General features: G+C 42.5%; 17 protein-coding genes, 1 non-coding gene and 2 pseudogenes across 24 annotated transcripts; 9 read left to right on the top strand and 11 right to left on the bottom strand.

The window, feature by feature from the left end:
- Positions 1-7,124: 7,124 nt before the first annotated feature.
- On the top strand, positions 7,125-14,919 carry LOC102705779 (ubiquitin-like-specific protease 1D). The gene is made up of 14 exons (XM_015839303.1): positions 7,125-7,463; positions 8,735-8,795; positions 9,828-9,913; positions 10,015-10,292; positions 10,816-10,876; positions 11,519-11,583; positions 11,698-11,727; positions 11,811-11,906; positions 12,480-12,567; positions 13,340-13,437; positions 13,619-13,741; positions 13,904-14,015; positions 14,154-14,261; positions 14,339-14,919. The coding sequence occupies exons 1-14, from the start codon at positions 7,125-7,127 to the stop codon at positions 14,537-14,539; spliced, it is 1,746 nt and encodes a 581-aa protein (XP_015694789.1). The 3' UTR covers positions 14,540-14,919.
- Positions 14,920-15,387: 468 nt separating this feature from the next.
- Positions 15,388-17,342, bottom strand: LOC102705958 (protein NUCLEAR FUSION DEFECTIVE 6, mitochondrial). 4 transcript variants are annotated; one of them, XR_423046.2, is made up of 3 exons: positions 16,880-16,962; positions 16,034-16,101; positions 15,388-15,757 (listed from the first exon to the last, which is right to left on the bottom strand). XR_423046.2 is itself a non-coding variant. In XM_006644611.2 (3 exons), the coding sequence occupies exons 1-3, from the start codon at positions 17,242-17,244 to the stop codon at positions 15,738-15,740; spliced, it is 303 nt and encodes a 100-aa protein (XP_006644674.1). In that variant the 5' UTR covers positions 17,245-17,342; the 3' UTR covers positions 15,388-15,737. The 4 variants fall into 4 exon arrangements, 1 of the variants encoding a protein (XP_006644674.1); XR_001550563.1 differs by lacking the exon at positions 16,880-16,962 and adding an exon at positions 16,249-16,872; XR_001550564.1 differs by lacking the exon at positions 16,880-16,962 and adding an exon at positions 16,244-16,274.
- A 434-nt stretch (positions 17,343-17,776) lies between these two features.
- On the bottom strand, positions 17,777-21,492 carry LOC102705672 (pentatricopeptide repeat-containing protein At4g32450, mitochondrial-like). The gene is made up of 2 exons (XM_006644610.3): positions 21,268-21,492; positions 17,777-20,861 (listed from the first exon to the last, which is right to left on the bottom strand). Exons 1-2 carry the CDS (start codon positions 21,366-21,368, stop codon positions 18,485-18,487), a joined length of 2,478 nt encoding a protein of 825 aa, XP_006644673.1. The 5' UTR covers positions 21,369-21,492; the 3' UTR covers positions 17,777-18,484.
- A 191-nt stretch (positions 21,493-21,683) lies between these two features.
- LOC102705494 (protein farnesyltransferase subunit beta) lies at positions 21,684-27,083 on the top strand. Its single transcript, XM_015843679.2, has 14 exons — positions 21,684-21,994; positions 22,319-22,405; positions 22,505-22,610; positions 23,251-23,286; positions 24,671-24,753; positions 24,833-24,886; positions 24,987-25,038; positions 25,109-25,173; positions 25,258-25,314; positions 25,400-25,472; positions 25,744-25,830; positions 25,907-26,024; positions 26,509-26,618; positions 26,749-27,083. The coding sequence occupies exons 1-14, from the start codon at positions 21,699-21,701 to the stop codon at positions 26,983-26,985; spliced, it is 1,461 nt and encodes a 486-aa protein (XP_015699165.2). The 5' UTR covers positions 21,684-21,698; the 3' UTR covers positions 26,986-27,083.
- A 1,312-nt stretch (positions 27,084-28,395) lies between these two features.
- Positions 28,396-29,380, bottom strand: LOC102705216 (annotated as a pseudogene).
- Positions 29,381-31,103: 1,723 nt separating this feature from the next.
- LOC102704940 (aluminum-activated malate transporter 4-like) lies at positions 31,104-33,281 on the bottom strand. Its single transcript, XM_006646239.1, has 6 exons — positions 32,936-33,281; positions 32,704-32,844; positions 32,331-32,600; positions 32,047-32,171; positions 31,709-31,855; positions 31,104-31,619 (listed from the first exon to the last, which is right to left on the bottom strand). The coding sequence occupies exons 1-6, from the start codon at positions 33,279-33,281 to the stop codon at positions 31,104-31,106; spliced, it is 1,545 nt and encodes a 514-aa protein (XP_006646302.1).
- Positions 33,282-34,333: 1,052 nt separating this feature from the next.
- LOC102705386 (polynucleotide 3'-phosphatase ZDP) lies at positions 34,334-42,182 on the bottom strand. The gene is made up of 14 exons (XM_006644609.3): positions 41,679-42,182; positions 41,541-41,576; positions 40,361-40,672; positions 40,250-40,285; positions 39,859-39,912; positions 39,706-39,759; positions 39,096-39,167; positions 38,930-38,986; positions 38,434-38,510; positions 37,374-37,455; positions 36,778-36,894; positions 36,296-36,423; positions 35,830-35,899; positions 34,334-34,817 (listed from the first exon to the last, which is right to left on the bottom strand). Exons 1-14 carry the CDS (start codon positions 41,928-41,930, stop codon positions 34,758-34,760), a joined length of 1,407 nt encoding a protein of 468 aa, XP_006644672.1. The 5' UTR covers positions 41,931-42,182; the 3' UTR covers positions 34,334-34,757.
- A 3,461-nt stretch (positions 42,183-45,643) lies between these two features.
- LOC102704667 lies at positions 45,644-46,547 on the top strand. Its single transcript, XM_040527600.1, has one exon. The coding sequence runs from the start codon at positions 45,644-45,646 to the stop codon at positions 46,394-46,396; it is 753 nt and encodes a 250-aa protein (XP_040383534.1). The 3' UTR covers positions 46,397-46,547.
- A 2,001-nt stretch (positions 46,548-48,548) lies between these two features.
- On the bottom strand, positions 48,549-50,542 carry LOC102705114 (reticulon-like protein B1). The gene is made up of 5 exons (XM_006644608.3): positions 50,219-50,542; positions 49,624-49,804; positions 49,302-49,443; positions 49,145-49,214; positions 48,549-49,057 (listed from the first exon to the last, which is right to left on the bottom strand). Exons 1-5 carry the CDS (start codon positions 50,418-50,420, stop codon positions 48,891-48,893), a joined length of 762 nt encoding a protein of 253 aa, XP_006644671.1. The 5' UTR covers positions 50,421-50,542; the 3' UTR covers positions 48,549-48,890.
- Positions 50,543-57,588: 7,046 nt separating this feature from the next.
- Positions 57,589-57,660, top strand: TRNAD-GUC. The gene has a single exon. It is a non-coding gene; the product is annotated as a tRNA-Asp (tRNA).
- Positions 57,661-59,341: 1,681 nt separating this feature from the next.
- Positions 59,342-60,670, top strand: LOC102704387 (RING-H2 finger protein ATL67-like). Its single transcript, XM_006646237.3, has one exon. It carries the CDS (start codon positions 59,763-59,765, stop codon positions 60,342-60,344), a length of 582 nt encoding a protein of 193 aa, XP_006646300.2. The 5' UTR covers positions 59,342-59,762; the 3' UTR covers positions 60,345-60,670.
- An 8,619-nt stretch (positions 60,671-69,289) lies between these two features.
- Positions 69,290-70,616, bottom strand: LOC102703831. Its single transcript, XM_040527561.1, has 2 exons — positions 70,566-70,616; positions 69,290-70,274 (listed from the first exon to the last, which is right to left on the bottom strand). The coding sequence occupies exons 1-2, from the start codon at positions 70,614-70,616 to the stop codon at positions 69,540-69,542; spliced, it is 786 nt and encodes a 261-aa protein (XP_040383495.1). The 3' UTR covers positions 69,290-69,539.
- A 1,371-nt stretch (positions 70,617-71,987) lies between these two features.
- LOC102704846 (8-amino-7-oxononanoate synthase-like) lies at positions 71,988-76,062 on the bottom strand. Of its 4 annotated transcripts, none has more exons than XM_040519923.1 (11): positions 75,564-76,062; positions 75,170-75,279; positions 74,939-75,070; positions 74,618-74,856; positions 74,481-74,543; positions 74,301-74,388; positions 74,087-74,220; positions 73,501-73,589; positions 73,171-73,321; positions 73,016-73,084; positions 71,988-72,533 (listed from the first exon to the last, which is right to left on the bottom strand). In XM_040519923.1, exons 1-11 carry the CDS (start codon positions 75,757-75,759, stop codon positions 72,410-72,412), a joined length of 1,395 nt encoding a protein of 464 aa, XP_040375857.1. In that variant the 5' UTR covers positions 75,760-76,062; the 3' UTR covers positions 71,988-72,409. The 4 variants fall into 4 exon arrangements, with proteins under 4 accessions (XP_040375857.1, XP_040375858.1, XP_040375859.1 ...); XM_040519924.1 differs by having other exon boundaries at positions 71,989-72,533; positions 74,481-74,522; XM_040519925.1 differs by having other exon boundaries at positions 71,989-72,533; positions 74,963-75,070.
- On the top strand, positions 76,044-77,715 carry LOC102704566 (anthocyanidin 5,3-O-glucosyltransferase-like). The gene has a single exon (XM_006644606.3). It carries the CDS (start codon positions 76,123-76,125, stop codon positions 77,536-77,538), a length of 1,416 nt encoding a protein of 471 aa, XP_006644669.1. The 5' UTR covers positions 76,044-76,122; the 3' UTR covers positions 77,539-77,715.
- Positions 77,716-83,461: 5,746 nt separating this feature from the next.
- LOC102703545 (anthocyanidin 5,3-O-glucosyltransferase-like) lies at positions 83,462-85,310 on the top strand. The gene has a single exon (XM_006646234.3). It carries the CDS (start codon positions 83,692-83,694, stop codon positions 85,084-85,086), a length of 1,395 nt encoding a protein of 464 aa, XP_006646297.2. The 5' UTR covers positions 83,462-83,691; the 3' UTR covers positions 85,087-85,310.
- Positions 85,311-92,419: 7,109 nt separating this feature from the next.
- Positions 92,420-94,287, top strand: LOC102703270 (UDP-glycosyltransferase 88B1-like). Its single transcript, XM_006646233.3, has one exon. The coding sequence runs from the start codon at positions 92,475-92,477 to the stop codon at positions 93,900-93,902; it is 1,428 nt and encodes a 475-aa protein (XP_006646296.1). The 5' UTR covers positions 92,420-92,474; the 3' UTR covers positions 93,903-94,287.
- Positions 94,288-98,856: 4,569 nt separating this feature from the next.
- On the top strand, positions 98,857-100,527 carry LOC102704290 (UDP-glycosyltransferase 88F4-like). Its single transcript, XM_006644605.3, has one exon. It carries the CDS (start codon positions 99,032-99,034, stop codon positions 100,469-100,471), a length of 1,440 nt encoding a protein of 479 aa, XP_006644668.1. The 5' UTR covers positions 98,857-99,031; the 3' UTR covers positions 100,472-100,527.
- A 3,484-nt stretch (positions 100,528-104,011) lies between these two features.
- Positions 104,012-105,703, bottom strand: LOC102704012 (UDP-glycosyltransferase 88A1-like). The gene has a single exon (XM_015836980.2). The coding sequence runs from the start codon at positions 105,623-105,625 to the stop codon at positions 104,192-104,194; it is 1,434 nt and encodes a 477-aa protein (XP_015692466.1). The 5' UTR covers positions 105,626-105,703; the 3' UTR covers positions 104,012-104,191.
- A 5,983-nt stretch (positions 105,704-111,686) lies between these two features.
- LOC102702997 lies at positions 111,687-114,016 on the bottom strand (annotated as a pseudogene).
- Positions 114,017-117,938: 3,922 nt separating this feature from the next.
- On the bottom strand, positions 117,939-120,146 carry LOC102703732 (anthocyanidin 5,3-O-glucosyltransferase-like). Its single transcript, XM_006644603.3, has 2 exons — positions 119,631-120,146; positions 117,939-119,177 (listed from the first exon to the last, which is right to left on the bottom strand). The coding sequence occupies exons 1-2, from the start codon at positions 120,026-120,028 to the stop codon at positions 118,130-118,132; spliced, it is 1,446 nt and encodes a 481-aa protein (XP_006644666.1). The 5' UTR covers positions 120,029-120,146; the 3' UTR covers positions 117,939-118,129.
- Between the last annotated feature and the right edge of the window lie 1,391 nt (positions 120,147-121,537).

The following is a 121,537-nucleotide window of genomic DNA, read 5'->3' as shown; positions in this document are numbered from 1 at the left end:
AAAGCTCATTAATTAGCAGACTGTTAATCTGTTATGTACTCTGAGCTTTAGAACATCAGCGGCTGATCGAAATATTTTACAGGTGCTTGCAAGAGTTAAGTATTTGGGAATCTAGGTTTGGATGATCCGACTTATATGAATTTGTTTAAATATATCATATCAAATATTCAATACAAGTTTAAAATTAATAAAAAAATTACTATCATATATTATTAAGAAAGTAGCCCTCTTTTTTCTCTTTATATGAGTTATTTTTTTACATACATATATATACCTTAGATTATAAAAATTTTACGGCCCGAGCCCACCCCTGGCTAGTACTAACTTGTAAAGTACTGCGTACACACTAGTATCTTCACGCTTTAAAGTGCTCAAGAGGCGATCGGTAACTTAAAACATTTTTTTGAACAAATTCCATTCTGAATGTCTAAGTTACAGGCATATATCCCTATTTCACGGCACTATGTTTAGCCATGTTTAAAACATGCTACGCACCGCTACTACTCTACTGCTACCTCCGATTATTTGACGCCGTTGTCTTTTACACGTACATTTGATCATTTATCTTATTTAATAAATTTATGTAATTATTAATTATTTTGTTATGATTTAATTTATTACTAAATAAACTTTAAGTATTAATTATAAATTTGATATGTAAAAGTTTTAATTAAGATAAACGATCAAACATAGACATAGATATAAAGTCAACGGTATCAAATAAAATAATGTTAGAATTTATGTATGGCACTGTTACATGTTATAGGTTCGAGCCTAATCACCATCGCGGACAGATTCGAACCCCCATTGTTAGTATGAGATCTTTTTCTAAACTAATTTTATCAGACGCGTCTAAAGCTCTAAAAGTAAAATGAAAAAATGCATCATGTAAATCTGACCGTTTCCATTCTCTAACAAATCGCATCATGCGCATGTTTCGAAAAGAAGAAAAACCAATTATTTTGTTTATCACCTTACCATCTTAGGTTATTTTAATACCTTTATTTTTAGATAAAATATATATATATAGGTTCTTCGCGAGACATAGGGCACTTTGGCGGCTATAGGTGAAGAGTGTGCACCGTTCTTGTCCTTCCCTATTTCCTTTGAATGGAGAAATTGAGGTTCCATATCATCTTATATATAATATTTATAAATTATTTTTTAAAAATACGTTGTTTCACTTTTCCGCCAAACCATTGGGTAGCATCTCTCATTAATTGTATCTTACTCCCAACTCTGAGTCTCTGACACTGCATTACCCTCTCTTCCAACTCTGACATAATGGGTCCATACGTAAGCAATAGAGGTGTTCACTACCAAGTACCATACCACTATTTTGAAACCTGAAACGCAGTTGACCAGAGTGCCCTATCTCGCCAAACGAAATGAAGTTGACCAGCTCAGCGTGTCACCAAGAAAATAATACTACCTTAGTTTTTTAATATTTGATACCATTGATTTTTAAAAATTTATTTGATCATTCATCTTATTAATTTTTTTATAAATATGTAAAATATATAAATCACACTTAAAGTTTCTTTAACAATAAAATATCGATAACAAAAGAAATAATAATTATATATTTATTTAGCAAGACAGAGGATTAATATAGATTCAAACCTACAAATCCATCCAAGGCTCTGTTCGTTTGGGAGGAGGTAAGATAACTTATCTCGACATGAAAAATATAGTAATAGATTACTACATGATTAATTAATTATTAATTATTAAAAAAATATAAAATATATTAATATGATTTTTTAAACAACTTTTCTATAAAAAATTTTTGTAAAAAATACATTGTTGGAAAACGTGTACGCGAAAAACAAGAGGAGTTAGATACCTTATGCACGATGGCGAACACAGCCCAAATGGGGTACATAAATTTTCACCTCTCCTCTCATGAACGGGAAAGGCAATCGAAAACCGAACAGCTCGAGCGGCCGTTTACCTTGGAAATTAATAAGTATGAAGTCAAACTAACTTAATTATGCGCTGATCTGTAGGAACACATTCCATCCCGTACCCAAAGGCAATGTCTTTGCGCGTTCTGACGCGATCAATGCTGATATCCTGCCTGCTTAAACAAGTGACAATATGCAACGAGAAGTTGAAAAAGTCAGCAGAAGCTCTGTACTGCTCACTGCATGCGCGTACTGTGGGAGGAAGAGAGAGAGAGAGAGAGAGAGAGAAGCCAACGAGGCAAGTTGGGTCGTCACTCGTCAGACGTCAGGACAATTAAACTGGAACGTACAATCTGCTTAAACTAGTGATAAAACGCAGTCTTTACATGGGTAGTATCTGCGTGCAAGCTGCCAACGAGCAGCCAGTTTAATTAGCAGCGAATTTTTGGCGTCGCCATCGCGGGAGCTTCCCTCCACGTTGGCACGTTGCGTTGCATTGCATGCATGATATGCGTGGCGAGCCGCGCGCTGACCCGGCCGCCGGCCGATCCATCCATCGACATGCATGCGAGTATGCGACGGCGACTCCGCGAGCATGTCTCGAGTGTACTGGTAGACTAGTAGCTAGCTACGTACTCGGGCGTAGCTAGCTTGGCAAGATCCAACTACCAACATGTGTTTCTTTTATACTACTACTTCGCGAGTGTGTCAGAGCAAGTTAAGTCTCTTGACAAAAAACATTAAATATTATCTAAGATTATACGGTGAAGTGGAGGAGAGAAGGAATGAGAGAGGGAATGAGCCACCCCTTATGCAAGGGGTAAACTCTACGATCTTCAAGAGAAATAAAAATAGTAGATTGACTAATCAATGGTTGAAATTAGTGTATTAGAGATAGTAGGTGATGTGTTATATATGTTATCTCTTAACTAATGAATTGTTTACATGGATAAAACTAGAGGTGACATCCATCTTTATTATAAAACTTGTTCTTATATGTACGACTACGAAATTAGTAAAAATCTTAACACAAATATTTAGAGGACAATCTCTCGATTTTTGGACCATCTTATACGCATCATCAAGATCCATGCCAAGCACAAGATCTTTAATAGAAAACTATATGCCGAATTTTAGTTTAGAGCAAGTTTTATAATAGAGGTGGATGTTACCTCTAATTTTATCTATGTAATCAACTCATTAATTAAGAGGTGACACATACAACGCACCACCTCTATACACTAATTTTAAGCATTAATTAGCCAATATATATTTTCTTGCTTCTCATTTTCTCTTGGAGATTGGGTAGAAGTTACCCCTTGAATAAAAGGTGAATCATTTTATCTCTCATGCATTCTCTCCTTCACCTCATCATTTAATCTTACACGACATCTTAGGGTTTGTGTTAAGAGGCCCATAGTAATTGCTCTCGTCTTATATGCATCAAGATTTGTGCAAAGAACATCTTATATGCATCAAGATTCGTGCAAAGAGGAAAAGAAGATGCGTGCCTTGAGGAACATCTTATATAAATGGGAAAGCTATACAACAATGTACTGTTACATACCAACATCTTGCATGACGTAGCCCTGATTCGTCTGCCTTTCCGCGACTGAAGCCATCGCTTCTCTCCCCTCTCGCACTATTGCACGATCGGTCACCCAATCACGACCAAAGAAAGACTAGCATCATATGCCTTTCATAGAAAGACCATTCCACGCTCCGTGTTGTTGAGCTATTTTGATTTGTAATATTATGAAGTTAATACTTGGGAGGCCTGATACCATTGGGGTATAAGTCAATGAGATATAAACCTAATATGGTACTAGAGAGTATCAGTCGGTACTGATGGGTATTGATCTGGTATAGACAGGATGCCAAATGGTACCAATGAGGTACTAGATGATACGAGGTATTCATTGGGTACCGGTTGATTCTGTGTAGGTATCAACTAGTAACAATTAGGTACAAGATCTAATATTAATGGGATATCGGTTAGTCTGAATAGGAACATAACCATCTCATGTGAATGGGATCCCATAGAGTAATCGTCATTGTTTATAGGCTTTCATGTACTTGAGAAAGAGTATGAATAAAAAAACTATAGAATTGTAAAAATACAAAAGAAAATAATCCATCGAAATACATCATACAATTTAGAATAAAAGATACAAATCGACCAAAGTGCACATGCTCAATGAGAAATACTTCGTATATCCTAGCTATATATGGCCCAAGGTCGCCAAGACCTCGCATGTGTGAAGGCATCCGGCTCATTTTGTGTACTGTTCTTCTCATACGAACGGTGCACCGTACTACCGCAGTCCCTTTTTAGGAAAAAGTATGTTGATCTTTGGACGGGGGATGGAGCACACTACCTTCGTCTTTCGCATCGAGAAACCTATCAACTAAGTAAGAAACTCTTTTTATTTAGTTAGATGCAACTTACACATAGGTTACACCATGGTACATATAAACAATAATGTAATTACACTATTTATTATATACTCCCGCCATGTCATATTATAAGATTTTTGAGTTTGTCTAGATTCATCCATATATTAATGTATATATTTTATATATGTTTTTGGATTCATTAGCACATATATAAATCTAGACAAATTTAAAAAGTCTTATAACGTGAAATGGAAAAAATAGTTACATTTGATAGATTTTTACCCAAAAATATGTCCGAAGATATTTATACACTACTATAGTATTAACTCGGTTTACATGGTTTGTGCGACAATGCTCGTGCTCGGGAACTTGACTGCTAAGGATGGTTGAAGATCAGTCCACGTGCAATTTAAGGTCAATTCTATTTCACATATATATAAACTGGTTCAACATTACCCATGGTGCTGGGCTGAAAAGGACACGGAAAATCTCAATCACACTGGCTGCCGTTTCCTCTTTCTTTCGACCGTTCTGATCGGTAACAAAAATTCTCAAAAATGAAAACGGTAAAGTTGTTTGGAAATAGTATCGAAAAACAGTAACACATTTTACCCTCCGAATTGGGCCAAAAATTTTCTGAAAGCACACAAAACCTTTGGCAGTTTAGCCTACCCAAGTCGCATAAGTACAACCGTACAACCCATCTAATTCACTGACCCTAAACAAACCTTCCTCTCTAGTCATGTATACTTAATATGATATTAATTGATATGATGTAAGTATGAAGCGGTATTATCGTACACTTATCCTTCGATTGAATATGTAATGCTAAGTATCATTGTTTTTATATACATTTTCGCCTACCGACCAATATCGATATATTTTCGTTCTGGTGGTCAGTTTTGAAATTCCGACAATGCGATATCGGTTTCATCACTACCATCCTGTTTCCTTTTTTCAAATAGAATATAAAAATAGAAATGAAAGAGATAGTTCTCCGACCATTTTCAGGTGTGATGGATCTACACCCATTCCTACTTACTACTGAGATTGGCCAGGCAGTACGAGTTGGGCGTCACCACTCACCAGAGTCCAGAGAAGAGGATGCGGGGAAGATGACTAGCTGGGTGGGCCGCCATGAGGCCCATGAATCGAGTGGGAACTTTTCTCCCCTTATGACGGAGAAATAAAAGGCCATGCATGATGTAGCACTGGGCTCTAGCCTAGCACCATACAGGATTTCAGCCTATAAAGAACCTATTATGCCTTTCAGCCTTTTGTGCGAAAGTAGATATTAGAGCATTCTCAGCAGCTTATCTGAATTTGGTTATCCATATCTTTATTTGGATGATTATCTAAATCAGTTTTATCCTTTATATTTTTTTACTTCAGCAGATCTCTATACATGACATCCTCCATATCTATTTGGAGGATGGAGAGAGAACATGCAATATGGAGTTTCTCCCTCCTAAGAGCATCTTCAACAGATCATCTAAAATTGGTCATCTATATTTTTATTTGGATAATCATTTAAAATAGTTTCATCCTCCATATCTCTTTGTACTCCAGCAGATTATCCATATATGACATGCTCCATATTTTTTTGGAGGATGAAAAGAGAACATCTAAATATAGAGTTTCTCTCTTTAAATATGGATTACACAAAAATAAAGGATGAGATGAATGTTCTGCTGGAGTTCAATTTTTACCTCTCATCTCTATTTTCAGGACAGGAGATGAGATAGATGAACTGTTGGGGATGGTCTACTATGGATGACATCTAAATATAGATGATGGGATAGATGTTTTGCTGTAGCTTAACTTTTACTCTTCATCCTCTATTTCTAGGATGGAGGATGGGATATATGTGCTGTTGGAGATGTTCTAAGGCTGAGTTATTTTCTTAGCTTTTTCTCAAATTTTGCACATATACTTTTTGAATTGCTAAATGCTACTCTCTCCATGTTTTTGTGTTTTATATGACACCGTTGACTTTTTTTTATGTTTATGTCTGACCATTTGTCTTATTCAAAAATTATATAATTATTAATTATTTTTCTATGATTTGATTTATTATATATGAACTTTAAGTATGACGTATAATTTTTCATATCTGAATAAATTTTTGAATAAGACAAACGATCAAATATATATCTAAAAGTCAACAGTGTTATATAAAAACATGAATGGAGTATTTTTTTAAAGAAATAATTTTATATAGAAGTTCATTGTTTCATATTTCTAAAATAATTTTTTTAGTTGTGTACTTCATTCATATTTTCAAATAGAAAATAGTTTGCAAATACAAATTATATTTATATATATATATATGTTTATAGTGATCTAAAAGTCAATACTGGAAAATAAATTACGATGAGAAAACCTTAAAATCAACTCCAAATTTAAGATTAAAAGTACAAATTTTGAAACATAAGTAAAAGCCAAAGAAAGGATGATTCTATCTTATCTTCGATTTTAATAGATGATGTTTGATATATATTTGATCAATTTTAAGGGTCATGAAAATTTTCACTAGCAGTTTGCGCATTTCTCCCGTGATATTCAGATCAATTTTAAGGGCCATCTTCTTAATTTTCACTTTTGCTGATTCGGCCCAAAAGGAAAAATTATCCCTGTCGCTGCATTTTACTACTACGGCGACTTGCGACGTTGCGTCTTCAGATCATCTCGAAATCCGAATTCCCTGCCTCCCTCCTCCCCATTTGCTCGCCTTGCCTTCTCGTAAAACCCTCCTCCGTTCGTTCGATCGCCGGAAGCGGGAAGCCTCCTCCGCACGGCGCCGCCGGCCGGCGTCAATCAATGGCTATGTCGGATGGGGCGATCCCCCTCGGCTGTAAACGAGCGATGACCGCCAAATCTCAGCCGGCGGCGGAGTTGGAACTCGTGGGTTCATCCTCTTCGGCCATGACGCCGCCGCCTCCGACGGCGACGCGGACTTGGGACGATGGTGATTCGGACGGCGATGACGAGGGCACATCCGAGTTTGCGGGATTCACCGATCAGAGACTGCAGGAGTCGATCAAAAAGTTGCGTTGCCTCGCCCTGCTCAAGCTGCCCGACGGCGGCGTGAAGTTGAGGAGGCACATCCGCCGCATGGAGAAGGAGGTAGATCGCCGCCGGACTGCCGGGTCTAGGAAGGTGAGCGAAATGTGGGTTTTTAGCAATCGTTCAGGGATGCGCAAAATTGAGGTTTTTAGAATTGTGTGTATCGCAATTTTTTTTATTTCCTCTCACGTGTGGATTTTTTTTCTTTCCTGGCGAGCCTATGTATGGATTTTTAGGAGTTGTTTTTTTCGCCGGACAGGCAGAAGGACGCTGGCAAGTTTATTGCTAGATTTTTGGGAGAACAAAAAATACAAACCTTACAAACAACAGGCAGTGCTGTTGATTTGGGCTAAGGCCCCCACACGTAAGCACACTGAAACCACAGCTCAGGGGAGTAGCATATGAACTTCCTCCGCACACTACGTCATGGAAGTTTTGAGTAGTTTGACTAGGAAGTTTGAGGAATGCGTCTGGGCAAAAAAAGGTTTGAGGAATGAAGGAACCATGCATATGTATTGATGTTACCGGAATTTCTTGGATTTTAGACTACTGATTACTGAAAAAATAAGCCTTCTTTGTTTGGAAGTGTATTGCTAGCATGTTAATAAAAACATATTAATTGAAATCCTATGCTTGTCAAGCACTCTGTCCAAACCATTTCTATGAATGGTTACAGCTGGCTGCTAAATTAATTTGTTGGGAGATTGGATCATATAGAAATGGGGGTTGTTGCAGAGTCCAGGTATTTCATCTGCTTGCCCATGTTAAATTTTCTTTTCTGATTAGTACTTCAATTGACTTTAAGTAATGAATTTCTGAATTTTAAAATTGCGCTGTTAATAACTTCATGTAATGTACAATTGTGCAGTGGAATATTTGGCAGCGACCTGAGCGGTTGTTCATTAATCAAGTGATTGTTGTATATCTATTAATATTCAACAGCGTTGATGAATCATCTGAGTACTGCTGTATAACTGGTCAAAAAATAATTGGTTAACGACTTGCTGATTTACCCTCTTCTATTTTCTATTCAATTAGAGGGATCATATAAGTTTTGGCTTTTGACGTTGAGAAGCCAGAAGCACCAAGTGATGAACAACTAACAAGAAAACAATTAACTGGATACATATTACCAAACGTTTGTTTCCATGAAGTCAACTTTTGTACAGCATCATTTTATTTGTGACGGGTGTTGTAAAGTGTAGCTATTGTGTTTACAACTGGGATGTGTAATACTTACCAGCAAAGATATGAAATATTTTTCCATACTATCCCCTGTTTCCAAGAATGCTATTAATGTATCCTAATCGTAAGCATATCTCATGCATGTCCTGGGTTAATGTTCTTTTCTTAAATTGTTGTAGGATGTCATGACTTGGAGACGGGCAGTGCAGCCTCCTAGCCAGGATAATTACCATGACTCTAGTAAGCACTAAGCATTCATCTGATGCTTATGTATCATCACCTACTGTTAGTCACGGAATACACATCCTGATATGCTTTCTTTTACTTATAATCAGTTTGACCATGGGTGATTATTTATGGTCTCAAATGATAAATGTTGAAACCAGAAAATAGCTTCGTTTTGACTATGATATAGATCTATTGCACATAGAGAAGTTTAGACTCATAGCAAAATGAGCTAAATGATATTACAATTCGACTATCTGCAACTTCCAGTTTCAAAACTGGAAGGTAGGAATTAAAATTCATTAGTTTAACCACCCTTTACATTATACCATGCATACAAAATAATCATGCAAAAGTATAATGTGCATTGTTTCATTTGGGTACACATTGTTTATGCATACAAAATAATTATGCAAAGGTGTAATGTACATTTGTTCTGTTTGGACACACATTGTTCTTGTCACACCAGCCGCTTACTTGAGCCACCCACCAGATTTACCCAAACCTCAAACAGAAAATGGGGCCCACCCTACGAATTTGTACTAGATATTTAGGGCTGGTTTGGTCTGAGGCCAAAATTAGCCTTATCAAAATGTGCCTATATTTAATTTTTATATAGACATATTTTGGTAAGGCTAATTTGGACCTCAAACCAAACTAGCCCTTATATAATACTACCTCTGTCCGTATTAACTGCAGCCTTGGTAGTTCAAATTTGAACCGCCACAAGGTTTGAACTACAGGGCTGCAGTTATTATGGCTCGGAGGTAATGGTATCATCTCCTTATCTTATATCCTACCTGGAAGGCTGGAACTCATTGTAGAGCTTGTGGAAAAATCTACACTGCATCTCGAGGGAATTTGGGTGTTTCAGACTCTAGGCACTTACTGTTGAGACAGTTTATGTGCACGATCAGTGAGACATCTGCTGAACCAAATGCATAAGCTTCTAGACTTATTTTGTTTGGTCAATGACACGAACTGCACATTACTGTTGGAGACTTGGATATTTTTTGTGTGTACCTGACAATTACCCTACTTTTGCAGAGGATGGTAGCAAGTTTAGCCAGGGAATTGTTTCTAGCAAATACCATTTGAATCTAGCAACCACACCTGCAAATAATTATGAACAGGTGTGCAGTTTTGATGTCCCTTTGTTTTAACAACATTTTTTATATTATTGTTGTGATTAATATCTATGTATCTTGTGAATACTCTTCTGGGTTATATGCAGGTTGAGGAATCAGCGTTTTTTAAAGAACTAAGTTATTTTGGCCAAGGAAAGCATGCATGCCTAAAGAAAGTTGGGCAAAGCGCAAGCACCCCAGTGAGTCATACAAAGAGAACTGATGATAAAAAAATGAATATGGATAATGAAATCATTTACAATAAAAGGAAATTAGGTTTGAAGAGTTGTCTCAGAAAAAGACAGAGGAACATCTCTTTTGATTCAAACTGCGCATATGATAAACCACATACAAAAGAGGACACTTTTGGAAGATCAACTAAGAGGTATGCATTCCAGTTTGTTTACTAGATTTTTGTCTCTCCTTTTAACTTGGATTATGCTACCTCTAGTTTAGTAGCCCATTTCCATTGCTTTTCCAATTGCAGACTTTTTATGCTTTCCTTGATGTACAACAGTTACAACTTATGTTGTGATGTAAATTTCATCCTCTATGTTGTTGGTTATTCTACAAATTACAAATTTTCTACCTCTTTTCCCCCATGATTCCTTCCAGCTACACAATTTTTATTCCCATCTAGCAGGAAATTACTGAAAGATGGTTAAAACACTGTTTTATCTCATGAGGCTATATCATCTCAATTGCCCCTTGATAGATCTAGGGTGCAATTGTACAGAGCGAAGCCACTGCCTAGCTACTTAGCAAATCCATCTCACGCCTCATGCTTGGCATTTTGTCATGCAAATTCACCCCAGCAATACGCAGGGTTTCCATCTAATTATGATGTTTATCAGATATACCTTCAAACAAATTGATGTTTTCAGATAGAAAATGGTTCTGATGTGTAGGTGGGAGCCTTCTAAGAATCACACCGCTCAGTCTAATTCCAAGGAAAGGAAGAAACAGAAGGTGAACCTCTGTTACAGTTATTATAATTTTTTCTTGCATTGTTCTGGTTACCCCCCCCCCCCCCCCCCCCCCCACCCACCCCTGTTCCATGTGAAAAATCTGTTATGTTCACCATTTGAAATGTTTGTGCTTCATATGATGGTTGGTTCGACATGCCTGTCCCTCTATATCATAAATGTTTTCGAGCTTGAAGCTATTCGTGCCATTTCTATATCATAAAATCTACAACCGCTTGACTTATTGTTGGTCAATAATCACCAAATTTTAATCTTGAAATACTTGTGCGCAATATAAAAATCGACAGAGGGACTCTATATATGATCCAGTATGAAGAATCAATTTCTACTGCTAAGTACCAGCACACTGCTAGTATGAACGAAAATTGCAACATGCACATTTGACTTAATAAAGTGTACTCCTGTTATAAGAAATTCAATTTCAAATGTTAATAAAATAAAATCCTAAACACACCACATCTTGGGCACCAACTCTTGTACGATTGATGGGAATTTAATTCTCTAAGATGGTTTTGAATATTTCCAGTGATGCATCATGCTGCATTGCTAATGTTGTTGATATTGTCTACCAAATTGTTGACACTAAAAATAACTATGTATTTCAACTATGTTCTCATGTTTTTAGGATGTGGTTCTCTTGGATGACGAAGATATGGAACCTGCTGAATCAGATGAGATAACCCATAAATTGTAAGCTAGTAGTGATTATATCTTTTGCCTAATATTGTTCCATGTGCTACTAATTATGTAAGTTACGGCCAACTACAGATATTATTTCTCATTAATCAAATCACACTTGTGTAGGGATGAGTCAAAGATCTACTATCCTTCAAGGTGAGAATTAGGTATTGTCATTGAGGTTCTCGGGAGAGAGAAATTTCTCCCTTCCAAGCTGATAGCTTTGCTTTTGTCAACAGGACTGATATGGAAACTGTTGAGCTGACTTACTCTGACATAAAATGTCTTGAGCCTGAAGAATATTTGAAATCACCGGTTATAAATTTTTACATGCAGTAAGTAACATTTTTGCTGCTCTGCAATCACTTTACCTTCCTCTTCGTTCTACCACCAAGCTCAACCTCCAAGTGATTGTTTAGGTCCCTGCAGCTGTTAAGAAATATCTTGATGGATGTGATTGAGCTGCATGTATTTTAAAGCATCTTGAGCTGCATATAAGTTGATTCCTGGAGTAATCAACTATAAATTGCTACTTAAGTTGCTCATGTGTTCGCAACACTACTGGCTCTTATTAAGCATAAGCAAAATGGCTTATTAATGATTAAAAATAATTTATGAATAAAACTTTTATATACGTGTTCTTAGTGATATAAAAAACAAAGACTGAAAAATAAACCGCGATGGAAAAAACCTCAAAATTAACTCCAAATTTAAATTTTAAAATTTAAAATTTGGCTTATAAGCATAAGCATAAGTAAAATGATGAGACTTGCAGAAGTGCAAAATCTGTGTCCAGTAGACTGGTTATGAATTGTCAACATATCTCACTTTTGCTGGATGTTCCATCGAAGAACTGTCAAAATTCAGTAGTCTGTTCTGTAGGCTTGAACTGTCATTGGTTATTTCAGGTACCTTAGGAAATCCAGAACATGTGGAGACTTGTACATGTTCAGTACATATTTCTATAGCAAACTTGAAGAAGCACTATCCAGGATGGTATGCTCTTCTAATCTTTCTATGATGTGTATTTGTTCCGTTCAATGCCACTAATCCATGCCCTTGACTTGAATTTATACTTCAAGTGGTGCATGAGTTTACATTATTACATACTCCCTCCGTTGCAAAATGTAATCTTGTACCAAAATGTTAGCAAATATGTCACTATTCACAGTACTATTTGTCAGATCAATCACTTCTCATTAAAATTCTTTTCATTTTATCATCATGTATCTCCCATTCTCATCCATTCCTCAATTATTGAAGGGTAGAATAGTCTTTTCTTTTTAACCTTAATCCCTACTAAAGGAACTAGAAATGTTTATATTTTGGAACGGAGGTAGTACCGTCGCATAAGCACTTGTGAGTTCCTGCTCAAGGAACTAGAAATGTTTATATTCTGATGGTGAGTATATACATCGTAGTGTTATTCAGTTCAGATCAATCTATTTTGCCTTATAAATCTTAGAAGCTCCAGTCTATTATATTATTAAGAGGGTGAAAAATAGTCACCATGTTCGCTTGAGGCCTAGAGTTACCACATTAATCCGTGACAAAGAGAGATTTACACCTTTAGATTGTGGTAGATAAGATTATAACGGTGTAGTTTGGTTTGTATAGTTATATACAAATACCAGTGTTGCAACTTTTTTTATCCTTGCTTGTTACCTTTTGCATCGAATACTAAAACAATAACTTTTACATGCTGGGATTATCTTTTCTTCGCCTGCAAAGCTAATACCTTCCACTGTTGGCTGATTACCTTTTCTAGGGTGACCATGATGACTCACAATTCAGAAAGTTAAGGAGATGGTGGAAAAATGTAGATATCTTTAGGCAAGCGTACATAATTTTGCCTATTCATGGAAAGTAAGTTTATTTTTCTCTAGATAATACTTAAATGAAACACAAAGTTTTTAATCTGCTCCTTGGGCAAACAGGTTTGGCATGGTTAAGACTTAACATGATGTTTCTTTATTATTCTTAAGCAATATTATGGTGTATCTAGTTATCATATATGATTTTAATCACCTTTTTTCTTGTAAATTAGGATGCACTGGAGTTTGATCATTATCTGCATGCCCGCAAAAGAAACAGGAGCTGGGCCAATGATACTGCACTTGGACTCTCTAGGACTCCATTCCAGTCGCAAGGTTTTTGATGTAATTGACAGGTGCACATATGCATGCTAAGATTTTGGTTTTGATCCCAATTGTTTAGAATCCAGATGACTGATCCAGGGCTGGAGCCCGCCGAGTGTCTTTTCCTGTTGTTATCTTGTAATTCTAAGTTTCCTACTATTAACCTACTTTAGCCTTGATGAATTTCATCGCAGCTACCTCAAAGCAGAATGGCAACATCTTCAGAATGATTCTTCTTATATTATCCCCTTTTCAGGGAGAATATGGAGTCATCTATCAAAGAATATAAGCAAGGAAAAAATTGAGGTAAGAAACCTAGTTATCTAGTGATGTTTTTTCAGAGGACAGAGGTTGGTTGTGGTTTTACAATATTTGTTATGTACTGTGTTTTCTGATGCCGTTTTCTATTGGTTGTTCGACTGCCTTCTATTTTCACTTGGCCAGGTGCCAAGTCAGCCTAATCAGTATGACTGTGGTATCTTTATGCTTCATTACATTGAGAGGTTTATTCAGGAGGCACCAGAGAGGCTGACAAGAGAGAACCTTCGCATGGTATGAATCAAATTGCACCGCTATATTCTTCACTACAAGTTTTTAGTCCTGACCATCATTTTCTTGACGAGTCTCAGTTTGGACGCAAATGGTTTGATCCTGAAGAAACTGCGGTGCTGCGGGACAGAATACAATCACTCCTGTTTGATTCATTTGAGAGCACTCAGATGGATGGTGAACTATCGCAGTCTGATGATCAACCTGGAGGTGAAGAGAATCAACCTGGAGATGAAGACAAGGACGGGGATACAGCAGTCATGATTGTGGTGATTGACTAACGACGGGTGAATGGCGCCATCTTTGCAATAGACCATGGCGCAGTCGTTAACAAAGAGTTTCAGCAACGTCGGATCAAAGAACACCTCAGGGGATATGTACCACTCTCGGGACGTGGACTAGAAAAGGATGGGCTAGTCGTGCTTGCAGACGCAGGAGGTCAAACGGCAATTTGCAAACAAAAGATCATTTAGAGCAAGTTTAATAGTATAGCCAACTTCTAGCTCCAATTCATCTATAGTCAATCTAATAGTACAATAGCTACCTATAAAACATATACTACGATGTCCTATCAGTGTGTTTTAAAGTTCATGCTACAGTTGGCCCTATAAATATATAACTCACTGTCCTCTCCTCTCTTATCTTCTTAAAATATGTTTATAACTGGTTTATAGTTTGCTGTTGTATCTGCTCTTATAAATAAAACTTTCATATATGTATTTTTAGCAATATAAAAGCTAAGACTGAAAAATAAACTTCAGTGAAAACTCTAAAATCAGTTTTAAATTTAAGGTTAAAAAAACAAATTTTGACTTATAAACATTAGTGAAGAGAAAAGATGAGGGTGACAATTAGAAAGCACCACACAGATATGTTATAGATTTGTAACTTTCAGGGCTTATAAAAGATGAAAGTTTAGTGTTCAGGAGATATTTTTATGTACATTGGTTGAATGGATGCATGGATGCCTTTTGGCTTGATATTGCGTCATGGAAAAAAAATTGAACCCTCCAGTTTACACCATTTGAAATGATAATGCAACTTGGCCTTCTTTTGTCAATAAACGATACGAAATGTAAAATACCACTGGCAGGAGCATGGTCGTCACTATGACACGGCAAGCACGTTTGCATCAAGAGAAAATTGACAGGGTGTAGACTTTGCACTGCTTATATGCAATTTGGGTCATACTCAGAAGATGCTGTAAACCAATCCAATCACAGCATCATACACTCGGAATCAACAGATGCATAAGCTGGTAAATGCAGAATATGTTGCAAATTTGAGATGAATATAACTTGGACAGTCATCTGGCACATGAGGCCACCATAAATTTTAAGAAAAAGAAATAAAGTACAGATTCCATCAGCAAAAGTCAAAGGGTATAGTCCACAAGTCCTGTAGCTACTGTTATTGGAACCTTCTGGGGGAAAGGCTAACAGAAAAGTTTCTTGTATTGTGACCAAAACACCATTCCTGTTATAGAGGTGTAGCAAAACCTGACATGCCAAACCAGAAAAAAAATGGGTTACAACAAAATAGTAGTAATACATAGAAAAGAAAAGGTGTGCATGACACAGCGCTGCGCCACAGCCGAACCACAACCACACCAAGCAGCTGCACTATACAGTACTAGCTGGCTGTGGAACAGTGCTGTATAGTCCATCCAAACAGCCCGAAAGCTAATATAAGTAGTTTGGTCCAGAGCTAAATTATTTCAGCTAGTAGTAAGCATATAAAGGATAGGGCTGACAGCAAGTCACACAGAGGCTTACATTGTTACACATGTTTCCAGCAGAAATAGTGCTGAGAATTCAAGATACTCATACTGTATCCTGTAGCCCTGTAGGTTAAAAATGTGCAAGGCTTATGTATTGAACGAGATACTGTACTTTGGTGAAACAACAAGCAAGTGGTGAAATGTGAGAATGCACTGATAACTGTTTTCCAAATGAACTGTCAACAAAATCTAGATAGAAACTGACAATACTTTTCTGGTGCTTGAAGTGTTGCAATGGAGAAAACACTGCATGAAGAATATGAAGGATATTACGTTGGAAAACTTTACTTCATTAATTTTTTTATAAAGAAGTTCAGAAGTAAAAGCAGTAGTGATGCAGATACACTATGCCATCATCTCATTAGTCAAAATACAAGCATACACTGATAACCCTAATCATGGCAGAAACAATGGTGCTATCATAGCATCAGTAACTAAAAGGATAGGAAAAATATGAAAAATAGAACTATAATCTTTGAGCTAATCTATCAAACAGAACAATAACAGGAGGCACTAAATTGACCAAATCAACCCGAAACTCTATAGATTAGCACATTGCACGTCCAACCAACGAACCAATACAATCTTTCTATCTTAGGCATAACCAAATGGCAGTATTTTACTACCTTGGCCACTGCAGATTAACGACGATGGGTACACCAAGATTCAAACCCAACCGAAGGGGAGAAGTGAACACTGTTGTAAATTTTCAGTTCCTAAAGGGGCATCGTTTTTGTTTTGCTAATCTGATTAAGTAGAGCTCCTTTAACAATTTATCACAATACCACGCAACATTCATGGCGCAGAGATTGAAGGAACCAACCAAGTTGAGCATTTTTACCTTCCGAGAGCCAACCCCAAGATCCGGGCTTGAGCCCGAGCATGGAGGTGAGCAAAGCCGACGCCGTGGCGCTGTGCAGCGGCATCAACCCGTGCACGCCGCCTAGCGCCGCCACAGGGACCCTGCACCGACAACCGTGACGAATCTGAGAAAACCGTGGCCCGTCCTACGGGACCAACGCGAGAGAATTAAACGCCGGAATACCTAGAAAACGCGAGGCGCCGGCGAGGGGCGCGCGGCAGAGCGGAGGCCGCCACCCCCGGAGAATGAATCGCCGCCGCAGCCGGCCGGGACAAGGTCCTTGAAGCGGAAGCCGAGCGCAGCCCCGCGAGGGCTCGCCGTGCGCCGCCAGCCGCCGTCGCCATGGGTGGCTCACTGGTGTGGACGGGCTCTAAAACCCTTCCCCCCTCCTACCCCGCTCTTATTGGGCCTTTTCTTGCTTGCGGATTGATGCTGGGTTCAGGTTCCGTAGACCCAAGCTGGCAAGAAGAGTCTTTTTTTTCGAACTAAATAATTAAATTTGAAGATATATTTTTTTGAATGGTTTTGTAAGAATATACTGATTCCAAAAATATGTAAAATATTTTTGGAATCAGTATATTAAAATAGTGTAAAAGACAGTAAATTTTCAAATTTAATTCTCTCCTCCCAAATAATGAAATGCACAGATTAAATGTTTCAAGAGTCTAATTCTCTCCTCCCAAATAATGAAATGCATAGATTAAATGTTTCAAGAGTCTAAATTTTCCTTTGCATAGTTGGAGATTAGATTGAATCCTGAATTAGCGCTATTTTCTAATAACCCTAAATTATTTTTTGAAGGCAGATCTCAGCGACAGTGGTATATTTGAAGCAAATTTACAGCTGAGAGCTCGGTAAATCAAAAATATGGGAGGCACGGGTGTACTGTAGAACAGGCACCAGCACAGAAGAGAGTATACTGTATATAGCCTTTTCCACTTGATCTGCATCACAAGTCATACAGCCCTCGGAATTTAGTTAGCTACTACTAGTACCCTTTTACCTTTAACAGATACATCAAGTTTCGAGTAAAGGCTTTAATCAAAATAAGAAAGACGTACCCGCACCAACGCCACTTCCACGATAGTACCGTATATGATTAAAATTACACAATACAAAACCAAGCAAAATTTGATGTGTATAGTGATCTCAATCTCATACTACTGAAATCAAAAGTACCAGCAATTGTCGAATAACTGCAGCCTGAATGTTCAGCGAGAGAGTACAGGAACTGATCAGAATGCCATGTTGTCAGCTAAACCACACACGCCAGTGTTCTTTTCCCGACAACCAGCACATATCATGTTCATAGTGGTTATTTTTCCGGCGAGACAGCAAATTTAGATGGCATTCTCTTACAGAATTGCCATCGAACGGGCATCATGTAAGATTCTTCAAGTTCAAATGCTTGAATTCCAGGATAAATCACCAAAAAAGTAAGAGAATAACTGTTGCATGGAAAAAGCATACATGTCCCTGACATGAAACTAGTGGCTACCTAAGTGTTAGGCAACGGCCTACCTTCCGGATTTATAGAACCTATTGTGGTTTTGTACCTCTTAATGCAGGTTTGCTATATTGTGTTTACCAATAGTCTTTGCAAGAGCATACACCATTCTCGAAATGGTGGAATCTCTTTGCATCCCTTGCAATGATCAGACGGCCAACAAGTTTAGATATTATCTTAAAAGCTGTATGACAATCTCCACATGAGCGAAGATTCTTTATAACACGAATAGGTGACCGAGCAGCACTCGTTATAAGACCGTAACTGACAGCAAGTCTCTCGCTATGAGCTAGTAAAGCATCCTCTTTAGTTTCTTGATCAACATCATGAAGCACAAATCTAGTGTCTGCAATATAGCCAGCCTCTTTCATATGAGCTGCTAAGTACCGCAGCTCTTCATAGATCTTCAGGTGTTCAGGATGGGACCTGTCTCCTGCTCTGTATTCATGAACTTTGCTCCTTGCTTCAACAGCATTAGCCTTTTTCCTTTCTTTCTCCTTTGTTAGTTCTGAAGCATCGACAGGGAAAAGACCAATTTTAGACTGCTCATTCAGCCTAGAAGAATCCAAGCGCTCTACAATTTGAGCACAGCGATCTCCTATCTCCAAAAAGCCATTTAGTCGACACATATTCATCAAACTTTCCCAGACATCAATGCTTGGTTCCACAGGCATTTGTTCAACAAATTCACAAGCTTCATCAATGTAGCCAGACTGCCCAAGCATATTAACAATGCTGACATAGTGTTCCATCGTAGGAGTTATACCAAAATCCTTTTGCATAGATTCAAAATGCAACATCCCTTCATCAACAGAGCCCAAAATTCCACAGGCCAAGAAAACATGCGTGAACATGGCTGAATTGGGATTATCTCCAGTCTGCATAAACTGATCAAAAAAATCAGTTGCTTCTTCACCAAGACCATTATGCACAAAACCTGCGATCATAGTGTTCCATGATATCAAATTACATTGAGCTATACTACTACTGAACAACTTCTTTGCATCTTCCATTGAACCACATTTAGAGTACATCTCCAAAATTTTGTTGTTAATATCTGTGTCAGCAGCAAGTGCTGATTGAGATATTAGATTATGTAGCTTTCTTGCTTCTGCAAGAGAAGCTACATCGCCACATGCTTGCATCAATTTACAATATTGAGAAGCATGCACTACAGTTCCTTCTTCCTGTAGCAAAGCCAAAAGTTCCACGGCTTCTTTTATTTTGCGATCTTCACATAACTTATCCATCTCTTCAACAGTAACTTTGGATTTTCCACAAGCTACATCAGATACTCCAGATGACTCGTCAATTAACGGGCTTTCAGTTAGCAAATGGTTGCGGTATATGCCATCTTGATATGGTGCAGATGCATTGCTCAAGTGGTTCCCAGCTAGTGCATTAGGCTGAATATCAAAATGCTTTTCTTTATAAATTCCATGAGTGTTGCCTTGCACAGCTGTGTTTACATTCATGGGGCGCCCTGGTAAATTACTTTGTGCATCAATTTTGCTACTGACATAAGGGCTGTGCTGTGTGTGTGAAATATTATGTCCAATGTCACCATTGTGGCCTTGCTGAAATCTTGCAACATGTTCCTCATTAAATCTACTTGGAATTCCATATTGTGAGGAAGAGCCAGGTCTATTTGCACTATTGCCAGCAGATATTTGATCAACCTGCTGTTTCTGAAAGACTTGCTGATCATTTCCAGTTGATTTTTGATATGATTGTCCTGAAGGGCCATATCCATAGTGCCTATTATCATATGCCTGCTGATTATTTTGGGAGTTGTAGCCAGATCTGTATGCGTCAGATCCATGATAATGATGATATGTTTGCCCTGTACCATTTCCTGAATTAGCACTATTATTACCTTGAGTGTGGCTATATTGCTGATGAGTATTTGGTAGATCCCCGCTAGGGGTTTGCTGGTTGTATGGACCACCACCACCATAAGGTTCCTTGTCCTTGTATCCAGGTGCTTCACAATTCGCTTTTGCACTAGTATATGGTTCATGAGGATTTGCAAAGCCATACGGTCCACACATTTGGCGAGGCTGCAGAGAATTGCTTCTGTATTGTGTATTGACACTGACATATGGTTGCCTGTCATTAAATCCAGGTGCTCCATTATTCACCCTTGCACTAATGTATGGCTCATGATGATTTGGAAACTCTGTTTGCCCAGGATTGCGCCTGTAATGTGCATTGGTATTCCCATCGCTATTCACACCTCTAATTCTATCAGCTCCTACAGAGGAGTCGGTTGAAGGGATATCTGCCTGCACTTGGTGGCTGGGACGATCAGCTCGATGGGACTCCCTGTAATTCTCAGTATTACGTGCTCCCCATTCATCACTGTGATAGTCCCCATCAATTTGTTCTGATGCGAAATTTCCAGCACCCCGATGAGGAACCAAAGACCGCAGACAAGTTCTATCAGCTGGAAGACTGCAAAACAGTAGCAAACACAACATGTAAATTTCCAAACAAGCAGCCTACTGTCATGAGGTTATCAACTTAGCAATCCACAAAGTAAAAGGATTTTGTAGAGCTCTGTGAAACCACCTATTCTGATTATAGGTCAGGATTGAACTAGTGGGCACATTTCAGCACAAAGGATCGACTCATCAAGTCCATGTATCTGCGTTTGGCGCATATCCGCCACAACTTCTATTACAAGCTGATCAAACTCCATGAACAAGTAAAAGAGCAATTCCTTTCCAAACAAAGACCCCTCTTTAGAGGAAGGGGAATCAAATCACGGCTTCGCTTCTACTAGCACAGGAGATTACAGGGTCGCTAAGACAACTACACCACAAGATGGAACCAGAACGAACACTACAAAATACGGTACCTCGGCGGCGAATCCACGCGCCTGACGGGCGAAGCGAGCGCGCCGCGGGGCGAGTAGCGGGCAGCGAGGAGGGCCCTGCGCGCTCCAACCATGCCAGCCATCTTTCCTCCCTCCGACCTCGGCGTGCTCCTCCTGACCTCCTCTAGTCCTCTCCTCTTCTCCGGCGGCTCCCACCCGCTAAAACCCTCGCGAGAATGCGGCGGCCGTGTTCGCCCAGCCGCCGCCAAGGAGAAAGAAGCGACTGCTGCACTCCGCCTCCGCGGCCGCGCTTGCGTACGTGGCTGCATGTGGGTCGTCCGATGTGAATAGGCCCAGTAGCCCTAGGCCCAATGGGCCTTGTCGGTAGCTGGGCTTGACCGCTTTCCCCGGGCGTCAAGATTCCGGGGCCCACAAAAGCACGGCGGCCACGGCGGCCTGCCTCCGGCGCGCACATGGTTCGCCGCCTTTCGCTGAGATCCCCGCGGCCGCAGCGAGCTCGCAGGCCGAGACCACCGCCTCCTCCTCCTCCTCCTCCGCCTCCGCCCGCCGCCGCACCCATGGATTCCCCCTCGCAGCCGCCGCCGCCGCCGCCGCCTCCTCCTGCCGAGGGCGGTCCGGCGGCGGACAGCCGGGCAGCCGAGTTGCCCCGGCTGACGGTGACGCAGGTGGAGCAGATGAGGGTGGAGGCGAAGGTGGCCGACATCTACCGCGTCCTCTTCGACAGCGCGCACAACGCCAATTCCCTCATGTAAGCGCGACCCCTGAGAGCGCTCTCGCTATTACTTATTTACTTCGCTTTAGATACTGGCCCCGGTTACTCGCAGTGTTCGTGCATGTAGTGGAGAGAATGGTGAATTCGGACAGGGGTGATGTGCTAGATTGTTGTGGATAACTAGATTTTTTAGCTTGAAGTTTAAAATTATGTGATTATTTTCCTCTTAGCAGCTGCACAGTGTAGATATTGCCTGGTTATGTTTCTCGCAGATGCCTAGTGCTGCCAATTAGATTGGCAATTTAATGTTCCTCGCATCCTTGTTATGAGATTCGATTGTAAGGAAATTTCCTGCCTCAGGCTTGAGCTTTGGCGTGAGCAGCACACTGAGTATTTGACGAGAGGTCTGAAACATCTTGGGCCAAGCTTCCACGTGCTCGATGCCAAGTAATGCTTCTCTGGTATTAAGTTATATAGCAGAATATGGTTTTTCAATGAGATTATCCAAAGTTGACGTATATCTTTGGTTTTAAAATGATGGTCTAGTCGCCCTTGGCTGTGCTACTGGATGATTCATGCACTTGCTTTGTTGGATGAAACACCTGACGAAGATGTCGAGGATGATATTGTGGACTTCTTATCTCGTTGTCAGGTTTGATGATATGCTGGTATTATATCCAAAAATGTTATTCTCTCCATATTTAATAGATGACGCCGTTGGCTTTTTGGCACACATTTGACTATTTGTTTTATTCAATGTAGTAATTATTTATTTTGTTATGATTGGATTTATTACCAAACTTATTTTAATTCTAACTTAACTGTTTTATATATTTGCACAATTTTTTTGAATAAGACGGTCAAACATATGATAAAAAGTCAACGACGTCATCTATTAAAATACAGAGTGAGTACTTTGCTATATAAATGTGCTAGTTAGCACTTGACATGCTCTCTGAAAAAATCCACTCAATAAATCAATCTTTCAGCACTTTATTATCTCCTTTACAAAGATGTGAAGAAACTTCAATGAAAGAAATAGTTCCACTAAATTTATTTAACTCTTGAGCTAGACATCTAAATGGCATGATGCAATCTTTGTTTTTGTGCCACTTAATTACTTCATGTCGTCCTGTTCCTTTACATAAAATGTTTCGTCCAATATGAATTTGCTTATGGATAACAAATTACGGTTGGAATTTGTTATACATAGCCAAATTATTGAATATATCAGTTTGCACATACATATGATTATGAAGATCTCATTGCCACTATTCTTATAATTGCTTCAGGATAAAGATGGTGGATATGGTGGTGGCCCTGGACAGGTTTTCTCTTAACCTCAAGCTCTTGGGTTCCATGCTTGTGTCTTGGTAGTAGATTTGAGTTGATTAATGATTTGCATTAACTTTTGATATGAATAGTGTTAGAGATATATGGTACTATCTCCGTTTCATAATGTAAGACCTTCTACCCTTGTTTAGATTCATATGGATGCTAATGTCTCTAGACCATTAGTGCTCGGAAAGGGATTGAGCCAGCTCCACCTTGAGATCTCCGCTCCACCTGCGGCGCCCTATCTGCTTCCTTGTTGCTCGTGGACCTTTGGCTGTCACCGCTGTTGCCCAACCGTCTGCTGGCCCTGGCGCCCTCATATCTTCAAGTTGCCACTATTGCTGCTCTAGGCCGGTGGTCCAACTAGCCCTACATCGGCTACCGACATTGCCTTTTTGGTCGTTGGTCCTGATGCTTCGCCTTCGTCCACTATGCCTCGTCGCCAGCGTCGTCTCTTCCTTGACTACTCTTCGTTCTACTTCGACAACATCGTGTTGCTTTACGCAGCACGACCGTCTTGAAGGCCTTCTCTACTGGTTCCCATCGACAATGACGCAAGGTTCATGATGGTCTCCTATCTCGTTCACACAATTATTGGCAGCATTGCTTTGCATGTTCGTATTGAGTCGTCCCTTGCATAGCAAGATCAGCTTGATGTCTTGTCCTCTACAGTTTGACTGCTTTGGCTATCTCAACAACAACACAAAGGGCTATCATTGGTGTTGAGTACTCACATCGGTTTCTTCTCTAGTCTAAGCATCCGAGTTGCTCACGCTTTGGACTGCGGGGGGATGTTGGAGATATATGGTAGTTAGGATATATTAGAATAGGATTGACGGGAAGTTATGGAAGTTGAACAAACCATGTGAGCTAAACTTATTGCTTCATATGACAAAATGTATGAGAGCTCTGAAGACTAGTTTATGTTGGCTATTCGATGATCTACGACATGTCATTTTGATGGCAAAATAGTGCTTTGATTTTCTTTAGTAATCTTGTAAAAATATTTAGTTAACAAGTTAATATTGTTTGTTCTTTGATATGTGAAATTTGAGCTCAAATTTCTTAACTCACTCAATAAGGTAGATTTGTTGTTAGTGAGTTAGTATTGGTTGGCCCTTTGGGCTCCCTAGATCCTTTGCGCTCCCTAGGTCCTTTGAGCTCCCTAGATCCCTTGGGCTCCGTAGGTCCTTTGGGCTACCTAAGTCACCTTGCCTATATATATGTACATGAACTCTGGAATTGATTCATAGAGGATGAAGAGTACATATATATAGGCAGGGTGACTTAGGGAGCCAAAAGGCCAGCCTGTACTAACTCGCTAACATTTGGTATGAGGGAATCTTCTGACATCATTATTTTGCTTCTTTGTGCTAGTTGCCTCATCTTGCTACAACATATGCTGCTGTAAATACGCTTGTGACTATAGGGAGTGAAAGGGCACTATCATCAATAAATAGGTAATTCTTATGGCACCATGTTGACTAAATATGCTCCCATATGTTTCATCTGGTTAACAATTTCTACGGTGCCAATCAGGGAGAATCTGTACAAGTTCATGCTTCGGATGAAAGATACATCAGGAGCTTTCAGGTGTGCATTTTCTCAGTAGCAAACAGTGAGAACATAGTTCTTTCCATATCAAGCTGCTTGCACCTGATATTTTCCACTTATTTTATTATCCTTTGCCCAGAATGCATGATGGTGGTGAAATTGATGTCCGTGCTTGCTATACTGCCATATCGGTGAGTTTCTTTGCCCCTCTAAAGCTTTCCTTACAATTCTGTGATTTTTTTAATCTTATTTTCATGTTAGGTTGCCAGTCTTGTGAACATCCTTGATGGTGAACTGGCAAAAGGCATTGGAAATTACATAGGAAGGTTTGTTTTGGTTCATATCATTGTTAATTTTTCCAGTTGTAAAACACATAATAATTGGTTAGTTTCTAAATTAAATGTCCCCAGGTGTCAAACCTATGAAGGTGGTATTGCTGGGGAACCTTATGCTGAAGCTCATGGTGGGTATGTTTCAAAGAAGGATCTCTGTTTTTTTTTCTGTAAGCATCTATCTAGATCTTTTAAGTAATAGTTAATTTGGTTTGACAAGGTACACTTTTTGTGGGCTGGCTGCGATGATCTTGCTTCACGAAGTGGACAAACTTGATTTGCCTAGCTTGATTGTAAGAAAACCTCTGTTATTTTATTCAGTTCTCTTTCTATTGCAGGTTGCAGCTTGTGTGTGTTGTGTGACTTTAATTTCCATGGGTTTAGTGATAGTCCATTTGAACATTAGGTCCATGGTCGTTTATTTGGATGTGGTCCTCCGGTTTAGTGCAATATATTGGGTAAATGTATCAGTAAACACCATATAGAAACTAATAGTAGTTGCTGTCACAGCATTTATTTATTATACCGCTGATTATTGCTTTGTGGACTGTCTTAACAATTAAGGGCTGGGTAACATTTCGCCAAGGAGTGGAATGTGGACTTCAAGGAAGAACTAATAAATTGGTTGATGGTTGCTACTCCTTTTGGCAGGTTATTGCCATCCCTGTATTTGTTTTTTTTCCTGGCATTCTCCACTCTGTCTGACGAACTTGTGGTGTATGACCAGGGAGCAGCTCTTGCTTTAACACAAAAGCTAATGACAGTTGTTGATGAGCAATTAAAATCATCATATTCCAGCAAAAGGGCTCCAGGAGATGATGCTTGTGGTACCAGTTCTTCTAATGGTAAGAAATATATATTCTTATGGAGAATTGAATCTCCAGTTTAATGTTTATTTCAAAAAAACTCAACCAGCAGGGGAATGACTTCCCCCTTGTCTTTCCATTAAGAAGAAGACTCAACCAAACCGGACGACAAGGGCCACATTCCAAACTACATCCATATGTTCGTAGTATTTCTTTTGTAATTCAATAGATGGTAATATCGCAAGGCATTTGGACTGAAGTTGGTGTGTTCATATGCGGACGTAATGCAGACTGTGATTCAATTTTTCACAGTAGCATTGTTTTCAATATTTTTTTTTGTATCCTAGTGTGTGTGGCCGTGCTTGTGTTGCTTGATTTGCTTGTTTGGATAATGTGAGTATTACTTTTACTAATTTATACCTTTCGTTCTTCGTAAACCAGGTTTTCATACTAACATCTTGCTTTATATGGTGTTGGGTTCTGTATCCCCATCATCTTATATTTTGCCCTTTTTTTCTCCCAGAAGCACTGTGTTATACTAAGTTTGGATTTGATTTTATAAAGAAGAGCAACCAAATCGGCCCACTGTTCCACAACATCGCCCTGCAGCAATATATCCTGCTTTGTGCACAGGTGATTTCATGTTTTACTGGATTTGTAGAAATTTTATAGCTGGAACTTGGAAATTCTCTAGTGCTTAGTTCATCATTGTAAATTTGTAATACTTATATGTGAAATCTGATTCATGTTTCGAAACTCACAGGTTCTGGATGGAGGATTGAGGGATAAACCTGGGAAGAACAGAGATCACTACCACTCATGCTATTGCCTGAGTGGTCTTTCAGTTAGCCAGTACAGCGCTTTGGTTGATCCTGATGCGTGCCCCTTACCACAGCACGTGCTTGGTCCATATTCAAACTTGCTGGAGCCGATCCATCCGCTATACAATGTTGTACTTGACAAATACCACACGGCCTATGAGTTCTTTTCAAGCGAGTGATGCAACATGGCCCTTGCAATTGTCTAGGAGATTGTATGATATTGCATTCTTTTTTGTAGTCTGGGCGGCCCCAGATACCAAAGTTCATAGATACTTGCAAATATATGTAATTGCCCTTTGCTGCATACTGGCATCCGTTAATCTGGATGTTACACTTTGGAGCTGGTACGGTGTCGGCGTGCTTACATTAGTAAGGTCTCTTGCATTTGGAGGCCACATCTCAAATATTATTATCTTCGTTGGGGCTCCTTTGCAGCGAAGGCTTTTTATGGGAATTTAATGATTTAATAACTAATTTATACTCAAGCACGTAGTGATTAAGGATTGTGATGGCTTATTAACTAATTTAGATTTAAGACCAAATTGATTCATTAGTTTGTGTACTGCATTTGGTATTTCTATTTTAAAACTAACATAGTTTGTACATTCAGAAATATACTGCATTATAAAGCAACTTTGGTTTTAGATATAGGTAATTTCTTCAGTTAGAAGCAGCTTTGATTTTAGATAAATGTAACATTTTTTTATGATAAAAGTAACTATCTGGTTTTACATGGAAGTAGATTTGTTTCATATTATATTTTCTCTGTTTCAGATCGTAAGACTTTATGACCTTATCTAGATTTATGTGTGTTAATGAATCTAGATATATATAAAAAAACATATGTATTGAGATATAGATGAATCTAGATGAAGTCAGAAAGTGTTATGACCTTGAACAACCAGAAATGGAGGGAATACCAGTTAGCATCACCACAAAGCATATTTGCGTTTTTTAGGAACAATTGATATTCTAGAAGTAATCGAATCAACACACTTCAAGACTATGTATATAAAAAGATAGATTGATGCTAAGTACGCTCTTCATTCCAAAAGTCTTTATTTTTAACCAACTTCACATATAATTGTATAAAGCTACCAGGATTGAAATATCGTTTGTGTTTTCGAATTCCAATGCAGTGTTTCGTACTTTTCCAAATCTTAATGTATTTGCATTGTACTTAACTTATATAATAATGGCTAAAATTATGTTGTTATAGAACAAACAACGTGAACTAAAAATTAAGTCTTCTTAGGACGAATGCAGTGTAATTAGTACAAAGGCAGTATAATTAGTAAGAAAGGATGGAAGTGAATGGAGGTCGATGTACTCGCGCCCTCCTTAAATTCACGTGAAGCAAAGAAGTGAGTAAAGGTTTTATGAAGTAATTCAACAAAATTGGGGAAGTACCAGACTAATGAGTAAAATGTATAGTAGTGGTAATTTTGACATATCATTACATCTATGTATATGAGAAAAGAAAACCAACTTATCGCTAAACTGTGGTAAAAGCAATCATAATGCAAGACACTATTTATGGTTTTATATCATTCCTATCAATAAAAAAACTAGTATTAGACATCACTCAATCTAATCATGTGAAACTGTCATCAAGAACTTAATACACAGCAAGAAACTGAGGGAGACCAAAAATAACGACTTCAAAGGCTACGTTGAAGTTATAGTAGCTGACAACTAGAATGTAGCCGAAGTAATTCGAGGAAAGATGCATGTCTGACTGTCTATACATCTCTCTCACCACCACAGCAAGGTTAGCCAAACATCAAACGTGAGACGATCTCTCAAAATGTAAGAGGTAAACGACACGACACTGCAGATAGCAAGCATTAGTAACACGAGCTGCAGATAGCAAGCCTGCATTGGCAACGGCGGCAGTTTTAGCCGTAGTCGTAGTACAGACTCCGGCCGACCTCGAACGAGGCGAAGGCGTCGGCGCACGCGTACTTCATCTGCTCCAGCGTCAGCCGCGGGGAGTCCCAGGCGCTCACGCGGACGTGCTGCGGCTTCTCCGGCCACAAGCCCAGCACCTCCCACACCAACCCCTGCAGCCCGGTGTTACGCAACCCCGGCTTGCCCAGCGTCTGCGCGGCAAGGCTGCGCAGGTCCACCGCGTTCCCCACTTCCAGCCGGTACTGGTTTCACAGCTTGTCCACGTCGTCCTGGATACCGACGCCGACGAAGGTGAAGCGGTCGTCGGCGAGGAAGTCGAACAGGTCGTCGGGGACGTAGTCCGCGTGGAGGATCTGGAAGATGAGGCACCGGCGGCCGACGCAGATCTGGAGCACGGCGACGGGGCCCGGCCCGCTGTAGTAGGTGGCGGGGCGCCACTCGACGTCGAGCCCGACGACGAGGCGGTTGAGGCGGCGGCGGTGGATGCGGAGGATGTCGTCCAGCCAGCACTCCACGTCCTCGCCGCAGGCCGTCAGCGTGGTGTAGATGCGGTCCTCGTCGAACGCCACCGTGTAGGTGCCGTCGCCGAAGTTTTCCACGATCGAGGTCGTCATCTCCGCTCCGCTCTCCCTCCCCTTGGCTTCCGAGATTTTGAGGCTTAAACCTTCGAGTTGTTGTTGGAGATCAGATTGATCACGCGCTTTGGGGGTTTATATCTGGTGATCCGTATCGACGGCCTAGAGATATCCCTCGGCGAGGAATGGATGCGGAGTTTTTTTACCGTCTTTCAAAAATTATCAAAATACCATATTTTTTTACGTGACCTTCAAAAAATATATTAAAATATCATATTTTTTATCTGATCTCAGAGTATCAAAAATTTATACTAAAATTCTTGGTATTTTAAAAGAAATTTCTAAAAACGATAAAAAAAAAACTCGTCGATGCGTCGTACCGTATGTGCCCATGGGATTGATCGACATGGTAACTACACGCAATTTTAGCAAGGCGCTTGCGCTTTGGAAACGGATATGCGCTTGCGCTTAGGTGGGTGAGATCGTGTGGGACGTGATCGACCGGTTTGGACGCCCGCGAAGACGGACCCTGCTGTTTTTCCCATGCCTGAGAAATTTGTATGGCCGAGTAGCATCGGATAAGACAATCAATACTGCCCGAACATTGCTTTGGATTGCCATTGATGCCTGAGAGAAAAAAAACGAATTTCTTTTTACAGAAGGGAGAGAGAGAAAAGAAATGTGATTGGGGTTTGACGGTCAATGATAGCCCCACCTTTCTGTACACAAATCAATAGTAGCATCCAAAACTCATCTGTTGCTCGGCTTTCTGTACACAAATCAATTCAATCGTATACATAAAAAGAAGAGAAAAGTACCAAGGGAAAGATAACGCAAGGAAAATGTTCCAAGCCAAGAAGCCAGAAGTGTGTAAATTAAAATATACCCAAATCCAGGCATCCAAAACGAGAAGGGGATCCCCTCATCTCCAAATGCAAGCATCCAGCAAACTAAAATCTTTGATGTTTTCTTTCAACTGCATGCAAAGCACTTCAATCACGGAGGCCACGACGACAATGGGATCGGAAGAATCAGCAGCTCTGGCGGATGCTTCGTCGGATTGCGACGAAGGCAGGAGTTTTGCCCAACGCGGCGTCGGAGGGGCTTCGCAAAGATGCGCGGGTGCTGGAGGTGGGGGGGTGACGGCAGCGACATTTGTGCCCAACGCGGCGACGGAGACGGAGCTTCGTCCCAGGTGGTAATGCATGGCAACGGCAACTTCGCACGACGGCTCCAGGGTATGTTCAAAGATAAAAGCTTATTAGGACATGTTTAATGATAGAGTGTTCTATCTCAAACCATATCAGTAGAAAAAACTTCTCATATAATAAACAGTCTTTTAAGCTGACTCTTCATAATTACAGGTTAATTAATTTCCCGTTCGCATTCCATCTGATCATGGTCTCTGATCAAAGTTAGCATACGTACAAAGCAGACTTTCTGTTTGTCTCCTCGTTTTATATACCAAGAGTCGATGTTTTGCTGACTTCATGCAAAACAACCATTTTTCTCTCTCATATCCTCTCTCTTCCACGTCAGCTAGCATGTATCGATAGAGACCGCAATAAGAGCCATTTGTATATGTCCTTATATAATTTTTTAAATGGTAAGTTTAATTCATTAATATAATAAAAAAATTTATTACACTACTTTCTTTTTTATCCATTCTTTTATAATAATTTTTAATAAATAATAAAAGCCAAGTCTAAATCGTTGTAAAAATCCCTCCTAAATTCGTGCAAAATACAGACATATGGACGAACGTAGGCGGTGTGGTTGATACGTTCCAGATCGACCGATCAGCCGTTTAGTTACATGGGATCACTTTCTTCCCTGAATTTTGCGAGCTTGGAGAGATCGTCGACGGTGTCCACCAGGTGGTCCAGCCGCGCCACGAACTCGAGCAGCAGCGACGCGAACGTGGCCAGCGACAGCGCCCGCGTGCTCTTCAGCGCGCGCATCCTCACCATGGCCGCGTATCCGCCGCCGGCCTCCATCTCCTCCAGCTCGTCCGCCTCCCGCGACGGCCACGACAGCCTCTGCCGCCGCGTGCTCTCGCGCAGGCGCGAGCACGAGCGCTCCTGCAGGCCGCTCGTCTCGTTCACCTCGGACTCGGAGCCGGACGAGACGAGGAGCTGCGAGTTGAGCGCCAGCGCAAGCTGGAGGCGGTAGGCGGAGCCGTGCACGCCCTTGAGGAGGCTCAGCCTCTCGGCGCTGCTGCGCGTCATGCCGTCGACGTCGCTGCCCATGGACCGGACGAGATCCGCCGCCTGCTCCGCAGCGTCTTTGATCTCCGCCCGGAACGCCTCCCTGACGCCGTCCGGCGCCTGCACGACGAAACAAAGACAGTTCAAGATCGATCCGCCGACGAGCTGTGCGCTAGCGATGGATCCAACGGACGGAAGAAGAAACTGGCCTGGATCTCGGAGCGCAGGCAGCCATGCATGGCGACCACCTCATAGGCGCAGTGACGCAGCACGGCTCCCACGCGGGCATAGTGCGACCAGGGGAAGGAGAAGGTGCGGAACCGGCCGTGCGGCGGCTCCCATCGCGCCGAGTTCGCCTACGTTCGTGCGCGCCATTTAGCTCATTACACGTTCAAGTCAAGCTACTTGCAGTGCAACCAAGAAACAATGTACTCCATCCATTCCAAAAATATAGCAACCTTTTACTTAGATTCCAAAAATTATAGGTTGCTAATGTTTTCGAACGAATGGAGGACATACGCAATTACGCATAAACGTACAATCTTACCAAGGAATCGATTCTGGCTGATGCGTTCAGAGTGGCGCGGCATTTCTCGATTGATGGCTCGCTGCCGCCGGACAGCCCGCCGTCGTCGATCGTTTCGTCACCTGTCAGATAGCACCTGACGCAATCTGACAGATCAACGCGTGCAATCTTCAGAAGGCGTACGTTTTCCGTGCCGCGTCTTGCGCGCATTGTGCAAACGTGCAACGGAGGATTGGTTGGTTGGTTGTGTGTGTGTGTGTGCATGTGTGTGTGTGTGTGTGTGAGAGAGAGAGAGAGTATTGCACCGTGGAGTGAGTCGGCGACGGCGGCGAAGCTGGCGACGAGCTCGCGGTGGAGCTGCTCGCCGGCCCACGCCGGGAAGACGAGCACGTTGACGAGGAGCGCCAGCGCGGCGCCGATGGCGATGGCGTACAGCCGGTCGAGCGCCGCGGCGATGGGCTCGCGCACGCGGTAGGCCGACACGACGATGAGGCAGTAGGTGAAGAGGATCACCCGGAAGCCGTGCTCGTACGGCGCCAGCGCCGGAAGCTGCTTCACGAATGACGTCACGGCACCTGCGATCCAAAGTCACCACAATTATTGGTTCTTTTTATACGCCACGTACGTACAGCACTTGCTACTCTACTAGTGCTTCGCCTTAATTAATTTGCACTTTACCAATTAGAAAGATGCTTAGGCCAATCACGTATGGCTCGGCGACGCTACCGCATCGGAGTGAAACCCAGATCACGACGATGGCAACCACTCCGGCAACCGTGCTCCCCACGGCCCGGTTAAACCCTCTGTTGAAACTGGCGCCTGCAATAACAGAAATCTAAACAGCTGTGATTAGAAAATCGCGACCCTTTTTATGCGAAATATGAACGTATGCATGTACGGACGTACGGACCAACGGTGTACTCGAACATGATGCCGACGGTGAGGATGGACCAGACGATGTTGGTGCCGAACAGCCTGAAGGGCTCGCCGGCGAGCGCCAGCAGCGACGCCAGGAGCATCGCGATCCCGGCCTTGAGCGCGAAGGCCACCCTGCAGCCGGCGCCGTCGCTGGCGAAAGCCCAGACCTCCGCCGCCGCCGCCCGGGCGCGTCGAGGGAAGCCGCGGCAGCTGCTCCTCCCAGCTCCGGTCGCATCGGGCGGCCGTTTGGCGAAGCCGGGGAGCACCGCGTTAGGGGACAGCGTCACGTCGACGGTGACACCACCGTCGACGCCGCCCTTGCTGTCGATCCTGCTCATCAATTATCGCACCTTCTCAGACTGAGCTAGCTATATATATATGTGTGCCACGAGCGTACGTACGCGGCGAATATACGGTGCGTTGCGCTAGCTCTTTCCTCAAGTTTGTACAAGACTTCAAGAGGAAACTCGGAGGTTGCTACACTTGTGATATTGTGTGCTACTCTTCAATTGCTTTCTTTGGGAGAATGGAAGTGAAGTGTATTTATAGAGGCCAGCCTCCTCGCTTGCGATGTGCAACGCATTTTTTTCTTCTTTTCCCAGTTACATGGAATACGACTGGGATATACCATGTACTCCTTTAATTTCAAAATATATGGTATAGTTCTTTTTCATTGTGATAATGGTTCGATCAAAATTATTTTATTGAGACACCACTTAAGTGACACAAAAATATAATCATAAGAAAATATTTTCAAATATAAATCTCATGCTATCATTTTTGTGTCATGGCCAAAAATTTATTCTAATAGATTATTTTTAGTCAAAAATTTATCTGAACAAAACAAAACAAATCTTATATTTTGAAATGGAGGGAGTATTAGGTACGCAGTATAGGATCATTCGTGAGTAATAATAGAGAGGAGGAAGTTCATTGGAGATGCGCCAAGCCTAATAATTCTGAAGTGCTCCGGACTGCTGCAGTGGGACTAAAGTGAAAGAAACGTAAGTGCTTCTTTGGTCTACATGCCGTTCGTGAATGCGCCAAAGGGCGTCGAGAATTTGAACCCTAGGAGATGAAAAAGATGAGCAGCGTCAAGAAGGCAGGAACATATTCTGACACGCCAGGGACTGGGATTCGAGGAATATGACCCAACCCAGGATCACTCGTGCCATCCTAGTATCCAACCCACAGGGCCACAACGGTTACTTCATGTCATTCTGTGGCGTCTACTTGCCCACTATCGAACGACTAATGTTGGCTAATGGCTCGAGGAGCTAGGGACAAAGAACCAGCATATATCTTCCACTTCACAAATTTCAATGGAAAAAATGTACGCTCAAAGACTACCAGTTGACGCTTGTGGCCATTTATACGAGCACGAGGCTCCTGCTGATGTAACAGTGCAAACTGTCTATACACGTTTTCTTCTCGCTTGTAGCTCTCTTGGAGCCACAACTTGTGAGGATCATGCACCAGAACAGGAATGGCCATCCCTGCAGCAACTCGTGAATTAGAGGTGCAGATGAGTCGGGTCACGCCCCATATTTCAGTCATACGTACTCCATCTCACAACAACTGCCTTCATAGTGAAGTGTGAACCCAGTTTAGCAAGAACCGTTTGAGAAAAAGGAAGCACACGTGATTTTTCAATATGAAGCCAACGCTGCAGTATTTCATACCAAAATCACAACTTGTATCTAGATGGAACGAATGAAGATGATAACTGCAGCAAACAGCAACACTTGGAACATGTATAGCTGGTTTAAACAGAAACTCAGGGCATGGTCAGCTAGATTTCCACATAAGAATAGCTACATATTTGCAGATTCGTTGAAGTACTCTTCAGGAACATGAAATTTCAGACCGATGGCCTGCAATTGGAAATATCACCGTCAGCTAGTCGAGGCTTCTAGTTTACTCCAAATCAAGCGGAAGGAAATAAGCCAACCCAACAGCATAGTCAAGAAAAACGTGAAAGATATCCAATACAGCTGCTGGTGAAAAATCAAAATTAACAGAAGAGTTTCATATCATTATAGGATCTCAGTGCTTATTTGCTTCCTACCCAGTCCCCACAATGTAACCCTACAGAAATGCATTGTACATGTGAAAATGATTTACTTTTCTTGTAAACTAATTGATGTTATCTATATATAATGATTACCCAGATCTAAATCCCAAATAGAGCAGTAAAAAGAATCTTGGGATCCGGAAACACCGACCTCAGCTCAAGTTCAAAACGATCAAGTGCCCCAAGCTCATACCAACAATCAGTCCTCCAATAAGCCAAGCTTGAGCTATTCATGAATTCACTAAGGCATGAATGCATATTCCAAGACCAAAACAAACTCCAGGGCGGATGGTTGTCTTTGCAGCCCAAACGCCATTTCCCAATACCCCAAAACCATAATCAAACTTTTACCCCATCCAAAATGCCCAATGCATCTTCTAATATACATAGTCACCCCGTCTGGGGTTTCAAAAAAAATGTGCCCAATGCAAGTAGCACACACCCCAACAGTGCATCCCTAATCCAATCCCAAGGCACAACTAGACTTATCACACTCAAGCTCATAGGTTTTCAACTGGACGATACTACATCCAGCCCTTGGTGTGCTGCTCATTCCCTCCAATATTGACACAGCATGCATCCACCCCATCTCCCTGCATCTGTCTATCCCAGATCCTACTCCCCTCCGAGCCACAAACCGACAAACAATAATCACTGTAATTGTTTTAGGAGTTCCTTTATGGTCCTTGAGAGGTGGAGTACATCTATACCTATCAAGAATCTTTAAAATCCTCATGTTTGAAATTGTCAATTGTGAACTAGGCAAAGAATGTTCATGGACTATGCAGTTCAAGGTACAGCTTCACCAATACCTTAGCAAATTCTATATCTGCGTCACTATGATCATTCTCTCTCCCAGCAGCATCACCAACAAAGAAAGATCTGATAGAACACGGGCAAATATCAAAAGGGCAGCTTATATAATGCACACGAAACAGAATAAACAGCAAAGTATGTTTAACTAAGAATTATCATTGCTTCAGTAAATTATATGGAACAAATAGGGGAACATCTACTTAAAAGAATAGGACACACATGACCTAACCGTAGCCATAAGTGCAAACACATAGAAGAACCTATTATAAACACACAAAGCTCAATAAAAAAGAAAACATGTGTCTCAGTTAATGACTTCCACCTGTTTGCCCAACCACAAGTATGCACAACGTTCAGAGAATAAAGGAATGCAAACTAGCATGCTAAGGCTTTAGCCACACCGACAAAAAGCTAAAAATAGTCGTAAGTCTGAAAGTAATCCAAATAAAACAGGGAGGTTACTTGTCCATGTCAACTGCAACTCCAGAATTGAAATGCTTTGTCATCAACCACCACATTCCAGTGTTTGGTTTTCGAAATGGATCATCTGGAGTGTTTTTTCTTTTCCCCAAACCACATGCTATGAAAACCTGCAGGTGCAAACAAAAATTAACTATTTGTAAGGAAATTATAAGAAAAGGGCGCATACTTCAAGTGACAAGTCCTTGGTAATTAAGAGATTTCAGACAAGGTGACCAGACCAAGCTTATCCAAGATTGAAAATCCAAAACAAGTCAGGTGTTTGACTAGCAACATAATTATCATAAAAAATAAGTCAAGCAAGAATTTCCATGATACCACATTCTGTCTCATGAAAATAGCATATTAAAAAACATTATATTGATTGAGCAATAAACAACGGCCCAGTGCAGTTAGCAGACTATCACTATAGCTAATATTCAAAAATATAAACAGAAACACAACACATTTGGAGAAAAGCATGCCTGAATAGGAACTTTCACACGCTCAATGAACTTGTCAAGACGACCAATTTTTGAGTCAACAGCTTGCTGCCGCTTTTTGTTCCATCGTTCAATGTTAGACTCATTGGTGAATATGACCTGACATCACCAGATAAAATGAGTTGGAAGCATGATTCCACATGTCCTACTGGATTCCAGGTAAAATTAGGCAATAAATAATTAACTACATTAAGTAATTAGTTACTTCGTCTAGTCACTTGTCGTTTTGGATAACACAGTCTTCAAAATACAACTTTGACGACTTATCATGTTGTATATTCGTAAAACTCAATAAAACTCTGTCAGTACTTTTCAAGACCAATTTATACATATCATTTCCATGTATCCAATTCAAGTATTAAAAAAATATATCAATATATAAAATTTCAGAGGGAGAGGGAGAAGGCATGTCAAAAAGAAGTATTTGTGACCAGAGAGTATGTAATAAGTTCTCCGAGCCCCTTTTAAATTTAAGAACATTCCACACGCATACTTAATTTGAAGTAAAGTACACGGAAACATCATAGAATTACAGTGATATGCCCAGAAGAAATTGTAAAGACTAAAAAACAACTAACCAATTTATAGCCATCATTGTAAAGGATCTGCAGCTTTTCTGGAATTGATTCATACTGTAAAGACCACTTGTCTGCACCGACACTGCACATGCAGTAGGTTGGAAGTTAACGTTGGCATTCATAGAAAAGCAACAGCATGTATAAGAGGTAGCATTGCAAATCATGAATCCAATGTTTAATAAGTCGTATTTTGGGGAAAATAAAATCCCATAAGTTGACTCTTGATCTGTTGATCATTATGCTCGAGATCATCAAAAGATCCTGCATAACGAATTTTCAGGACTCATGTCTAGTACTCTAGTGATACTTTCTTGGAAATGTTAATTAATACCTTTGCTTGTACAAATATTTTTTTTAAAAAAAAACATCACTGTTTGCCTTAAAAAATGATAAGTTTACTTTCGTGCAGTTTTGACTAATTATGTCATGCTGGTCCCCAATTTTACCAGAAATACTCTAAGAATTTGTTAAGAGTAAATTCTTTGAACTGATTCATCCATAGACTTAGAGCAGAACCCCTTTGCGGCAAAATAGCTCGATGTCAGAATGATAAAAAGCTTAACACTGCTCCCATTTCGCTCGCCACTACTACGGGAATCGCTTTTGCTTTCTTTTCCTCTGGCTACTAAGATGTTTCTCTTGCTCGCAGCTATAGAAGAACTGAAGACAAAAACTAACAGATAGATGACATAGTATCGGAATGCCCTCGCATGAAACTGCTCAATAAATTGCTGAATCCTAACAAAATACTATATTATCCATACATCCACAGCAAGTCAACTTAAGTGTGCCTTTCTGGGGTGTTCAAGCAGGTTTTTGATGATATAGCCTACTTATTAGTTGCATGAGCAGCATATTCCCCTGCAACTGGTACAGCCTAGGGAGTATGTTCAGTCCATGTGGTCCTAATGATCTGACTGTCTAATTTGTAATGCCCCAAGTGCTTTTTATTACAAAATCATGAAAAAAATGAAATACCATGCCAAAGAAGCACAAATGGTATTATTAGAACAATATAAATAATATATTTTCGCATTAAAATGTGTGAATGTATATATACATCCTCACTGAGGTTTTGGCAAGGCATCCATCAAAATCAAATGCAGCAATCTTCGCTGAAGGCTGAAGGCCATCGTCCTGAACATTAGAACTGCAAGTTATCTTCTGAAAAATGTACAAGACTTGAAGAAAAAGGTGGACGATTTAGTTTATCTAATACTCCCTCTGTCCATCTTTGATCAGCGCATAAGGTCCTAGCACCGAGACCAAGAAAACAAATATCTGGCACTATGGATATAGCATTGAATGCACCATGCACTAAAGAAACATTTGTGTATGGGCACAGGAAACGGCATGCAGCATGCAAAACAGTGGCAGAGAAGAGATGAATTAAATCCAGCGTCCTGCTCAAGGAAAAAGCGAGCTCCCAACTTATACACCGATCAATCCTGGATTTCTCATTTTTGTTTATACGCTGATCAAAGATGGATGGAGGGAGTAATTAGAAAAGGAGGCCAAGGACTGCTCCCCTCTTTTATATATTTTTCATAACATACCTGCTCACGAAAAATAACTGTACGGAAAACCTTCCAATGAGCTGGAAGGGTAGCATCCTGCATCCACACATGACAGGAAAATGCAGATGTAGCAATTCAGTAAAACAGAATAATAAACATAGGAAGCAGAGTGAATTGCTAAGAACAATTGTATAAGAATGCCTGCCTTGTAGTTTTTCTCTATATCAGAAACCGAAAAGGGTATCACTGGACCAGCTTTTTTGTCCTCTGCCACAATCTGATAGGGAAAACGAAAAAAGCATTATTGATCAAATAACTATCATGCATGTTCAGCTTTGTAATCAGGCAAGACATTGAGGGATTTGGTAATGGTTAAAAACACTTTTAGCTACAAAGTTTTGTTTTTTCTCTCCTTCTCACATTTCCACTTACCAACCATAGGAGAGTAGTAGAGAGAAGAGACCTACAGGTTGGGCAAATAAGTGGAGCATGTATAAACTATAAAGACGGTTACTACAGTCTACTTGAAAGAACTTTCAAGATAAAAGGATCAGCATTCACAAATCAAGGTCATGACTACCATCACAGTTTCCCACTTAGCGGTCATGTTCAATGCTAACAAATAATAAATGATCTTGCTTCTGCCTTGTAAACAGAGTAACAGACTATTTGAACAACAATGATTAGATCTCAGCAAGAAAAACTTTCATGGATGAGGGAAATAACTACAAACATGTGCCATCTCAACAGGCATTCTCATTTCTCAATGGTTTAGCTACAGCTTCCAAAACTGAAAGAATATATGATTTCATTACCTTGGCACCTTTGAGATTATTTTCAGTACCCTTAGGGTCAGCCATGTTGTGAACCTAGAGAGAATCAAGTGATACAGAAGTGTTACATCAGCACAAAAGTTGGCACCTTGATGCTAGAGAGAACAAGATGCTCATGTCAAATCAAAAGCTAACCACTTCCTTCTTCAGAATTGGCTCATTCAACTGATCAGTCATATTCTTACAATTCTGCAAATGAATATGGTGGATAAGAGTAAGTATTTCCTCACAAAAGATATCAAAGTTTCAACAAATGAAAAACCGTCAAAAAAGCAATTAAGCAGCAGTAGCATTTAATAACTCAACACTTTCACAAACAACATCAAAGAAAGCTTGGAGTTTCCTTTGTTCACAAACACATTGATAACCTTTTTTTCCTCATTTAAAGAGATAACCAACTGATGAGAAGAAATTTCTATGAATTCATATCAAGAATGATGCTTAATTTAAACTAGTTCTATGATATTAATCCATATCAAGAATGATGCTAAATTTAAACTAGTTGTATGAGGGACGAAATTGTTACCTCCTCCAACTCGCGCAACTTATCACGGTCTTGATTCTGCACCACCCTTACAACCGTAGTTAGTTTCCAAAGAGAAGAAGTAAAACAGGTGCAACAAATTCAGGACCAAACCTTGATAGAATCAAACCCCTCAAGGTTCTCCACAGAGAATGCTGGGTAAGTTGATGCAGGGAAGCAAGCAATATGGTACCATTTTGTACTGTCAAAACCACGGGGATCGCGAATAGTGGCGCCAAGACGGAGGGCACCAGACGCAATATTCTCATTGCAAGCCTTGCAGGTGGAGCGGCCAGTCTTGGCATACACAACTGAGATACTAGCACTTTCTGCCACTCCTGCAGCAGGTGGCGATAGGCTGACTTTTACTTTCTTTGGGCTTGACTCTTCAGTTGGTCCTTCTGAAGTCTGATCTCTCTTACATTTCTGAAAATGAAATGTTTGGAATATTAAGCAGAGAAATATCCCAGTAGTGCCCAAACTTCCAAATAACTTTAAGTAACTTGTACACCAAAGAACTTTTAAGTAACTTGTACAGCCATATAGGGCTTATTGCTCAGATATAACACATGAAGACATTAAACATTATATTCAAGGAATATTACTCAAGTACACATGATCATATGAATATGCTTGCTAATCAAGAATATCGCCAAATGTAGCAGTTTGGACAAGAATCCAGACTAGCAGACATCGTTTCCAGCATAAAAAACCATTTCAATGATTCCATCATAAATTTATCAAGCGCACTCAACATTACTTAGAAGTATCATCAGAAAGTTAAAACAATATTGGGCTCCATCGTTTCGCAGTTGCAACTGCTTATAAGCCAAAATTTAAATTTTAGATCTTAATTTTGAACTTGATTCTGTGGTTTTTTTTTATCATGGTTTCTTTTACACATTTCGCTTTTGAGTCGCTATGGACACGTATATAAAAGTTTTATCTGTAAATTATTTTTCGTTTGCAAAAACGTGTTTTCGCTTATTCCTCCAAAAAGCGAAACGATGGGAGCTATTATTTGGCAATCTACACTCCACTAGCATCTATCTTGTAGTCATAAATATAGAGCAGAAGCAGACAGAGCCACCTAACTGATAACTTGATAAACCGTCTCAACAGGTGATGAATAAATTATATCTGCCTCTGTTTCACAATATAAGACTTTCAAGTATTATATAGATTCATATAGATGCTAATAAATATATATATATATACCCAAATAATATGCATCAATCAATATATAAATCTAGGCATAGCTAATAAGTCTGACAATACGAAACTGAGTGAGTACCTTGTAACACTCACGCACCTCCTCGCGATCCTCCTCCTGCACTCCCTCCAAATCCACAAATTAGCGCCCCCCCCCCCCCCCCCCCCCAGAACAACAGAACGCCATGGAAAGCAAATGTGAACCGCCCAGAGCCCAAACCTTGACGGAGTCGAACCCCTTGACCTTCTCGACGGGACCAAGTGGGTGCGACGAGGTGGGGAAGCAAGCGACGTGGTACCACTTGGTGCTGTCAAAGCCGCGGGGGTCGCGGGCGGACGCGCCCAGGCGGAGCGCGCCCTTGGCGATGCCCTCGCTGCATACCTTGCAGGTGGACCGACCGGACTTGGCGTACTCGACGGAGATGGTCGCCTTCGCAGTGGCGGCGGCGGACGCCGCCGGCGAGGTGGACATGGGTACTCGGGCGATGCGCGCGCGAGCGGAGGAAGCGACGCGGCTTATGCGGAGGAAGGAGACGAATGGGCGAGGCGAGGCCAGTGCTAGGCTAGGGTTTTTGTGCGGGTCGGTGCCCCCCGCGCAGGAATCGACGCCGCGGAGCCAGGGAGGAGATGCGACAACCCTGGAAGGGCGGGAAGCGAGAGGAGGGTGGAGCGCGGTGGGGGCGTGGGGCTGCGAGCCGCCGTGGTGGCCTCTTGTCCTGCTTCGCTGCCGGCGTGGTGGTGACAGACTGACAGTTGTGGTGTTCGACTGTTCGTGATGGGCTTCAATGAATGCTTAATTGCAGGCCTAATGTTAGGCCCATTAAACCACAGCCCAAATTGGGAAGTGGACACCATCGAATCGACAAAAGGAAAGGAGACTAGAGATATGCCTCATACTACTTACATGTTTTTTTTTACGATTTTGTTGACTTCTAATCTACGTTTAACCGTTTATTTTATTTAAAAAATATATTTAAATATACAAAATTATAAGTTATTTAAGGTCTCTATAATAATAAATTAAATTATAACAAAAATAATAATTATATATTTTTTTAATAAGACGAATGGTTAAAAGTAAATTGGTATCGTATAAAAAATATCGAGGGAGTATATAAATGTATCTGGTCTTATGCATATCAATTAGGTTTGAAACCTAAATGTCATCTATCTTATTTTAACCGTGTTAACGCTAAAATTTGGTATGGTTTTTTATATAAACAGTTAAGTAAATAAGCCCACTGATATATGAAAAAGTCTTAAAACATTTTCTTATAATTGGTTAGGGCTAGTTATTTTTATTTTCTTTTGTTAGGAAAGCCTTATCTCGTGTCAAAGTTAGACTTTTATGACTCGAGGGTATAAATATGTGCCCCATAGGGCCATGTGAATCTTCTTATAAAATCAATACAATTTCATCCCATCGCCACCCTCGTAAGTATTTTTTCGACAGAGCAAGCTCTCGGCCAAACTGCATTGATTAGGTCTGACCTCCGGTAGGTGACTTCGTTCCCGTCACCATGGTAATCATATTGGCTAGATAAGAACTTTCTTGGTCGGAGTCTAATATTTTGATTTGGTTATAGGTATGCAAGTTAGCATGTCAATTTCAGTTGAGATACAGTGGCATCTTTAATCGTTCTAGTTAATTATTTAGTGGTTGTTTCGGTTAGGGCTTTCTTGGTTAGATCCAATATTCTAGTAAAAACATGTAATATTACTAGTGATTATATTAGTTTAGTTCTAATTTACTCTTGTATCTTGGATTGATCTGGTCAACCACTTTTAGTGACTTACGTTGACTTGATATTTGATATCTTCAATCTCATACAGTCTCGGTTGGGTCAAATCTATTAGATTGCGCTTATCAAGTTGATTTATCTTACTCACTGTTTTTATCGGAATTCCAACCGATAAGTTATCAATCATCGGTTCATCCTTGCGTCGGTTCAGTATGATCTATCAGGGTCACACTTAATAAGCTAGATTAGGAAATCTTATTGGTAGATCTATGATTGCTATCATCTGGTGGTGGTAGTTGTCGGCAAATCAGCTTTTTGCCTAAAATCAATTTTGTTCTGTCTAGTATTTAACCTGACATTGCTATACATAGTTTGATGCTGCATTGGTTCAATCCAACCTGTCAAGATAACTTCTATTAAGCTAGGTTAGATATTTTATAGATCTCAGTCGGTTATCACTTGGTTGTAGCCAATGATTATTGCCAGCATACATACTAATTGCATTTATATCAGTAACATATTTGATGGACTTACTACAGTGTTTCTACTCCAATTGAGACTAGTCTTAGCGAATCCTATTGGCGCACTAGTTGATTGGCTATTTGATTTAATCTTTCTGGTCAATTATAGAAGTCAAATTAACTAGCATGCCCTAAACACAATTTGATAGGGCCTGGAATGGAGTTAAGCAGATCTTCTAGGTCTTTATGTGTTGGTGTAAATTCCGCTTCAACAAAGAGGATGCCATTTTATAGCATTTGTTAAAGGAGAAAGTGAATTAAAAAGAGATATGCAAGGAAATACGTCCACCGGCTAGATTGGGGACGGCGTGGCATCTGGCAAGTGCAACATCGGCTTTAACAAAACGGATGAGGTTTAGGTGGTCAACTGCCATGCGAGGATGTGCTAGGGATCGCAATCATGCTCGATTATCTCTTTATACGTGGGTAAAAACCCTATTAGAAGCGGTATATTCTTCATTTTATACCCTTGAGTATGCCATTGGATCTAAACCCATGTCTGGCAGTCTGGGTAAATGGCAAGCATTATAAATGCCTTCATGATCCTGGATCAATATGCACCGGTGACGGATCCATGTACAAGTTAAAGCCCTTACAAACCTTGATTTTTATGTATAAAATAAAATAAAAAGATAGGTTTTTTTTTTGCGTAACACAATAAAAGGATAGGTATCCCCTCCCGTAAACAACAGTAGAAGACAGGAGAAGAGCATGCATACTTTGATTTTTTTTTTTAAAAAAAGATAGACCCCATTGCTGCAGGTGGCCCGTCGCCGTCGGTCAAAGCACTTTATGTTGCTTCCTCAATCTTCGAACACCTTAAACAGGCGGTGGTCTAGAACGATCACCCCAATAATCAGATACTAGAACCGTGTTCGTTTACTGTTACGGAAAACATGATAATATATTAGTACATGATTAATTAATTATTAATTATTAAAAATATAAAATAGATTAATATAATTTTTTAAAACAACTTTTATATAAAATTTTTTTAAAAAATTACACCGTTTAGTCATTCGGAAAACGTGCACGTGAAAAATGAGGAGGATAAGTTATTAACAGCGGGCAACGAACGGAGCCTAGATCGACGATCGCAGCCATGATCTCGCGTGCGCGAGCAGGAGCCGGACGATCTTGACTCTTTTCGAGTCTTGGGAGCATCCTCACCGCCACGAGATGTAATACGGATGTGCTTAGTATAATCCTTTTTCTTTTCAGGCGTGGTGCAAGCCGGGACCGGGACGACGCGACATTCTCTTGCTGTGTCGCTCACCCGGATCAAGTGAACGGAGCCGGGCTGGATCAAATCATCCGGTCCTGTGGATTATGTCAGGCGAGAAAAGGTCAGGACTTCAGGATGGGGTCACGTCAGGGAGGTCGCTTGCATGCATGATGATGATAAACGATCGTTTTGTTATTGGTTGAGCTTGCGTTGCTCGTAAGCTCGGTGTGTTGATTTTCTAGCGATACGTAAGACGTGTGTATGCATGCTTCACATTTTTTTTTATTCAGCAACCTGAACCAGGCAACCGGCGATCTGGAAACCGAGTTCTGTACTGAATTTTCGATGAGACGTATACTGGTAACACGGACTGGTTCACTGCTTCCCTGGCGTTAACGTGTCACGAACTATTTCCCTAGTTTCTGGCGTTAACGTTCAGGAGGCACACACAAACTCAGATGGAGAGATCCACATGCCATTGGCATGTTGGCCCTGCACGCCGTCGCAATCTCTGCAGCGCTGCAACGAGTCCCCATTTGTGGATTTTGCCCCTTAATTATACAAGACGTAATCACGTAGGCATGTGCATGCTCCGCTCCACAGTCGCGCGCGCACCGCATGCTTGTTGCCATCGGTCCTCAAACCCCCCAGCTCGTTCCTCCCCATCTCGCATGGCCATTGCGTCTCCGTCCCCTGCATGGCTGCACCTATGGATCACTCCAGCTCGCCTCCCCTCCTCCCTGACCTCGGCAGCTTCTCCGACAGCTGGCCGACTAACAAGCCGCTCGCGCGCGCCGACGACGTCGACATCGATATGCATCCTGCGCGACAGTGCAGCTTCGACTTCTCGCCGCCGGCGACCCTCGAGTGCTCCGAGCAAGCCGCGGAGATGGCCGACGCCGACCAGATGTTCTGCGACGGCCTGCTCCTGCCACTGCGATTCATACGGCGCCTGCAGGAAGGCGGCGACGACAGCGTCGGCGACCCCAAGCAGGATGCCGTCCCGGCGCTCCAGCGATCGCGCTCGCTGGACTCATCCCAGAGGATGATGGCGACGATGGACCCCGCGAGCAAGCGCAAGCGCCACCAGACGGCCTGGCCAACGTCGCTGTATTCCTCGCCTTCATCTCCCCGCGGCGCGGCGACTCCGTCGAGCGCCATACTCGGGGGGCCGCACGTCAGGCTCAGGCTGCCGTCCTTCGGGAGGTGCGGCCGCGTGCTGCCGAGGCGGCGCCTCTCGTGCAGGCACCTGAGCTTCCTTGCACCGCTGTATCAGAAGATGGCGAGCTGCGTTGGGAGGAGAAGCACCACGACGAGGCGCTTCTCCGGACGTGCCGCTGATGAGTCCCGCGAAGGTAAGGTACTGTGCGATGTAGGTTCAGAGCATGCAATCAGTGACGCTATCCTGCACTGCAAAAAATCTCTCCAGGCCACACTGGGCCGAGGCTAAAAAAGCCCAGGGCTTGGAATGCCCGTAGGCCGAGGCTAAAAAAGAGACTGGAATGGAGTTTGCCATGTGTTACGAATTATCTTGAGGATTACTAAATCCTAATGGTTCATTTGTCCGAACAAGCAAGAACGTGAAGTGGGACTGATACATTGATGATTGTTAGCTACTTCACGTACTGTGGTAGAGCTTGATGGGTATTGAACAATTGGGTGGCCCAGCCCAAATCGTCTGCAGGTTCGATTCAGATCTGGTGTCAGCCTGGCATCTCGAGATAAATTTCACCAACAAATAGGTCTGAAGGCTGACAAGATATTGTCCTGCTAATAATAGTGATACATCATATTCCATGAAACACATCTTTATTACTCCGCGAGAAAAATAGACAGATGTGTTAGGGTATACACAAGAGGCTATTATACAAAGAATTTCCATCCCAAACATGATTACGAATTTACAGGCTCTACACAAGGAGAGGTACCACAACTCCAATGAGGCACGGCATACATAAGTAATTCGGCGCAAATGGTGCTCCAAGTTGCATTTCTCTTCTTCAATTGAAGAAGAATAGAACGTAAACACAAATGATCAAGCTTCAACTCCAGATAGGATCATGCACATAAAAAAGACCAGCAGATTATAGAGTCATCGACAAAAGCACAACAGTTCGCACCAAAAATAACCCGAACAATTATAACCTATCAGGGTTAAAACCATAGTCACAGAAAATGGATAGCCAAACAATGTTCCTAAACCCATATCATAAACATCGCCCACGTCCCATGATAACAGGGACATGTCCATCCCCACCTTGTAAAAACCTCTACCGTGTAGAATTTTTACTCAACTCTATTTCAACTCTATTTCTTAGGTGACTCTCCGATGCATTTTACTGGTAGTATTATACTATCAATAGAAAAATGATATGACCGTCTCTAGTGCATTTTACTTATAGTATAATTATACTAACAACAACAATTTAACAATTTTAGATATACTAGAATTCTAAGGCGACAATTTCGTCCTTTTTCTTTTTCTGGGATAGTATGTGGGCCTTGCTGGGCTTTTACCCCTCCTGGCACAGCGCCGATCGATCCCATCTCTTCCTCCGACCTTTACCCCTCCGCCGATCCCATTTTGGCCTCCGATCGATCCCATCTCTGGACGATGCATATTCAAGATGGAGAATAAACGATGCAGACCTAGACTAAGGGAATATTCGAAGTGATATAATAATTAATAAAAACAAATCAAATATAAATCAAAGTACCAAAACACTCTTTTAAATCAATAGACGAGATTAGTTCTACTGACAGTATAATACTACTAGTAAAATACACCAAAACGTTGCTCAAAAATGATATATTTGTACTTTGTTAATTACTTGATTAACAATATTCTGTAATTTTGTTTTTTTGCAATAAAGATCACAATAAAAGGATGATATTATCCCTTCAAATTTCTACTACACCTGTAATTGTTGGTAGTACAATTTAATGACAGCTATCTAATAAAAATAGATTAATGGTATGGATTAAATTCTATTACCAATAAAATGCACCGGAGTCGGCTCCTATTCCTTACCTCATCGACTAAGGAACTTTGCCACACATATTTTGGCAAAATGCAGCTTGCCCAACATTTTGCGGCCATCAAATTGTTGGCACAATTATGGCAACCTGAGTCAAGAAAATGCATCTGTGACATGGGTCTATTAGCTAAGAAAGTGTAACCCGACACTAGCCTTGGTTGGTCAAACCTACATGACACAGTTTTGCACTCAACCAGACATGCCTTTGTGACTACGGTTAAAACTTTCAGATGTTTCATCCTAAGATATCAACCCTGTGTTGCAGGCCTTCACTAGAAATCAATAACTAAAAAGGAATAACAATAGTGTCACTTATAATTTAGCCATGGATTGAAATGCTATGAAATATAGATAAATACTCAAGCATTGTACGTAATGGCATAATGCATTTTTGAAGGTTGTAATGTTAGAGAGCTTTCATCTTTATCGAACAACCCTCTGCTGGGAACCTTCACTTCCAAGTTCTTAGTTTCCATACCAGTGAAAGAAATAATATCGCACATGCAAGAGCTATGCAAGAATGTATGTAATACACCTCACTAGCCTAACACTTGAATAAAACACAAAGCCATGAAACAATATATCATAAGTTAACTTGGGGCATCGATAGTACCATAATACTTCTTCCAGATAGAGTAACTATGCTGAAAGTTGAAAATGGAAGAGGGAAAAAGATCAACAGTTTTCAGCTGGCATGGCTCAACTCCACAAAAGATTGCACGCCACAACTATCAGCCACCACATAACAACTATCAGCCATGCTAGAAGCCTAGAACTGCTCATGCAGGCATGTATTATCAACTAGACACACACACACAAGGACTCATAACCGTCCTCCAAAATGGAAGGTGGGTAGCAGTGTATTAACACAGGTGCTACTAATTCATTGCAGTACCTTCTACTAATCTAGTGCTTCTTATCTTTCAAAGGACCCTTTGGAATCTTCGACAGGCATTTCTCTTCAAAGAGGGCATAGTACTTCTTCAATTCAATCTCAGCCTTCTCGCCCAAAGCATCAACCTTGTCCTCATACTTCTCATACAGAACTGGCACAGTGTACAGTGCCACAAAGACTGCACTCAGCCAAAAATGGGTTGTCATATAACCTGCATCAAATAGTTAGCCATAAACTCGATTCTTGCAACACCTAAGATCATTACCTATATAGAACAAAGTCAAAAAGTTGCAGCTGCTCCCAAGAACCGAAAGAATCCAGAGCCCAGCAATCACCTGAGGATAAAAAGACACTCAGCCACATCAGCAGACAATCAAGAGTTGCGTACCATACATGGCAAGGCTGAAGAAACAATTACATACAATTAAGAACTTCTTCAGCTCACGGCCATGGCCAATCTCCCTCAAGGTAGCAAACCCTCTATTGATCTCATATCTCAGCGAGAGGGCAATGTTCACAGTCAAATCCTCTGGAATTTTCACCTCAGGAATGTTCGGAGGGGACCTAAAAAAAATGAGTAGAATGAATTACGACCACAATATATACATGCATTCCTAGCAAATCCAAGCAAGTACTAATAAGGGAAAACTTGCCCCCAGGGCACTATTGCAGTTAGTTCTGAAATGCGCATAGTAGTAAGCTGCTAGTCCAATGGAATGCACCAGAGTCAGAATAGAAGCTCACTTGTTGATGAAAGTGGAGGCATTGGACCAGAGGAAGAGGACGGCCAGAGAGAGAATGAGGCAGTGACACACCAAGGTGAGGAGATGATACTCCATGACCTCGAAGAGTAGCCAGATGGCCGTGGCTCCAGCGAGGACGCCACCGGAGATCTTCTTGTTCCTCCATAGCACGAGATCAGCAGCTGCAAGCACACATTTATGAATAAATAAATAATAGCATAACTCCAAGCACCACCAGAATAAACAATAAGCGACTAAAATATGCCAGATCTATTCCAAGTCGGGGATCAAACATCTACCACGTATCTTGGTTAGGGTTTAAGAGTAACGACAAACTTCCCCGCCGTTTCACCACCATCATTAATCAAATCAACCAGATCAACCAAGTATATCTAGATATTTTAGTCATTTCTGGAGATTTAGATCCCCAAATCTCGGTTTAAACACCTCCCATAGTTGCTTAAATGAAAAGTGAGCCAAAGGGTGAAGTAACAGTCCCAGGTAGAACAAGCGAACAAACAAAACGCGATCCGACCGGATCTACAGCAAAACAGAAGCGATACTTTCGAACCTAAGCTGTCGAGCTAAGGTCTTACGCTTGCCGCCACCGAGGACGGAGTGGACGGGCCTCTCGCGGCCGAAGAGGCGGTAGATCTTGGCCTTCACGGCCGCCGCGGACGACGACGACGACGACCCCTTCTTCTCGTCGTCCGAGTCCGAGGAAGACGACGAGGAGTCGCCGTGCAGCTTCTCGGAGAGCTTCTCCATCACCGACTGCTCCTCCTTGTGCTCAGCCATGCTCCTCCCTCTTCTCCCCTTCTTCTTCCCTCACCCCCCTCACGCTTCGCCTGCAAGAAATCCCCAAACCTTTTTTTTCCCGGCTTCAAACAGTTGCTCCCACAAAAGTATCGGGTGCGTGTAGCACGGCAAAAGGCTCGCTTTATACGGCGCGCGACGCCGATCTCAACCGTCCGTTTGAACGCGGACGGCGGCGAGGGTTTCCAGCCCAAGTGCGCAACTCGTCTGAAATGAAATTACGGACTTAATAATTTCGTCAGCGCAGCAGGTACCCCACGGCGCTTACATTTACCCCCATGAGACTTAACGGCGAATCAAGACAGCGGAGTACAGGCTCGGGCCCACCTGTAAGTGGAAGGGAGGGTGCGATTGAGGGTAGACGGTGGAGGGTACTTAGGGGTTAAGTTCAACGACGTGGACAGGGAGGCGTCGCCATCGGAAGCACGTCCCTGTGGGCCCACGAGTAAAGGTGGTGGTGGTGGTGGAGATCGCGAGGATGGCCTGGCTGATCGGGAGACACGTGGCGTCAGAGGGGGTCCTCTCTCCGGCATCCGTCGGTGGACAGCGATCAGGAGACGAGGCCAAAGGGAATAGGGGAGATTGGTCTCTTCTCGGTCCGATGTTTCTAGACGCGCGTCGCGTTTGAACTTTGAATCGAACGAGCCGAACAAGGAGACACGGTCACACGGTGCTAGCTAAGTACTCCGTACATCGCTAAATAAAGTTATTTTTAGTTATTCTAGTTTTTTAAAATAATTATATTTTAAAGTAAGTATTAGAGTTTATAAAAGAAATAAATAACTACATTGGGAACAAATAAACATCCACATCTTCTCGCTTTTATTTATGCTTATGAATCAAGGCTTAAAGTTTTAATCTTAAATTTGAAGTTGATTTTGAAGTTTTTTATCATAGTTTATTTTATAGTTCTTATCGTTTTTACATCGCTAAGGACACGTATATAACAATTTATTTTTAAATAATTTTCTATTTGCAAATATGTTGTTCGGTTGTTTTCTTGAAAATGTCAAACTCCTTAAATTAGTGGATAATTGTATTGGAACTTGATCTAGTTGAGAGTATTTAGTATTTTAGTTTTTTATTAGTAGGTAAGTGATGAGTCAAAAATGAATTTATTTTGAACGAATGGAGTACTAAATTCTTGATGCATTAGTTCTTTTTAAAACAAACCTTTCATAGCAGTTGATTTTCACAGCGAAATTATGTATTCATAGTGATTGAGAAAGTTTTTATTTCTAGCCCTTCATTTCATTTATGCTTATATATAAGAAAAAATTTGAATTTTAATCTTAAATTTAGGGTATATTTAGGTTTTTATCGTAGTTTGAATTTTAGATCACCATTAACACATATATAAAAGTTTATTTATAAAATATTTTTTATTTGAAATATACACAATCACCCCTACAACATTTGGGTGCTTCACCTTTTTATCTGTCATTCTCCTACAAAATCTACCCTAGCCATTCGATCAAATAAAAATTAATACCTCTGTTCCCATTAAAAGAGAGTTTACTTTTTTTATTGTACTCCATCTGTTGCTGTTTCGCAAGGTACGATTTTCTATCAATATAAGACACACACATGCTATAATATGGTATGGGTATAGTATTATTTTGTAACATACCAAGCCCGTAAATCCGAGAATTAAATTTAACTTAAATGCATCATGTGGTTGGAAGTGATTTTAATTGTTTTTGATCTTAATCATCTCATCATCACATGCAATAATAGACCTAGAGTCACAAAAACAATTAATATAGTATTTGTATGCATCTAAAAATTCTACAAAAATTCTGAAAAATACCTTGATATGTCACAAATCAACCCTCAAATTTTCAAAATTTTTCTTTAAGGTTTGCTATCTCTTTGATTTATTTTAATCTCTCCAAAATCCTGAAAAACTGCTTAGTAGATTCAAACTTGCTCTCACTGTAAAATTTATTTCAAAACCTCTTTTTAAAGTTTTGTTTCAGCCAAAATCTTCTACTAATTTTCCTCTAACGCCCTGAGGAGCGGCACACCGTGGATCACTCTTTAACCCTTTCTTCTCTCCCTCCAAAAATCGAATCAGCTACTAACTGCACTGTCAACGGCTGCTAACCATGCTGTCAACCTATGTTCATCCCTTTATTAAGCCTAAACCAAATACTTCTAACCAAAACCACTTTAGCCCTTTTACTCTCCACATCACCCCCGACCAAGAGGATCACTTATCCAGGTTTCTTGCTGCACAAAATCTCGCTTAAATCCTCTCCAAATATCCTTTACAGCCAACTCTCCTTAACTAAGCCTCCAAGCCAGATTTCAAATTTTTTCACTTGCAAGTGGGCTCCACACCCCCTAGGACCCACATGGTAGCCTCCCACTCTCTCCTCACAGCCTCCACCGCCTTCCATGCCTAGTGGGTACCCAAGAAACCCCATCATAGCACCAGCCACCTCTCTCTTTCTCACTCCCCCCACTTCACTCTTTCTTATTTCTCAAGCCAGCGCGCAACTAGCAAAGGCATCCTTCCCACATCACGTTCCAAGCCCGAGCAAACGCATCCCATGCCTAGATTGCCCGGAGCTCGGCCGTCTTTCCCGGCACCGGCAACTTAGGCGTCATCGTTCTCCATCCCCGGTGAGTCCCTCTCACTTTATTCCTATGGAACGTGATCTACGTATCACGCCGAGCTCATCCGTGCCTCTTTTGCCCAAGAAGCAATCTATCGAACACGTGGTGGGCGTCACCGACCTCGCCGCCGGCCACCGTCTTCGCCTCTCCCGTGGACATCGTTTCCTCCGTTTCTTCGTTTGGTGAGCACCCTAGTATCTTGAGACAGCTCTTGCACTAACTCTTTTGCACTAACCAAGCCCTTGCATGCACTAACCAAGCCATTACAAGCACATGCATGGGCATACCAAGACATACCACTGTTGTTGCTCATGTTTTATGGGCTACGGACCACCATTCCCCTCACCACCACCACTCACGGATGCACAAGGACCCCCTCTACATTTTCTCTTTTGCACTCGAATCGATTCGGGCCACCGATCGTCGCCGGCGAGCTGAAAATCCAACTCACCCATGGCTGCCCTTGTTTGAGCCGACCGGGTACCTCCTTCGGAGAATTCAACTAAAGCTAGGGTCCTATCCAAAAACTGCCTAGACACATATTACTGTAGCAAGGGAGTGCGGGTTGATTTCCTATCTTCCGAGAGCCTTTCTAAAAAGCGCCCCTCACTTCAGAAAACGTCACTCACTGACACGTGGACCCGGATGGAATTAAATTTTAAAAACTGATTTCTTTTTTTAGCTGAGAATGAGCAGAACTTCAAAAATTTATAGAAAATTCATTTTAAGTCCGAAAATTGTGAAACCAGTTTTGTTCGATCAGTGAAACTGTGCAATATTTTAGAAAAATATAAAACTTGGTACTTTTTGTACAAAGTTTTCCTTTATTTTTGTTTTGCCCTAAATGTCTCCTAGAGCTTGTTAAATCCATAACAAATTGAAAATAGTGCTAAAAATTATGAAACCACTTCTGTTAATTTTCTAAATTCATGCTCTATAACTTTGTAAAAGTAATTTTCTTCACTTCTGTAAAAAATGTTGCTTAATAAAACTTAGCCTTTTTAAACCTTTTTAATTATTAAATGCATATCTCTTTAAAACAAAGTGATAAAATAAAAATTCCTTCACTAGAGGCCACCTGAGACCAGCACACACTCACTGCATAAGTCTCATGCATTTTTGGTTTTTATGCATTTTTGTATTTATCGTATACGCGTATTTTGAATAGAGGGAGAATACGTCGAAGAAGAAGAGGGTGAGTTTGTTGAAGACCAGGTTCAGGTGTTTGCGGACGAAGGCAAGTCAGCCCCTCCTTTGACCACTTTGATCCTATGTTTTATTGGGCTAAATGATTCTATTGCAAACATGCATACGTTAGCTAGTATTAATTTTGGTAAAAAAATTATATAAATATGGGAATGGTAGATATGACCTAATTGTTGTATAACCCACCTTGAAATATTGAATCATGGCTGGTTGTAACTATAGGGTTCTCTTGGATTTAATTATTGTGTTATATGGGATTATGCTATGCTTATGGTTACATATTCGGTTACCGCCTTACAAAGTACTCATTTTGATAAATGTTATATGTAAAAAAAAGTTATTTTGATGCTGCTGGACAGAATTTTAAATGTGTGAGTATTGTGAACAGAAAATGGAGAAAACTTGTTTTTAGACTTAGGCGACGAGTGGTGTACATATGGTGGTAGATGTGCACCGATAGGGGGAGCGTTTGCCTGGATCGATTAAGGACCTCACTCTATGTCACCAACTAATGAAAACAGTACAAACCACATATGCTAAGTATGGGCTGGCCTTAACCTATTAAGTTGTTTAGAGTTTAACCTTGCATCTTGGTAGGTCGAAGAGTATGGGTTACCGGGTTTTGGTAACTTATCGGAACTTCATATGGTTTGTGATTTGTTGAAATTGATTAATGACATGTGGTATGTGATGATTTGAGCGGGCAGTCTGTCCAATACAACGATGCCGTGCCTCGTGAGGAATTCCGGGTAGGGTTCCTTACGGCGCTAGGTTAAAGCGTGGGCCCGCTACCTAGTGGCGCTACTTTGCTAGTAGCGTGGGTAAAACACACATCGTGCTGGTGCAAGGCTAGACAATAAACAATGTAACGGTTTCGTTATGACCTCTAGGTCACACTCAATGTGTAGAGTGTGGCGATACCGACGGGTATCGGATAAACTAGAGCGATCCATATTATGTGGGCTTAAAAGTTGTACAAACTCTGCAGAGTATAAAACTAATCGATTAGTCGTGCTCACGGTCATGAGCGGCATGGTGAAGTGTCATGAGTATAGTTTGTGATTTTGATAAACTCTTGTGAATTTGAAAAATGGTTGGAATGTTTTGTTGGTGAACTTGGGTAAAGTTCGGTGAATGCTGATGATATGATGGTAAGTGGTGATGATCTACCTTGAGGGGTAGATGTGTGTTATTTATTTATTTACATAACAAGCTTTACTTACTCTATACTATTGTTATAAAATTTCCGTTGCGAAACATGTTGTGAACAAAAAATTGGCATTTATGCAAAAAATTTACCTATACACAGCTTATCCTTGAATATGGCCAACATGTAGCATGCTAGGGTTGTCACCGACTTGCCAGTACATTAATTTGATTAACGTACTGATTTCTTGCTTTCTTTTACTTGTTTTTGGCTCAGACCCTGCTGAGGTAATGACTGTTTGGATGAGGAGTTTGATGCAGCTTGTGATTTCCAGGATGGTTCTAACTAGGGATTTACCCTAGCCGGTTTGCCTATGGGCTTTTGGGTAGCACGCTTACCGCATGAACCAATATGTATGGCTTGTCGCCAAGTACTACTTAGAACTTATTAAGACTATTTATGCTTTATGCTTAGAATCACTTATGATTTGGATATCATGCTTGAGATGATTTATGTGAGACTATGTTGCATTCCTGGGTGACTAGTCCCACATGAGAATGGGTTTGAAATGGTTGAGATAACCGGGGAATATGCCTTTGTTGAGATCGAGTCTCTGGGGTACGCTTATGGTTGCCACCATCGAGTGGTTGGCGGGCGTATGACGTAGATGACTGACGTGGCTATTCCAATGGTTATGTCTTCTATTTCATATCCGATGGCTTAGAGCCTTTGTAGTGCCCTCTTCAAGACATGTCGAGGTCTGCGATAAGGTTGGATGGTTACTGTAACAATTTGGGTTTTATCTGAGACCCCATCCATCCAGATATTTCGCGCTGACATGCCTCGAAGCGTTGCACCACCTAGACTTTAGGACGTCCTCACATATTTATCCCATGAAAACATTATTTTCAGTAATTTTTGCATTGGAGTTAGGTAGAGTATGAAATAATTCCAATAAAAGATGAGCTAAAAATGAAGTGGTATTTATTTATGGTAATCATTATAGTCTATATAATTCTAAAAACATCTTGGATAGACTCGGATCTAAAGTGCTACTACTTATCTACTCTATATGTCCTATAATGTAAAATATTATAGCGATGAATTTGGACAAGCATTTATCTATATTTACTATCAAAATCTCTTACATTTAATGATAGATGGTGTAAGATTGTCACATATACACTTATTAATTACCAAATGGTGTATTTTCCAAGAAAAAACTTTCATCACTAGTACTACGCCGTTCTAAAATGAGACCATTCTTGTTTATTATACCTTGTTCCAAAATAACCTTATATTTTAGTAATCATTGCATTGTAGTTTGGGAAAGCAACCAATAAATGTATTGGGAATAGATAAAACATGAAATAATTATATTGAGATTTGATAAAGTGGAGAGTATTCTAATCTTTTTCTTTTGTATTGATATGTGTGTGATGAGTAAAAAATAAAATTATTTCTCATAACAATTTTTAAAATCTATTTTCAGCTTTCAATATTCGATTTCTTTGTTTGTACACTTAACCATATGGGCTAACTGTTGGGCCTAACTGTAAGTTTGTAGCCCGGCCCGAAGGCCTCTCACCCACATGACCAGATTAGATCCACCCGGCACCAATGCTTTGCCGGATCGGCGACGGCGGATCGAGTCGAGCTCGTACCCGCTGTTTCAGAAGTAGGACCAGCCACAACTCACCGATTACACATTTACAGTACAGAGATTAAGCGGTTTAAACTACGAACTTGCGAACTCGCATCTATAATCGTCTTGCTCCAACAACAACAGACTCGCGGAAAATAAAAGTGAGAGAGGATGCACCAATCAAGCCAAAAGAGTAGAGATAACATGTATGGTAACTCACAGGTAAAGCCATGGAGGTAAGTCGATACCCCCCCTCCGGCTCCAAGTCGCTGCGCCCTTCGGCCTCGTCGACGGTGAGATGGCGACGACGGAGACTCCGGTACATGGCGGAGGAAAGGAGCACCAAGCGCGGAGTGAGCAAACTAGACGTCTAGACCACGAGCAACTGAGAACTCACGAAGCTGAGGCGTCAGGCCAAAAAGACAAGATTGGACGACGGGAGCATGGGAATATGCCGCCTTGATGTGCCGATGCGATTCGGGTGGGTACCACCAATGATAAAATGGTCTAAAACTCCCACATGTCAGGAAGTCGTTGTAGTATAGTGGTGAGTATTCCCGCCTGTCACGCGGGTGACCCGGGTTCGATCCCCGGCAACGGCGTTTTTTTTGTATTTGAAAAAATCGATAAACATAAACGAGAATATAGGGTACGAGCCAATAAAAAAAATCGATAAACATAAACGAGAATATATCGTTAAGATAGGGTACGAATCAGTGACTCCGCCGCCCATCGATAAACATAAACGAGAATATAGGGTACGAGCCAATAAAAAAATCGATAAACATAAACGAGAATATATCGTTAAGATAGGGTACGAATCAGTGACTCCGCCGCCCAGTGCTCTATCTTAGTTACCGGCCTCTCAATCCATGGCTACCACCGGTTCCACGTTCTCCTTCATATTTGATAGTCATTACCTCATTCGTCTCTCATCTCATCCAAATTTGATAATCATCACCTCATTCGTCTCTCATCTCATCCAACATGGCCTTAACGCCGTTGGTGTTGGTGGATTGAAAAGTCTTCACAACTGCTTGCAGGGTGAGGAGGAAGCTTGGTGACGGTGCACACGTAAGGTAAGAGGCTTGGCTATGACTATGAGTTCAACCTCAGCGTTAGTTGGGTGTATATGGAGGGAGCCCATTGCTTTTATTCTTGCATGCGATTATAGATAGAGCAACGGTGGCAATGCACTTATGTATAACTCACAAGACCATTGTCTTATCCTCTGACCATTTCTTTTGTCTCTCAAACCACCATAACCCCTCCCCTATATGTGCGGTTCCTTCTCAACATGATCAACAACAAAACCAGAACACTTGACATGTGTTCGCCATATCTCTTATATATGATTTGTTTATGTTTTATTGTTGTTTACATGTATAGGTCATATGATTTGAGTATCGTAGTTTACATGGTTAATATCATAATTTATTTATAAAATAAATTGAATCCTTATGTGCTTACATATTCAACATATATTCCTAAACAGAGGTAGAGGATGAAACCCACTTCACTAATCACTACAGAGTGCCGGGCATGGGCTAAGAGCATCCCAGCAGCTTATCTAAATTTGATCATCTAAATTTTCACTTGGATGGTCATCTAAAATAGTTTTATCCTCCGTATCTCTTTGTACTCCAGCAGATCATTCATATATAACATCTTTCGTATCTTTTTGGAGGATAGAAAGAGAAATTCTAAATATGAAGTTTCTCTCCTAATATGGATGATATCAAAAAATAGATAATGAGATGAATATGATAGTGAAGCTCAAGTTTTATCCTTTATTCTCTATTTTTAGAATCGTGGATAAGATGAACGTGCTCCTCTAGATGCTCTAAGAGGCGTACCTGGCGAGCGTGCGAGTGTTTGGTACTCATGCGCGCGCGCACGTCTTCCGTACGATCGGAAAAGAGACCGTGAAAGCAAATCCAACCGTGTGACAGGCCGTACTCCTCCCCCGCCGCTGGCGAGCTTGCCGTATACTGTAGTAGTCGAAAGGGAGGTGGCATGGAAAAGTCCACGGTGAGTACGTCCTGTCCTCCTGGGACAGTTCATTCGTTCGTTCGAAACCGGTGTTGGAGCACAGCACAAGTCTCACTCGTCGAACGATCACATAGATCGATCGGTCCATTCTCGGAGAGGAACGCCTCATGTGGACAGGACATCTTCCGACGAATTGACAGCCGCTCTCTCCCCTCCTCCGAGTAGCGCCAAAACCCCCAAACGTCAAAAAGAATGCGATCCCACGTCGCAGCAAAACCCCCTCATGACGAGTTCCCCCGCTTCTCCCTTCCCAGCATCATCACGACATCACTCTCGTTCACCAGCGCAGCGAGCCCAGCCGCCGAGGAGAGGAGAGGAGAGGAGAGGGGAGAGGAAGAGCAGAGCAACCCCATCCCCCGCCATTACTCCTCCCTTCCCGTCCCGTCCCCGAGCGGCAATAAATGTAGCCGCTGGCGCCGCCCACCCACCACCACCAGATCCAAGCCCCCGGGGCGAGGCGAGGGGAGGGCGAGAGGGGGGAGGGGAGAAAATTCACCACGCCACCATACTCATGCATTTACTCCGCTTCAGCCCCTACCCCCACGCGGCCTCGGCTCCGCCCAATGCCATTCCGCCGCTTCCCTGCTGAGAGATCGACCCCCACGCCGCCGCCGCCGCCGCCGCCGCAGGAGCAGCAGCAGCAGCCGTCGCCATGTCCTCCTCCTCGCTGCTCTCCTCGCTCGCCACGCTCGGCCTCGGGTACTCGATCGCCATCGCGCTGGGTTTCCTCGTCCTGCTGGCGTCGCTCCTCCTCGCGTCCTACTTCTGCTTCCGCCGCGGGGGCGGCGGCCACTTCTCTGGCGTGCTCACCCCGACCTCCAGCTCCAGCCACCTCTCCATCACCGTCCCGCGCGTGCTCTTCGTCGCCGAGGGGTCGGAGTCCCCCGACGCATACTCCTCGGGCGCCGCGGCCGCGGCCTCCCCCGTCGGCCTCGACGCCGCAGCCATCGCGTCGTACCCTAAGGTCCCCTTCTACAGCACCGGCGCGGACGCCGATGCCATGTGCTCAATCTGCCTAAGCGAGTACACGGACGGCGAGATGCTGCGCGTGATGCCCGACTGCAGGCACAGGTTCCACGTCGTGTGCCTCGACGCCTGGCTGCGCCGGAACGCGTCGTGCCCCGTGTGCAGGTCCTCGCCCATCCCCACGCCGGTCGCCACGCCGCTGGCGACACCGCTGTCGGAGCTCGTGCCGCTCTCGCAGTACGCCGCCGATCGGAGGCGCAGCAGGTGACGGACGCATTGGTGCAATTCGGTGCTCTTAAACAGTGGAGTACTATATTACTCTCTCTTTTTTTTAATCCTTTTACGTTTAAGGGTATAAAGCTGTGTATTGCTTGATTGGTCAGGTGGGCTTTACCGGAGGTTAGACTGTAGGTTGTGCTTAGGATATTTAGAGAAGGTAATTGTTTGTTTGATATTACTATATTACTTCGAGCAAATTTTGTCATCTAGAAGTACATGTCTGAGTAGGGAATAGTTGTACATACATTGTGTTCGTTTTTATTGCAGAGTTCTTCCTTATGATATTCTAATGTATAACTTCCGTTGCCATTGCCAGCGAATCATCTGCAGGATCATAAATTAGAGAATTGGTTGCACATCTTTGCTTTATTTTTTGGATATCATGATGAGCTGTTTGTGAAACTATGTGCCTTAAATGCTAAATTGGTGGCAGCATCAATATCTGGTGATTACTTATGAAATGCTTTGCTGCACTTGTTTTTCTCTTATTGCCACACTGTAACAAGGAGAACATTAGAACATTTTCTGCATGTCATGTTGGCATTTGGTGTGTTAAGTAGTTGTACACCATACCTGCAAGTACATTACCGTAATTAGCAAGCTCAGTGACAGAATTCTTCATGAAAACCATTTATCAGTGTAGGAATTTTAAGGGCCCCAAAGACTTTTAACACTATGGTTGATGAGCTGGACCATCGATGCCCATCAATTAAATGAAATGTCGATTGCTATATCAGAATGCAGTTCTCATGTCTCCTAACTTGTTTGGCTGCGCGGACACATGGTTATGTGTTATTTTTAGTTTCTTACGAGATCATATGATTGTGTTGCTATATCTCACATCTTTTTTTGTTCATAATTCACAAGAGTTTATGTGTGAGCTTCCAAGTAACTCTTCCCCTCAGTTTAGTGTAGCAGTAACACATTTTAAAGCTTCTATCTAGATGTTCCTGTCTTGGTAATTATAATCTACAGTGGTGGGGTTCTGGAAAGGGGAATTTAGATATTTGGACAGTGTCAAGGTTTATAAATGAACATGATACTTGGGGTCTACCTAATTAGTTCCTAATTGAAGATTTGGAATACTCAACTAATAATGACCCTCTAAAGTGAAAGTGATGCCTCTTCCACCATAGTAATCAGATTGAAATAAAAGTCATGTTATTGTAAATGTTAACCTACTGTGCTCTTTGTTTCTCCCCATGCAATAAATATGAAGTGTTCTTTTTTCTGGCACACACCCAATCCTTGCTATCCCCCATTTCATAATGTACTTCTGTTGGCTAGTTAACATGTCTAGGTGTCGTTTGAAGTTACTACTTGGAGGTACTCTAGGGACCAACATGATTCTCAGAAATTCCTAGCAAGTTTAAAGGGAGAAGAAAAACTTGAGTGTCTCTATGGAGGAAGCACAGGAAAACAACAATAATACTTGGGAATGGAAGTACCAACCTAATATGCCACATGAAAAATATTTGAGGAGTCTTTTCCTTTATTACTAGTGATGGTCTACTGCCTTCAATCTTTGTTAATCCTTGTAAGGTACATGAGATAATTTAGCTACTTTCTGCTGATTATCATATCTAAGAAGATTCAGGATTGGAATCCTGTGATAGATGGTTAGGCGATACTAATTATGGCCTTAAGTCCCTAATTCAACTTCTGTGATAATTTTTTCATGCTTTTAGTTTTTCTTTGTGAACTAATGAATCTTCAGCATTCTTCTCTTGTGGTCGCATGGAAATGAACTGCTGCACCTTCCTTTATCATATTCCATTTTTTTTCTGGCAAGGACCTTTTGCATCTTTTTTCTCAATAGAACTTCTTGTAACTCTAATCGTTTTCTTGATGACTGATTTCATGCAAAATTCTAGAGGGGATATCTATTGGTATCTGAATCCTTTAACATAATGATCAATCACCGATCCGTTATGTATGGTTCAGTTAAAGTGACTTGACTCTGAGTTGTAAACTTGTATGAGAGTTCTACGTATACCTGCAGTAGTAAATCTGTAGACATCCCTGATCCCTGGGCATAAATATTTAAGAGTTCTATGCACTCTCAGTTGTGATCTGCACACATCTATAGACTACTATACCTGCCTATCTTCATCTATGGACCTTCTGAGTTATCACACCTAGGGTCGGTACCTTACATCTTCCGTACCCAAATTAATGAATTATGAGAATGAAACTTTACCTGCTTCAAGATTTATGATAATATATCCAGACTCCCAACCTAGCACATGCTTGTAACAAAAATACTGGACGTAATTAATTTATGTGCATTTTAAGTTTTGATGCTTCATTAGCAGGTTACGTTTCAGCCTTGCAGGACCAAACCAGAAAGCCACGGTCGGTCAGTCTGAAATCTGTAGCTCGTGTATACCGTATACTGTTCTGCTTGCTACTCCATTTGTCACACCGCCTTTTCTTTTTCGGCAGGCAAGGGGCGAACACGGGTATATCGAGAGGGAGGACACTATCACGCCGGTGAGCACTGAGCAGGGGTGACGATGTCGGCGACTCGTAGTACAGGCGGACTGCTACCGTATCCATCCATTGCTGCTTCCGGAATACGCGTCTGCCAGTTTCCATCATGTGAAGCAAGAAGTGGTGTGGCGGTGGAGCTGGAAACGGTCGGCGGGAGTAGGGGACAACGAGCCGGGTGGTTGCCGGTCGGGGTGTGCACACTGTGTGCTGTACAAGTGTACAGAGCGGCAGCAATTGCACAGAGTGGATTTTCTTCAGCAAGGGAGCGAACATGGAAATTTAAGAGCAGCTGGACCCTCAGCCCTCAGGGCATGAACAATGCTCCTACGCAGCGAGTGGTTATAAATCACCACGTAGGAGACGAGTGGTCGTGAATCACCACGTAATAGGATTGCTTAGCTGGAGGAGAGAGGGGGTGAAAGCGAGTGATTTCGGTAAGCACCCTGTGGTTTATGCAGGGCACGATGGCTCCGTCCGAGAAAAGCGTGGGGCCACTTGCGAGGACTTGTGGGCATGGCTTGTGCTGATCGGCGCCGCCGGATCCATAGGCAAAGGGAGTGCCGTTGGCAGTGGGGGCCGGGCCGATGGTGGGGGGGCGTGAAGGAGCATCGCCCATCGCCGACGGAGGGATGGGGAGGAGGTTGGGGATGGCCGAGGAATGGGGAGGGTCGGTGGTGTCAGATGTGAGAGATGGAGAGTTTTTTAAATTGTATCTGATTTTCAGGGTTCTTAACATTATTTTTAGAATTGATATGCAAATTAAAAAACTAAAAGGATTTAAATACAAAATGTGAAAGGCTGATACATGAAATCCTAGATGGAGAGCCTAGAGGGGGGGTGAATAGGCTTCGTGAAAATTTCTTCGAAATGCAACGGATAGTAGGGCCAAACTGTTCAGGCTTAGAGGCTGGACTGTTCGGTCGGCGCTCTCGGGTTGGACCGAGAGCTCTGGCCGGACTGTTCGATCAGTAAAAAGAGAGAATTTAAAAGTTCTCTTTTTCAGTGAAGCTCCTAGAAATGTGGGGAGCTCCTGCGCAGAAGAGGAAGACAGAAAGATCGCAGGAACACAGAGAAATCGGGAAACACAAGAATAAAGACACAAGCAATTTTCTCCTGAAGTTCGGATATTTCTATTCTACTCACCGTTGAGGCGTTTCTGTGAGCGGGATCTCTCTTGATCTTTTCCCTCTCTTGGCTTCCTCCCACAAGGCCAACATTGATATCTGAATTCACACCTTTGAGCTAGCAAGCACTCGATCGACCACCAAGGTCAAGATCAAGCCGCTTCGCTTAGCTCAAGGTTGCAACCCGCTCTACCCTGCAGCCATCTATGAAGAAGCACAAGAATCCACTATGAAACTTACATATTTTCTTACGGAGGTTAGGCACTGACCTTCACAACTTGCTCTCGGGCGATTCACAAGACTTGGAGGCTCGCAGGTGACGCCTACCCGTCTAGGAAATCACTCTCCGAGAGTAATAGACCACCTTGCCTCCACATGCATCCATCTTCACCCAAGAACAACACTAAATCTCTCACTAACCTAAACTCACAATACTAGCCTTGATTCTTGCAATAATCTCTCTAGGAAGTGTTTAGATTAGTGAGGGAGGCTTATGAGGTGCTAGGTTAGTCCTAGGAACCCTATGGTTTGAACTGATAACCTCACCAATGGCTAGAATCCCGAGATTCAATTTATAGTGTTCACACGTCGTGTAGTCGTTGGGAAAAGTGTCAAGGGCCAGACCGTCCGGCTAGGGGGTCGGACTGTTTGACCGACACTTAGGAGAAAGCTGTGAGTAGGGGCCAGACTGTCCGGCTCTGATCGGACTGTCCGGTCCTGCTTCTCTGGAAATTCTCTAAACCTAAGCTTCTAACTCACACGACTCACTCATGGATGTATGTCGCGACTTAGTGACCACTCTTAATATGCACTTTTAATAAGCATATTTGAACCTACTGCTCAAGGACACTTACACAACAAGGAAACAATTTTTTAATCATGTGGTCTTATCCTACGTGGTATGCTGAGACCACTCAACATGGCTATCTACACTATGAATGCCCTCGGATCTCAGCTAATCAGCTTACACGGGCGTCTGTACTTCGTGATATGGATGTTAGACTTAAATTGGTACCAAAGCAAGGTCGATGACGAAGATCGGCGATAGCTCCAAGAGCGGTGAACGTGTCGTCGCCAACTCCGGCGTGGTGGAGCTGACCAGTGCAAACTGCCATGTTTGGGCTTTGGTCATACAAGTGTTGCTGGAGGCATTGGAGCTCTGGGATGTTGTGGAGGCCGCGTCCAAGTATTGCACCAAGGATCGGCATGTGCTCGACGCCATCCTCCGCGGGGTGCCGTTCGAGATAAAGGCGACACTCGCAGTTAAGAAGACGAAGGAAGCTTGGGACGCCATAAAATCGATGCGGGTGGGCGATGATTGCGTGAAGGCCACGAGTGTGCAGCGCCTCTGGAAGGACTTCGAGGGCATCATCTTCACAATGGCGAGTCGGTGAGCGACTTCGCCATGCGCATCAACATGGATGAGATGCTTTTTTTTCTTGTTCTTTTTAGAGAGAGAGAGAGAGGGAAAGAGAGAGAGAGATGGCCAGATGGGGTGGTACATCAGTAGATGGGAGTTCCGTAGTAGTTGCGTGCAAATACTGTTGCAATTTTCTGCCTTGGTGCATGGTGCAGTAGCGTTGTACTGGAGTGGTCCCTCACGCTCGATGATCAGAGCTGCGACCATGGTAACGATGCTGCGGTGAGCGGGTGATTATTTCTTTTCTACCACTACCCTTCGTACCCTTTTGTCTTTGTCTCTCATTTCGTACCAGCGAAGTGTATATGGCACGTTCTTCCGCTTCTTGTGAAATTGTGGTGTGCTACGCCCTACTACGTTCGTCCATTATTTTGCCAGAAATTAAAACCCCGATGAACCAACGGCATCCTCGGGTAATTCAACCAATTTTGAGCAGAGCGAGATAAAAATATAATTAGATTTAATATATAACTCTTATATATTTTTATATAAAAAATAATTATAGTTTTTATGAAGTTGAAAATATTATTAAATTTAATATACAATTGTTAAAACAGAAAATAAAATTAGATTCTATATTTGAATCTTTCTTTCTTTTCCATGCATACCATTGTAACTTAATTACAACTTATTTTAAAAGTGAAATTATATTTGATATATGACTTTTAACTTATATATATATATATACACACAATTGTATTTTGTATATAATCTGAACTCATTATGAGCTTGTTTATGGGAGCTTTAGATTCTAAGAAGTAGCAGTTTGGCAGCCAGCTTCTGAGAATCTGGAAAAACTACTAAACCCAGTTTCTGGATTCTTAGTTCATTTTTTAGAATTTGTAAGTACAGATTCTCAGAAGTTGTGGACCATTTGGGGCAGCATCTAGCAGAAGCAACTTTTGAGAAAAGCTACAAGTGGGAGAAGCTCCCCCCAAACAGGTCCTATGATTCAATGGATCAAAAAATTTCTTTTCTTTTCTTTTTGCATTAATGTGAGAATTTATATTCCTTCAGAGTAAACATGATGGCTACCTTTCAAGCTATCTTTGTAATACAATAGATTCCGAACCTTACTTAGTGAACATGCCTTATATTTTTGACATTTTTTAGAAAAAAAATGAGTCAGTAGTTCTTCTTTAACCTTATGAGTACGCGAAAAATAAGTCATAAACCTTATGACCCAATTTGAAACACGGCCCAATCTCACTTACCTCGGCTCAAAGATTTGAGAAAAAACTCTTCTATACCCTTCAAAATGTACCAAATGCCTCGTATATGTATGAACTTTACTTATTGTTGTGTAGTTAGAGGTAACGGAGTGGGTTTTGATTTTGAGTCGTACATAACGAATTTTATCAAAGATACCAGGCATGCTATTTCACGGTCTCTAATAGTATAATATGATCATAATTTATTTTATAATGTATTTTAACAAATCCAAAATTAATATAACATGAAAGTACTTTTAAATAAAATCCAATGACACTGTGCTTACTTTAATAATTAGTCAAACAATTGGTGATGGTGGACGGTGAATCTACCATCCACCATCTCTCAGAACTTTGACATGTGGGATCACTGTACATTTTTCTTTCAAATTAAGGATATGTTTCGTTAGCTGGACATCTCTAGATGAAAGATAATCATCTAGTTGTTGGATGTGTTTGATTTATATCTCTATTTATAATTATGTGCTTGATTGACTGGATATCCTGAATGAGAGATAGTTGTCCAATTTTTTTTGATGTGTTTGATTAATGAGTGAAGGTAGATAGCGCAACCGAGGAAATAAATATTGTGTACCAGGCAAATTGAATGGATGAGCTTAACCACCCTCACTAACTGAGATCATTGGTGATTGTTTAGTTATAATTGACATATTTATCATTAATTAGTAATTACCAATTTTAACTTAGGGTTAATTAGGGATAATAGATATATTTTGTTGTTAATTGATACCAATTGCACCAAGATATATGATAATTAATTTATATAAGTATTTAGTAGTAAACAATATGTTAATCCCAGCCACCCTCATCTCTCCAACAAAACAAAAAAAGATCATCATATGTATCTAACCAAACACATAATTGATCATCATATCATTGAAAATATGAATGATCGTACCCCACTCCACATCAACCATCAACCAAACGCACCCTAAATTTAGAGAAAACCCCCTCTAAATTCAAAGTAGATTTTCTCTTTGCAACACGTTGACATGGTTGTTTTAATTCCGTAATAACAAACGACGTACGGCATCATGCTAGTAAACCTCGTATTTTTCTTTTTTTTTAAGGAGGGAGTAATACGCAGTAACTGAATTGAACTGGCACTTGAAATATACCCGAGGTGACGCGGATACCCGATCACAGTAGGGGCCGACTCCAACGAGGCGGCCGGAGCATGGGTGGAGGCGGAGCGCGGTGGGCGGTGTGGCCGGCAACGCGAGTAGGTAAATTGGATGCTTGATCACATCGAAATTTTGCCGTTTTGGGCCCGGCGAGGGGAATGCAAATCGGAGAGAGGGTCAGAAAGTATATGAGGAGGAGCTTCCGTGGTGGACACTATAGTCCTTGCAGTTGCAGACTTCCAGTTCGCTCTGAATAAAAATTGGCGCCATGAGAGTTTACGGTTAGACTTGTCATTTTCCAGATTTGGGAGGACAATTGGACGCAATAGTTGCAGTTTGTTTCAGCCCAATATGAATACTGGCCCATAAATGCCATATCTGGTGCAACATTAGGGTAATTGATCGAACAGTCAGCTTGAAAATGTTCCACCACAGTGAACACTGCAAACGTACGATAAATTTCAATGCAAAAATCATAAACTTCTAAATCAAATTGAAAGGAGAATCCCCTGGTTCACCTAGGGGCATAGTTGAGATTTTAGACGCTTGTTACTGCCTCCGTCCAGAAAGAGTGCATTTTTTACTGTTTATGTTGTGAACATTTGACTGTTAAGCGTTAGTCTTATTTAAAAAACTTTATACTTTTATTTTTATTAGATGGTAAAACATGAATAATACTTCATGTGCTACATGAATAATACGTGCTACTTTTTTTAAAAAAATTAATAATTTTTTAAATAAGACATACGGTCAAATGTTGACATAAAAAATATAAATACAATTAAATTAGGACAGAGACAGTCTTTTTTTAGAGCAGGTAAACCAGCTATAAGCATATTTTAAAGAGACAAGAGGGGAGAGAGAAGAGAGATGAGTTACTAATTTATAGCCAGCTGCACACGGGCTCCAAGACAAAATATGTGTATGACATGTGGGATCATGTATTAATATCTTGTAGCTAACTATTGTATGAATTGACTATTAGATTGACTATAGATGAATTAAAACAAGTAGTTAGCTAAGCATGCAGTGTCGGGAATCACACCGCCCATCGAGTTTGAAGGCTGCTACTATATAAATGTGATCATTACATCAGATTTTTAAAATTTATCAGGGTGTACCTTTTGAGTTTTTACAAGACAAACGACATATTTATAAATAAAAAAATTATGGATAAAACCTTTATATACGTGTTCATAGCAATATAAAAACTAAGACTGTAAAATAAAATTCGGTGAAAAATCTCAAAATCAACTTCAAATTTAAGGTTAAAAATTTAAATTTGACTTATAAATATAAGCAAAAGTCAAAAGATGGGATGCCAATTTGTTTATATAATTCAAAACTGTGCTAAGCAGACACACATGGAAGCAAGTATGGTTGTTGACCTACCAAAACTGCCATGGTAACGATGATGCACACTGAGTAACATCAGAAAAGGAAGTATAGAAGCAGGCATGGTTAGCCTCTGGTATAGCCTACCAAACTTGCCAGTGCAACGAATTGGAGGGGTTGATTACTGATCATCCTACCTACAAAACCGTTCCATGAAAAATGAAAAAAAAAGATAATTAATCGACTGTTCGGTTTTGTCCTTGTAACTCATGATTTGGAGTTCGTTCAGAATATCCCAGGTATACATAAAAATGGTAATTAAAGCATCATGCTAGAACCCAAGATACGACGACGCAAGAAAAAGTGAAAAACCAAAAATTGACACAAAAATACCATCCAGGACAGCATGAGCCTAACACGATCGACGGGCCGGGCCGGACCCATGGCGAGTGGTGATCAGCTGACGCTAGCGACGCAGTCCGTGCTCTTGCTCTGCGCGGTGGAGAAGGCGCCCACCTCCAGCGTGATGGAGCAGTTCATCTTGATGTCCAGATCCCTCTTGTAGATCCCCAGCACGTCCACCCTCCCGCTGATCTCCGTGTAGCTGGTGAGGTTGTAGTCCTGGCCGAGGATGAGGTCGGTGGCGTTGACGTTGCGGGAGACGCGGTCGGCGAGCACGTCGAGCGTGACGTTCATCCGCACGGTGCGGTCGGCGCCGACCTCGCCGTCGGGGGCGTACGCCACGCCGACGGTCTCCCCGGCGTAGTAGAAGTCCGTCTCGCTGCGGCCGAACCGGAACGACGCCACGTTCGGGTTCTTGATGGAGATGTCGGCGTTGAGCGTGGCGTTGACGGACAGCGGGTGCCTCGCCGCCGTGCCCAGGAAGTCGGTGTCGAGGTCCTCCAGCGTGACGCGGTTCATGGTCAGCACGGGGTCCTTCACCCTGAACACGGTGAGCGCGAGCGCGAGGATGACGACGCCGACGGCGACTGCGGAGGCGACGCAGCAGCCGCCGCACCAGATCACGCACCGCCGCCTGCGGAGGTACTGCGGGGAGCGCTCGCGCTTGTCGGTGCCCGCGCCGGCCGCCGCCGCCTCCTCCACGTCGCCGGCCTCCGGGTGGACGGACGGCGACGGCAGAGCGAGCGGCCTCGCCGGCTCGTTCTTCTCGGTCTCCATGGCGCGCGCCACCTGGCTAGTGGCGAAGCTTAGCTATCGATGTGATCTCAGTGAGCGAGGGCGCGGAGCCTGTGTCTGTCACGTTTGGCACGGCGGCGTGCGCGTGGTCTTTATTGTACCGGTAGATTTTGCGCCTGGTCTTTGTGGGCGGGCTACGGACCGGTGCGTGTCGCGCGCGGCTACGCGCGGAGCGGGGCAAGCACGGGGGGGGGCTTGTTGACCTCGCCATCTATGGGTTGCCGCTTAATCAATGGGGCTTTGGCTGACACAAATTGACTCTCGGACTTTCATCATCCGAGTCACCACTCTTGTAGCCTCGTTTCCAAACGAATTGTCGAATCCCTTGAAGTCCATACACGTCAGGTAGTGCACTAGCATATGGCTAAAGAATTCCATATTTCTATGCGAGTGAGGTCATACCGTTTGGTATGCAGTGGTTGCTTCTTTTTAAGGGTTTGCTGCTGCTACTTGTACCTATATCTTTTTCTTATACTTATGTTTATAATTAATTAGTTAAAATTTTAATTTTTAACTCTAAATTTAGAATTGATTTTGAAATTTTTCCACCGAAGTTTATTTTTTATCCTTGACGTTAAAATCGCTAAAAATACGTGTATAAAAGATTTATTGATAAAATATTTTTCATTTGTAAACATCATTAGGTTTTTTCCAAAAAAATCAAACAATCACCACCCGTGGCATAACTGAAATTGAACAACTATTTGTGTGCACTAAGGATGTAAGTGGGTCAATCCATCAACTCATTTATAGACCAATTAAATGGGTACCCTGATGAATTATCCGCTTAATTGGTCTATAAACGGGTTCACAGCCTAACCCACTTACACCCCTAGGGTGCACTGTGCAATTTGCCTGGCCGGTAAGTCTCCATGGAGCGTAGACAGTTGTTTTGTGTGGAATTTAGCAGGTCCACAACTCCACATACTGTGTATTCTATACGACGGAAGTTGTAAAACTGACGAGCTGAAGGACTGAAGGAATTGCAAACTTGCAATCCGCATAGTAAACTGCGAAGCTGTTTGGTCGCAGAAAGGATGCTGTTTTCGCCAACAGACTTCAGGCTTATTAGTTTGACCCTAAGCACTTGACTTGGTACACTATTATGGGCAGTTTAATACGAGAACGTTTGATCTTGGGTTTTCGCCAACGGAAATTATTTTTGTTGAAACATTTTTTTATCAAATGACAAAACATTTGAAGTATTTTTGTTGAAACATTTTTTAAATCAAGTTGTGAAACATATCAAACGTTTCTCAACAATACGACGCAACAACGTCGTATGTTTTGCTAGAGTCCGACCCTAGTTGTTTGCAATTTAACTTACACTTCATAGTCCGAATATACGCATGTTTCTCTCGCGTAATGTTCAGGAGGAGTGTCGAGCCAAACGTTATATTTGCAAATAAAACATAATTTATAAATAAAATTTTTATATACATGTTTTAGTGACCTAATAACAAAGGTTGAAAAATTAACTACAATAAAAACTTCAAAATGAAATCTAATTTTTTAATCTAAATTTTGGTTTATAAGCAAAGACGTGGGTGAAAAACTGAAAATCTCAATGATGATATGCCGATTACATATGCAATCTCCCAGATCTCAACACCTACATATGCGCATCTTCTATAGCGTAATCTCCAAAATCTCAGCACGTGATAAGGTGACACCGCGAACTGATGTACGCCTTTTTTTTTTTTTTTTGCCTACGGGCACAGCGATGCTTTTTACTGAGCAGTGTAAGATCACATGATTTATTATCTGGCTCCACATTTCCACAACTTCATGATGTTGCGCTAGTGTAGTGTGTAGGATGGATTCATGTCGTGTAATCTCCAAGACTCCAAATGACCAAACACGACGGGAAGGTAATATTAATCGGTCAATTTTCCGACTCATTTTTAATAAATAGCAAAGGCAAAATGAATAACTTTAACTTCCTTTATCCAATTTATAGGGCACCAGGAGATCATATACGTTGTGCCGTGATGCAATCGTACAAATAAATGAATGTATGCAAATAACCGTGTTAACCAGAATCAACTTATCCCCATTTCATCATATCAACCAGCAAGGCACAAGCAAGTGTGTACTTCCTACAGATTGAAACTGAATTCTCCGACGGATTAAAGTTTTGCCGCCATAACACACGTCTGCTCAGCATGTTTGTCAGGGAGCCAGGGTGACAGAGCATCGACCAGCCTTTTGATGTCATCCGAGGAATGAGAAGCACTGAGAGTTATTCGCAACCTGGCAAGAGATTGATAGGAAACCAAAACCTTTAAGCTTGGTCCGTGTACAAGTCGTTGCTCGTTTGCAATATGATCAAAGTAAGGCTGTCTCATACAGTACAGCAATATCTAGCAGGGATAACACCTACAGGGAGCACGCTGCCGTAGTACAAGAAAGCAGGAGTGGATTTTAAACCCTCGAGGGGATATCCTCTCGTCTGTTGCATGCTATCCAAATAGTCATTAAAAAATTTGAAAAAAAATAAGGATAGATTAATATAAGATATATCACTACACAAATATGCAAGTTCAAATATGACTTCTACAATCGATAACAAAAATAACAAGGTTTAAAATCTACTCCCATTTTGTAGCAATTAATTCAGTCGTTTATGCCTTAAATATCGATAAAAAAATTAGATAATATTTTAACCCTTTAATCTTAGCTACCTCGAACACCAGCGCAATGATAGAAAATGACGCGAGAAGAAATACTACAACCTGCACGAGTTTTGTGGTACCGTGGGTGGTCGAATTGGTGTAACATGAAACCCAGATCTTAGCATATGCCTGCGGATTTGTAATTTAATTAAAATATTAGAAACATAAAACAAGCAGGACTAGCAATATGGTATAAAAATGGAACAAGTGATAACCTGCCAGCCCTAAGTGCTGCTTCTTCACTTCCAACTACTACGGAAATTATGGGACTAGTTATCTTGAGTTTGGTCAAAGAAGCAAAATACTGCACATGCCTCCAGATCACTGATCTCCGCCATCTCTCTTTCCTTGAGACATGGAGAGCCGCTGAAATAATTAGAAAAGATCCCAAGAATGAGCTATTATCTTCCTGTTATGCACAAGTGTTTTATTGAAATCTTCATTCTTACTACTAAGCAACTAATGTGAAATTAATACAGTAGCATGTTATGCCTTTTGCTCATAAAGAAATGTTGGTATAATTTAATATTGGATGTGAATAATACCATGCACAGAGGCAACTACCGGCACTGGCAAAGCAGTTGAAAATATGAATGAGCGGCCACGCGATTGAATTAGCCTCTTCCATCGGTTGCTGCACAAACATATTTCAAATCATTACTCATGGAGTCAGAAATTATCAAGGTAGATTGTGCTATGCACTCAAAATATAGAGAAGAGACGCAGTCTAGTGCTCACAAGTCACAATCTGTGTGCAAAATAGTGATAACTATTTGCATGTGAAGCTATAACCATATGGCTCTGCAATGCAAATTTACCATAAACCAGATGACACTATCAAGACATACAGGTGTATAAAAGTGTCTGCAACTAAAAGGTACGGTCTGATGTCTGATGCAGCTATCCAGGCGTATGCTCCCACACTCATATTGGCTTTGATGGTTAATTTGATGGGCATGTTATTCTGTTAATATATTTGAAGTAATATATGTCCAATTGTCTCAGATATTCTGTGCATATGTAGTCCTTTATTTGTAAGACATACATGCTTCACTCCAGTCTAAAATAATATACAATCATAGCATCTCTTTCCTTACCATATAACATGGGTATGACTTGATAATACATTACCTGCATACTATAAAACCACCCTGGCAGCCAGCAGCCTTACTTAGGGTACCAACACTTATGTCAATGTCATTTTCGCATCCAAACAGCTCCGGTGCACCACCACCATTCTTGCCGCAAACAAGTGTTCCATGTGCCTTGAAAATGAAAATTTCTACATAACGTGCTTACTGTCAAGACCAATAAAAATCTACTTGAGTGGAGATAAAATACTAACATCATCGATGACCAACAGAAAACCATACTTTCTGCGTAATTCGACAAGTTCAGGTAACGGAGCAAAATCACCATCCATGCTGAACAGGCTGCATTTAATCAACAAAAGGTAGCTTCAGAGTTTGATATTCTGATACTATGCATAAGCAGACAACTCAATTTACTTGGAAACATTACTTGCCTGTCTGTGACAACAACCTTCTTTTCCGTAGAGCAACTAGACCTGCACATGAAAATATGTAATCTTTGATATGGTTAATAGATAACTCAGTTAGTTGTTAATTTATGTATGTTATGGCAGGAAAGTAAAAAACATACAGTAGGAAATCAAGATGATGCATGTCACAGTGCCTGTAGACAAATGCTACTACTTCCTGCTGTCGTTCAACAAGACGAATTCCATCGATGATAGAAGCATGGTTGAGAGCATCCGAGAAAACTGCGATTCTCTCAACCTCTGCAGGTTTTCTCCCAACAGACAAAAGAGAGCTTACGCTTCCCAGAGCAGTCATCACAGCCATGTTGGCAGAAAATCCTGTAGGGCAAAGAAGGCAATCCTGCAGAAGAACTCCGTAGTAAGAATGAATAACTTAAAAATAGTGGTTACTTCATATTATTTGTGCAAATACAGGTGTTCACATAAATTAAAATGCAATACTGGACCTCCTTTTTCTTCAACTCTGCCAAAGATTCTTCTACCAATTTGTGATAAGTAGTATAGCCACATATCAAGGCAGAGCCCCTCGGCCCCATGCCGTACTCTTGAGCTGCCTAGCAAACAGAACATGGTGTTTGTCAAATCAAACACTAATTCAGTATACACGAAACTTTATAGATCAATCGATGGCCAGAGGTACAGAATTAGCACACCTTCACTGCAGCCTTGCGGATTGCAGGATGAGAGCTGAGGCCCATGTAATCATTCCCGGAGAACAGGATGAGCTTCTCAGCCATCTCCTCTTGACAATCCGCCTCACCACCTAATCAACCAAACTTGCTCATGAGTCATGAGCAAAGTCACTACTTGAAAACCCAAATTCAAAACGATACAAACTATATTTCGATGAAATAGGTAGATTCTTGAGCTCTTTTGTTTCTTTTCGAAAGTATTAAAGGCCATCGGCCACAGATAGTACAAGTTAAATGGAATTGTCTTGCGGACAGCTATTACAATTTACAAAGAAGAAAGGGGGTGAAAATGAGCTGAATTTTGATATCCATGCACGTTGAGAAATAAAAGATGACACAAAAGATCTGTACGGACCTTCCGCGAGCCATTGGAGGAGGGTTGCGTCGTCGAGCCGGATCTCGACGGCGGCGCGGTCCCATGGGCCGGGGCCGTCGAAGGTTTCAGGCGGCGCAGGCGGTGGCGCGAGGGCGATTGGACGCGTGGCGCGCAGGAGGTTCATGGACTGCAGCCTCGCGAGCGCGGCGTCCACGAGCGCGTCCCACTGTGCCATTCCGTCGAACAGAGGCGGGCAGGTGCTGCCTCCCGCGGGCGGGACGGAGAAGATGCCGCGAGGAAAATGCGCAGTCACGCACACCGAAGTGGACGCTGGACGCAGTGACGCACTCGCACACGGAGCAGTTACAGGAGGAGCCCATTTTATTACGCTGCGGATTTCCCGCCTTCGTGGCAGGAAAACGTAAAACCTCCGTGCAAGGAAAATTAATTAGTCTATTTCCCGCTTTCGCGGCCGGGAGACGTGAGCTTCACCTGCAAGAAAAGGAAATTTAGTGGAGTCGAAAGTCTCACCAGTGCGGCAGTGCCCACATCACAACACGACTACACGAGGAAGGTGAGAGCTCCCGAGCGACTTCCAATGGAGTCCAAGCCCAGCCGCAGCGTCGACGTCGTCGTGCTGTACGCCGGCATGGGCGTGGGCCACCTGCTCCCCATGGTCGAGCTCGCCAAGCTCTTCCTCAGCCGCCGCTTCGACGTCACCATCGCTGTCCCAGCCACCCCAGGATCCGCCGCCACGGGATCCCCCACCATCGCTGGCATCGCCGCCTCCAACCCCTCCGTCACCTTCCACCACCTCCCGCCGCCTCCGTCCTACGCCGACCCCGACCCGAACCCCCTCCTGCTCATGCTCGACGTGCTCCGCCTGTCGGTGCCCTCCCTCGTCTCGCTCCTCGGATCGCTCCCCTCCGTCTCGGCGCTTGTCCTCGACATATTCTGCGCCGAGGCAGTCAACGCCGCGGCGGCGCTCCACGTCCCCGCTTACATCTACTTCACCTCGTCGGCGAACACCTTCGCCACCTCCCTAGGCCTGATGTACCACGACTCCACGACTACCGCCTCCCTCAAAGACATGGGCAAGGCGGTCCTCCGTTTCCCCGGCGTCCCGCCGGTACGGGCATCGGACATGCCGTCCACCTTGCAGGACAGAGAGAGCCGGTTTTACAAGGCGCGGACCAAGCTTTACGCGTGCGCCATGGAGTCAAGCGGCGTGCTGCTCAACACGTATGAGTGGATCGAAGCGAGGGCCGTGGGCGCGCTCCGGGAGGGAGCTTGCTTCCCGGGCCGCCCGACGCCGCCGGTGTACTGCGTCGGGCCGCTGGTAGGGTCAGGCAAGGAAGAAGAGCGGCACGCGTGCCTCGCGTGGATGGACTCGCAGCCGGCGCGGAGCGTGGTGTTCCTCTGCTTCGGCAGCATGGGCTCCTTCTCGGCGGCGCAGCTGAAGGAGATCGCCCGCGGGCTGGAGCGCTCTGGCCACCGGTTCCTGTGGGTCGTGCGGAGCCCGCGTCAGGACCCGACCAACCTGCTCGAGCGGCTGCCGGAGCCAGACCTGGCGGCGCTGCTCCCCGAGGGGTTCATGGAGAGGACAGCGGACAGGGGGATGGTGGTCAAGTCATGGGCGCCACAGGCCAAGGTGCTGCGGCACGCGGCGACGGGCGCGTTCGTCACGCACTGCGGCTGGAACTCGACGCTGGAGGGGGTCGCATCGGGCGTGCCGCTGCTGTGCTGGCCGCTGTACGCGGAGCAGTGGCTGAACAAGGTGCTCATCGTGGAGGAGATGAAGGCCGGGGTCGTGATCGACGGCTACGACGAGGAACTGGTGCGCGCGGAGGAGGTGGAGGCGAAGGTGAGGCTGGTGATGGAGTCGGATGCAGGGGAGAAGCTCCGGGAGAGGCTGGCCATGGCGAAGGCGAAGGCCGTGGAGGCGCTCGCGGAACATGGGCCCTCGCGTGTAGCGTTTAACGAGTTTCTCGATCGTTTGGTGAATTCCGAGTGATCGATGATCATTCGGCATTCGAGTGAGATGTTTGGTATCGAAGTAAGATCAGTTGTACTCAGGTCTCAGGCTCACCTTCTGCTGCACCGTTTCCGGTTTCCATAAGAGCAATAAAAAGTACCAGTACTTGCACTCTGGAAGCAGTTTTTACCGTACGACATTCATCCGTTACTTGCATGTCATCTAAAAATATAAAAAAATTTAAAAAGATAGATAAATATGAGTTATACCACTCTGCAAACATACAAGTTTAAATTCAACTTTTATAAGTTATAGCAAAAATAACAAAAATAATTATGAATATGCGCATACTTGGTTTCAATTTTTTTATTTGTTTCCTATAACTTCTAGAAGTTAAATTTAAACTTGCATATTTGTGGTGTGATATAACTCTTATTAATCTATCTTGTCAATTTTTTTATTTTTTAATAATAATTACATAGCATGCAAACACACGGGTGGATGTCCACCCATATGCTAAAAATTGTTTCCCCTTGCACTCTGTTTTCTACTTTACATTCTGCCCGACAGTGTCCAGTTCATTCATTGACAGATATACTCCCTCCGTTGCTGAAAAAAAAAATCAATCTCTTGATTTTCGTGTTTAGTTTTTAACCATCTGTCTTGTTTGAAAAATTTTGAAGAAATTTTTAAAAAATTAGTCACACATAAAATACTATTCATGCTTTATCATCTAATAAAAACAAAAATATTAAACATAATTTTTTAATAAGACAAAAAGTCGAACATTGTATCTAAAAACTGAAAAATTGATTTGTTTTAGGACGGAGAGAGTAAGACTCTAGTGTTTTTATTTTTAAGAAAAGAATATTTTTTCACCCTGCTCTATACCAAACTGAATATATGCAATTTTTTTTAAAAAAATTAAGAACTTAAACACTCAAATAACCCTGTCTAAAATTGACGTTCATATGAGATTCCAATTCAGGGCCTGTATGTTACTCAGCGTACTCAAGGACGCACTGTCCAACTGTACAGGGGTGGATTGTTTAGGTGTTTTATGAAAAAAAAGACAAATGATATTTACAAATAAAAAATAATTTATGAATAAAAAATTTATATATGTATTCTTAGTTATCTGAAAGCCAAAATTGCAAATAAACTTCGATAAAAAAAGCCTCCAAAAAACGCCGTAAATTTAATGTTAAAAATTTAAATTTTGGGTTATAAGCATAAGAGAAAACATAGGATAATAGCCGTTTTGTTTATTTTGGGACAGAGGCGGTAATGTCTTCATTTTTTCCTGAGGTACGCTTCGTGAATCTTTTGTTTTTGCTCTTTCTTGCAGCAAAGACCGATCAATCAATCAAGTGGTCCTACTCCACACTCCAAAATTACATAACACCGGAACTCAATATTCATATGCAACGTTTGCTCAAAATATGATAAAAATATAAAAAAATATCTCATAACATCTAATAACCGCATACCGAGGACGACGACGACACCATGTATTTGGAAGCTTCAACCCCCGCCTAGAGTTTGCTCCATTAATTAGGTACACTTGTGAGTGCAACTCATGTATTGTGCCTTGCTAGTATACTTCCCTTTTTGGACGGCCTTGGTCAGTTGGCTGGTCGGTCCATGATGGCATCATCAACACCTGCGAAATCGCGAATACGTGTGTTCGAACGGCCGTGCACGCAACGCACAGCTAGCCACAGCGAAAACAACGTGAGCAGACCGTAGCGAAGCAAATCACAGCATGCCGTAGTGACGCAAATCATTGTCATTGTTTTCCAGAAAAAAGAAAAAGTAAGCTTCGCCTAGTGATTAAATGTTTTAAAAAAATAATTTCATTTATTAAATTCGGTCACTATGATGATAATGTGAAGGTATGCATGTAAGCCAAAAATTTCATACGCACTTTTCTCCTTAAACCCATGCATTTGCGTGCGTATTTGATGGTAGAAAAATTCAAACAGTTTAATGAATATCAAAAGCGAAAACACTATCCTTGCTAGCAGTGTCGTTTTCGGAAAAAAAACATTATAAGTACTGGCTGTGTCGTGTCGAGTTCTGTTCGTCACGTGCTTTACGGCTTTGGAGGGGACAATGCAGACAAAACACAATGATGTGCGTGAGAGATGTAAAGACTACTCGCGCCGTTCAAAAGTATAACCATTTATACATATAATATATTATTACATAAACATAATGTTAATTATTTCAATGATTTTAAAACTAATCAGGTACTTAAATAAAATCTAATCTATCAAAACTTAAAAATTAATCCCAAAAGTAACTTAAAAAAGGAGTCTTTTGACATACTCATAGTCTAGACTACCCAACATAAAAATACTTATATTTTTAAACGAGGTATTATTCACCGCCGATGTTGATATCTTATCAATACTCATATTTTGGAACATGAGTATTATTCGTTGACATCTTCTTAAGCCGCATTCGGCAATACAACATCTCATCCCAGATTCGCTTGTTTTTTACGTACACGTTTTTCAAAATGCTAAATGATGTATCTTTTTACAAGAGTTTCTATATAAAACTTAATTTTAAAAAAAATCATATTAATCTATTTTATATTTTTAATACTTATAATTAATTAATCATGTATTAATCTATTAATACGTTTTTTTATGACTAAACAACCTCAACTTACCACATGCCGAACACGGCATTGTACTACGGTTGAAGTGGTTAAAATGCTTATATTTTTGAAACGGACGTATTATTCACCACCATCACCGCCTCCTTCGTCAGTGAATAAGATAGTCAACATACGGAACCTTCTGTAGCCACATGCCATCGTGCCAACATGCTACTGTACCAGGGGCTGTTTCGGTTGGAAAAACTTTTAACTCATAAAATAGATAAAATGTAGAGGAATAGAAACATTATTATAATCAATCCATATCGTTTTTTCAAAAAAAATTGAGTGGATGAAAAGTTGTAGTAAAGAAAAAAATCTTTTGTTTTTTATTTTATTTCTACAAACTGAATGACAATTATAAGAATTATTCATTAGGAGAGTTTGGATCTCTGGCTCTCTGCGTCACTGCTTCTACCATACTGCCCAGTCATATATGAATCTCACGTGCTATTTGACCCATATGTTAGTAATCGGTACTACAAAGGATTCAATTAGCACTCATATATTTTTGCTTTTGCTTATATTTATAAGTTAAAATTTAATTTTACAATCTTAAATTTGGAATTGATTTTGAGGTTTTCCACTAATGTTTATTTTACCTTCGCTTTTAGGTCGATAAAAATATATGTATAAAATTTTTATTCATAAATTATTTTTTTAACATGCCATTACAATCACCCACTAGGAATATATATATTTTTGTTTTGGCTCGAATAGTGTACTATTCAGACTCAGCGGAGGGTTATTACAAGCGATGATGTACTGTACTATCTCCGATTGAATTTTTTTAGTTACAACGTTTGACCATTCATCTTATTTAAAAACTTAGTACAAATATAAAAATACTAAGTCATGCTTAAAGTTCAGTAAGTCACAAGCATAATATTTTCATAATTTTTTTAATAAGACAAATAGTTAAACATTATAAGAAAAAAATCAAACATCTTGCATTATGAAACGGAGGGAGTAGAAGCGTGCTACAACCATAGTTGGAAAAAACTATTGAGAATGGACATTACGAATGAAAAAAAACGTATTCCATCCGTATCATAATTATCATAACGTAAGAGGTTTGACTTTTATTTGTAATGTTTGATCATTTGTCTTATTTAAAAAATTATGAAAATATTATTTATTTTTCCTGTGACTTACTTTATTATCAAAAGAACTTTGAGCACGACTTATCATTTTTATATTTGTATTAAATTTTTAAATAATACAAATGATCAAACGTTGCAACTAAAAAAGTCAAGCATCTTACATTATGAAATTATGAAATAGAAGTAGTATAAGATATAAAACTGTGAAAAAAGTTTGCACACCTGGAAGAGTTGCCATGCGTGCACCCAAAGACCAAATGGCCATTTTTGTGCTTGTGATATACTCCCTCCATTTCATTAGATTCATATGAATCCTAATGAATCTAGACACACATATAAATTATATACATTTATCAATTGATAAATTTAGACAAGTCTAAAAAATTATACAATATGAAACGGAGGTAGTAGAAACATTCTAAGGTCTGTTTTAAACGTCTGCTCAAGAGTATATGCTTAATTTGCATTTTATTTTATCCAATAAAACTATTACAATGTACTCCTCTGGTTTTACTACAATAATGCTCCTATATTTAGATTTCTAAATTTAGTTAGTTTGTCACATAGGCAAGACTCCCCACAAATTTTCCTAACACCAATGGCGTCTGAAGGCGGTGCCCTGAACAACGACGGTGCCCTCTATGCTTGGGTGGAGGCAGCCAAAGGATGTCGAAGGCCGATGGAGGGGAAGGAGGCTAGGTGTGAACGGTGGTGGCTGAGCAGCAGAGAGAAAGAAGGTTGGACGATGGTGGAGGTGGCCAAATGTTGTCAGGGACAAAAAGAGTGCGGTAAAGAAACTGGTGTGTGTTGAGAAAGAACAAGGGCGCAAAAAAGACAACTTTTACTAGCGGGAGCAATTGAAAGTATGAAAACCACATTTAATTTGGCTCATTTTTGGATCGATCGGTATTAAGAGCAATGTAAATGAGAAATATGTATTGAGGGATTTTGGAGATCTAGCTAATTTTCTAAAAATAATTTTTGGGAGCCCAAATTAGCTACTGTTCAAGCTGCTATTAGATAACCGTTATATCTATCTTTATCTGTGAACCAAACACTATCAAAATTTTGATCATATCCTATGCATCTAATAGTCTGGATTAATATTTCTTATAGTATCTATCTTTATCCGTGGACCAAAACACAACCAAAATCTAATGAAGTAATGATCATATCCTATGCAACTAAGGGGGTTTGGGTAGTTGGAGAAATAAAATTTTTTTCATGTTATATCAGACGTTTGACCGAATGCCAGAAGGAGCTTTTGTCACGAATGAAAAAATGAATTTCACGACTGGCTTGTAAACCACGAGATGAATTTTGAGCATAATTAATCTGTCATTAGCGCATGTGGGTTACTATAGCACTTATGGCTAATCACGTACTAATTAGGCTCAAAAGATTCGTCTCACGATTTGTCACGTAACTGTGCAATTAGTTTTTCGTTTTATCTATATTTAATACTCTATTTAGGTGTCCAAAGATTCGAGTTTTTGGATGAAAATTTTTGGGAACTAAACAGCCCCTAACAAACACATCCTTATTGAACATGGCTTTTAATTTCTTGTCACTCTTTACCACATCCACTTAATCTCTCTCAAAGCTACAGTGAGAGAAGAGTGACAAATCTATTGTCACTCACTATATAAAAGTGACAAATAGTTAAATTTCCCTTATTGAACCGTTCGGTTCACCGATTGAACCAATGAACCCTGAACTAATAATGAACTGACCGAAACCAGATCTCGTAGAGTACTTCACCTGTATGGAAATAGTTTTTAACACATGGGTACACCGTGTGCTTACATACTATCTAAATAGTCATAAAAAATATAAAAATTGAGTTATATCACTCTACAACATGCAAATTTAAATTTAACTTCTACACCTTTAAGTATACGCATATTCATAACTGTTTTTGTTATTTTTGCTATAACTTATAGAAATTGAATTTAAACTTGCATGTTGGTGGAATGATATAACTCATATTAAACTATTTTATCAAATTTTTTCATATCTTTTATAATTATTTAAATGACATCTAAACAACGGATATACATATACTCGTATGACAAAAGCCTGCTTCCATCCGTTTGGACCAGAAGCATACGAGGCTTGTATATCATTGAGCGGCGCCGTACGCAGAGTATATCACATGTATGGAGACCAGAACCCAGGGCCGAACGGTTCAACTACCACTCCAACGAACCGTGGCGACATTATTCAGCTGCCAGTCCAACAATGGCTACAGCACACTGCTGCCGCACTGTTGAGGTTGGTATGTTGCTTGTGGCCTTTATTATTCGCCTCTAGCTACAAGGAGCCGTGATTCCTCGGCCTTGTCCATCTAGCATCCGCCCCCTTGCCCCTAACCATTCTGCCCTCCGCTCCCAACTCTGCCGCGGGAAGCTTTGGTTTGCCATGGCGGGTAAGACGGTGCTGCTCTACCCTTGCCCTGAGCTGGGCCACATCAACCCCATGGTGCAGATCGCCAAGGCGCTCGTCCGCCGCGGCGCCTCCGTCACTCTCGCCGTCGCCGACCCGCCCGACAAGGGGGCCGTGCTGGCTGACGTGATTGCCGGCGTCGCCGCCGCGTGCTCGTCCATCGGTGTGCGCCTCCTTCCCATCCCGTCCCGTGAGGACAAGGCGTACTCCCACCCGGTCATGTGGATCGTCGACGCGGTCCGCCTCGCCAACCCTGCGCTCCGTGAGCTCATGCGCTCGCTCCCGGCCGTCGACGCCCTCGTGGTCGATATGTTCTGCATCGACGCGCTCGACATCGCCACCGAGCTCGCCGTCCCGGCGTACGTCTTCTACCCGTCCGCGGCTGGCGACCTCGTCATCTACCTCCAGGTTCCGTATGTCGCCAGCTCGGCCCCATCCTCGTTCAAGGACATGGGCGACACGGTTCTCAAGTTCTCCGGTGTGCCGCCGGTCCGCGCGCTGGACATGCCGGACACCATGGAAGACAGGGAGCGCGACGTGGGCAGGGCCAGGATTCAGCACTGCTCCCGGATGCCTGAAGCGAGAGGCATTCTGGTGAACAGCTTCGAGTGGCTGGAGGCGAGGGCCCTGGAGGCGATCCGCGGCGGACACTGCCTTCCGACCGGCCGCTCGGCGCCGGAGATCTACTGCGTTGGGCCGCTGGTAGATGGCGGCAAGATCGGGGAGAGCGGCGGGCGGTACGAGTGCCTCGAGTGGCTGGACAGCCAGCCAAAGCAGAGCGTGGTGTTCCTCTGCTTCGGCAGCAGAGGAACCTTCTCGATGGCGCAGCTGAGCGAGATGGCTCGGGGCATAGAGGATTCCGGGCACCGGTTCCTGTGGGCAGTGCGGAACCCACCGGGTCACCGGAGCAAGCTCGCCGAGGTGGACCTGGAACCGTTGCTTCCAGAAGGGTTCTTGGAGAGAACCAAAGGCAGGGGACTCGTTCTGAAGAACTGGGCGCCGCAGTCAGAGGTGCTGCAGCACGGCGCCGTCGGCGCGTTCGTGACGCACTGCGGGTGGAACTCGTCGCTGGAGGCGATCATGTCCGGCGTGCCGATGGTCTGCTGGCCGCTGTACGCGGAGCAGAGGCTGAACAAGGTGCACTTGGTGGAGGAGATCAAGGTCGGGGTCGTCGTGGAGGGCTACGACGGCGAGCTGGTGAAGGCCGACGAGCTGGAGGCCAAGGTGCGACTGGTGATGGAGTCGGAGGAAGGGAAGAGGCTCAGGGAGAGGTCGGCGACGGCCAAGGTGATGGCTGCTGATGCTGTCAAAGACGGGGGTTCGTCTGACCTGGCGTTGGCTGAATTCCTGAACAATTTGGGGACGAAATAATGTTCTTTTAGCTGGACAGTTCTTCAGCACATAGCATATTTCATCAGATTGTGTAGTTGTTGCTGTCATATTGCGGCCGGTTGCTTGCACGAGACTACTGTCCCTTCGTATATGCACGGTGCGGGCATCCCTCGAGGGACAAAAATCCACCACCACTCCTGTGCACCTATGGAATAATAAAGCGCATCTCATGGACACTGAGGTGCGGACATCCTTACATTGCACGCAATTTTATCCCCAGATTTTTTTTCTCCGTAGTTTAGCTACTCTTTAGAAGTTTCAATTGAGTCCCTGAGATTTTGAACGGAAAATGCCGTGCGTACGAATTTTAACGTACGATTATCGTAGGATCAAACACAAGTGATGAGCGGCATGCATGGAACCGAACAACGATGCTGACGATAACCATAGCCGAACAGCCTTGTTGCCGGGCCTACTGCGTAGGGGTGTAAGTGGGCTGGCCCACTAACCCACATATAAGTCAATTAGTTGAATAACCTGATAGACAACGTACTTAATTAGCCTATAAACGAGTTGATAGATTGACCCACTTACACCCTTACTATCGCGTTTGTTCGTAACTCCACCGTAAAGCAACGTCGTACGTATGGTGCCGCTGTTTTTGAACATTGAAGTTGGCACGAACATGTGCCCTCTCGGTTATTTTGGTTGGCTGCCGACCTTCAGTGAATTATTGGTGGAGTGCTTGGATGATCGAGCATTATTCGAGCTGGACTTGACAGTGATGTGGTCCCATGGGCCTAGGACCGGCGAATGGGCGAAGGCTTCAGGTGGCACTATGGACATGTCTAACCCATGGAGCCCCAAAATGGTCTCAAGAACTCACGTGGGCCGCACTGTCTAACCTGGCGTGCCTTTGTTTGGGTCCAAAAAGGTCTAACCACTGGATTAAAGCCATAACGATACACAATCCTATCCACACAGCACAAAGCTATAGGAATAAAATCCCCTTCTTAATTCTCGGGTTGGCTTTAAACATCTCACCATTATAAGAGAAACAGACAAGGAGATACATGATAGCAAGATGCGACTAAATCTCTATAGAAGCATGAATTTCAGATTGGGTATTTGAGAGGCTAAGTCCGTACTTGGGCTAAGCTCCCAAAGTTCTCGAAATAAAAAAATGACCGCATATATCCAAGTGGATATAGAGGCCTGGTAAAAGTACCTTTCTCTAAAAAAAAAAAAATGCGACCAAATACTACCTTGGGTTACCCGCTAAACATGCAATTTTTTAAAACTTATTTTATAATTAGATTTTTGCAAAAACTTACTGTGTGAATGGAGGTTTTTACCGCGTCAACGGCATTGACGCCGTCGTTGAATAGGACAGTGCCAATGCCAATGATATTGGCGTCGTCCTATTCAATGCGCTGTCATTCATGGTAAAAAATGTTCATTCATGTAATATGTTTTTTAGAAGTTTATTTATAAAATAAGTTTTCAAAAAGGACCAAATGTCAAAATTCCAGCCAGCTAAACACTTCACCTAGAAGTTACGCACCAAACACCACCAAGATGGACTAAGGCCACGTTCAGGAGGTGGGCTAAGTTACCCATCCTTCTTTTTTCGCGCACACGCTTTTCGAACAGCTAAACGGTGTGTTTTTTGCAAAATTTTATTAAAAATTGCATTTAAAATCATATTAATCCACTTTTTAATTTTTTATAATTAATAATTAATTAATCATGTACAAATCTATTGTTACGTTTTTCACGCCAGATAACTAACCTATATTTATCATGTCCCAAACACGGCCTAAAAATGAACAACTCCTCCTCCCCTTCCCCTTCTTGCACCTTTCTATCTCATATTCTTGCTCGCGTGCGCCAGCCATGGTGTCCAGCGCCTCTCGGTTAATCAAGTGCGTCACGTTGGACAACAGTGCCGCGAGCAAGACCTGCGGCGGCGGGGCCACCGATGCCTTTGCTGTGGCCACATTTGGTCGTCGCGCTATCGTTGAGGCCGCTAGTGGTTGTTGTCGTCGCCGTTGAGGCCACCACCACCAGCGGAGATCGTCGAGGCCGCACCACAGGCAACAATTAAGAGGTAGTCACCAGAGCAGTCTGAGCTCAAACTCCACTGGCAGCAATAGCGGGACGAGGCCACTCGCACACGGGTGCGGGCGAATTGAGCGAGAAAATGAGGGGTGAGATGGGGAAAAGAACTATAGAAACTATCTCTAGCTAGGCCACGACCCGCCCAACGCTCGGAGCGGACCTGTGGAGCTATGGCCCCTAGCTTGGGCTGCTCATGATGCTCAGAAGCTTAGAGGTGTTTAAGTGGTCAAATGAAAATTTTTAGATGTTAAATTAGACGTTTGACCGGATATTGGAAGGAGTTTTTGAATATGAATGAAAAAACGAATTTCACGGCTAGCCTATAAAACCCGAGATGAATCTTTTAAGCCTAATTAATCCGTCATTAGCGTAGGTGGGTTACTGTAGCACTTATGGCTAATCACGTACTAATTAGGCTCAAAAGATTCGTCTAATGATTTCTCACATAACTGTGTAATTAGTTTTTCGTTTTATCTATATTTAATACTCTATTTATGTGTTTAAAGATTCGATATGATATTTTTGGGTAAAAAATTTTGGAAACTAAACGGCCCCTTAGCAAAGCTCTGCACGCCCCCTAGAGCTCCGATCTCGAGCACCCCGTTCGCTCGTCCAAGCTAGCGAGCTGTGACCATTGGCCAGTTCAGAGCTTTGGACATGGCCACAAAGGCATTCACAGTGCAAGCGGGTTCAATCAACTGGCCTCAGATGTCATGTAGGCCGAGACCATGGGTCAAAAAATTCCTCCCACAACGCAAATGCTTCATATGTGTCTTTTCATATGTGTCTTTCATTTTTCATGTCAGCACTTAATATTTATAATTAGTCTTTATATGTTTTTTTATTTTATTTATAAGTTCAAAATTTTATAATTATTTTTTTGGATGTAATTTAATACGGGTTAATTTTTAAATTAGAACAACGTAATTGTATGATTGTTCTGTTCATTGGAGAGGAAGAATTGTAGAAATAGCGGAGAGAATAGATTAGGAGTAGATAAGTGGCAATTTTGCGTAATTACGTCTAAAAACTTTAGGGCTATGGGTCTTTTGGTATAGAGTGAAGCTGTGAAGCAGTAAAAACCTAACTCCATCACTGTAGTTCTTCATTTTTAGGAGCAGTTGTACTAACTCCGTTCTAAAAAAATTAGAATATATTGTTTGTTACAACTCCAACTCTAAATTGGAAGTTGGTAGCTAGAGTTGTACCGGGACCTTAGTAGACATGTAAAAATTCAGGGGTCTCACCTTTTCGGTTATGCTTATGCTTATAAAAAATTGAATTTTTAACTTTAAATTTATAGTTGATTTTAGGGTTTTTTCATCGTAGTTTATTCTTCAGTCTTGACTTTTAGATCACTAAGAACATGTATATGAAAGTTTTGTTCATAAATTATTTTTATTTATAAATATATCGTTTGTTTTTCATCGAAAAAACAAAATGACTATCCCGCAGATAGGTGGAAATAACTCCGGACAACATATTGCGATGATCATCCGTATCAAAACGGTCTGTTGTGCATTAAGATTGGTACCTATAGAAATTAGCCTATATAGGTGTCCATCTTTTGGCATAGTAGAGGAATAAGTGAAACGTCTTATTTATAAAAAAAATAATTTGTAAAAAAAATTCATATACATGTTTTTAGCGATAAAAAAAGCAGGCATGAAAATAAATTACGGTGAAAAAAACCTAAAATCAACTTTAGATTTAAGATTAAAAATTTAAATTTTGACTTATAAATATAAACATAAGCGAAAAGACAAGGGTCATACTACAGAAGATTTTCCAATTACATATATAAGTACATAATCCCCGAACATTCTGCAGAAACACAAGAGAAACAGAAAAGATAAACGGGAAAAAAACACAGAATGTGTAGATGTTTGTGTGTCATACACTCATACAAAAGAGCTCGATGGGCACAGAGCCATAAAATGCATTTAAATTGCGAGGATGGCAGCCACAGTAGCCACGAAGTGTACTATAGTGGACACCATGGAGCATATGAGGCCATGTGCAATGGGATGTGTTTAAGACTACCTTTGATTGTTATATTCAGGTGTAGTCATTGCATGTACTGGACCTGAAGACTTTTTCGTTCGATGATGGCCATGTGTAAAGAGAGAAACTGGATGGTGCACAAAGTCATGTACAAATGGCAAAGATAACCACAAGGTGTACTGCACGGATGATGCCGTGGTACATATATAAGGCCATGTGTAATTAGACGTGGCAAGAGTACCTTTGTTCCTTAGATTCAGGTGTAATTAAGGGTTTCTTTTTTAAAGATGTGAACCAAATATACAGAGGAAACTCGATGGTGCAGATAGTCATAAAAAGATGTATAAATTCCAAGGTGGACAGGCAACCCTAACGATGGTACTGGAAGAGATAGATGCTGTGATGCATCAAAGCTCATGTGCAACGGACGGTGTTAAGGGCACTGTTGGCGGGTAAACGGCGAGAGCGGCAACCCATACTGCCTGGCTTTGTGTTCGTTCCAGGGGGTAGCTAGTCTGTATATATGCCAAATCACACACCGAGGCTCCCTCGAAGGAGACTAGATAAAGAACAAAATATTTATATAGGATTGGCCTGCACCATGTGCAATAATGTACTCCTTTATGCGGTGTAATTAGCTCTCGTTAAGGGGAAGAATTTTCTAAAGATAGAAACACATTCATTTGGCCTAGGTTCTCCCTCTTGTTTACTCTCGAAGGCACCTACATCTCAAGGCAGATAAAACAGTTTTTTCTAAAAGGACCAATTACATGTAGAGCACCCCTTCTCTTATCCATTTTTAAATAGTGGCACGTTCTCCAACCGGGGCACACTGCCTAGAGAGCTAGGGACAGAGTGTGCATTGGGAGTTGCCTACTTCATAGGCCATTCATGACTAAATCGCTTGTGCATAGAGGAGGGATCGTTATCTATATTATCTTGGTCATCCTCAGTCCCATTGAAATTTCATCTGCACCGCACCTCTAGCATGGCACACTCATGTGCGTGCCTCACTCATTGCTTTCTGCCTATTATATTAAATGCAATAGGTGGAGTAGTTGGGGGCTGAGTCACCCCCAACGCTTACCTTCACTGGCCTCCGAGCTTGGGTGATGGCTAGGTTGGACTTCTTGAGCTGGTAGCCATCCGGTGTGACAAGTCTTAGACGGCTAGGTCACGATTGTCCTCCCGGGTGACTCTTCTTAGGATCTCTTGACCGGTTCAAACATCTCGAGTTCTAAGGGGAGACACTTATAACCCTGTTTGTTTCACATAACACCGATGAGTCCGTTTGATTTGGGTTTAGCCACCGTATGTACGGAACTTCAAGGCTTTTTTAGATGAGAACCATGCGGAATGTGCTATTACCGTTTTTACTAGATGCACTGTAATATGTTTCTAAAATCCGCATGCTTACACATTTTGTTCTTATTTTGTGTAACTATCCATAGGTTGAATACACATAGTACACTCTTTACACTTTTGCTATTGTATTATGCAAAAAGATTAACCCAATACTATCCATAGGTTGGAGTGCAAATGCTTAAAAAATCTTGCCCCATACCGACCTAAATTTTCATAGTGATACAATACAATAACTAGTACAACTTCTACGTCACTTGGACTGACTCTACACTGCTATTCTTGGCTAAAGACGGTTAGATGCACTGACGCTGTTCAAAGAGAGAGAGGGGGGTTGAGAAGAGAAAGTGATAGGAGGGAGAGACATATTATCTATGTCTTGGCGGCATAGAAATTGCGACTTTAATCGAAGAAAAGTAAAAAATCTTAACTGAAATTATAACGATATGGACTAGTTGTAGCTATATAATTATATAGGGTTTAGAAATAATCGCTAAGATTTGTGTATGAAGTCCAAACTTATAGAAGTAATTTCTATAATCTAAGAGTTGTATATGAGATCCTTTCGGAAATATAGGTTAAGAATTTATATATGGAACTCAAATATACTTCTATACACGGTGGTCTAAAAAAAATCAGAGTTGTATATTTAATTTAACTCCATGTGAAGTATCTAACTTTGTACAAAACTGCATGGAACAAAAATTTCTATAATGGGGAATTGTTAGTTTATGAAAATGGTCGAGTTCAAAGTATACAAATTTATTTTATTTTTATTTTGGTTAGCACATGTCTTGATGTATGTAGTGATAGTTTTAATATATGCCCTCTATAGAAGTGGTAATGGGCCCAATCATTTGACCTACGTAATTTAAGGGTTTAGTCTAAAATTGAGTGAACTAAAATTTTATAAAGTTGTTAGCTAAAGATATATAAGGGCTAAGTTAGGTTATGAAATGATCCATGGCCTTGGCCCTTTACCCCCCCCCCCCCCCCAAAGTCTCCCTTCGTTCTAGCACCCCTTGTAGAACATTTAGAGCCCTGTTTAGTTTGGAGGAATTTTAATTCATAGAAATAGAAATGGTGCCAAAATAGAAATATATATTCATATAAATCCATATAATTTTTTTCAAGAGATTTGAGTGGATGAAAATTTTCCTATATTTTTCCTCCACAACATGTGGGAAAGGAAAATTTATCCTTTTTTTCTTATCCTTAATTTCCACGAATCGAATGGCTCTTATAGGAATTAATCTTTAGGAATTCAAATCCTTTATGTTTGCTCCAAATCAATTAGGCCTTTAGCCGTGGGGATAAAAGCACAATCACCCTTCAATAGTGGATTTGTATGCAAGGGATGCTCAGGGGATAAGATTTCTCGATGTTTAGACTAAGACTGAGTTATTTTGGACAACTTTATTTGTTGTCTTTTAGCGTACGTTTTTCGAAATATTAAGCGACACAAATTTCTTTACAAAAAGTTTCAATATCTTAGTTTATAATCTCATATTTGTAATATTTCTAATATTATAATAGTTAATTTTATTATTATATTATTAAATATATATTAAAATCAGATAATCTTTTATCTCCATCTTTAATCAACAAAAATGACGCAGCCTAGGAAAATTTGTTTCAAATATATTTATTTTGGGGCCGGTGAGAGTACGTGTGTTACAGTTGGTTGCACCATAGTCCGAACGTCACACCGCACGTCATCGCTTGATTTTCTTCAAGTGTTAATACGTACAAAGCTTGGTCCACGTACCTTTTGAAGTACAAAGAAACATCATCTCATCAACGTACCATATGGTATTCCGTACCCAACGGGATATATGGTTTCAAACTTTGCCGGTTGATTGCTACAAACAACTGGGCACATATACTGGCTTAGGAATATCCACGGTCATTTTCATCAACAGACACACTCAAATCGAGCAATGGAGAGCACCGTCGTGCTCTACACATGGAAGGCCAGGGGGCACCTCCACCCCATGATGCAGTTCGCCGAGCACATCGCCAGCCACGGCGTCCCGGTCACCGTCGCCATCGCCGACGTTCCGTCGACGGGTGACTCCCCTGAGACCATCGCCCGTCTCTCTGCCTCCTACCGTTCCGTCTCCTTGCACCTGCTTCCACCGGCGCCGGTGGCCCGTTCCGGCGACACGGTCGACCCTGACGCTGACCCCTTCATCACCCTCCTCGCCGACCTCCGTGCCACGGACGCCGAGCTCGTCGCATTCGTCCGCTCCCTCCCATCCGTGAAGGCCCTCGTCGTCGACTTCTTCTGCGCGTACGGGCTCGACGCGGCCGCGGAGCTCGGCGTCCCGGCCTACCTATTCTTCACGCCCTCCGCGTCGGCCCTTGCTTCCTTCCTGCACGTCCCCGTCATGCAATCCGCCGTGTCGTTCGGGGAGATGGGGCGCTCCTTGCTGCACTTCCCCGGAGTCCATCCGATCCCGGCGTCCGACATGCCGGACGTCCTGCTCGACCGCGACAACTACCAGTACAAGACAGTCATTGCGTTCTTCGAGCAGCTGGCCAAAGCGAAGCACATACTGGCGAACACGTTCGAGTGGCTGGAACCCCGCGCCGTGAAGGCAATACAAGACGGGATCCCACGCCCCGGCGCGCCCGCGCCGAGATTATTCTGCGTTGGTCCCTTGATCGGAGAGGAGCGGGGAGGCGACCAGAAGAAGCACGAGTGCTTAAGGTGGCTGGACGCGCAGCCGGCGCAGAGCGTGGTCTTCCTCTGCTTCGGGAGCGTGAGCTCGGTTACAGTGGAGCAGCTAAAGCAGATCGCCGCGGGGCTGGAGAGGAGCGAACACGCTTTCCTCTGGGCCGTGCGCGCGCCGGTCGCGCCGGACGCTGATTCCACGAAACGGTTCGAGAGCCGCGGGGAGGCGTCGCTGGAGTCGCTGCTACCGGAGGGGTTCTTGGACAGGACCCGGGGCCGCGGGCTGGTGCTGCCGTCGTGGGCGCCGCAGCTGGAGGTGCTGCGACACCCGGCTACCGGCGCGTTCGTGACGCACTGCGGGTGGAACTCGACGCTGGAGGCCATCGCGGCAGGGGTGCCGATGGTTTGCTGGCCGATGTACGCAGAGCAGAAGATGAACAAGGTGTTCATCGTGGAGGACATGAAGCTTGGGGTGGTGATGGATGGCTACGACGATGGGATGGTGAAGGCAGCGGAGGTGGAAGCGAAGGTAAGGCTGGTGATGGAGTCTGAGCAAGGGAGGGAGATCAGAGAGAGGATGGCCTTGGCGAAAGAGATGGCCGCTCGGGCCATGGAGGTCGGTGGATCATCGATGGCATCAATCGCTGATTTTCTTAGCAGCTTGAAGTTAGCGACGTCGACGGACAATTGATCTGGCATCAAAAAGCGCAAGGCGGTATTCTCCCTTTCTCAATTGTTGTCCAATACGTCACAGATTTGTTCAATTATACATCTTTTCCTGCATGAAAACTGTTATAAAACTGTCCCCATAATCAATATTCAAAACGGAAGGCTGAAGCAAGTCAAGCAACGATAAAATATTCAAAACTAACTATGACACTGAAACACAGTATTTGTTACTGAGATCTGGAGACATTGGTTACGAGCCATTCTCTCCGCTCTATCATGGTATCTGTGACAATCAACCGACATCATCATTGGTCAGTAATACTCTAACCTATGCTAAAGTGGTTTTATTCGGCGTAGTCGTCTTTATAATTACAAAAGGGGTTCATCTCTTTAAGCCTAGAATAAAGTTCAACTATATTATTATTCTAACTCTTAATATAACTTCAAGTCCTATATCAAAAGAAATTGACTTTGTACGTATATATTCGACACAAAACTCTAACAAACTCCATCTTAGCAAATGACACATCTACTTGAATTTTCTCTTTGTGCGAGCCTCCGTGTATCCAGACTTAAGTTGATCTTGTTTTGCAGCTCAGAACAAACCACCTAATAGGCTTGCGCCAAGCTCAATGAGATCAAAAGACTTTTGCTATCCTATAACTTCTTTGTTTTGATTGCACGTGCGATAGTGCTCCACCTTCTCTTCCATCATCAAGTCATCTTGCCAAGTCAATTAGATTTCTTTCTTAAATAGCACATACACAACACTCTGAAGGACATGCTCACAGCTCACCTCCATCTTCATCTTAAATTTAATTTGATCTGCTCTATTGCCATACAACCGTTGTCGTCACCAAATAGACAAATTCAAAATTCTCCAGACTTCATTTCTTTGTTTACGTCTTATATGTACCAAGCTAACAAATCCAACATCCACGTTTTTCACGTTCTTAGACTATATCTGTGATATTTGAGAAAAATCACCGGCGACTTGAATCACCCAAAGATATATCCTCGTTGTTTCAATTCGAATATCCTAGATATCTCATGTACTGCCAAATAACGAAATACACCAGCAGTTCCCCCGAGTCCAACGATTTCTAATTGATCAAACCAAACTCATGCGGTATGAACACACACAAACAATACAGGCCTATGAACAGTGACACCATGTACAGTACCTGGCCCAAATCACCGGCCCAAGACAAGAAACTTCCTCTCAGTTTTTCCTTTTTCTCAGCCAGTTAACTAAAAAACAAGAGCAATTTTATAGTTCTTAGGTAAGTAATGTAAGGTACCACTACCGCAGCCTAACCACTCAGCCGACACCTGCATCAGCTCACGCATGCATGTCACTGAAGCCTTAAGTTGTATTTGGTTAGCTGTAAAGGGCTGGCCCGCATATACGAGATAAGTGTTTGGTTGTCTGCAAATCTAGGCTTAGAGCCAGCTTGAGGAGAAACGCTCAACCCACAAGCTTCGCTCCTCACCTAGACCCATCCCGTGTAGATGCTGCATGTGCGTGTGCGGACACTACAGGCACGCCACGGGTGCCTGAGTTGCTCTTCTCCTCCTCACCCTTACCATCATCTCCGCCATCGCCACCACTTATCCACTGCTTGCCAAATCCGTTGCCACCTCTCGCCATATCCGCCGTATCTCTCCAGATTGATGCGACATGACAGCCCCCCGTCATTGGCTGCTGCTGGAGGGGGTTTGTGGCACCGACCGACGGCAAAGAAGGAGGAGAGTTGGTTCAACGGCGATCGACAGGGTTGGCGAGACTGCGGTGGTGGCTACTGATGGAGAGAGGGGATTTTATTTTTATTTATTTTCCCATACAAGTGTGTATATCAATGAAAAATTGAACCATTAATGTATATGATATTTTCATTATTTTCTGGCCAGTTGCTTACTACGTATGGGTATATTTTCACCCATAAACTACTCCCTCCATCTTGTATTATATAGGATTTTACTTTCTGTTTATAATATTTGACCACTCATCTTATTAAAAAATTCAAAAATATTATTTATTTTGTTTATTATTAAAAGAAGTTTAAGTATTACTTATAAATTTTTATATTTGCACTAAATTTTTGAATAAGATGAATGGTTAAAAATTATAAGTGAATATGAGGGAGTATAAAAGAGGAGGTAAGCAAATTTAGATCCCATGCATTCAACCAAACAAAATCTCATATATGTAGCATTTGTAAAATGGTGCTCATCTTATCACTTATTCCACAAATAAGTGAAACGACATATTTGCAAAAAAAAATTGTGAATAAAATTTTTATATATGTGTTCTTAGCAACCTAAAAGCCAAGGTTAAAAAATAAATTATAATGAAAATCTCTAAAACCGACTCTAAGTTTAAGGTTGAAAATTTAAATTTTGGTTTATAAGCATAAGAAAAATGAGAGGTGAATAAATTTATTTTTTAAGTAATCATTGCTTTAGAGTCTTTGAAAGTAAGGAATAAATACATTGTGAATAGATAAAGTAGAGGATAATTATATTGAGCTCCGATAAAGTAAGTTGTATTTTAGTCTTTTAGCTTTTGTATTGGCACTTGTGGGATGGGTGAAAAATAAAGTTATTTTGGTACAGACAGATTATCTAATTAGCATAAGATCAATTGACTATTAATTATTAAAAACTTTAAAAATAGATTTATTTATTTATAAAACACCTTAATATAAAAAATTTTCACGGAGTGTACCATTAGCGGTTTGAAAAACTTGCTAACGAAAATCGAGAATAGCTAAGTCATTTAAAAAGCTTCCTAGATTATGTTAAATAAATTTGGTCATCCATACCTCTATTTTTATGAATCATTAAAACTAACAGATCATCTATATTACATCCTTTGTATCTCTGTTAACGTCAGATTTTGGCAAATGAGCGTTATTGGTTGAAACAAGGTTAAAGACCGAATTAGGCAAGGAAGCTTAATCAGCTGGAAACAGGAAGCTGGGCGCAAAGGGATTGCGGTCGATAGAGTCCAAATCGAACAAGAATTGGAGTCCGATTGAGCCCATAGCCTGGAGATAAGTTCGGTATTTAACCATAAGTTCGTGTAAATTAGTTAAGGTTTATCTCAAAGTTTGTTTGGGATTCTGTTGTTTAATTAGAGTCCGAATAATGTAAAGTTAGGTAGTAGCGGATTCTTATCCGTTTAGTTGTTTGCCGAGGCTATAAATATAGGTGCCCGGGGTATTTGTAAATATTTTCAGATCAATTCAACTTGGCACATCGCCTCAAATCTTCGACTTGCTTGAGCTTTCGGCGCAGAGTTTGTCAGCTTCGCAATGTAAGTTCTAGTTTGTCAAAACCCGTCAATCAACTAAGACAGGACTGTCTCGGTTAAATCCGATCTTCTGCTTGGTTGATCGGCGGGCTGAGTTCTATTATTACTTTTGATCTACGTTGATTAGAAGTAGTATTAGCACTCGTTCAAGTAGTATTAGCACTCCTTCTTTCGATCCGATAGCATTGTTCTAATCAGCCTGGTTTTGTCTCAGTTCGGTCCGATTAATCTGGTTTAATAGATCTATGTTGTCGAGTTGAATCGAGGGTTCGTAGAGGCTTATTGCTGGAGTGTTAGCCAGCATTATCTTAAGTAGTCTGCCGATTGGTTGGTTAAACTTGTCGATCTTCATGTTTCTATCGTTATATTACGCTGAACTGCATACTGTCTCGGTTAGGTCTGACCTATGTATGTTTGGTGTAATCTATCTATAGAAATATGTCCGATCGGTTGAGTTTAGTAGATTAGTTGGTGGATTACGCTGCTTTGCTATCTTATTACTCGTATGCTATAATATTTATCTGATGTCATGCGTGGTTATGCTTAGATCTGTACTGTCTCGATTAGGTTCGATCTTCTAGGTCTAGGTGAGCGCGTATGCTGTTGGGCGATATTGTTTTATACGAATAATTAGTATAGCATTCTAGTTTACTATACAAATTCCATGTTTAGTCTTATATCGGCCGCTAATTTAGCGGATGATAAACATCAGAGCGGTCCGATCGGCCGATTGATCTTGAGCCTGTCTCGGTTGGGTCTGATATTCTGAGATCGACTTGCCGATTGGCTTATCTGATATTTATCCTGCTTCTGACTTAGCTGATTAGGCATATTTATAATTGTTATCATGAAATTTCTGTAAGGCCGATCGTTTAGTCTATCGACTAGGTCCTGGGACGGTATCGTCTATCCAACCGATGGCGGTTTCAGGGTTAACTGTTCCTGGGACGGTATCGGCTATCCAACCGATGGCGGTTTCAGGGTTAACTGTTTTTCATGTTATATCTTGTCAGTTACATGATCAAACTGACTGGCACGCTCAGTATCTCTAAGAATTAGGTCCTGCGCTGGAATGGTCTAAGATTGATTCTCAGGCCTACGTGTGTGACCGTTGATTATTATTTTCAGCGTCAACAATCCCACCCAACTATATTTTGTTAAAAGTTTCATTTTTTTGACAACATTTACCTGTATTTCATCACTTTACTGGTTTTATCGTTGGTTTCCGAAAAACAAAATGCAGAAATATAGTTTGTCAGCCGTTCTTATGTGGTATCGGGATTATCCACCTAGGCCGCGTCGGTTAGTAACCGACATAGAAAACGTAACAACAGATTAGCATATATATAATTAATTATAAGTTATAGAAAATTTAAAAAATAAATTGATGTGATTTTTAAAACAATTTTTTTATAAATTTTTTTTAAAAAATATGTTTAACAGATAAGTTATTGAACTCACGGAAAGAACATGGCCTACGCCAGCTGGTTGGGATGTCACGGCTCACTTCATCCTATCAATAATTTGCGTCCAAAGTTTCAACGCAAAACAGGGTCATCAGACTTCTGTCTCAGAAAACGTCATAATGAACGTACCTTCTGTCTAAAAAAAAGATGTCATATTCCGTAGTACAAATTTAGCAATAAGATATAGCTTATGGTTCAACATTGCCGGCTGCTGCCGGCTAGTCGCCGATGACTTCCAACAACTCGGCGGTCGGCACCGATGGCGCATCCCGTCATACAGTAGCAATATCCACACCCATTTATACATCCACTCACCAGTTGTACTTGTACAACTCCAATAACGCCGCCACTTGAACACACGGAGAAGCAATGCGGAGCAGCGTCGTGCTGTACACATGGATGGTCCGGGGGCACATCCACCCCATGACGCAGCTCGCCGATCACATCGCCAACCATGGCGTCCCCGTCACAGTCGCCGTCGCTGACGTTCCGTCGTCAGGTGAGTCCCGTAAGACCGTTGCCCGCCTCTCCGCGTACTACCCTTCCGTCTCCTTCCAGCTGCTGCCGTCGGCGCCGGCCCGTCCCGGCGACACGGTCGACCCCGACGCCGACCCCTTCATCACCCTCCTCACTGACATCCGCGCCGCCAATGCCGCACTCATCGCCTTCGTGCGCTCCCTCCCGTCCGTGGTGGCCCTTGTCATCGACTTCTTCTGTGCGGACGGGCTCGACGTCGCCGCGGAGCTCGGCGTCCCGGCCTACCTGTTCTTCGTCTCCTGCGCGTCCGCCCTTGCTTCCTATCTGCACATCCCCGTCATGCGATCCGCCGTGTCTTTCCGGGAGATGGGGCGCTCCATGTTGCGCTTCCCGGGAGTCCATCCAATTCCGGCGTCCGACCTGCCCGAAGTCCTGCTCGACCGCGACAAAGAACAGTACAAGGCAACCATTTCTTTCTTCGAGCAGCTGGCCAAAGCGAAGCACATACTGGTGAACACGTTCGAGTGGCTGGAGCCCCGCGCGGTGAAGGCAATACAAGACGGGATCCCACGCCCCGGCGAGCCCGCACCGAGATTATTCTGCGTCGGCCCACTGGTCGGCGAAGAGAGGGGAGGCGAGGAGAAGAAGCACGAATGCTTAAGGTGGCTCGACGTGCAACCGGCGCGGAGTGTGGTCTTCCTGTGCTTCGGGAGCGCGAGCTCGTTGCCGGCGGAGCAGCTAAAGGAGATCGCCGTGGGGCTGGAGAGGAGCAACCACTCTTTCCTCTGGGCCGTGCGCGCGCCGGTCACGCCGGATGCGGACTCGACGAAACGGCTCGAGGGGCGCGGCGAGGCGGCGCTGGAGTCGCTGCTCCCGGAGGGGTTCTTGGACAGGACCCGGGGGCGGGGGCTGGTGTTGTCGTCGTGGGCGCCTCAGGTGCAGGTGCTGCGACACCCGGCGACCGGCGCGTTCGTGACGCACTGCGGGTGGAACTCGACGCTGGAGGCCGTCACGGCAGGAGTGCCGATGGTTTGCTGGCCGATGTACGCAGAGCAGAGGATGAACAAGGTGTTCATCGTGGAGGACATGAAGCTTGGGGTGGTGATCGATGGCTATGACGATGGGATGGTGAAGGCAGAGGAGGTGCAGGCGAAGGTAAGGCTGGTGATGGAGTCTGAGCAAGGGAAGCAGATGAGGGAGAGGATGGCGTTGGCGAAAGAGATGGCCACTCGGGCGACGCAGACTGGGGGATCGTCGATGGCATCATTCGCTGACTTCCTTGGCAGCCGGAAAATTGATTTGGTCAACACAAAAACGCAAAGCCTTTCTTAATCGTGGTCTACTAGAGACATCTCATAATTGTATTTTTTTTAATTATGCAATCACAAAACATGAATATGCATTTTTCTGTGATAAATTTAATATTTTTTACATATTGAATTATATTGCGTAGGTATAAAAGTGATTTAACAATTTGAATTTAGATTATATCTATCTAGGGGACATTGTTTGGAGCCAAAAGACATTTTTGCAACAAAAATAATTTGTAAATAAAAAATTTTATATACGTATTTTCGCCAATCTAAAATTCAAGGCTAGAAAAAATAAACTTCAGTGAGAAAAAAAAAAATCAAAAATCAACTCTAAATTTAAATTTGTCTTATAAGCATAAACAAATACAAAAATATAGGTGTTAAATCTATCCGTGTGTTTTACCTACATTAGTTTTAATTTGGCACTCCAAATTTTACAATTAGAAAAGTAATAAATAAAGACAAATGCTATCGTACAGTATCATGTTTCTGTATGGGAGAATACTAGCGAGGTATTAAATCTGACGTCCTATAGATATTAGCTAATACCCTTTGAAATCTAATATGGTACCTCATCAGTATTACGTCGATACCTTGTCGATATCATAACGTATGTACTAGGGCCTGTTTAGAAGAGCCTTTTCTAGCTACAGCTTTTCCCAGAAGCTACTCTGCCTGAAGCTGCCCTAAACGGTCCTCAATTTCTAAGATAGCTAAAGAAGCTGGGTTTAGAAGTTTTTCCAGATTCTCAGAATCTAGCTATCAAACATCTGTTTCTCATTATCTAAAACTCCCCAAACAACTTCCCAAACAAGTCCATAGGTTGATACCCCATTATCCGTCGGTACCAGTCCACTGTCGGTTGGTACCAGATTATGTAACATACCCACGCACACACGGAACCAGCATGGCAAAATTGGCAGAGGTTGCTATCGTCCATTCAGGGCAGATCATCGTTAATCATCATATATGGGTTATTAGTTTCATATGGTTAAGGTTAGCAGATAGTTGTTGTCGACGGCAGTGTCCTGCACGCTCCCGACGATCGACCACCTCCACTGGTGTCAGGCTGTGAGGACTGTTGACTGTCATGAAACATGCACCGGCATATATACACATCCCTAGCATGCATGCAGTTGGACAATTGCCGGTGGAAGTTGTCTGGGACGTGGCCGATCGGAACCCACGCGCTTGTCACTGTCGAATGTCGATGAACTGGCCAAAGCACCTCCCTCCCAGCGAGCTTGAAATCGAATATGGAACCCACGCACCTGTCGCGATGAGGTTTGAAGGGGAGTGAGGCGTGACCAAGGTGGGAACACACTGTGATGTCGGCCAGCGTGGCTTTTGATTAAGGCCCCGCTTAGTTCACGGAATTTTCATTCCTAACAAGATCACATCTAATCTTTAAACACCTAAATTAAGCATTAAATACAGATGAAATAAAAAATTAATTACACAATTATGGTAAAATCGTGAGACGAATCATTTGAGGCTAATTAGTATATGATTAGTCATAAGTACCATTGTAACCCACATATGTTAATGATAGATTAATTAGACTCAAAAGATTTATCTCGCAGTTTTTCAGACAAGCTATAAAATTCGTTTTTCATTCGTGTCCGAAAATCTTTTCCGACATTTGGTCAAAATGACACACAAAATTTTCTTTTCTCCAACTAAACACATAGAGAGTTAACCCCTGCCGGGTAATTAATTCACAGAGGGTTAGTTTAAGCCGAATTCACAGGGTTAACCATAGGTAACTAATTCTCCATATTTTGGTCGTTCTCCATAAGGTAAACTAGAGGGTTAGTTTAATCCCCTGATGGGTTGTGTTGTATTCACCAAAACATTTTTCTCTAATGGAATAGCAGACCTCCTGCTTCCTTTCGAAAATACTACTCCCTCGGTTTTTATGGGGTGTTTAGATGTGGTTTAATTTTTTTAGCTCCATGTCACATCGATTGTATGGACACTTATTATAAATATTAAACTTAGACTAATTATAAAACTAATTACGAAAATAAGAGCTAATTTGTGTGACAATTTTTTAAGCCTAATCAGTCTATAATTAGCGTCTATAATTAGTGTATGTTTATTGTACCATCACATAGGCTAATCATGAATTAATTAAGCTCAATAGATTCGTCTCGCGAATTAGTCCAAGATTATAGATGAGTTTTATTAATAGTCTACGTTTATTATTTATAATAAGTGTCCAAGTATCTGATGGGACAAGAGAATAAAGTTTAGTCCCTGTCCCAAACACCTCTTAGTAGATGGTGCTGTTTATTTTTGGTGTGGCTTTTGACAATATCTTATAACGTACATCAGCTATATACTTTATTATGTGTGAGGACAAACAACTAAACCAAGTAGTGCTTGGTTCCTATGGTCCACTTGTAGAATCCAACGAATAATGCATCTCTAGATGAGGGTCTTGATCTAAATTCCAGCCAAACAAAGACAATCCAGTTTGTGGCTCATATTTGTCCCAGTGTTGGTACAGCATGAACGGTAGACACTTGACTCCGAGAAGCCTGGTGATTCACTTGTTCTCTCTCCAGCCTTTAGCATTCGACCACAAGCATCGAACACAAACGCAAGGCATCAATAGAATCAAGGTAACTTTCCTCTTGGCTGGAGACTCATGAATCATAAGCCTTCCAGACTGATGCAGATCATTTGTTGACTTCAATCCAACGGTTCACTGGGTCATCTTCTGGCATTAAAAAAAGGCAAACAATATATTTGTAAATGCAAAATAATTTACAAATATAATTTTTATATAAATATTTATAGCAATCTAAAAGTCAAAGCTAAAATATAAAATATAATAAAAAACTTAAATTTACTCCAAATTTAATATTGAAAATTTAAATTTTGGTTTACGAGCATAAGAAAAAGCTAAAAGATATGAGTGCACATTTATTTTCATTGGCTTGTATTCTTGTAAATCTGGTGTTTTCTTTTTGCTAATGTGGCTCGACGAGAGAAACCTGCTTTAGAATTCGAACACCTGTGCAGTCACCATGGAGCATGAACTTATAGGGCCTCGTTTTTTCGTTTCTACTTATATTTATAAACTAAAATTTAAATTTTTAACCTTACATTTAGCGTAGATTTTGGGAATTTTTCACCGTAGTTTACTTTTCAGTCTTAGTTTTTAGACCGCTAAGAACACATATAAAAGTTTTATTTATAAATTATTATTAACTTACAAATATACTGTTTATCTAAAAACCAAACAATCATCATTGTAATCTGTTTAGAAACCGCGGTTAACAAACATATCACAATTTTAAAGTTGAGGTCATCCATGGGATAAACAGCAAAGGGTAAATTTTATACTCCAGTATACTCCCTCTGTTAAAAAAATGAATTCTCTGGTTTTCATGTCCAACGTTTAACCATCCGTCTTATTTGAAAATGTTTAGGAAATTAAAAAAAATTAGTCACACGTAAAGTACCAGTCATGATTTATCATTTAATAAAAACAAAAATATCAATAGCAAAAAATTTTTGAATAAGACTAAGAATCAAAAGAATTGAAGGTAAAAAATGAAAAATTAGTTTATTTTAGAATGGAGGGAGTATACTGGTAGTAGTTAACAGCAAAATTAAGGTAGTAGGAACAAACGAGAAGTTCTTAAATAGTTATTCGAGCGATTATTGCTGAAAAGGGACATGCTCGAGTAGAACCAATCGCGTACGACAAGAGCATCAGCGAATCTCGTCAGTTCTGGCCAAGATTCTCCGCATCGGACAAGAACTGGACGAACGCTTCGTGGGACGAGCCACCTTCCGCCAGCGCCGCCTCCGCCTCCTTCTTCCTCGCCGCCGAACGAGCCCTGAGCTGCCTCCCTTCCTCCGACTCCATCACCAGCCTCACCTTGGCCTCCAACTCCTCCGCCTTGACAAAGTCCGAGTTGTACCCCTCCAGCTCCACCGCGACGCCCATCTCCGCCGTCATGAACACCTTGTTCATCTTCTGCTCCGCGTACTGCGGCCAGCACAGCATCGGCACCCCCGCCGTGATGCCCTCCAGCGCCGAGTTCCACCCGCAGTGCGTCACGAACGCGCCGGTCGCGGGGTGGTGGAGCACGTCCACCTGCGGCGCCCACGACGTGACGATGAAGCCACTGTCCTTGGTCCGCTCCATGAACCCCTCCGGGAAGAGCGCGTTGAGGTCTGGCTCTGGGCGTTGCTCGAAGTACTTCTTGAGGCCTTCGGTGGTTGACGGAGGCGCGCGCACGACCCACATGAACCGCTGCCCGGAGTTCTCCAAGCCGACGGCGATCTCCTTCAGCTGCTCCGCCGAGAACGTGCCTTTGCTCCCAAAGCAGAGGAACACGACGCTTTGCTCCGGCTGAGCGTCGAGCCAGGCGAGGCACTCGTGCCTCTCGGCCCCCTCCTTCGCGCCCTCGCCGACGAGGGGTCCGACGCAGTAGATCGGAGGCAGCACCTTGCCTGGGACGCAGAGCGGGTCCCTGAGCGCCTGCGCCGCCCGGCTCTCTAACGATTCGAACGAGTTCACCAGGACGCCCATGGTTTCCGTGTTGCGCTTCCAGCGGTTCATCATGGCCTTGCAAATCTCGTCCTCCGGGTGCTCGGTCAATTCCTTGATGAGATGAGACGCCGGCATCGGCGGAACGCCGAGGAAATCGAGTGGCGTGTCCCCTAGCTCCTTGAGGCCAGTCTCCCTGCCGGCCAGCACCGTCGGGAGCTGGGTTAGTACGGACAGCACCGAGACGCCCGACGCGAAGAACGTGTAGACCGGCACGCCGAGCTTCGCGCAGACGTCGATGGCGTCGACGCAGAACATGTCGACGACGAGAGAGTGCAGGCGTTGGCGAGGGATGGAGCGGAGGAAGCCCTCGAGCCGCTCGTTGTACTGCTTCAGGAGCTGGAGGACGAGGAGGAACGGGTGCTTGCCAAAGCTGGCGAAGTCGGGGGCAGGGAGCGGCGGGAGGACGTGGAAGGAGACGGACGGGTTGGAGGCGACGAGGCGCTCGACGGCGAGGGCGTCGGAGCCGGACGACTTGAAGGGCGGCTCCAGCAGCACCATGGTGACGTCGTACCCGTGCCTGAGGAACACCTTGGCGACCTCCAGCATGGGGAGGACGTGGCCGATGCCGCCGCCGGGGTAGAGGACGACGGTTTGCTTCATGGTGGTGCCCAAGTGGTTGGAACTCACGAGTGGAAGAGGCGAGTCAACCTGAGATGTCGTGGCTTCAGCTTAATTAGGCGGAGCGGAATGGTACTTAAAGGCCGCACTGCCTTGCAGGGGAAGCAGTGGACTTTAGCTTCAAGTCGCGGGAATCGAAGGTTGGATAGTGTGTGGATCTATCTGCCTTGGAGGAAGCTGCGGAGGTTGTGAACTTGTGATACGTACCTCGTGGAAGAAAACAACACTTGTCACTTGTGACAAGAAATAGTGACTATTGAGGGTGACCCGTGCTTATCTTCTGCCGCCAATGGCTAGCGACAGTATACCTGGTTATCTCCGCACAATCCCGAATAATAAGGCCTTATTTAGTTGTAAAAAAACTTTGATAAAAAGGGCACGTCGAACGTTTAATCGGACGTCGAAAGAGGCTTTCGGACACGAATGAAAGAAGCAAATTTTAGATTTCGCCTGTAAACTGCGAGAAGAATCTTTGGAGTCTAATTAATCCATCATTAGCATATGTTGGTTACTGTACCACTTATGGCTAATCATGTCCTAGATTTGTCTCACGATTTCCCCCATAACTATGTAATTAGTTTTAATGTTTATGTATATTTAATGTTTTATTTAGGTGTCTAAAGATTCAATATGATGTTTTTGAGAAAGGTTTTTTGGAACTAAACATGGCCTAAGAGAAGTTCAATAGTATAGCCAACTACTAGCTTCAAATCATCTACGGTCAATCTAATAGCCAATTCATATAATAATTAGCTACAAAACATATAGTACCTTGTCCCGTCTGTCATACACACATTGTGTCTTAGAGTCCGTGCTGCAGCTGACTATAAATCTGTAGCTCGCTGCTCTTCTCTCTTATCTTCTTTAAATATATTTATAATTGGTTTATAGTCTACCATTGTACCTGCTCTAAGTACTACTATGTTTTGGCAACAAAACACGAACCTGTTTCACTTGCCGCTGCCGGCCTTTTCTTCTTTTTGCCAACGACGTACTTAGGGTATGTTCACTGGTAAAACACATTATGGGTTCTATCTCAAACTATGTCATGTGAAAAACTCCTCATATAAAGAATAGTCTTTCAAGCTCACTCTTCATATTACAGACTAATTAATTCTCCGTTCACATTCCACCTGATTAGTGCCTCTAATTAGAGTCAGCACACGTACAAAGCAAAAATTTTCTGGTTGTCCTCTCGTTTTATGCGTCAAGAGTTGATGTTTTGCTGACTCCATATAAAACAACAACTTTTCTCTCTCCTATCCCCTCTCTCATCCACGTTAGCAAGCATGCAGCGATAGAGACGGTAATAAGAACCATTTGTACATGCCCTTAATACTGCAGAAATTGTTAGAGCAAGGAACAGTAGAGATATAACTGCATTCACTTTTATCTGTATCCATCATTTAGTCACCACATTAATAATGAATTAGGATCCCCAGCACCAGCAGTACCCAAACTAGGGATGAAAAGTTGAAATGGGCTCGAAACTATCGGAAAACACCCCCAACTATTTCCGTGACCATGTTTTTCTCCGAAAAAGAATTGAAGGCGGTTATCTTTTGGCTGTCAGAAGGAAAAAAAATCAAAACAACATATTTATAAACAAAAATACTTTATAAAGTAAAACTTTTATAAATATGTTATTAGAAATCTAAAGCAAAAGATTAAAAAATAACCTAAAAAAACCTTAAAATTTAATGTTGAAAATTTAAATTTGAGCTTATAAGTATAAACAGAAAAAAAAAAGACTGAACGACCATGATGAATTCAATTTTTTTGCTACTGTTACAGTACCACATTTACGTATATGTCACTTTATGTGTCTTTGACGTGGACCTATGTGACATAGATATATCGATTAATTGTTAAATCTAAGAGTGATAAACAGTTAAATATTTTGGGAAGCCATAGATCATAAATGAAAATAATATTGAAAATATCAAAAAAAACTTAATACAAAATTATACGGACGGAAACATGCTGTTGTCGATAGGAAGCCGGTAATTGATGTTGGAAATATTGAACCACACAATCACATATTTAATATACATGATTGTAAAACGTGATCACTTAAACCGATCTTATACACCTAAATTACAAACTATCTCTGTTTAGCGATACACTTAAAATAGAGATTTGGCTGACAAGGTAATGATCCATTGTACTACATGCCAAATAGAGATAAGTGCCTGGAGTATTGGGGTAGTGATTGTTTGTCTTTAGTAAAGTACATGCTCGGTTCTTCAACTCGTGTTCTTCAACTCGTGGTGCGATACCACTTAGGTTCATAAACTTAGAAGATATACGTGTAGGTCTATATACTTGTTTTAATATCTAAAATCATAGACCTGGATGGTACATTAAAATGAGTTCATGAATCTGGATGGTATATTAAAACAAGTTCATAGACCTGGATGGTATATTAAAACAAGTTAAACGTGCATTTTCTAAGTTTATGGACCTAGGTGGTACCGCGCCACAAGTTTAAGAACCGACCATATATTTTACTCTTTATCTTTTTATGTAAAAAATAAACTGACATATTTACAAATAAAAAATAAATCATGAATAAAACAAACTGACATATTCTTAACGATCTAAAAGCCAAGGCTAAAAAATAAACTTAGGTGAAAAACCATAAAATCAACTCTAAATTAAAGGTTGTAAATTTAAATTTTGGCTTAAAAATATAAGTAGAAGCAAAAAAGATACACTTTTTCTATTGATCAAACGTTTGATTTTTTTGTTCTTCTGTCAAACACGCGCAATGTATGGGGGCTAGGAGTAAGGGTGTGTATGGGCTTTTTTGACTTGTGTGCATGCCTTCAATTATCATTCAACAGCTAACCGAAAGGATAGGGTGATGGTAATTACCGTATTATAAAAGAAAATAGTAAATTTCGTTGTGACACATAAACGACAAAATCTTTTCAGTTCTATTTCCATCTATTTTACTATTTTCATTTCCAATTTTATCGTTTACAATTACCAAATTGTTCAATAGGTGAAAATCGGAATTGAGCGTCGGTTGGCTGAGAATACACGTAACCGTTTTCGTGTGGGCTTAATACGTGGGACATACATATATATATATATATATATATATATATATTGAGCGTACTACCGACACAATAACTCTATTATTATTTATGTGATGTTTCTGATTTTTAAGTTTAGATTTGACCAATTGTCTTAATTAAAAATTTTGCATAATTACTATTTATTATTATTATTTGATTTAGGTAGTCCATCGAGTCTCTCGTGAGGCACCTTGGTCGCTTTGTTGAGTTGTTCCGGTCACCAACTACGGAATTAATAAATGGTTGAGAACCAAGCGCAAGCTGGTTCATGAGACCGAACTGAATTTTCACCGCCTACACACGCTGCCCATTTATATAAAGGATTCTCGGCAGTTTTTAAAGAAATTAAGAATGGAGTAAAATTATAATGCCCCTACTAAGGGCGTGTTTGGTTTGGTGCACCGCACCAGCATTGCATAAGCCAGCAAATATCGCTGTGTTTGGATTGTTGTACCAGCGCGTGAGTTGGCTGAGCAGGTGCAAAAACGCTCTCTGGGCTAGGCCGAGTAGATACGCAAGAGGTGAGCATTGCTACCCAGCCAGGCTGAATCGGTGCAGCGCGACTGCACCCACGCGCCCCCTCGCTGCAGCCGCGCATGCAAAGGAGGAGAGAACGTTTCCTCGCCTCCTCTCCTTATTTCACCTCAGGAGAAAAATCTAGGGTTTGGGGGACTCCTTCTGTTCGCCGTCGTGGAGCTCGAAGCTCGTCGCCACCGCCGACAGGAGCTGCTCGATGCCCTGCTCGATCTGCCATCGTCGCCGGTTGCCGCCACGATCGAGCTCGACGCCGGTGGCCGCGCTCAACACCGGCGGGAGCTGCTCGATCCGCCGTCGTCGCCGGTGGCCGCCATGACCGAGCTCGACGCCGGTGGCCACGCCAAGTCCGCCGTCGCCGCCACTCGACACCGGCGGGAGCTGCTCGACGCCGGTGGTCGCGCCAAATCCTTCGTCGCTGCCACATCCTCCATTTTATTTTTTCTTTTATCCTTTTTTCAATGTTATAAGGGAAAAACTAGTATATATATAATATTATATTATACGAGAGTTGGCTGGTATAGTGAGTCCTGTATATTTGATTGTTATAAAGTTAATTTGACATCAAGCTAAAAAAATATGTCCCATATATTGGATAGTGCGACCAATCAAACATAATCTCGGCTCAGCCGTATTTCTCGTACAGTCAACCAAACACATTCTCATATTGACCAAGTTAGAATGATGCAAATAACCAAACCAGTGTATATGTATGTCTATAGCCATCTCAGACTCATCCTGTACGAGAGAGATGGGCCAGGCTTGGACGATGCGAGCAAAAACACACCCTTAGTGAGTGGAGTGGAGGATGGTTAGGAGTAAAACATAGAAATTTGATTTAAAGGTGATTGATGTGTTAAGTGGTAGGGTAGAATCCATTATATTGTTAGATAAATTTCAAAATATTTACACAATCCTTGTCTCGTCTTACGGCAAATAAGTTCACGACCACAACGAGATAGTTACCGATAGGATGAGAATAGGGGTGGTATTTATTCACTTCGGTTATTCGGTTCGGTTATTTTAGTCATAGAGAAAATTCGGGATCGCAGTCAGGACCGAAATGAGTCTGGGAATAACCAGTACTGGACAATTCAGTTTCGGTTTCGACCACGACCAAAATTTGTCAGAACGAGGATACAAAAGAAAAAAAAATTGTTGTATTTGAAAATTTGTTGACAACGCTTCCCCTCTTTTATGCCTTTTTAATAATTAAGTAACGATGACACCAAGTCATAAATATATTTTTAACCATATCATGATAGTTGCATATTTGACGGGCCTTCTGAGGTACTGAGTTTGTTACTGCTCTTTTTTAATTATTAGTTTGGTTTTTTCGATTAACAGACAACTCTAACCAAAATTAATTGAAATTATTGTAGTTAGTCCCAAATGGTGAATGAGCTTCTAACCGGAAAATGCAGTTCAATTAGTTTGGTTTCAGTTTTGGTTAGTTTGGTTCAGTTTTTTGGTTTTGTTTGTTCCTGCCCAGTGCCCACCCTACTGCCAAGTCATGTACATGGCCAAGGAGACACTGCTAATGCTGAACTGAGATCGTCTGCAGTACTACAGACTGACATGTGGACCCTGTGGCCTATGGAGCCCACTTGTCATCCGCAGTACTGCAGAGGATGTGCGCCCACTAATGCTAGGTGGATGATCTTGGCCATGACTAGCATCATCACTGATTTGAGTCAGTCCAATCTATATTTCTTTGTAAAAGGGATTGCTACATGATAGGATCTCATGCTAGACTCTTTAAACTGCACTCAGTTAGGACTGACACCAATTTAATACCCGTTAAAGTAGACAATAGTGCTATATAGTACCCGTTCCAAGTCGATACATATTGTATCAACTAGTACCTTTTTACTAAGGTAACAATTGATACCCATTAGGACCAGGCTTGAGATAAGAGGGAGAAGAAAAAAGTTGGTGATGGTTATCGACATCGCATATACAAGTATGCAACTTATCGACTACACCTCTATCCAATGCTGTTGTCTCACCACCCGCTTGCGGCCACCATTGCGAGATCCAGCCAAGAGTATTTTCTTAGGACCAAATCTAGGCTGGATCGACAATGACAGTGAAGATCTCAAGAACTAGCGGAGGAGCTTCGAAGTTGTAGCGTCGACATCAACACAACTCGTTGACTAGCTAAGCGTGCAGTTGTGGTCCACGTCCTCAACTTATACGTGTTGTAGCATCCAACTTCACTTTCAGAAAGGGATGTCATTGTCTAGCATTTTCAATATTTGGGTATTAGGTCGTGGACTTGTCGTACCATATATTACAAATTAAATGTTATCATTGTTACCATGGCAACACTATAACAACCCAACCCATGTAAGGCTTACAATTTGTATGGTTTGCAAGTACGGTTGAAGTCGTGATGATCTAGTTTAGGTGGGTGAAGTGTCTCCAGATTAATCTTTTACTCATATTAAAGATATAAAAATACTTGTGAGGTAGTACATACATGATACATAGGACCCGCTCTATACATAGAACAGTCTAATATTTTTAGAGACAATGTGTTACAAAATACTAAAATACATAAATTAAACATATGTATTGGGGAAAAAAAATAAGAGAACTAATACTAACATATCTGCAAAGGCCATGCTGACCTGTAACAATATGCCACATAGAGTGGTCAAGGATGGCATAGTACTGAGTGTAGGACATACGATAATTGTCTAGGCAAAGCCCACAAAGGATGAAAATATGTAGAGTGGATGGAGAAAACACCGTTAATGATAAATATACTATACTATCTTCGTTTTATATTACAAATCAATTTATGTTTGTTAGTCAAACCTCTTAAGTATACTAGGTAAACTACACGTGGCGTACACACAAATCTCTATTGCACCAATATCTCGTAAGAAAACTGAGCTAACATCCATTGCCCACTCCCAAGCATGGTTTGAAATCTCGCTACACACTTTTATACCGGGGACATAACCATAAATTTAGACAATTTTTTTAAAATTCAAATACTAATAACGATTATTTTCTAACCAAATAAGTGAATTCTAGAAACATATATGATTATTTTGGAAATTTTGAAAAATAATGGTGTGACCGGACTCCACCGGCGTAACAGAAATTCTCAAGATTTTTTTGGAGAATTTATTTCGGAAATTGCAAACCCGGGTGGCTCCAAGAGGACAGCACAATACCAAATTGATCGCAGGTAAACCCACTGGAGGCCACACGATATCACCGGCGCTTGAAATCACGTGCGAACCAAGCAACTCGAAGCCTGCAGGTCCTCGAGGAACTTGACAAATGCTGCATGAGACGAGCCTCCTCCATCCTTGAGCGCCTCGGCTGCTGTGCATCCTTCACCGTGGCCACACGCTGCCTGAGCGCCTGGCCGCCCTCGGACTCCATCACCCACCTGATCTTCGCCTCCACCTCCGCCGCCGCCACCTCCTCGTCGTAGCCCCTCATCTCCACGCCAAGCTTCATCTCCTCCACAAGCAACACCTTGTTCATCCTCTGCTCCGCGTACAGCGGCCAGCACAGCAGCGGAACCCCCGCCGTGATGCTCTCCAGCGTCGAGTTCCACCCGCAGTGCGTCACGAACGCGCCAGTCGCCCTGTGGCGCAGCACCTCCACCTGCGGCGCCCATGACTTCACGACGAGTCCCCTCCCATTGGTCGCCTCCGTGAACCCGGCCGGCAGGAGCGCGCCGAGGTCTGGCTCCGGTAACGGATCGAACAAATTTGTCTCATCGGTACGTGGGCTCCGCACAACCCACAGGAACCTCTGCTCCGACTTCTGTAGGCCCATGGCGATCTCCTCCAGCTGCTTCTTGCGGAATGTTCCCATGCTCCCGAATGAAAGGAGTACGACGCTGCTGTCTGGCTGGGCATCCAGCCACCGAAGGCAGTCGTGGCCTTCGTCTCCACCGCCGCCCCCCGAGACCAAGGGCCCGATGTAGTACACCGGCGGTGTGGCACCACCGGGGACGCAGAGCCCGTCCCTCAGAGCGCGCAACGCGCGCGTCTCCACCGACTGGAATGTGTTGACGAGAATTCCTCTCGACTCTGGAAGCCGCTGGAACGTGGGTAAGATAAGCCTGGATGCTTCATTGTCATCGAGAATATCTTGTGGTAATTCTGAAGCTTTAAAGGGAGGAAAGCCCGGGAAGTGGAGGATGGAGTCACTGAGCTCCCCGACGCTTGTGTTGATTTTATCTCGCATGCTGGGTAGGTAGAGGAAGACAGCGAGAGTGCTGGCGGGCGAGGAGTAGAAAACGTAGGCGGGTATTCTGAGCTCGGAGGCGACGTCGAGAGCGTCCGTGCAGAACATGTCGATGATGAGCGCGTGGACGGAGGATGGCATAGAGCGGAGGAAGTTACGGAACGGAGTGTTCATAGTTTTGAGGAACCTGAGCGTACGGACGATCGGGCGGGCGGACGTTCCATCGGATCCAGAGCCCGCGGGTGCCGCCGCTGGCGGCGGCGACGGCAGCACGTGGAAGTTGATGGAGGGGTTGGCCGCCGCGAAGCGGGCGACGGTAGCGGAGAAGTCGAGTGGCTCGAGTGGCGGCTTGACGAGCGCGACGGTGACCGCGAGGCCGTGCTGGAGGAACACCTTGGCCAGCTCGATCATCGGCACAAGGTGACCGACGCCGATGCCCGGGTACAGCACCACGGTTCTTCTCTCCATGATCGCCGCCTAACGCCGCTCAAGTCTCCAGCGATGCGCGCGGGGAAGTGGTGTGGCGGAGGCTCGAGTGTTTCGCAACATGAACCTGAGGATGAAATGCGTGCTCCTATCCCTTACTCACCTGAGCTATATAAACTTGGTGACGAACTGACGACGGGCACGTGTGTGACTGTGTGCAATGCAAGGCATTAATTTGCCAACCTGAGTATTTGGCTGCGCGAGCCCGCTAGGCAGCAATCAGCGCCACATACGGCATGAACGAACCAGCACTGCTGCCGATGAGCTTTCACTGGGCTGGAAGCTTCTAAAAGGTGCTCAATTTAACCCTGGAAACATTGTGGCCAAACAAATGCATGCAGATTTGCCTGACACCCTGGTAAGTACGAGTATATAGTAGTACTATATACTACGTATAAATATAGAACCGCCAACAGTTTCATGCTGCGGTGACGCAATGGATGAGCTAATCACTTCAACGGGAATCGGGGAGGCATTTTTGCAGCGTCATATTTTCCTTGTGGTTGACGGTGCATTGAATGTGGACCTCAAAATGAATAGCAGAAGGACAAATCGAAAAGATTCCGACCAAAACAATCTGTGCCGTACGTGTGTGACTGTGTGCAGGTGCAAATTGTACGCCAGGTTTGTTTGCTTGGCAGCACCAAACTAGTAAAACATACAAGAGCACTGAAAATATTCTAGGAAGGCAGTTGCTAATTTAACACCACTGGTAACAATTTTTGTTTGATAGATCTATCTCAGTTCTATTGAACTAGCAAGTGTTAGCTTCTGTCGGAATAGCTAGCAAGTACTCTTGTTGAAACTACACATAGTAGTTGGTAGAGCAAGATTGGTAGTTATCAAATTAACCAAAGGGGTACTCAAGTTAGTTCCATTTCCATGTTAAGCTACAACACGGCCTTATACTTGCAACATAGGATTTTATTCTGGTGGTAATCAGAAAACATTTCCATTTCAGAACAATGACCTAGGACTATGGTGACATCAATCACTATTATATATACACACATACAAAACGCTAGCTTCGACAAACGGATGTATACATGGAGAAGAAACAAATCAGCCAGAAAGAAAAAAACCAAATCAAATTGTGAGGAGAGTTTCTATCATGCTTAATCATTGGATTTGCTATTTCCATCGAATCTTGGATTTGTATATCTTTGGATGGGTAAGTGACACGATAATCTATATCTGGCCTTGCATCTGGAATCTGGATCGGTGCAACGAACGTGGACAAATGCTGAACTTTTTGAATTTTAATTTTATTTATTAAATAATTTACACATTTAATTTTATATTTCAAAAAATCACAAAACTAACTTCCTACCGCCCTCTAGGAGGGCAGAAAGGTGACGTGGCAAACGACTCGGACGCGAGAGATGGCCGGAAACGGCGAACAACAAATTTTACGTTCCTTTCCGTCCTCTGTAAGGGCGGAAAAGGGCTAAATATAAAATTGCCATGCCGCCGGGGCATTTTTTGATTTGAATAGCGGTTTGATACATATATGTATAACGTATTTAATTGTCTAATCATATGTAGTACCTTTGCTCGGTGGTCGCTGTCTCCCTCTTCTATTTAGGAGACTAGAAGTTGAATCCTCATATAAGCATATATTTTCTTTGATTTTTGCCAGCTCAAGAAAAAAATCAAAGAAAATATGATTTTAGAAAAACTTATTGCACAAATAGATATTTTTGACCACGCCAACGTCATTGGCGTTGTCCTATACAATGACGACGCCAATAACGTTGGCGCGATCAAAAAGATCTATTTATATAATAAGTTTTTCTAGAGGTCTATTTGTAAAATTAGTTTTTTAAAGGGACCAAAATGTCAAAATTCCAGGATTCGACCTCTGGTCTCCTTGATAGGAGCGGGGGACAGTGACCACTGAGCTAAGGTAGTAATTGTAATTAAACAATTTCATACATCATACATATATGTACTAAACCACAGTTAAATCAAAAAATTTCCGGTGACACGGCGAATTTTACGTTTAGCCCCTTTCCGCCCTCTTTAAGGGAGAAAAGGGGCTAAATGAAAAATCCGTCGTGCCGCTGTTTCCTGCGGTCCCTCGTGCACGAGTGGCCGTTGCCATGTCACCTTTTCGCCCTCCTAGAGGACAACAGGAGGTTAATTTTATGATTTTTTTAAATGCAAAATTAAATTTATAAATTATTTAATAAATAAAATTCAAAAAATTGAAGAAGATGCTTGCCTCGGTTTCACAGGCCGCAGTCGCCACCGAAATGACCCAGCCCACCTCAGAGCCCCGCAGGCCGCACATTATAGAAACACGTGACATGCATCACGGACTGCCACACGCCCACAGCCCCTCCAGGCCTCTACCCAAGCTGCCATCTCGCCCGCATCAATTCCATCACCGGCCACCCGTGAGCGATCTGTTGCCTCACTAAGGACTTTCTCTCATCGTTTTTGGGGTGAATTTTCTACGGGCACATGCATAGTCTGCCTAGAGAAAGTCCTATTAATTTGGATTCAATTTCATCTAGGGAATTACTAGTGTTAGTTACGATCTCAACGGATCGGAGTCCGATCCCTATCTATGCCACTACGACGGCACCCGCCGTTCAATGGTTGTGGCCCCTCCCACGCTGCGCACGGTAAATAGGGGGAGCCATTGGGGGCACACGGTATTTTCCCACAAACCCTAGCTCTAAGTCCGACTGATCCCGAACAAACAAAAGTGTGTGTGTGGAGGGGATCAAGTCCGTGCTGTCCCGCCACCGTCACCGTCGGTCACCTTGCCAGCAACGTCGTTGTCCTCCTCTCCACGGCCGCCTGTCGCCATGGTGTCTTCGTCCTCCAAAAGCAAAGGTACGAATCTCTCATGCTCAATATCTCTCCCGTGAATTAAACCCTAGAACTACCCGCGACTAGAACCCTAGTTCATAACAACTAGGACCTCATGTCATCATACTAGGAGATTCTACTTATTTTCTTTCATGTTTTTGCTAGGGTTTCACAATTTCACACAAGCAAACCCACAATGAGTTTTTAAGTATGATTAATTGCTCCTATTCTGATGACGTAATTTTAAAGGAAATACTACATGTACATCACCATCCTATCATGAGATTTATGAAGAGATTAAAGAACTTTTCTTCAACAGCTAAACTGGTTTCCCTATCCACACACATGTGTGCAGAACTTCGTGCAATAGACCTACCTATGCAAATACTGACTATGAATTATACTTGTACCTTAGCAAAACACCCAGTTGCATAAATAATATAAAATTTATTAGCCGCGTGTGAATAGAAGTATGCTTTAATTTTATTAATTGTATTTTACTTATGATTTAAATTTAAGACGTCTAACTTAAACCTATTGGTAACCTACCGGTGTGTTGAAATAGACTAGTCCCATTACATTAGGAATGTATTGAGAAGTTGGATCGAGAATTAAAATAACTTGTTGGAAATATCTCTCGCACAAGAGATACACGCATAGACACTTTCCATCTTTATGCCCATGCGTGATTAACTGGATTGGTTTCATAAACAAATGGGCGCAATAATCAGTAGCGTTGATTACCTTCCATGTTTAGGCTGCCCCCGATCTCCTCACCGCATGGGAGATTTGATGGGAGAGGTCGGCCTGTGAGATTACTCTCTGTTCTCTCATGATTTTCACCTCCCCAACAGCCAATTTGAACCCCGATTTCTCAAGGCGCTGGAGGAGACTCGAAGGGTTGTCCCTGAGCAGTGCAGGTGGTGACTCGAAGGCCATCACCACTCTTCCGAACGCTGGCGATCCCTTCGGGATCAACCCGGCAAGTTTGACTATATCGACTACGCCACTACTTTCTCTACCTCCACTGAGACAGGAGATAGCCATGGCTTCGAACAACTGTCGGTATTCCTAACACTTTCGTATCAGGGTGATCTTAGGATGAGCATACTAATTTCTATAGATTAAATAATCTACAAAACAGTGTCCAATTAGTTTGGTTTTTCCAAATGAGACGCGGTTGTGCATGCACGAGCATGCTTCACACGGTAGGAGGATGAGACGGAAGTAGGACGACTACTTTGTTATAACAACACACATTTTTTTATTCAACCAACATCTTGTGCGATAATGCGGAGTCCATCCGTATTCAATCCAATGCGAGAAAGATTATCACCACTCGAAATCACGGCTTAACCATGACACTGGAGGCCTGCATTCCGATCAGATCATCAACGAACTTGACAAACGCGGCATGAGAAGAGCCCCCTTCCTCAAGCGCCTCGGATGCTTCGCCCTTCGCCACGGCCACACGACGCCGAAGAGCTTGGCCGCCTTCGGACTCCATCAGCCACCTGACCTTCGCCTCCACCTCCTTCGCATCCACCACCTCCCCGTCGTAGCCCGCCACCTCCTCGCCAAGCTTCATCTCCTCCGTGACGAAAACCTTGTTCACCCTCTGCTCCGCGTACAGCGGCCAGCACAGCAGCGGTACCCCTGCCGTGATGCCCTCGAGAATCGAGTTCCACCCGCAGTGCGTCACGAACGCGCCGGTCGCCCTGTGGCGGAGCACCTCCACCTGCGGCGCCCATGACTTCGCCACAAGGCCTCTCCCTTTGGTCGCCTCCATGAACCCGGCCGGTAGGAGCACGTCGAGGTCTGGCTCCGCCAGTGGCTCGATCAAATTTGTTCCATCGATGCGGGGGCTCCGCACGACCCACAGGAACCGCTGCCCCGACTTCTGCAGGCCGATGACGATCTCCTCGAGCTGCGTCTTGCGGAATGTTCCCAAGCTCCCAAACGAGAGGAGCACGACGCTGTTGTCTGGCTGCACATCCAGCCACCGAAGGCAGTCGTGATCCTTGGCGCCAGTGCTGCCTCCCGAGACCAAGGGCCCGACGCAGTACACCGGCGGTGTGACACGACCTGGGACGCAGAGCCCGTCCTTCAGTGCGTGCAAAGCGCGCGCCTCCAGAGACTCGAATGTATTGACAAGAATTCCTCCTGATTCTTGAAGCCGGTAGTACGTCTGTATGATAAGCCTGCATGCTTCACCGTCATCGAGAATATTTGAGGGTAATGCTGAAGCTTTGAAGGGAGGAACTCCGGGGAAATGGATGATGGAGTCGCCGAGCTGCCCAAAGCTTGTGACGATGCTATCTCCCATGCTGGGTACGTAGAGGAAAACAGCAAGTGCGCTAGCGCCCGAGGCGTAGAAAACGTAGACGGGTAACATGGGGAAAGCTTTTTCTTTCATACATATGATGATTTAAACAACTATAAAAATTATAAATTTGGAGGACAGAACATGATGCTATAAACCAATACAAAATATGCAATTAATCCTGACAACAAAAATGGAAAATTTTATTATACTACATAGGTACTATTTGTTGTTTGGTTTGTTTGTTTTTTTTTCTTTTACCCGCTAATCGAAGACATTTTTATCATCCTTAAAAAGTATCTTGATATATCGAAAATTTTAGTGTAAACTTTTGATACCTCAAGATACATATCTCAAGATACTAATTAAATTTTTACGCTGAAAAATTTAGTACATTAAAGTACTTTTAATTTCAAAAGTATTAAAAAAACTCTAGACTTAAAAGACATACCGATCAATATTTTCTATAACTATTTTGGTCATAGGTATGTAAATATTTGTGTTTAGTGTCCCGACCGGTAACCTGAGCTCAGAGGCGACGTCGAGACCATCCGTGCAGAACATGTCGACGATGAGCGCTTGGACGGAGGGAATAGAGCGGAGGAAGTTACGGAGCGGCGTGTTCATCGCTTTGAGGAACCTGAGCATACGGACGATCGGGGGAGCGGACGTTCCATCGGATCCAGAGTCCACGGGTGCCGCTGGCGGCGGCGGCGGCAGCACGTGGAAGTTGATGGAGGGGTTGGCCGCCGCGAAGCGGGCGACGGTGGCGGAGAACTCGAGTGACTCGAGCGGCGGCTTGACGAGCGCGACGGTGACCGCGAGGCCGTGCTGGAGGAACACCTTGGCCAGCTCAACCATCGGCACAAGGTGACCCACGCCGAGGCCCGGGTACAGCACCACGGTCGTTCTTCTCTCCATCGACGCCGCTCAGTCTCCGGCGATCGACGCGCGCTGACCAGGTACGGTGGTGTTGGGGGAAACTCGAGGGCATGCCAATCCGTGGATGAAACGCGCGATCATATCATATTCCTGGCTCCCTCCGCGTCCGCGACATATCATATCGTGGGGACGGACTGACGACTGGTATGTGCGTGTACTATAAGTGGTAATGCATGTTTCGCTGCGCCAGCCGGTGGGACTCAACTGTCAACACACATGTACCTCGATCTCGACCGCGTTAAAGACTTTGATTTGGATTGATTGCTACTTGAACGCACGGCGGTCTGGATTGCTGGTACACAAACTCTAATGTTGCTCCAAAGAAATTTCCCAGCCACGCTTAGAGGCCTAAAGTACTGTTTATTAAATGAGCATTTTTTCTATCATTGAGAAGGTACCTTCGTGCTACGCTGACGCAATGGACGATTTTATAAATTCACCGGAGGGAAAAGATTTCTCAGTAGCATATCCTTTACATCGTGGTTTGACTGGCTACGTTTGGCACCTAAGTAAAATCATTATTATGAAACTATTGGTTTGAGTGCGTGTGATTAATATAGACCAAGTTATAATATTTATGTCTAAAAACTATTGGTTTGTCTGTTTATATACAGGTGACTTAAGATTATCCTTGTTCAACAGTGACGATCGGGGCTAGGCTAAAGGAAATGCCAAAATCTAGCAGGGTATGGATGCCATGTTGCTCACAGTAACCCATTGCTTGACAAATTATCATCACTCCAAATTACTGAAGATCATGCCACTGGAGGCCTGCGCACTCCCTGAAGATCATGCCACTGGACTGGAGGCCTACGCCGATGCCGGGGTACAGCACCACGGTTCTCTCCATCGCCGCACGTGAAGCCGCGCTCAGTCTCCGGACAATGCGCACGGCCAGGGAGGTGGGGGTGGTGAAAGGTGGAGCGTTGGTGACGAACTGACGAATGGTACGTGTGTGTGTGTCCTGTGTTTGGATTGGATGCAGTCAGTTGGAGTGTTGGACTGAACGAAGGATCCAGCCACAGCATTTTCCCGGATCTCGACGATGCTGAATGGTGACTTTGTGTGGAATTATGGGTGGACTGCTACTTGCACGACGACTGCTGCAAGCTTCCAAAAAGGATTCAGTTTGGTCGTGGCAACGACAGCAACTATTGCTCCTACACAGATTTTTCAGTCTCACCGTGATCGGTACTCCCTCCGGGCTCCGGTTCCGTATTTCTGATCGTTCTAGATATAGTCTCTTTTACTAACAAATAATTAATCGGTGTCTATTTTCTACTTTAATTTGTTGATAAAATATCTTTGAACTCAAGTTTTCTCTCATGTTGAAAACCATAACTACGTAGCTACAAGAGGTAAACTCATCTAAAAAGTTCACCAATCTCTCCAGCAACAGAAATTTTGATGCAACCTATCAAAAGCTTCAACGAAAGAAAATATGAAACTAAAGAGTAGTAGTATTGTTGTAGTATCTGGTATGTATTG

The sequence above is a fragment of the Oryza brachyantha genome, chromosome 1, assembly GCF_000231095.2.
Source record: "Oryza brachyantha chromosome 1, ObraRS2, whole genome shotgun sequence".
In the NCBI taxonomy this organism is placed as follows: Eukaryota; Viridiplantae; Streptophyta; class Magnoliopsida; order Poales; family Poaceae; genus Oryza; species Oryza brachyantha.
Note: the sequence above shows the minus strand (reverse complement) of the source record. Positions and strands in the feature narration are given on the sequence as shown.

Coding starts and splice junctions, on each gene's coding strand:
- LOC102705779 (XM_015839303.1), top strand. CDS start 7,125: ATGGCTATGTCGGATGGGGCGATCCCCCTCGGCTGTAAACGAGCGATG. Junction 11,907..12,479: donor GTTATAAATTTTTACATGCA/GTAAGTAACATT, acceptor TGGTTATTTCAG/GTACCTTAGGAAATCCAGAA. Junction 14,262..14,338: donor CAAGAGAGAACCTTCGCATG/GTATGAATCAAA, acceptor GACGAGTCTCAG/TTTGGACGCAAATGGTTTGA.
- LOC102705958 (XM_006644611.2), bottom strand. CDS start 17,244: ATGGCGACGGCGGCTGGCGGCGCACGGCGAGCCCTCGCGGGGCTGCGC. Junction 17,002..17,083: donor CGGCGCCTCGCGTTTTCTAG/GTATTCCGGCGT, acceptor TTGTCGGTGCAG/GGTCCCTGTGGCGGCGCTAG. Junction 15,758..16,879: donor TTGGGGTTGGCTCTCGGAAG/GTAAAAATGCTC, acceptor TTGGCATGTCAG/GTTTTGCTACACCTCTATAA.
- LOC102705672 (XM_006644610.3), bottom strand. CDS start 21,368: ATGGCTGGCATGGTTGGAGCGCGCAGGGCCCTCCTCGCTGCCCGCTAC. Junction 20,862..21,267: donor CGCGTGGATTCGCCGCCGAG/GTACCGTATTTT, acceptor ACTGTTTTGCAG/TCTTCCAGCTGATAGAACTT.
- LOC102705494 (XM_015843679.2), top strand. CDS start 21,699: ATGGTTCGCCGCCTTTCGCTGAGATCCCCGCGGCCGCAGCGAGCTCGC. Junction 24,887..24,986: donor GATACATCAGGAGCTTTCAG/GTGTGCATTTTC, acceptor TCCTTTGCCCAG/AATGCATGATGGTGGTGAAA. Junction 26,619..26,748: donor ATATCCTGCTTTGTGCACAG/GTGATTTCATGT, acceptor CGAAACTCACAG/GTTCTGGATGGAGGATTGAG.
- LOC102704940 (XM_006646239.1), bottom strand. CDS start 33,281: ATGAGCAGGATCGACAGCAAGGGCGGCGTCGACGGTGGTGTCACCGTC. Junction 32,172..32,330: donor CGTCGCCGACTCACTCCACG/GTGCAATACTCT, acceptor TTGATCTGTCAG/ATTGCGTCAGGTGCTATCTG. Junction 31,856..32,046: donor CAGCCAGAATCGATTCCTTG/GTAAGATTGTAC, acceptor GCACGAACGTAG/GCGAACTCGGCGCGATGGGA.
- LOC102705386 (XM_006644609.3), bottom strand. CDS start 41,930: ATGTCCACCTCGCCGGCGGCGTCCGCCGCCGCCACTGCGAAGGCGACC. Junction 39,913..40,249: donor AGTTGCGCGAGTTGGAGGAG/GTAACAATTTCG, acceptor ATTCATTTGCAG/AATTGTAAGAATATGACTGA. Junction 38,511..38,929: donor CAGTTATTTTTCGTGAGCAG/GTATGTTATGAA, acceptor TCTAATGTTCAG/GACGATGGCCTTCAGCCTTC.
- LOC102704667 (XM_040527600.1), top strand. CDS start 45,644: ATGGCTGCACCTATGGATCACTCCAGCTCGCCTCCCCTCCTCCCTGAC.
- LOC102705114 (XM_006644608.3), bottom strand. CDS start 50,420: ATGGCTGAGCACAAGGAGGAGCAGTCGGTGATGGAGAAGCTCTCCGAG. Junction 49,215..49,301: donor AGCTGAAGAAGTTCTTAATT/GTATGTAATTGT, acceptor TTTTATCCTCAG/GTGATTGCTGGGCTCTGGAT. Junction 49,058..49,144: donor TTTGACTTTGTTCTATATAG/GTAATGATCTTA, acceptor GGCTGAGTGCAG/TCTTTGTGGCACTGTACACT.
- LOC102704387 (XM_006646237.3), top strand. CDS start 59,763: ATGTCCTCCTCCTCGCTGCTCTCCTCGCTCGCCACGCTCGGCCTCGGG.
- LOC102703831 (XM_040527561.1), bottom strand. CDS start 70,616: ATGGACTTCAAGGGATTCGACAATTCGTTTGGAAACGAGGCTACAAGA. Junction 70,275..70,565: donor GAAACGAGGCTACAAGAGTG/GTGACTCGGATG, acceptor GCCACTAGCCAG/GTGGCGCGCGCCATGGAGAC.
- LOC102704846 (XM_040519923.1), bottom strand. CDS start 75,759: ATGGCACAGTGGGACGCGCTCGTGGACGCCGCGCTCGCGAGGCTGCAG. Junction 73,322..73,500: donor GGTAGTTGCCTCTGTGCATG/GTATTATTCACA, acceptor TAATTATTTCAG/CGGCTCTCCATGTCTCAAGG. Junction 73,085..73,170: donor GCAGCACTTAGGGCTGGCAG/GTTATCACTTGT, acceptor ACAAATCCGCAG/GCATATGCTAAGATCTGGGT.
- LOC102704566 (XM_006644606.3), top strand. CDS start 76,123: ATGGAGTCCAAGCCCAGCCGCAGCGTCGACGTCGTCGTGCTGTACGCC.
- LOC102703545 (XM_006646234.3), top strand. CDS start 83,692: ATGGCGGGTAAGACGGTGCTGCTCTACCCTTGCCCTGAGCTGGGCCAC.
- LOC102703270 (XM_006646233.3), top strand. CDS start 92,475: ATGGAGAGCACCGTCGTGCTCTACACATGGAAGGCCAGGGGGCACCTC.
- LOC102704290 (XM_006644605.3), top strand. CDS start 99,032: ATGCGGAGCAGCGTCGTGCTGTACACATGGATGGTCCGGGGGCACATC.
- LOC102704012 (XM_015836980.2), bottom strand. CDS start 105,625: ATGAAGCAAACCGTCGTCCTCTACCCCGGCGGCGGCATCGGCCACGTC.
- LOC102703732 (XM_006644603.3), bottom strand. CDS start 120,028: ATGGAGAGAAGAACGACCGTGGTGCTGTACCCGGGCCTCGGCGTGGGT. Junction 119,178..119,630: donor GACGTCGCCTCTGAGCTCAG/GTTACCGGTCGG, acceptor AGCTTTCCCCAT/GTTACCCGTCTACGTTTTCT.